At 40.6% G+C, this 144,179-nt stretch overlaps 8 protein-coding genes, 1 long non-coding RNA gene, 1 other non-coding gene and 2 pseudogenes across 13 annotated transcripts in view; 4 read left to right on the forward strand and 8 right to left on the reverse strand.

Moving 5' to 3' along the window:
* Positions 1 to 1,905: 1,905 nt before the first annotated feature.
* LOC115796892 (tripartite motif-containing protein 16-like) lies at positions 1,906 to 4,259 on the reverse strand. Its single transcript, XM_030753370.1, has one exon. It carries the CDS (start codon positions 3,879 to 3,881, stop codon positions 2,208 to 2,210), a length of 1,674 nt encoding a protein of 557 aa, XP_030609230.1. The 5' UTR covers positions 3,882 to 4,259; the 3' UTR covers positions 1,906 to 2,207.
* Positions 4,260 to 15,451: 11,192 nt separating this feature from the next.
* Positions 15,452 to 20,822, reverse strand: LOC115796917 (tripartite motif-containing protein 16-like). Its single transcript, XM_030753399.1, has 2 exons — positions 20,804 to 20,822; positions 15,452 to 17,195 (listed from the first exon to the last, which is right to left on the reverse strand). The coding sequence occupies exon 2, from the start codon at positions 17,191 to 17,193 to the stop codon at positions 15,520 to 15,522; it is 1,674 nt and encodes a 557-aa protein (XP_030609259.1). The 5' UTR covers positions 17,194 to 17,195; positions 20,804 to 20,822; the 3' UTR covers positions 15,452 to 15,519.
* Positions 20,823 to 23,135: 2,313 nt separating this feature from the next.
* Positions 23,136 to 24,256, reverse strand: LOC115796920 (uncharacterized). The gene is made up of 4 exons (XR_004021363.1): positions 24,165 to 24,256; positions 23,701 to 23,921; positions 23,405 to 23,567; positions 23,136 to 23,255 (listed from the first exon to the last, which is right to left on the reverse strand). It is a non-coding gene; the product is annotated as an uncharacterized LOC115796920 (long non-coding RNA).
* An 8,304-nt stretch (positions 24,257 to 32,560) lies between these two features.
* LOC115796875 (uncharacterized) lies at positions 32,561 to 54,405 on the reverse strand. Of its 2 annotated transcripts, XM_030753343.1 has the most exons (13): positions 54,121 to 54,405; positions 53,597 to 53,756; positions 52,923 to 53,300; positions 51,523 to 51,780; positions 50,299 to 50,846; positions 47,295 to 47,369; positions 46,870 to 46,959; positions 44,607 to 46,746; positions 44,366 to 44,416; positions 43,803 to 44,192; positions 38,911 to 39,174; positions 37,967 to 38,458; positions 32,561 to 33,574 (listed from the first exon to the last, which is right to left on the reverse strand). In XM_030753343.1, exons 2-13 carry the CDS (start codon positions 53,754 to 53,756, stop codon positions 33,537 to 33,539), a joined length of 4,884 nt encoding a protein of 1,627 aa, XP_030609203.1. In that variant the 5' UTR covers positions 54,121 to 54,405; the 3' UTR covers positions 32,561 to 33,536. The 2 variants fall into 2 exon arrangements, with proteins under 2 accessions (XP_030609203.1, XP_030609202.1); XM_030753342.1 differs by lacking the exon at positions 32,561 to 33,574 and having other exon boundaries at positions 37,033 to 38,458.
* A 5,705-nt stretch (positions 54,406 to 60,110) lies between these two features.
* LOC115796891 (tripartite motif-containing protein 16-like) lies at positions 60,111 to 61,854 on the reverse strand. Its single transcript, XM_030753369.1, has one exon. It carries the CDS (start codon positions 61,852 to 61,854, stop codon positions 60,181 to 60,183), a length of 1,674 nt encoding a protein of 557 aa, XP_030609229.1. The 3' UTR covers positions 60,111 to 60,180.
* Positions 61,855 to 66,263: 4,409 nt separating this feature from the next.
* Positions 66,264 to 73,950, reverse strand: LOC115796998 (zinc finger protein 2 homolog). The gene is made up of 3 exons (XM_030753488.1): positions 73,837 to 73,950; positions 70,570 to 71,205; positions 66,264 to 66,292 (listed from the first exon to the last, which is right to left on the reverse strand). The coding sequence occupies exons 1-3, from the start codon at positions 73,838 to 73,840 to the stop codon at positions 66,264 to 66,266; spliced, it is 669 nt and encodes a 222-aa protein (XP_030609348.1). The 5' UTR covers positions 73,841 to 73,950.
* trnar-acg (transfer RNA arginine (anticodon ACG)) lies at positions 68,970 to 69,042 on the reverse strand. Its single transcript has one exon. It is a non-coding gene; the product is annotated as a tRNA-Arg (tRNA).
* A 17,040-nt stretch (positions 73,951 to 90,990) lies between the features above and the next one.
* On the reverse strand, positions 90,991 to 98,773 carry LOC115796999 (uncharacterized). Its single transcript, XM_030753489.1, has 8 exons — positions 98,752 to 98,773; positions 97,900 to 98,005; positions 97,639 to 97,709; positions 95,511 to 97,545; positions 95,274 to 95,363; positions 94,514 to 94,586; positions 92,072 to 92,170; positions 90,991 to 91,174 (listed from the first exon to the last, which is right to left on the reverse strand). Exons 2-7 carry the CDS (start codon positions 97,973 to 97,975, stop codon positions 92,161 to 92,163), a joined length of 2,355 nt encoding a protein of 784 aa, XP_030609349.1. The 5' UTR covers positions 97,976 to 98,005; positions 98,752 to 98,773; the 3' UTR covers positions 90,991 to 91,174; positions 92,072 to 92,160.
* An 18,443-nt stretch (positions 98,774 to 117,216) lies between these two features.
* LOC115796899 (zinc finger protein OZF-like) lies at positions 117,217 to 124,909 on the forward strand. Its single transcript, XM_030753383.1, has 2 exons — positions 117,217 to 117,499; positions 119,659 to 124,909. The coding sequence occupies exons 1-2, from the start codon at positions 117,328 to 117,330 to the stop codon at positions 120,888 to 120,890; spliced, it is 1,404 nt and encodes a 467-aa protein (XP_030609243.1). The 5' UTR covers positions 117,217 to 117,327; the 3' UTR covers positions 120,891 to 124,909.
* Positions 124,910 to 129,331: 4,422 nt separating this feature from the next.
* On the forward strand, positions 129,332 to 130,618 carry LOC115797000 (uncharacterized; annotated as a pseudogene).
* Positions 130,619 to 131,106: 488 nt separating this feature from the next.
* LOC115797001 (tripartite motif-containing protein 16-like protein) lies at positions 131,107 to 132,070 on the forward strand (annotated as a pseudogene).
* A 1,466-nt stretch (positions 132,071 to 133,536) lies between these two features.
* The window catches only part of LOC115796896 (zinc finger protein OZF-like), a 14,252-nt gene continuing 3,609 nt past the window's right edge, over positions 133,537 to 144,179 (forward strand). For all 3 annotated transcript variants that reach the window (XM_030753377.1, XM_030753379.1, XM_030753378.1), the window contains exon 1: positions 133,537 to 133,968. In XM_030753377.1, coding sequence (XP_030609237.1) covers positions 133,797 to 133,968 — 172 coding nt within the window. In that variant the 5' untranslated portion in view covers positions 133,537 to 133,796. The remainder of the gene's footprint in view (positions 133,969 to 144,179) is intronic.

Below are 144,179 nucleotides of genomic sequence, written 5' to 3' on the forward strand. Positions count from 1 at the left end.
TCAAAGTTCAAACCTCAAAGACATCAACTTTTACTTTCATATATCATCAAGAAAATCAACAATCTTCACATTTCAGAAACTGGAAGCAGCTTTAAATATGACTAAATTAATTATAAAACAACTGACTCTCTAATCATTGACTAACTGATCAATCACTGCAGCTCCAATGAATTCTTTGCATTTGACAACCCACTACAGCAACTACAGAATAAAACCACTAACCAGACTGATTCAAGACTGAAAACATGCTGAATATGAAGAGTAGTATAATTGAAACTCACATGATTATCAGCCATAAGAACAGATCCAGATTTATATTGATGTAAGGTATATAAATGTAAGTACAGTTTGAATCAGTGCAATATTATTTTCAGACATCAATGGACCACTGAACTTCTCAGCTTCTAAAATGTAAAGCCTCATTTAGAAAACTACACAAGTAGATACATAGGCGTAGGAACCGAGAGGGATGGAGCGTCCCCCCAATACTGGAGACAGGAGCATTTGTCCCACCCAAAAATTAAGCCGCAGAGGAGAAAAATACTTGATTTTCAAGTCTTTAACTCACGTGCTTTTATTTTGAGGGCGCAATATAGCATTTTACCTCATTCAAAAGAGTTCTGACTCCTGCACACCCCCCACCCCTTTCTGAAAGGCTCTGAGTGTTTCGGAGGTGGAGAAAGCGGCAGGAGTCAGAAACTCTTTTGAATGAGGTAAAACGGTCTGTCAGGAATGCTGCCATACATATGGCTTTTTTTTACAACGTCTTGTCAGTTTACTTTCATACATAGAAACTAAATCTTTTTCAGTTATCTTAATCCTGGGATGGTCACTCATCCAATATTTAACCGAAGTTAGCTACAGTAGCCAAAATGTTTTGTTATCTTATTTCAGCACAATGCCAACAGCAGCAGGACTTTTTTTTGTTTCTTTCTTTCTTTTTAATAGTGATATCGGTGTGAGTCTGGCAGGCCATTTTAACATATAAGGGATATCTAGAACTGTAATTTTGGCTAGTCAAAATTCCATTTAAGATATCTCCAAATTTAATAAGAGATATCTTAAATTAAATGGCTGTTATATTTAAGATATCTTAAATTAACATTTACTGATATCTTGAATTACTATTCTGTCTAGTCAAAACATCACAGATTTACGTAACATTTTGGTGGAAAGTTTATAAGGCACTTTGTTAAAAGGGCCTGCCATAAAATCAGAGATTCTTTGCAGATTTCTTAAGCAGTCTTCAAGTACACGATTTTCACATTCTCCACATATCTGATACTGAAGTGCTCTTTCTATATGGTGGCATTTTCTTACAATTTTGTCCAGAACGGCCAGTGCCATTGTAGCCACCTGAACTTCTATACAGTCAATTGTTTGGACAGGTCAGTACAAGACAAGGGGGCTTACACACAATTTCTCAATTCAGATATCTAAAAATGTAAATTTGACTAATCATAATTACGTTTGACATATCTTGAATTGTAATTTAAGATGTGTGACCCTTCAAATGACAAATTCGGTGACATCATTTCAGATATCTTGAAAGGAATTTTCATTTTGTCCAAATGTAATCGAAGATATCTTGAATGATTATTCTTACTAGTCAGAATGTAATTGCAGATATCTTAAATTGCCATTCTGGATAGTCAAAATGTACTTTTGTTTAGTAAAAGTGCATTTTTAGATATCTGTAATTATGAACAGACAAAATGGATTTTATGTTAAAAAAGCCTACCTGTGAATAACAGTCACACAACACAAGGGCAACACCTGATAATTTATCAACATGTATGACAGTATATTAGATATATGTAATAATATCTTATCAGGAGAATGGTAGGACATAGAGTAATGACTCAGTTGAAGCAATGAAAGGTGGAGAGGCTGAAGAAGCTCAGATGAGGTCTTAAATTAGTTTAGTGAAATATGTAATAGCCTGTTATTACGCCTTATGATTATAAAACATATACATATGTAAATTATACATGATATAATATAGGTGTACACAACACTATTTTTCCAAGAAACATTTGAAAAAGAAGAAAGTAAAAGATCAAATAGCATTTTTAAAGCTTTGCTAAGAGTATTTACAGATCTGTCAGGTTTCCTATGTTTACCCCCCCACCCCCAATATTAAACTCATTCCTACGCCCTTGAGTACATATAATGTTCAGGGATCAACATGAACCTATCTTCTCTGTCTATCTGACTTTAATCAACTTTGCAGTGACTCCATCATTCAAAAGATAAAGTCCAGCATAGAGCGGCTGAGTGAATGTGGTCTGGACTCTGTGGAGGAGAGTCATGGTTTCAGAGACGCTGTAGAAAGACAGAATACCTGCTCTGTGATCCAGGTACACTCCTACTCTGGAGGACCGAGGACCGTAGATGTTACTGTAGACTTTGTTGTGCCAAAATATGTAACTGTTTGCGTCACAACGTAATGCCCAAGATTTGTCATTAGATCCAAATAAACATCCAAATAAGATACCTGCTCTACTGATATTCTTGTATGCAACTGCTACACAAACTCCTCCCCCTCTCCACTCCACTTCCCAGTAACAACGTCCAGTCAGACTCTCTTTACTCAGGACCTGATAATATACAGTGAATCTGTCTGGATGATCAAAATAAAACTGTTGTTGTTTCATAAATGTTACTTTTCTGTTCCCCTCAGATAATAACAGACGTGTATATGCTGTGTTTGGATCCAGTGTGATTTCATGTGAATATTTTAAGAATCCAGCTCTGGTCTTTGGCTCTGATGGTGACAGTAAAACATCCTCTTCAGTGACTGTCAGTGAGATGTTTGTCCATTCCTCTCTCAGAATGTCCTGTAGTTTATCTCTGGTCTCTGACACAGCTGCTGTCACATCCTCAAAGTACCTCAGAGGACCAATATTGATGCTGGATGAGTGTGTAGACTCACTGAGTGCTGACAGTGAGGGGTAGTTGTGTAGAAACTGGTTGTGATCCTCTGTGTGTGAGAGCTGCTCCAGCTCGGCGTCTTTCCTCTTCAGCTCAGCGATCTCCTGCTCCAGCTTCTCCTGAAGCTCTTTGACTCGACTCACTTCAGTTTCCTGCTGGGATCTGACCTGCTGCTTCACATCAGAGCTTCTTTTCTGGATCAGACGGATCAGCTCACTCAACATCTTCTCACTGTCCTCCACTGCTTTATCAGCAGAGCCATTGATGGCCTCCACCTCCTGTTGAAGCAGCTTCACATCTTTCTCTCGGTCCTGGATTCTCTGCTGGATGTTTAGTCGTCTCACCTCGAGCTCCTTCTGCTTCTCGGTCCTTTCTGCTGCAGCTGGGACTGTTTCATGGCCTTGATGTTCATCCATTGAGCAGAGATAACAGATACTCTGCTGATCAGTACGACAGAAAATCTTCATCACCTCATCATGACGAGAGCAGATGTTCTCCTGGAGCTTCTTGGAGGGGGCCACCAGCTTGTGTTTCTTTAATGGAGCTACATCATAGTGAGGTTGGAGGTGTTTCTCACAGTAAGAGGCCAGGCATACCAGACAGGACTTGGTTGCTTTCAGCTTCCTCCCACTGCAGACATCGCAGGCCACATCTTCAGCTCTAGCATAGCAGTGATCAGCTGGAGCAGCTTGGAGTCCAGTCTTCTTCAGCTGTTCCACCAACTCTGCTAACAGGATGTTTTTCTCCAGGACAGGCCTCGGTGTGAAAGTCTTCCTGCACTGAGGGCAGCTGTGGATTCCCTTCTTGTCTTCTTTATCCCAGAAACATTTAATACAGTTCATGCAGTAGCTGTGTCCACAGCTTGTAGCCACTGGATCCTTCAGCAGATCCAGACAGATGGAACAAGAGAATTTCTCTAAATTCAGCTGATTTTCTCTCTGAGCCATTTCTCCTCTCAGCAACAGTGAATGTCTGAAACGTTTCTTCCACAGCAAAAAAAGTCACGATTCTTTTCTTTCACTTTCACATGCAGAATTGCTGCGGTATAGTCATTCCACCAATCCCTGAGCTGGCAGATCTGTCATGTCAGGTCAAATAGATACCGGCCAGGACAGGCCTTGGTATGAAAGTATTCCTGCACCGAGGGCAGCTGTGGATTCTCTTGCTTTCCTCTTTATCAAACTGGTTTTTAATAACAGTTCATGCAGTAGCTGTGCCCACAGGGAATAGTCACCGGATTCTTCAGTAGATGGAACAAGAGAAGGTTTCTCGGTCCAGCTGAACTCCTTTCTGCGCCATTTCTCCTCTCAGTGTCAGTGACTGTGTGAGTTTCTCTTCCTTATAACTGAAACTAGTCTGAACTCTGATCTCAGCAGCATGTGTTTCTGCAGCAAATAGAGCTTGTCAGCTCTGACACGTCACCACATGTTGGTTACACCCATCTTCAAACTGCAGATCTGAAAGGGAGGGAATGAGGAAACAGAGAGGAGGTGCTGTGTTGAAGAGCAGGAAGAAGAGGGAGGAGTTATCAGGCTATACTTCATTCCAGGAGAAGGAGTGCTTTGAAAGCAATACTGTGTATTTTACTCTTTTTATTTACGGCTCTCCTCAACTTCTAAGCTTGTTAACCCTTTCTTCTATACAAATAAACTTTACTTAAGAAATGTCAGAGTACTCACTGAAGTTAACAAACAGTCTTTCAGTTTTACTCAAAGTAGGAGGATAATGATCCTAAACATACAGATAAAGCAGCCACTGACATGATGCTTATCTTGCATTTAACTTCGTATTAATGTGAATATTTTTCTCCCTCAAATACCATCAAAGGTGAAAGGATGCAACAGGTGTAGTAGTTCATGCATGAGATAGTAAATGAGAGGTGGGTATTAACAAAGTACACTTTGTTGCTGTACTTAAATAGAATCATGCGGGCTTTGTAATTTATTTGAATATTCAATTTTCCGATGACTTTTTATTTTTATTCCTTACATATTTTCACATTTACCTTTGATTTCTACTCTTTACATTTTCATAACAGATTTGTTACTTTAAGATATTCGAGGGGAGTTATTTTTTCCTTTAAACATCAAACCAATTTGAAGCTAAATGGAGGCAACAGTAACACACATGTAACATGTAACATGTATATTAGGGATGGCACGATACCACTTTTTTATGTCTGATACCAATACCGATATTTTACATTTGGATTTCACCAATACCAACACAAATCCGATCTTTTTTGTATTATTTCTTTTAAAAATTGTTTTTAAATGCCTGGATCAATTTTACGTAAGTCAACATTCTCTCACACAACAAAATTGAAGTCTTTTAGTTGTCCCACATACAAGACTAAGGACCAGGGGGGCAGAGCTTTTCAGGCAGTGGCACCAAAACTCTGGAACTGTTTACCACTCCATCTCGATTTAGCTGACTCTGTGGCGTCTTTTAACCACTACCAATGGCCCGCGGTAGTGCTTTCCGACTTTGAAGCCTCATAGCGTCACAGTAATGCTGCAGTCCGCTCTTACGATGCTTTTATATGACAGACTAGACCCTCAGAATTGGATTTACACATCATTTGTCCAATCATGTTATGAAATGGGTTTTCCAGAGCCAATAATAACCAGACAGTGTCATGTGACTTTTCTGGACATGCCCCAAATGTTCCCCACTCTTTCTGATTGGTCGAGTCTGACCCAAAATCCGAAACCACAGATGTATAGCCAATAAAATTCCTGACACGTGGGTATATGGCACTATGGGTTTTCACATGAAGCCATAAACTCCCTGCGTAATCAGTGCATCCTCCGTGCGTGAAACTGAGAAGGAACTGAGAGTCTGTGTGCCGTCGTGTGTAAACAGTGTTTACAATGCTTTTTCTCGCCAACGGATTGTCAGAATGCATCAAAAACAGACTATATTTATTCAACGAAGTGACTACATGACTCACAAGAGTGGATTATTATTTATTAGAGGATTTCGTCTCTGATTCAACTGGTTTTCTCGCTACAAAATCCGGCGAACGAAGAGCTGTACTCTGAAAGCGATCCATGGTACGTGTAACTTTTTATTCTCAGCTCGTCCTCATATTATATGCTGTTTAGATGTAAATATGTATGTAATGTGAGCTTGACATGCACCATTACACAGAAAATATCACTGTACGCTGCTGTTGCGCCACTTATATTGTGTATGTGCTTTACATATGGAAATTTACAAGAGCAGTGTTGGGGGCAAGGAAGGTTGTTACAGGTCTCGATAAGGCTTTCACGGGGTCTTTATTACGTTTATTACAGCAGGATGAGGAGGACAATGGCTCAGAGCTTTTGTTAACCAGTAAGTTTCTAAAGTTTTACAAAAAGCTTTATGCTTTGTGTAAATTTTGTTTGTGGGGGTGGGGGTATTTGTTTAGGAGGGGGTTGTAAGTTGTATATCAGAGAAGGACTATTGGGAGGATTGTGGGTTTTTTTATTTTATGTGTATATGTAGTGTTTACATTTACTGTAACCTTTGATCAGTATACAATTTATTTATTTTGGGTGTGTGAAGGAATCACTGAAAATAGACTGAATAGACTAAAGCACTATATAAATAAACTTTACTTACTTACAACAATCACTCTACCACCTGAAGCGCATCCTTAGTTTTAATTAGGGTTCCGATATTCAGTATCGGTATCGGTCCGATACTGGCCTAAATTACTGGATCGGATATCGGAAAGAATTAAAAATTGTAATCCGATACATTAAATAACGTTTCGCTCACACTAGCTGCATTACAGGGTTCAGTCGTCTTCTTCTTCTTGTGGGTTTGCGGTTGACCAAACCAGCTTAGAGCTGCATTACCACCACCTACTGGAATGGAGTGGGGGATCAGGAGTTAGAAAACAACCCCCTCAGATCCTCCGTCGCTGCAACAGATTCCCTTTGACACTGAGCGATCATCGCTGACATGTTTTTCCGCCTCCACCGCTCTCTGCATTGTTTGTGTGTTGTGTTCACGGTGCTGAGAATCAGCTGTTATTTTTTTCTCTACTTCATCTCCCGGACATACTGCTAGCGAGCGCAGCTATTAGCACTGGTGACTGTCCGGTACCGGAAGGACCCCTTCGCCGTCAAAATATTTTTGATACTTTAATCCCAGATTTGTGACTAAATATAGACCTGCAGTAGAAACGTATTTAGGAGAATGCTTGTAAATATAAAGCATTACAAGATTGCGCTTACGCAGCCCCTAGTTTTTCACGTGAACACTAATGACGCAACAGCAGCAGTCAGCTGATTTACGTGCAGTCTGTCTGCACAAGCGGAAAGAGGCGGAGCCGGTCAGCTCAGATGGAGCAGAAGGAAATGTTTTTCTAGTGTCCAAAAGAAGCCTTTTCGTCCCTGTAACCTCCATTAAACCTTTACTGGGAAACAGCTGGAGGTCCTTCATCAACCACCTGATCAGTAAGTGAAGAAATCCACCCTGTTTGTTTCACACAGGGAAAAACTGCAGTACAGAAGTTAAAATATGTAGATGAACTGTTAATATGAAAAAAAGTATTTCTTATCCAGTTACTTGAGTAATCAATATAAATAGAATACACAATTGCTAAAACAATCGATAGTTGCAGCCCTAATGAAATTTGCAACATGCCATAAGCATCACCTTCTCACACAGAAGCATCAGGATTCAGGTGATAGTTATTGTTGTAAGTAAGTAAAGGTTATTTATATAGCGTTTTTCACAGACAGAAAAGCGCTGTACAATAATTAAAACACAATATCACCCCCCCACACCCACCCCCAGAAAACACTATGTTAAAAACATAACATGACCATATTAAAAGAATAAAAATAAAGTCAGAAACCAGAAAGCCTGGTTACACAGAAAAGTTTTCAACTATTTTTTAAATGATGCCACAGAGTCAGTTAAATGGAGCTGGAGTGGTAAACAGTTCCAGAGCTTTGGTGCCACTGCCTAAAAAGCTCTGCCCGCCCTGGTCCTTAGTCTTGTGTGTGGGACAACTAAAAGACTTTGATTTTGTTGTGTGAGAGACTGTTGACTTATTTTTTTAATTTTTTTTTTTATTTTATGTTTTTAAATGCCTGGATCAATTTTAAATATCGGATTTATATCGGTATCGGCCGATATCCAAATGTAAAATATCGGTATCGGACATAAAAAAGTGGTATCGTGCCATCCCTAGTTTTAATCACACATCAGGGGACAGATCTGAAAAACCAAACACATAAAAAAGTTTTTTTGTTATTATGGCCGAGCTGATCACAACTTCTACAATCATCTTGGGCAGGGATGTGGCTAAATGGGGGGCCTGGGGTGGTGCTGTCCTACTGAAATCTGAGTGGCTCAAATACACAATGTCTGCATTACTTAATGTTTTTCAGTCTAAAGTTAACCAGCCAGTATTAAGGTCTTCGACAAATAGTATGTGTCTGTCATATCAGTGACTGACTGTTGCATTGTACATGCAGCCTGGAGATGCTGGATATTAGAACTTGGTGGTCTGTAACATCAGCCCACTCGTGTAGGTCTCAGATGAGGTAGCTGGAAAGGTATAATACAGATTGAGGAGAGTTCCAGGGATGTAGTCTGGGCCCAACAGACCCTTTGAAGCCTAATGTGATTGGTCACCTTGAAGGATTGTTCAAGTTCCTAACCTCCACCCTGAGTCAGTCGGCCTCAGTTTCCTCCTTTCCAGGATTATCCTTAATCCAATGGCCTGTGCACTCAATGAAAACAGCCCTCTGTATTTCTCCCTTCACCTCTCTGCTGCTGTCTGCCTCTCCCACAGCCTGCAGTAGTTCATGTATGTGACCTGTGCACTGTCAGCTGTGCCAGAAACTGTTGCTTCAGTTTTGTCTTTGTATTTATCTCACTATCTTCTGACATTTTAACTCCATGTGCAGCAAATCTCAACCTCAGACAATGTTGCCAAGTCCAGATGCACACAATGTTTGTGTACATGTTTGTGCTTCAGTTTCAGTCCTTTCACAAAGTGATCTTGCAGTTTAATTTTCAGGTTTGTGATTTGGGGGCATCTCTCCATCCATGCTTTAAATGTATTTCTATCAGGCAGTTTAAATAGTCTGTGTCTGTCCCATTTTCCTGTTCTACACAGGTAGATACTTTGGAAAAGTTTAATTTCTATGACTATGAAGTGGTGAAGTTCCTACACAGTGTGGTTATGGCATTAATATGCTGCTGGTCCTCCTGTAAGGTTGAGGGCACTGTTGTTTTCTGGCCACCTGTTTAACTTTGATGAGATGGTTTGCTCCTACTTTTAAATAATCAGACTTTATCTCAGTTACTGTTGATTTGGGGAGTTCCGATTCCCACCACCATGTATCATCAGAATGATAATAACCTGCTTGATGACCTTGACCACAGCTTAAATTTGAGTTGTTTTCTCATCTTCCCACACTCAGTCTTTGTATGAGAAAATTACAATTACATACCCAAGAGGTACACAGAGGTTATTAGAGTTAAAAATCAAATTTTCCATTACACAGTGCATGTGTGTTTTAAAGTAGAACCTCTTAAAGTCTTTATTTAGCCTCTATTATAACCTGCAGATGATGATGAAATCCTCTTTATTTGAGAAATGTCCTTGAACCACTTTGTCCTCCACTGTTAATTCTTCACTCTGCAGCTGAAAGATGAGGTGCACAGTACAAGAAATGGGAATATAATAACTACTTTGTTCGAGTCATTTTACAAAAGGACCCCCAGTCCTAAAACAAAACATGAGCCTGTTGTCTTATTTGCAGCATGGCATTGGTGGACCCACAGCACAGAAAGCAGCTCTGCCTTGTATCATAAAGACTGTCATATAAAAGCATGTTAAGGGAGGAGTTATAGAGGCCATAAGACTCTATAACTCCTCCCTTAATAGGTGACATTGTGGTTCATCAGTGTCATTCATTTATCAGTATTCATTTGGTATGTGTGCCTGCAATTGTACATAAAATTGTTTAAATTTCCATATACATTGTACATACACTATATACATTGTACATACACTTATACATTGTACAAAAAAAAGGACTGTGCATATATATATAATGACACCTATTTAAAAAAATTTTTGCACTCACAAGTTTCATATGTGTATAGATTTAGATGTGTATATAGTCAAATTATTTCTTTAGTCTTTATATTTTTATGCCTTTAGTGTATGTTATTGTGTTTTTGGTTTACTCATTTAAATGAAACGGTTGCAGCTGTAACAACAGAAATTTCCCTCTGGGATCAATAAAGTATTCGGATTCTGATTCTGATGTTAAAGTGGCACTTCACTAATGCTGCTGGAGAGAAAATAGAGCCACACATTAGCTTTGAATAGAAGACTTGAAGCTAAACTCTAATATATCAGTTTGTGCTTTTTTGTCTGTTTCCAAATGTTGTGCTACGTATAGAGAGCGCCCTTTTCACCATCTGCTGAGATGTATGCAATAAAACACAAAGTATGCTGTATAATCTGCTTCATCAGCATTTTTTATATTCATATCCTAAAAAAAATGTAACTTCACCGGGGACAAATCAGTGTTTATGATGCTTTACTCTTTCATAATGTACATTTTTACTGTTTTTGCCTCCAAGCTTAACAAAACTCCAGCTAACAGCTAACAAACACCATGGAGCATTCCTTGGATATTCAGTCCTGGTGGATCAGCTGCTTTTCCTAAACACAAACAGGTGGGCAAAGGACTGAGAGGAACCTCTTTGATCATGGCCGTGTTCACTGCAGAAGACTTATTAGATAACACATTTTCTTCTTGAGTTCTGTTAAATTACACAACATCCAGCACTTCACCTTCAGTCAGCTTTAAAGTCACTCTAAGATGTAGTTTCAGGACAGAAAGATACCTTTGGAACAACACAAGTTAAGAATAGCATGGTGTGGTCCACTATAAACTGCTCCCTCTGATTCAAGGGTCAAATTGTTGGCTTTTTGTGTAACACCTAAATAAACAGGTTTAGTCAAGTGATATATTAGGCATAAATCATACTTCTATGCTGCTTTTTAAATTTCATTAATAGAAATTAACAGAATAAAAATGAATTGAATAGTAATCCCCAGAATTAAACAACTGCATTTTAAACAGATACAACTCTGCAGCAGGAAACATTTCATCAAAGCACAGACAAACCTCTGAGAATGCTGATATACTCGCTTTACTTCATTGCAGCCATAACATGCTCTTTTAAAGGCTCACAGACACACTCACTCGTTCACTAGCACACTTAAACACACACATGAACACAAACCAAATCTACTTCCTCCAGCAGATACAGCACTGTGTGAACTCTTTCTGCCTCCTACTAATGTAAGAAATGCTCTCAAGAAGACAAAGTAAAGGCTGTTTGATTTAATGCCTCAGTTTAGTCTGAATGCATACCTGATTTTATTTGACATTACTGTTGATTATTTATTTTGCATTAAAAAATGTTTCCTTTAAAAATGTAATTCGACACATAAACACAAGTCTGCTGTTCTTCAAACTGGTGTTTGGTCAGCTTTCTGAGCACAGGTAGAGATTCCTCTGATGTACGACTGAAGTCCAGCTTGTCAGTTTTCTGCTGCAGCAAGACTTTTAACTGGCACCAGTAGAAGGTCTCATTTCACTCCAGTTTCAGCTTCTCTTCATTGGTTGCCAGAAAATTTTAGATTTCAGTTTAAAATTTTAGTTAGAATTTCTAGGGCCTTACATGGGCAAGCTCCACAGCATATCTCTGACCTACTGAAACCTTATTCTTCATCCCCAGCTCTTGGATCATCAGATCAAAGGTTGCTGTTGGGGATCGGGCCGCTGAAGACATTTTCATACAGACAAGCTTTAAATTAACTTGTTTTATGCTGTATTCTATTGCTTTCTATTGTTATGTTATACTTTTATTTGTGTCTTTTATTGTGAAGAACTTTGTGATTTTTATCTGTGAAAAGTGCTAAATAAATACATTTTTACTTGCTCTTTGTTTGCAAGATGAAACTTTTTTGGGCCTTTTGTAATGAACATATTCTAGTGTATAATTCTGTCACGTTTTCGTCAGTATGTTTCTCAGTATGGCTTCTGAATGGCTCTGAGTGTTTCGGAGGTGGAGACATTGGTAGGAGTCAAAAACTCTTTTGAATGAGGTAAAACGGTCTGTCGGGAATGTTACAATGAATATGGCTTGTTTACTATGTCTTGTTGTCAGTTTTCTTTCATACATAGAAACCAAATCTTTTTCAGTTATCTCAATCCTGGGATGGTCACTCATCCAATATTTAACCACTAACTTTGTCTAGAAGTTAGCTACAGTAGCCAAAATGTTTAAACTTATTTCAGCACGCCAACAGCAGGCCTTACATGGTCAAGCTCCACAGCATATCTCTGACCTACTGAAACCTTATTCTTCATTCCGAGCTCATGGATCATCAGGTCAAAGGTTGCTGTTGGGGATCGGGCTTTGAAGCCTCCAAGGTTGTAGAATTCTTTTCCAGTGTCCTTGCTGTAGAGTCTCCACTGACTCTTTTAAAAAGCAGCTGAAGACATTTTCATACAGACAAGCTTTGAATTAACTTGTTTTATGCTGTATTCTATTGCTTTCCATTGTTATGTTATCCTTTTATTTGTGTTTTTATTGTGAAGAACTGTGATTTTTATCTGTGAAAAGTGCTAAATAAATATATTTTTACTTACTCTTTGTTTGCAAAATGAAACTTCTTTGGGCCTTTTGTAATGAGTTTATTCCAGTGTATAATTCTGTCAAATGTTTTCCTCAGTATGTTTCTTCATTTTAAACACCACCAAATCAGAAGCTCATATTTCCATATGGAAAGAGAGTCATACTCGTGTGAGTGTAACAGATGTTTTCATGTAGAGCAAAACATTCAACACATTTCAGTTATTCTTATAGTTTTTACTTTATTTCTTTTTAACATGCATTTTAATTGAAGCAGATCAGACATGAGTCGTTTACAGCAGGTGAGGAAACTGTTCAAACTACACCCACTCTGACTGAATGAGCGGCCGCTGAACAAAAACAGATGAAACTGTTTAAAGGACATTAAACTTCTAGAAACATCCAGCAGATAAACCAGAACAGAACCATTAGATTGGTGGACTGTGGAGACGCTCTGCCTGCCAGACGCAACTCAGGGCATATAAACATGTCTATTCTCCACAACATACAGGCCTGTATCATTTAGTTTTTAGATTTAAATGTAGAAATGATTGAGTGTGATCAAACTTTTCATCTGAAAAGTGACATTAAATGACATCACTCCAGATCAAGCATTGATTTTTAGTATAAGCATCAGATCATAGTTAAAAATGTAAATTATAATCTCAAACAGCTCCAACATTCAAATTTTTGTTCCATTTTCAAAGTTCAAACCTCAAAGACATCAAGTTTACTTTCATATATCATCAAGAAAATCAACAATCTTCACATTTCAGAAACTGGAAGCAGCTTTAAATATGACTAAATTAATTATAAAACAACTGACTCTCTAATCATTGACTAACTGATCAATCACTGCAGCTCCAATGAATTCTTTGCATTTGACAACCCACTACAGCAACTACAGAATAAAACCACTAACCAGACTGATTCAAGACTGAAAACATGCTGAATATGAAGAGTAGTATAATTGAAACTCACATGATTATCAGCCATAAGAACAGATCCAGATTTATATTGATGTAAGGTATATAAATGTAAGTACAGTTTGAATCAGTGCAATATTATTTTCAGACATCAATGGACCACTGAACTTCTCAGCTTCTAAAATGTAAAGCCTCATTTAGAAAACTACACAAGTAGATACATAGGCGTAGGAACCGAGGGGGATGGAGCGTCCCCCCAATACTGGAGACAGGAGCATTTGTCCCACCCAAAAATTAAGCCGCAGAGGAGAAAAATACTTGATTTTCAAGTCTTTAACTCACGTGCTTTTATTTTGAGGGCGCAATATAGCATTTTACCTCATTCAAAAGAGTTCTGACTCCTGCACACCCCCCACCCCTTTCTGAAAGGCTCTGAGTGTTTCGGAGGTGGAGAAAGCGGCAGGAGTCAGAAACTCTTTTGAATGAGGTAAAACGGTCTGTCAGGAATGCTGCCATACATATGGCTTTTTTTTTTACAACGTCTTGTCAGTTTACTTTCATACATAGAAACTAAATCTTTTTCAGTTATCTTAATCCTGGGATGGTCACTCATCCAATATTTAACCGAAGTTAGCTACAGTAGCCAAAATGTTTTGTTATCTTATTTCAGCACAATGCCAACAGCAGCAGGACTTTTTTTTGTTTCTTTCTTTCTTTTTAATAGTGATATCGGTGTGAGTCTGGCAGGCCATTTTAACATATAAGGGATATCTAGAACTGTAATTTTGGCTAGTCAAAATTCCATTTAAGATATCTCCAAATTTAATAAGAGATATCTTAAATTAAATGGCTGTTATATTTAAGATATCTTAAATTAACATTTACTGATATCTTGAATTACTATTCTGTCTAGTCAAAACATCACAGATTTACGTAACATTTTGGTGGAAAGTTTATAAGGCACTTTGTTAAAAGGGCCTGCCATAAAATCAGAGATTCTTTGCAGATTTCTTAAGCAGTCTTCAAGTACACGATTTTCACATTCTCCACATATCTGATACTGAAGTGCTCTTTCTATATGGTGGCATTTTCTTACAATTTTGTCCAGAACGGCCAGTGCCATTGTAGCCACCTGAACTTCTATACAGTCAATTGTTTGGACAGGTCAGTACAAGACAAGGGGGCTTACACACAATTTCTCAATTCAGATATCTAAAAATGTAAATTTGACTAATCATAATTACGTTTGACATATCTTGAATTGTAATTTAAGATGTGTGACCCTTCAAATGACAAATTCGGTGACATCATTTCAGATATCTTGAAAGGAATTTTCATTTTGTCCAAATGTAATCGAAGATATCTTGAATGATTATTCTTACTAGTCAGAATGTAATTGCAGATATCTTAAATTGCCATTCTGGATAGTCAAAATGTACTTTTGTTTAGTAAAAGTGCATTTTTAGATATCTGTAATTATGAACAGACAAAATGGATTTTATGTTAAAAAAGCCTACCTGTGAATAACAGTCACACAACACAAGGGCAACACCTGATAATTTATCAACATGTATGACAGTATATTAGATATATGTAATAATATCTTATCAGGAGAATGGTAGGACATAGAGTAATGACTCAGTTGAAGCAATGAAAGGTGGAGAGGCTGAAGAAGCTCAGACGAGGTCTTAAATTAGTTTAGTGAAATATGTAATAGCCTGTTATTACGCCTTATGATTATAAAACATATACATATGTAAATTATACATGATATAATATAGGTGTACACAACACTATTTTTCCAAGAAACATTTGAAAAAGAAGAAAGTAAAAGATCAAATAGCATTTTTAAAGCTTTGCTAAGAGTATTTACAGATCTGTCAGGTTTCCTATGTTTACCCCCCCCACCCCCAATATTAAACTCATTCCTACGCCCTTGAGTACATATAATGTTCAGGGATCAACATGAACCTATCTTCTCTGTCTATCTGACTTTAATCAACTTTGCAGTGACTCCATCATTCAAAAGATAAAGTCCAGCATAGAGCGGCTGAGTGAATGTGGTCTGGACTCTGTGGAGGAGAGTCATGGTTTCAGAGACGCTGTAGAAAGACAGAATACCTGCTCTGTGATCCAGGTACACTCCTACTCTGGAGGACTGAGGACCTGAGAAGGGAGTTTTTATTGTGTTGTGCCAAAATTCATAACTGTTTGTGTCACAACGTAATGCCCAAGATTTGTCATTAGATCCAAATAAACATCCAAATAAGATACCTGCTCTACTGATATTCTTGTATGCAACTGCTACACAAACTCCTCCCCCTCTCCACTCCACTTCCCAGTAACAACGTCCAGTCAGACTCTCTTTACTCAGGACCTGATAATATACAGTGAATCTGTCTGGATGATCAAAATAAAACTGTTGTTGTTTCATAAATGTTACTTTTCTGTTCCCCTCAGATAATAACAGACGTGTATATGCTGTGTTTGGATCCAGTGTGATTTCATGTGAATATTTTAAGAATCCAGCTCTGGTCTTTGGCTCTGATGGTGACAGTAAAACATCCACTTCAGTAACTCTCAGTGAGATGTTTGTCCATTCCTCTCTCAGGATGTCCTGTAGTTTATCTCTGGTCTCTGACACAGCTGCTGTCACATCCTCAAAGTACCTCAGAGGACCAATATTGATGCTGGATGAGTGTGTAGACTCACTGAGTGCTGACAGTGAGGGGTAGTTGTGTAGAAACTGGTTGTGATCCTCTGTGTGTGAGAGCTGCTCCAGCTCGGCGTCTTTCCTCTTCAGCTCAGCGATCTCCTGCTCCAGCTTCTCCTGAAGCTCTTTGACTCGACTCACTTCAGTTTCCTGCTGGGATCTGACCTGCTGCTTCACATCAGAGCTTCTTTTCTGGATCAGACGGATCAGCTCAGTCAACATCTTCTCACTGTCCTCCACTGCTTTATCAGCAGAGCCATTGATGGCCTCCACCTCCTGTTGAAGCAGCTTCACATCTTTCTCTCGGTCCTGGATTCTCTGCTGGATGTTTAGTCGTCTCACCTCGAGCTCCTTCTGCTTCTCGGTCCTTTCTGCTGCAGCTGGGACTGTTTCATGGCCTTGATGTTCATCCATTGAGCAGAGATAACAGATACTCTGCTGATCAGTACGACAGAAAATCTTCATCACCTCATCATGACGAGAGCAGATGTTCTCCTGGAGCTTCTTGGAGGGGGCCACCAGCTTGTGTTTCTTTAATGGAGCTACATCATAGTGAGGTTGGAGGTGTTTCTCACAGTAAGAGGCCAGGCATACCAGACAGGACTTGGTTGCTTTCAGCTTCCTCCCAGTGCAGACATCGCAGGCCACATCTTCAGCTCTAGCATAGCAGTGATCAGCTGGAGCAGCTTGGAGTCCAGTCTTCTTCAGCTGTTCCACCAACTCTGCTAACATGATGTTTTTCTCCAGGACAGGCCTCGGTATGAAAGTCTTCCTGCACTGAGGGCAACTGTGGATTCCCTTCTTGTCTTCTTCATCAAAGTGTGTTTTAATACAGTTCATGCAGTAGCTGTGTCCACAGCTCGTAGTCACCGGATCCTTCAGTAGATCCAAACAGATGGAACAAGAGAAGGTTTCTCGGTCCAGCTGAACTCCTTTCTGAGCCATTTCTCCTCTCAGTGTCAGTGACTGTGTGAATTTCTCTTTCCTATAACTGAAACTTATCTGAGCTCTGATCTCAACATATTTCTGCAGTGAATGGAGCTCTTTCACGTCACCATTTTAATCTGCAGATCTGAAGTTGAGGGAACGAGGAAACATGGACAGTGAGAAGGTGCTGCTTTTATGAGCACGAAGAAGAGGGAGGAGTTATCAGGCTGTGCTTCATTCCAAGAAAAAGAGCATTTGAGACTTATACTGTGTCTTTAACATTTTTTAGTTACTGATCACGTCAACTTCTAAACTTCTTAACCTTACTTCTATATAAATACATTTCCCTTTAGAAATGTCAGAGTCCTCATTGAAGTTAACAAACAGCCCTTCAGTTTTAGTCAAAGCAGGAGGATATTGATCCCAAACATACAGCCACTGAAATAATGCTGGTTCGTACACCTTTTCCAGCATCAAATTCAAGCACTTTTTAAATACTTCCAAGGTCCATTTCCAAGGTTTTCCAGCACATTAAGTGGTCAGTCCCAGTTATAAACATTTTCCAAAGTGTACAAAGAGTTTCAGACCCTTCTCCCCAAAAGTATACAAAGAAAATGTTGATCTTTTTCATGACATTTTATTTCACCTGGTACTTTGGTATTTTAATGTAATAGAAAGTATTAAAAGCATTTTTTAATTTATTAATTTTTTTTAGCATTGATTGTTTTGTGTTTGTTTTTATGTGATGTGGACTATGAGTCTGTAATAAATCTATCTATTAAAAACACATCCTGGTGTTGAAATATTCTGGAAATCTTATTATCAAACATACTCTTTCCTATCTATTAAAACACTGTACTGCACTGCATGTATGCACAATGTACATGCCGCCACATTATACACAGTGGCAGTGGAGCAATTTGTCATCTGAATAGCCGGTCTTGTTTTAAAATGTGATTTCCAGTATTTGCCAAAAAAATTATTGCTGTATCTAAACTGTTATACATGACTTGTTGACCTATAATCTGTCAAGCATATCTTAAACATTATCTCTTATGAATGATATCAATTCATTTTGAGTCATTGAGTTATTGTAGGGTCTTTACCCACAATACAAAGCGCCTTGAGGCGACAGTTTGTTGTGATTTGGTGCTATATAAATAAAATTGAATTGAATTGAATTATTGAATTGAATTGAAGGACATTCCTGTCACATGGCAGAAGCTGAAATCCCCATGTTTGTTTGTTTGTCTTCTTGGATGGGTGTTCTGTTAACTGTAATTTCCCCATTGCGGGATCAATAAAATATCGTTCGAGAAATTTATCGACTTTTTCCGGTGTCATCAGGGACTTTTGGAGAATTTTGGAGATACGGCAGTGTTGTGCCAAAAAGTGACCCCCTGACTTTGATTCATTCTTTAGCAACTTCTGGTTGTTTTTGAGACAGCCAGCAGCAAATTTTCTTACACAAAAGTTGCAACAGTGCTGGCTGCCAATCACTAGATTCTGCACAATTATACAGTATGGGCCAGCATAGAAGAAAACATGCCAGGAACATGCAGAATTACTGAACATACATTCTGAATAAAATCCATCATGTTTTTCTGTGGTTTACTGCATATAGTTTCCATTTTTGTTACAGCTTTTTGGAACAATCCTCCCACTTCCTTACTAAATTTATCTCCGGTGGCTTTCCCTGCTTTCCAAACCTTCTGCACCACACTCACAGCTTGTTCCTGGCTAATATCATCAGGAGAGTCTTTTTTGTGAATGATGGGCTATTTTAGAGAAATTTAGAGAATTCAACAAGGCCTTTGAATTGATCCGCCAGACCAGAGGCCACATTGCTGCAGACCAAGTCAAGTCAAGTCAAGTCAAGTCAAGTTTATTTATAAAGCACATTTAAAACAACGACATTGAACAAAGTGCTGTACAAGATCTATAACCCCAAGGACTATACTAAATAAAAAAAATAAATAAAAAAAATACATAAATAAAAACATTAAAAGACAATAAATAACATAAAACAACTAAAAACAACCTTCTGTCGGAGGTTCCCGATTACCTTCTCTGCGCTCTGGCCCCTTCCCGAAGAAAGCACCACCGTTCCCGTGGGAGACGGAGCGGGAGGCTGGTAAAGTTGAAGGCCTGCTTATTGCAGTATGGTGAGGCGACTGCAAGAAGTTTGTTCTGGTGCTCTCGAGAACCTGCCTACACCTGGTTGGTGCCTGTAGCTGGCTCAGAGGATCTGTTGCAGCGGTCACGGCCTCACCATTTTTCCTCATGTCGCTCCAAGCAGCAGGGAGTGGATTTGAGGAATCTCCGGGCTCTCCGTCGGGATGTTTGCAGCACTAGGGACCCAGCCCTGCCGGTTCCTGTTAGGATTGGCTTGGTAAATGCTAGATCCCTTTCAAATAAAACTTTTATCCTTAAGGATTTCTTCACTTCAAATGGATTGGATTTCCTTTGTGTGACGGAGACCTGGGTGAGTGTTGGTGACTTCAGCGTTTTCTCAGAACTATTACCGTCTGAGTGTGATTATTTAAACTGTCCTCGGACATCAGGCCGTGGAGGAGGGATAGCAACTCTTTTCCGAAACGTGTATAAATGTAAGTCGCTGTCTCCATCGCTTTCTTCCTCTAGCTTTGAACTGAGTCTCTTTGAGCTGGATTGCTCTCACCCTGTGTTGTGTGCTGTTATTTACAGGCCACCCAGATACAATAAGGACTTTTTAAATGACTTTTCTGAACTGTTGGCAGATATTATGCCTAAATATGATCAAGTCCTTATTGTTGGAGATTTTAACATACATGTGTGCTGTCCTGACAAACCAATGGTTGCGGACTTTTTACATTTGATTGATTCTTTTAATTTTACGCAGTGGGTGTCTGGGCCCACACAGGAACGTGGTCATACACTTGACCTCGTTTTATCATATGGGTTGTCTATTTCCAACTTAGTGATTTGTGATTCTGTATTTTCAGATCATAAGCCTGTGCTATTTGACATTGTTCTGCCCTGTAACTTTGTTAAACCTCGTGCTTCTGCACGGCGCTGTCGCATTGTAAACCAGCTCACTGCTACTCGCTTTTCTGCTGTTCTTGATCAGAACTGCGGCATTCCTGAGTCTATATCTTCTGATACAGAGATGCTCATTTCTTGGTTTTATTCTGTTTGCCTGTCCGTTTTAGATGAAGTGGCCCCATTAAAAACCAGGAAACCTAAGATTAAGTTAGAACCCTGGTTAAATGATACGACTCGTGCTGCTTGACGTGAATGCCGAAAAGCCGAACGAAAGTGGAAAAAAGACAGATTGCAAGTGTCGTTCCAAATATTAAAGGACTGTTGGCATCACTACCAGCTAGTGGTGAAAGATGCCAAGGGAGCACTTGTCTAGCATCATTCTGCGTAACTGTCACAAGCCTCGTGTATTATTTAATATTATTGATAATGTTTTAAACACCCATCAGTGTACTGGCATTGGGCCTTCACCTGAGACTTGTGAGAAATTCTGCAATTTTTTTGTGGATAAGGTGAACAGTGTTAGGGCTCATATATTATCCCCAGCTTTTGACCCCTCAGTCTCTGTTCATCGCTCTACTGCTTTGTACCAGTTTGAGCCTGTCACTCGTCTTCCTTATGTGAGACTGTTGGTCACCTGAAACCCTCAGGCTCTCCGACTGACACTATCCCACCTCGACTTTTTAAGGAGGTTATTTCTGTCCTAGGCCCTCTTGTCCTGGCTCTCATTAATAGTAGCCTGTCTACTGGCGTGGTTCCTAAAGTTTTTAAATGTGCAACAATTCAACCACTGATCAAAAAACCTGCTCTTGATCCCTTTGTTTTATCCAATTATAGGCCCATTTCTAAGCTTCCTTTTCTGTCTAAAATCCTAGACAAAGTTGTTTTTAGCCAATTGAAAACCTTCCTAGATGACAATAATATCCTTGAGGTCTTTCAATCTGGCTTTAAACCTCTTCAAAGTACTGAATCTGCGTTGCTGAGGGTTTTTAATATCCTTTTAGCTACAGATGCAGGAGACTACGTGGTTTTACTTCTCTTAGATTTGACAGCCACCTTTGACACTGTGGATCATAGTATTTTAATTTCTCGTTTAGAGCAGTATGTGGGTTTCCAAGGCACTGTCTTAGAGTGGCTTAGGTCATATTTGGCTGATAGGTCTTTTTATGTTAACCTAGGCGATTTTAGATCATCCCCTGCTCCTTTGTCGTGTGCCACAGGGTTCGATACTTGGACCTCTGTTGTTTTCTTTATATCTACTCCCCCTCAGCTCCATCCTTAGAAAGCATAAAATTGCTTTCCATTACTATGCAGATGATACACAGATTTATATGCCCCTAAATCACAAGGAAGCCAACTCTGTACAGATTTTAATTAAATGTCTTGATGAAATTAAATCTTGGATGGCTCTAAACTTTCTGAATTTTAATGACAAAAAGACAGAGGTGATTGTTTTTGGCCCTAGTACCATTGGTGGATTTCCTCCCGTGGACCTGGGTCCATTATCACAATATGTAAAGCCGTCTGTCACAAATTTGGGTTTTATGATGGATGAGAGTTTTAAGTTGGAGGGCCAGATCAGTGCAGTGGTGAGATCTAGTTTCTTTCATTTGAGGCAGCTGGCGAAGATAAAAAATATTTTATCAAAAAAACACTTTCCCAGCTAGCAATGAACGTTCAGACAACGTTCAGTGAACGTTCAGTGAACGTCACCTTGAACGTCTAGTTCAGTGAACATTCACCGTGAACGTTCACTGAGTCTGGTGAACGTTCACTGACAACGTGCACTGAACGTTCAATGAACGTCTGTGAGGATGTTCAGTGACCGTTATACTTTTGATATTTCCAATATGGCATGTTGAATGTATTTTTAAGGTTTGCCTGTGAACATATGTCCTCCATTTTCCAGTGAGAATCATCTGCACTTGTATCAAACGTGAATATAGATTCCAGCCACTTAAAATTTACACTAAGCAAAGTGTAAGCACCATTTTGTAGAGTTTATAAATTTATAACTGATTTATGTCATATATTAGTTTCCTTTTGTGTTTCATATTTGTATAAGTAAGTTAAAGGGAAATGTATTTCATTTGTAACATTTGGATTTGAGAACATCTGTTAAGAAGATGTATTTTATGTGATTAAACTACAGAGGGTGCAATTCTGTTGTTAAGGCCCATGAAGAATAAAATGTTGTATTTGAAGATGTAGAAGAATAAAGATGGCCGATGGAGCAACACGGTAGTTTTACCGTGCTGCGGCTGAATGTTGTCACACGCGTAAAACCGGCTCTGTATTGGTCATTCAAAGGAAGAGGTTAAATGGAAATTACAGAAGATCGAAAGAAACTATAGATTAGCCTCTACACAAAGAACAATTTAATTTAACCGGTAGGGAAGAATTTTGCTGCAGTTTTATTTAAATTTTTTTTTTTGCAGAATAAGCCATTTCCCACAAAATTTTTAGATTTATGTGCACAGTTCAATTTGTAATGATCTATGATTCCATTTAAAGAAAAATCAATGTTAAAATATTTTAACTGCATAATTCAAGACTGCAAAATACTAGCAAATGTTTTCCATGTTTGACCCTACATGTTTGCCTGAAACTAGTGTGAAGTGCAGGCCTCGATAAGATCAAAGCATTAATAACAACCAAGGCAATGCAATGATTTGACAAACAATTATGCTTTAATTTTGTTTTTACTCTATACTTGTACATTTTCTAGTATGTTTAAACAATGTTTTTGAATCACCACTAAACAAAAACACAAGTCTTCTACTCTACAGTAGAAGACTTCTACTCTACAGTAGAAGTCTTCTACTGTAGAGTCTTCTACTCTACAGTAGAAGACTTGTTAGTACAGAGAAACAGGTCAAACTAGCAATGCTGCAGCTGCATAGTCCCAATTTAGGGTTCGTGCTCCTCATCATTCCTGTCCTGTCCTCGATTTGCCGACTTGTCTTTACGACACTTCGCATGTTTCAGCCAATCTCCCAACACAGCCTGGATCTCAGTATCACTCAGAGTATCTGACCCTTGGTTCTTTCGTACAGCCCCTGAAAAATAGACAAAAAAGAAATTGGAAATGTGAATTGGAGTACCATGGTTGGTGTCAGGAGGCAAGACAATATGATTTTCATGGGCTATAGAGAAAAGTGCACAATGGCTAAAGCTTCAGTCTAAATTCTGACCTTTTAGTACTTACTAAATATCACAGCCACCAAGTGCTTGTGAGCAGAGAAATTTTTTTTGCCTTTCCGTCCATAGAGGCTGTATTGTTCTGCAAGGCGGTTTGTGACAATTTTTGGCAAAATATTATAAACAGCAGCTCTCAGATCCCTTCCTCCAATGACTGCCAGATGATGCACCTAAAATGTGAAACAATACAAAAATGTAAAAGTCACTGTTTACACAGAAGGTAGAGGCTCATTTTGACTGCCATACAGTATCCAGCTTTATTGAACTTATTGTCCAAGACAGATGTCAATAAATTATGCATACCACTTTTTTTCTGACTGCTCCGGACTCAAGTGCCTGGTTCAGAGCTTCTAAGTCTTCTGAGCTGGAGGCTGGAAGCGCAAGCTCATCCAATGGGTCCAGCTCTTCCACAGAATTATTAGCAGCCTGTTGGGTCAGAAGTGCTTGCAGCCTCTTGGCTTTGTTCAGGGCTATTGCCTTGTCCTCCTCTATGGCCCTAAAAACTTTAGGCTGAAAGTTGTATTCTGAAAAGAATGATAAAAGATCAAAGAAATGTAAAATATCAGTTGGTAAGTAATTATTACCTAGTTCCAATTAGGCAACAAGGAATCATGTTTCTGTTTAAAAGCACACAATTAATTCACCATTGCCCTACCGTTTTTGAAATTTATTTACAGAAATGCTATATATTTATAACGTATTAGATGACATGATAGTGCACTCACTAGAAGTGTTCTCACTTCTTGTGTGTACTTTGTCACATTTACCTGATAGAGGAGTTCTATCGTTCCAGATCCTGTTTCACTTTGGATGGAGTTGGTGGGCGTAGCTAATGGACGAATGATATGCCCGATAGGTGCAGATGGGTGGCAGGTGGCGATGGTAACTGTGTTTGATGTGTTATGAAAATGGCTGCTGGTGGTGGATGATGTTGCTTGGTGACTTCTGATGATGGGCACCGCAGGTGGTTTAGGGGGAGCTGGTGGCTTAGGAAGCTTTTTCCTCGACTGTCTTTCCTCGTCCTCACTGTCAAAATCAATGTTAATTCGCCTGTAAGAAAGAAACATTCCATAAGAAATTACTACAACTTCTTTAAAGACATGAGAGGTTTAAATGGCTCCATATGACACAGCTCATTATTACGACAAGGCAAACATACATGTCCATTGTCTGGTTTCACAATGAATAATTGAGTAGAATTTTACTCTTTTACAGTGAATGGTTCACACCTTAATCGTCATTAAATACTATATTTGTAGTGAGTGGTGAGGGTCAGGGACCGTCATGGCTATAATGATGCAGGAGTTCTCAGAAAGAACCACCTTTGATAGTCGCATGTTCGTTACATGTAGTAAATGCAGGTTTTTTTTGTTTTTTTTAAATCCAGCTCAAGGACATCACAAATCAGTATCTTCATAGCAGCGAACCATGTTAATATTAGCTGTAATTAAAAGAAGTTTATTATAGTAGATAAAGTAATGTTTTTTCAAATTAGTTCACATAATGACCGCTATATAAACTACCTACTTTCTTTTTCTTTTACCCCTACCCTCCTGGGCTTCTGGTTCCGTTTCTGTTTCTAGGTTTGAAACATCCTCGGCCAAGCGACACTTTTGTCGTGCTTTCAGGTAGTCACCTGAAAGATAATTTAAATAAAAAGTAATCATTAGTTTATTTGTCACATTTTCCAAAGAAATCATGCACAAATGCTCGGCCAATGTAGAACGTAAACTCATTAACATTTAAGAAGGAGAAATGTTGTCATGGTTAAAGAACAAAGCAATCAATTATCAAAATATTTTGATTTTTGAATAGCACTACTTACCATGGCGGTACAGAATCTTGATTTCATATGCATTCCACTCAGATGGGTCACTGACTTCCACTTTGTTTTTAGCCATCTTTTCAGTCATTGTACTTGTGTAATGGCTACCTGGCCACCAGCAGAGCTTATCATTGCCATGGATCCATGAAGAAGCCACAATGTCAACCTCTGTTGTAAGTTGCTCCTCGCCATCGATGGTTTGTTTGTGCTGGAACTCCACCACAGAGTAAGTATCTGTCTTCAGCAAGGTTCATGCATCCTTAGGAAGATTGGTATGTCCACAATTCCTAAGAATTTTCAAAAGACTGCAGAGAGCAACCTGTTTTATTTGAAATTTGACTGCCCAGTCTGAGAGCTCATCACCTAAGCAAATGTCCTCCTCACTCTCAGTAACCAAGAAACAAGAATCTGTGGAGCAATCTGGTTCTGATTCAGAGCTATGGCCAATGTGAACAAATGATTCAGATGGTAAGTCAGAAGGATGATGGACATCATGTTGGTCAAAAAAGTCAGTGCCAGGTTCATTATCTGCAAACGTCCCAAGCAGCGATGCATTCACAGGTATAGTCTCTGGAGCTTGAAAAAGGCGACTGGACTTCTTTTTGTTTCTTGAAGACGTTTCACCTCTCATCCGAAAGGCTTCTTCAGTTCTCAACCAAATGGTGGAGAGACCCAGGTATTTAAACCCCTGTGGGCGTAGTCCCCTGGAGGTGGTTATGACCCTCTATTGATCATGTGCGTGAACACATGTGCCCAGGTGTGAAGGGGGCGTGGGTCATATTCAGTGGTTTCAGTTGAAACCAATTTAGGACTCCGGTCCATTGTTTCCTGTGGCCTATTGAGGTCACTGGAACAAAGGTGTGAATGGGGGTTGAGACGTCTGGGAAGGGAGCTCAGGACAGCACTGTAAGCGGGGGAAAGTTGGTGACGTAATCCACCTCCTCTGTTCAATGATGGTTGTTCACAGTGGACATAGATGGCTTCTTTCACTCCTCTTTCAAACCATCTGTTTTCCCTGTCCAAAATGTGAACATTGGCATCCTCAAAAGAGTGCCCTTTTTCCTTCAGATGCAGATGTACTGCTGAATCTTGTCCTGTCGAGGTGGCTCTTCTATGTTGTGCCATTCGTTTGTGAAGAAGCTGTTTGGTTTCACCAATGTAGAGGTCCGAGCACTCTTCACTGCACTGAACAGCATACACTACATCGCTGATCTTGTGTTTGGCGGGTTTGTCCTTGGGATGAACCAGTTTTTGTCTTAGGGTGTGACTTGGTTTGAAGTATACTGAGATGTCATGCTTGGAGAAAATTCTTCTGAGTTTTTCTGACAAGCCTGACACATATGGGATGACAATGTCGTTCCTCTTGTCCTTCCTATTCTCTGTAGTTTGTGTTTGGCCTTCATTCCTGTGCATCTTAGCTGATTTGATGAAGGCCCAGTTGGGGTAACCGCATGTTTTGAGGGCTTTCTTAATGTGTGTGTGTTCCTTATGCTTCCCTTCTGCCTTAGAGGGAACACTTTCCGCACGGTGTTGTAGGGTCCTGATCACCCCAAGTTTGTGTTCCAGAGGGTGGTGGGAGTCAAAGAGGAGATACTGGTCTGTGTGTGTGGGCTTCCGGTAAACTTCAATGTTGAGGCTTCCATCTTCCTCGATAAGCACCGCACAGTCCAGGAATGGTAACTTGTTATCTCTGGTGTCCTCCCTGGTAAAACGTATGTATTTATCCACTGAGTTAATGTGACGAGTGAAGGCTTCTACTTCTTGGGTTTTGATTTTGACCCAGGTGTCATCTACATATCTGTACCAGTGGCTAGGTGCCATCCCTTTGAAAGAACCAAGAGCTTTACTTTCCACTTCCTCCATGTAAAGGTTGGCTACAATGGGAGACACTGGGGAGCCCATGGCACATCCATGCTTCTGTCTGTAGAATCCATCATTGTATTTAAAATATGTTGTGGTAAGGCAGAGATCTAAAAGTGCACAAATCTGATCTGGGGTGAAGCTGGTTCTGTTCAGTAAGGAATCGTCTTCCTGTAGTCGTCTTCTGACGGTCTCCACTGCCTCAGTTGTGGGTATGCAAGTGAAAAGTGAAACCACATCAAAGGACACCATGGTTTCATCTGGATCCAGTACAAGATTCTGGACCTTGTTAGTAAAATCTGTAGAGTTTTCAATGTGGTGGGGTGTGATGCCAACAAGCGGTGATAAGATGGTGGCGAGGTGTTTGGAAATGTTGTAGGTGACCGAGTTTATACTGCTGATAATGGGTCGAAGTGGGACTCCTTCTTTGTGGATCTTTGGGAGTCCATAAATGCATGGAGTGGCTTCTCCAGGGTACAGGCGGTAGTAAGTGGGGCGGTCAATGGCTTTTTCCTTTTCAAGTTGTTGCAGGCAGCAAACAACTTTTTTCTTGTAGTTGCTTGTGGGATCACGTCTCAAGACCTCATAAGTATTTTTGTCACTGAGGAGTGTAGTAATTTTGTTGTGGTAATCCGATGAATTCAGCACAACCGTGCACCTCCCCTTGTCGGCTGGCAGTATGGTGATGTTTTGATCCTTGCTTAGGGCTGTGATGGCCTTCTTCTCCTGAATGGTGAGGTTGGGGATGCCATCATCATTGTTACTAGAATCGGAACTTACAACTGAATCACCGAGTATGCCGAGGCTGTCATGCTGAAATGCAGTATTATCAACCAGATGTTCAGGATATTCATCAATTTCACTGTCATCATCGACACACTCAAATTTTCTTTTTGCAGCACGGCAAGCCTGCCTCCAAAGAGTCCATCTTGAGAATGAATCAGATTTGTTTGCCATTCTTAGTGATAGCCTAATGGTAATAAGCCACACTTTTCAGAGTTCAATTTGATTAGAGCCAACTCAGGGCACACAGCCCATTTGACTGAAAAGAATTTGTTTTTCAATGTAATCGGCACAATAATAAACTGAACTGGGAGTGCTGCTGTAACTGTGCTATTAGCTAGTGATCCGGATAATATTTTAAAAGGAAGAAGCCAAGGTCCAGTTATATCACGTGAAAAGATCAAATAACACAACAGGACATGTGCTATAAAGTAAAGATTCAAGCACAAAATTTAAAAGTCTCTAAGCCTGACTAAGCATCAATGAACGAATTACATGCATGATTAAGTCAAATTTCAGGTTGTAAACCATATGGACATACATGTATGAGTACTATTTACAATGTGGCTCAGCCACGGTGGCCATTGTTTTCAAACAAAGATGGTATTTACCGGTAATAAATTTTACTTTCTGTCCTAATAACTATGTTTTTGATCAAAATACAAACAGTGATAAATAAACTTACTTAACACTTTAGTTTTGGTCGGTATCAGCTGAAATAAAGGAATATATCTGAAGCTCATAATTGTTGGACCTTCACTGGTAGTCGTGCGAAGAAATGGCGGAATGGCGTTTTTCGATCTCATTCTTGTGGGTCTGATGGCGGCTGGCGTCTGATACCATGTTAACTTCCTACGTAATCGTGTTGTTTGTTACGCGCAAAATTCAAACCTGGTAACTGTGAGGTACAGAAAAAAAAAAACAGGAAAAGTACAGATTGCTAAATAAACACAATTAAAACTAATCATGGTTTTGTGTTTTTTTAAAAAGCATTACCTGATTTGATGTGTTTTATATTTAGTTAACCCCTACAGAGGTGCCGACGCATCAATTTATGATATCGTCGACTTCAGATGACGTAACAGCAGGACACTGATTCGCTGATTTCAATTAGAGTTGAAAATGCAGACTTCAAACTACATACCAATTTTTAAATCATGCCATGCCTTTTCCTGTATATTATCCTCGCGTTTGTGTGCAGGAGAAGGGCAGGAAGTTCTTGGCAGCAAAAACAAACACACACAAAACAAAAAACATGATCTTGTTCCCTATTGGATGGAAAAATGGAGCACAACAGCCAATCACAAAATTATATGGCAACGTACGGTATTTGGTTGCTGAGGGACAGGTGAAAGACTGGTGATGTTTTGCATTGCTGTGGGATGGACAGAAAATCTTCTTTGGAGTAGCACAAATAATTTGTGTGGTATCTTATTGTGTCACCTGATTATTCTTTAGTTGTACAGTTGTAATTTAGTTGTATTTTAATGTACTTGTAATTTTAATAACTGTTTTATTTTATAAATTTGTGCATATATTTCTGCGTATATCTTACATATTTTAAGAATATTACATGCTAACATTTACATAAGCCACATTTTACAGAAACAGTTAGACATTATTTCCAAACCTTCACAGGACGTTCAGAGAACGTCAGGGGTGCACCAAGACAAAAAATGGAAATTTGGTGAAAAAGTATTGTTAACAACACTGCAGATGTAAAAGATATAACAACCGATGAAATAAAAGCACAGCAAAAAAATTTCCATGATGAATGAACTTTCACTGAACGTTATGTGCTGAACATTGAACATAAGACTTTCAGGGGATGTTCAGTGAACGTCTTCTGAACCTTCGCTTGCTAGCTGGGTTGAAGTAGTAATCCATGCCTTTATCACAACTAGGCTGGATTATTGCAACGCGTTGTATGTTGGTGTTAGCCAGTCTTCCCTATCTCGTCTACAGCTGGTTCAAAATACTGCTGCGCGGCTCTTGACGGGATCACGGAGAAGGGAGCATATTACTCCTGTTTTATCCTCAGTGCACTGGCTGCCCGTCCATTTAAGAGTCCATTTTAAAATTCTTTTATTTGTTTTTAAGTCATTACATGGCCTTGCCCCACCTTATCTTTCCGAGTTGCTCAGCGGAGGCTCAGAGGAGACAGAGCCTTTGCTGTGGCAGCTCCTAAACTCTGGAATTCACTGCCATTGGACATTAAACAGGCCTCGTCATTGGCCAATTTTAAATCTGCTCTTGAGACATATCTTTTTCATTTGGCCTTTGACTAGTATGAGCTGCTGTTTTTTTTGTTTTTATTTTACTTACTTATTTTTTAGGATAAACTGTGTATTTTATTGTTTTTATTTATAAATTTTATTCTATTTATGTATACATTTATTTAATTAGTTATTTCTTAATTACCTTTTTAAATTTTATCTTCTCTTGTCCTGATATGTTTTATGTACAGCACTTTGGTCAGTGGTTACTGTTTTTAAAGTGCTTTATAAATAAACTTGGCTTGGCTTTAGGAAATTAGAAGATATCCACCAAGCTTTTTTACAGGGAACTTTATAATCAATTGGAAATAGACAGCAATAATATGTCTGTTTTTATAGATGCAATTTATCTATCGACAGTGAACAAAAATCAAAATTCATGTCTCATAGCAGAAATTACAGAACTCAAATAAAGCTCCAGGTCCAGATGAGTTTCCATCCGAATGGTATAAGGACAGGCAAATTCAAGATAATATCCAATGAACTTTGCCTATAATTGATTAAAAGAGCAGAATCAATTGATACTTATAAGTTTAGATGCAGAAAAGGCTTTTGGCCGGGTTAATAGGGATTACCTTTATAAAGTTTTGAGTAAATCTGGATTTCATCCATTATTTATAAATGCTATAAAATCAATATATAAGTATCCTACGGCAAGAATTAAAATTAATGGCGTTCTTTCAGATACAATAGAGTTAAAGATAGGGACTTGTCAAGGATGCCCGTTGAGCCGTCTACATTTTGCCATTTTTATAGAGACCATAAGCCAGGGGGTGAAGCAAAATTATGATATCAGTGGAGTGAAATGGCTAGGGCAAGAACATAAGATTTGTCTCTTTGCTTTATATAACACACCCAAATTTGTCTCTTCCCAATCTTTTAACATATTTGGAATCTTTTACTTTCAGGTTATAAACTCACTATTCTTAAGACCCAAATATTAAGCTTTAACTTCTCTCCTAGTCAAGATTTACAATTGAAAATCCGGTTAAATTGGGTTATCATAATGATAAAATATCTAGGAACGGATATCCCAAAAAATCTTTCAAAAATATATGAGGCAAACTTTAAGCCTTTACTTCAAAAAGTAATGAAGTTATTAAAAGATGGCATTTGATTCCAATTTTAAATTTTGAGGCACAGCTAGAAATTGTTAAAATGAATATTTTTGCCAAGGATGCTATTTTGTTCTAAATATTACCAATTGAAATACCAGAATGGCATAAATTTCTCTATTTTTTTTTTTTGGCAGGGGAAAAGGCCAAGAACAAGGTACCTAACACTGGAGTTAGCAAAGGATAAAGGTGGCTTCGGCCTTGCATGAAAGATTATTATTTATCAGCTAATATTAGGACCCTGGTGTGTTGTGTGACATAGAATGCCAAGCTAGATGTATAGAAAATTGATAGAAAGGGGACTAACTGAAGCATGTCCACTCCAGGCTAGGAGATAAAAGACTCATCAAAAAGCAGTTAAATAAGGCTTGGAGCCCCTCTTCTTCTGGCTACAGAAGTGGAGTGAGTGGTGAGCCTTGCTGAGGCCCCTTCCACCAGCTGGGACCTCCCAGGGCTAAACGAATACCCGGAAAACTGACTTGTACTCAGGGATCAGCCACGGCTTCCACCTCACCTTCTCTCTCAGAAAGAAGAGCAGCCTGCTCCCGATCATGCAGGTCTGAGTCTGCTGGGTCCATCACTTGCTCATGCTGTGATGAGATGCTGTGTGGTAGATAAGGTTGGAACCAATCAGAAAGGAGATTTTCCCTGTCTGGGAACATTTTGAGCTGATCTCTCTTAATAAGGTGTGCACATAGTAATAAACTATCTTTCTAATAAACTTTCTTTTAGAAAACCCGAGGTTCTTTCATTTCAGGGTTAACAAACTCAGCTGTCTGCTAAATCTACTTCCTGGAATAGGAAGTGAGTCTCATCAGGGTTTGTTAACACTAAAATCGCAGAAACTGTTCCGGAGCGCAGTTGCAGCTGTCAGACTGTCAGTCAGTTCCTCTGAAACATTTACTGTAGCATCACTGTTACATCACAGTGATCTGTATGAACCTTTAGACACAGAACACCATCAATGATTGATCACTGGTTGTGTTGTAAAAGCTCACTGATGGGAAAAATGTCTGGATTTTGGAAATGATGTGAATGAAAGGTATCGTCAGCAAATTTGAAGAGGTTGTTTTCGTGGGCCGGACTGCAGTCATGAGTGTAGAGGCAGTACAAAAGGGGGCTTGTTGGTTTTGTGGCCCGACACTCCCGTTACTCTTTAGCAGGTGAAAAATAATCCCATTGGAGCAAAAATGCTTCTCAGCAGAAGAACCAGACTCCTTAAAAAAAAAAAAATCACTGGAGATGAGCAAGTTTTGTTACCAAGGTTTATTAACAGAAAAAGTTATAAAAAGCAAAAGCAAGCGGAAGCCTCCCAGGAGTCTGTGCCTTAGCAGTTAGCAAGAGAAAAACGGAGAGCAACAGCACCCACACCACACGTACAATGCCACAACTACTACTATACTCTCTGCCTTTCTTTGTCTAAGGTTTTGTGTATAGTCAGTGATTTGTAAGCATACATTAGAGGCTATCATTAATTCTCCCTACATTATCTGAAAAGGCACAAACATCCCGAAGCATCTTCAATACATCAACAAGACAGTAAGAAAAATTCATCACAGTAATTGTCAGAAACAACCTCCTTGTGGCCATCCTATGGTACTTCTGGAGAAGGATTTACAACTGCCCACGCTTAAACAGACCAGATGTAAGGGAGAAAGTGAGTCCCAATTTGCCACAAGACTTGTTGCTTAGACAGATTTACACTTTTTTGATTTGCATTTCCAAAATCTCTGGCTGTGCTACATAAGCAAGATAGCCTATGGCTAGGTCTACTGGACAGAATTATCTCTAGCACCAGAGTAAATCGAAAAATGGGCACCCAGTATGACTGGTGTCCTATTCATGAACCCAAAAAAGGCAGTTTTATAAGCAGAGACCCTTAAGCATGAATTTGAATGATCAAGCGGTTCAACATGGGGCCAGAGCAGAAGATGAGTCTGCTTTGAGAATGATCTAAGAGGGCCTGCCTGACCAAAGGGGACCAGCTAAGGAGAGGTGGCATAAGCTTCGGCGCCTTGAACATGAATAAGAGCAATTCCAACAGGCCTCGAATCCTACTACTACTTTTAGACACACAGTAAAGTTAAAAGTTAAGTAAAATTTTATTTCAGTGAAAAAAGCAGTGTAGTTACAATAAGCAAAAGTAGAAATAACAATAATATATATCAGCATTGAGGTAATGAAAATCCCAACAGGCTCAGCACACAGCCCTGTGGGGAGCCAGTGCTCAGTGTGCGGGTGGAGGAGAGATGGGGGCCAAGTCTCACAGTCTGGGACCAGTTATTTAAGAAGTTCCTTTATCCAAGAACATTTGGAAACTGCAGCAAAAGCAAACAAAAATTTTTAGTAAGTAAAACACTGACAAGAGGGCAGTTCTATCCTTGGGATCTGCTGCTGTCTCAGTAACTAACAGGTCCATCAATAAACTCTGTTTATTCACATTTTTAGCTTCACTTTCTGTCTCCTGCATTTTGTCCGTCAGGCTGCAGCTGAATAATTAGATTTAAAAAGAGTAAAATTAGGATTCCGCTTCATCTGACAAAAACTCAAGCTGTGTAAATAATGACAGCAGACATTATAAAAGAAATTATATATTTTTATATAATTATTAGGGGTGGGACTCGATTAAAAAAATTAATCGAATTAATTACAAGCTTTGTAATTAATTAATCGAAATTAATCGCATTTTAATCGCATTTCAATATTTGACATGAGAAATATTAATTTAAGTTTAGTTGATGAATGAATCAATATACATAAGCTTAAACTTCAAAATTTTGTTTATTCTCCCACCAGTCTGCTACACAGACCAACGAAGGGTGGAAGTGCTCCTGTGATAAGCAAACTCCTGAAATTAAAGTTAAGCATCATAACTGGATAGTTTTATTCAACATTAATGTCTCACTTGTTATAGTTGGAAATTATCATTCTCTCAGCTGTATTCCTTGATGTTGAAATGTGTTACGCTTGTTTTAACAGCTTATTTTGAATTAAAGATTTAAAATTAAACCACAAAAAGGAGAAAAAGTTCGTTCTCCGTTTAACCAGCTGTTTTTACACAGCTGTGCTTCGCACTCACGGTTGCTAGGCGACATGAGCTACGCCAGTGCTTCTCAATTATTTTCTGTTACGCCCCCCCTAGCAAGAAGAAAACTATTCGCGCCCCCCACTCCCCACCGTGACTATCCATCTCTGCATAACATTTTATCCTTATTAACATTAAAGAAAAGAAAAAAGAAAGACATATGGTCAAACTTACAAAGAATAACTTTATTAAATCGTGTTTTAAGTCTGCAACAGAAAAGATTTTGTGCATCATTGCCTGAAATTAAAAATAACATGTTTGACCAACTAATTGCACCATTGCAAAATTAAATCAAATCAATAAATAATATTTAATAATTATAATAACTAATAAACTACAAAAAGTAAAAAAATAATAACTATTTTATATTCAGTTCAGCAACATTAACTCAGGAGCACAATATATAAAACACTTGAACCTACAAAACAAAAATTAATTAAACAATTTGTGCTCAGGTTCGAGGCATGATAGTGCAACTCTCAGCTCCTGCTCAATGTTTAGCTGGGACCTGTACTTGGTCTTCAGTGCAGCAACAGCAGAGAAGCCAATCTCACAAAGGTAAGATGTTGAAAAAGGAAGCAGAATGCTTATAGCTTTCTCCCCTAAGAGTGGATACTGCCTCTCTACACTCAGCCAGAATGCACTGAGTGTCTGTGATGTGAACCTCAGTCTCAATGTGGAGTCAGACGTCATGTCAATGAACTGCTCCTCTTCTGCAGAGCTGAAACCAGTTGGAGCTGGTGCACTGAAAGGGTCTCTCACCCAGTCATACTGGGAACTGTTTTCAGGGAAGTACTTTTTAAAGAATCCAATCAGTGAAGAAATATGCTGCTTAATGTGTGGAATCACTGAGATAGCATCATAGTCATTAGTGTCCACAAATTCATGCAGGTTCTCAAATGAATCGGTGTTTCCTTCATCAAGTTGCCTGCCCCACATTGCAAGCTTTCGGGTGAAAGAGCTAATCTTGTCTGTGACCTGAGGGAGGTGTTTATCTTTCCCTTGAAGCTGTAGATTCAGTTCATTTTGCTTTCCAAATATGTCACTCAGGTAGGCCAGTTTTCCCAGGAAGTTCTCATCACAAAATTTTTCTGCCACTTCATACTTGTGCTCCTGCTCAAAAAACACTCTTATTTGCTCTCTGAGCTCAAAAACTCGGGACAAGACTTTTCCTCGTGACAACCACCTTGCTTCATTGTGATAGAGCACAGCTTGATGTTCGGCTCCCATCTCCTCACAGATGGCAGAGAAGACTCTTGTTTTTAGTGGTCTAGTCTTTATAAAATTGACTACACCTATGATATCAGTCATAACCTCACTTAATTCAGGGGAAAGTTGCCTGGATGCAAGTGCTTCTCTGTGTATAATACAGTGTGTCCACTCAGCATGAGGTGAGGCTGTCTTGATGAGTGCCCTAAGTCCTTTTCTCTTCCCTGCCATGGTTTGTGCACCATCACTGCAAACACCAATGCAGTTCTCCCACTTTAGCCCATTCTCAGTCAAAAAGGAGTCCAGAATTTTGAATAGCTCTTCAGCTGTGGCTCTGTCTCTGACATATTTACAAAAAAGTAGATCCTCACACAGGGAGTTTGACAATTCAAAACGTACATAAGCAATAAACAGACAGTCTTTGTTGCTGTCAGTTGCTTCATCAAATTGTAAGGCAAAACGTTTGTCTTTGAGTTTATCTACCAGCTGTTCATGAAGATCGTTAGCAATGTCATCTATACGTCTGGCGACAGTGTCATTGGACAGAGGGATAGTTTTTAGTTTTGCTGCACTGGCGTCATCCAGCATGACAGAGACCATGTCTAATGCTGCAGGCAGTATCAGCTCCTCTGCTATGGTGTGGGGCTTTTTGCACTGCGCAATTTGGTACGCCACCTTATATGATGCTAACAGCGCTCGATGGTTTACTGAAGTAGCCTTCACAAAGCGGGATGACTGTTGGCAATATTCAGCACGTTTTCGCTGAAAAAACTCTAGCGGCTTACCGGCGTGATTGGAGTGTAACGTATTTAAGTGACGCGCTAATTTATTTGGCTTCATGCTGTCCGCTGCGAGCATTTTTAGACACAGCAAACACACCGGTCTTTCCTCTTCTCCAACTGTAGTGACAGTGAAGCCAAGCGCTAAATACGCTTCGTCATATTTTCTCGTCTTAGCTTTCGGGTGACTTTCTTTTGTCTCATTATCTTTGTCTCTCTCCGCTTTTCTTTTCATCCCTGTTAAAAACTTTTTCATGTTGGGGGTTGTTATGTTGAATAACGGAGGCTATAGACAGAACGCAGTCGGAGCTTTCTGTTGACTCAACACTGCTAACCAAGGCAAACCTGTTGTAACAATGACAGCGCCACTGCCGCCTACTGTAGTGGATGCGCAATTACACTTTATACTAGTACGGCCCAAAAAAAAAAGCCTGTTCCCCAGGGTCACACGCGCCCCCCCAGGTATCGCACCGCCCCACTATTTGAGAACCACTGAGCTACGCAGAGGTGACGGCAGCTGATATGAAGGCTAGCTGCTCACTTCCGGCCTTTGTGGTGTTCGTGGGCTGCGAAAGACGTGGGCCGGGTCCTTCGCAGGATGCGGCCCCTAATTTGGACATTGTGCGTCGATATAATCTGTATGCCGGGAACTCGTGCACTGAGAAACGTTCCACGGTGCAAAGTGCGATTAAAATGCGTTAACATTTTTAACGCATTAATTTCCCCGTAATTAATTAATCGAAATTAACGCGTTAAAGTCCCACCCCTAATAATTATATATATTGTTTTATTAACCACCAACAGAACAGGAGCATCCTGAACTTTGACCTTCATTAAATATAAGATCAGAGTTTCCCTGATACAATTATGAGAATAAGGTAATAATAAACTGAATAAACAATGCTGAAGGTTCTTTAGTACTCTGCACAGAAACTACTCACTTGAATATGGTTCATCTTTTCACTTGCAGTGATCTGACTTCTGCTCAGTGTGAGCTCTACCACCAACGCACCGCTACAACTCACAGCTGACACACTATGGCTTCACAATTGTGTGAGTCCTCATGTGATTTCTGAATGCTGATAAGTTAATAAATCCTTTCCCACAGTTGCTACAACAATATGGTTTCTCAACTGTGTGAATTCTTAAATGACGCTCAAAATCCGATTTCCAACTGAATCTTTTCCCACAGGTGCAACAAGAATACGGCTTCTCACCTGTGTGTACTCTCATGTGTTTTATGACTCCTGATGAGCCAACATAGCTTTTCCCACAGATGCTACAACTACATGGCCTCTCACCTGTGTGAATTCTTACATGAACTTTCAATATTGATGTGTCATTGAATTCTTTTCCACAGGTCCTACAAGAATATGGTTTCTCACCTGAGTGAACTCTTGCATGACGGTCCAAATCTGATTTCTGAATAAATTGTTTCCCACAGGTGCTACAAAGATACGGCTTCTCACCTGTGTGAACTCTTAAATGAGTTTTCAATGTTGACGTCAGACTGAATTGTTTCCCACAGGTTCTACAAGAGTACGGTTTCTCACCTGTGTGCCGTCTTAAATGAGTTTTCAATGTTGAGTTCATTCGGAATTGTTTACCGCATGTGCTACAGGAATATGGTTTCTCACCTGTGTGCATCCTTAGATGTGTAGCCAGTTGGGATTTATATTGAAAAGATTTGCCACAGGTGTCACAATGAATAGACTTTTTTGTTGTGTCAGTTTCACCCTGACTTTCTGACACAGGAACGTTGTATAGTCTCTGACTGTGACTTTTCTTTCTGTGATGTCTCGTCTTCTTCATCTCTGCATTTCTAGTTGACCCTGAGGTCACATACTGGCTTTCTTCCTGATCTTGGTTCTTTGCTTCAGGACAGCTGTGAGAAAGGAGCTGCTCACTGTTTGGTTCTAATTCAGTGTGGCCCCTTTCCTCATAAGTAGGAGTTGCCATTAAGCTATCAGCCTCCTGCTTCAGTCCAAACTGACTGCTGCAGAGTTCCTCCTGTTCCTCTTTAATCTCTGGAGGCTCTGGGTCCTCCTGGTCCAAACTGGAGTTCTTTTCCTGGTTAAAGACCTGCTGCTGTGTGAGAACCTCCTCACAGACATATTGCTGTTGGAGGTCTGAAGAGAAAAAAAAAAAATAATAATAATTTGAAAAACATATCAGAAAGCTGTGATTCTTTAACTTAATCTAATAACAGAACAAATTAAACTTGTGTTGTTGGCTTTCTGTTTCTGTAGGGGTGTAGATTTTTTCTGAGCAGTGGGTGAAAAGTTGAAATTCAGATGCTTTACTTCATTCATTCTGCTGAACTTTTTATGCACCACGTTTTTCACCTTTTTGCCGCCAAGTGCTTGCTCATAGGGGGTCGTTGTGACTGTTGGGTTTTCTCTGTATTATTGTAGGGTCTTTACCCACAATACAAAGCACCTTGAGGCGACTGTTGTGATTTGGTGCTATATAAATAAAATTTAATTGAATTGAATTGAATGCTGCTTATTGCAGTTGGGACTTCAATTCTTCCTGCACCTCTAAAAATAAATGTAACTTTGACTATCATAGTTTTACATACCTATTCTGTGTAACTTTATCTCAGGTTTCCAGATGGTTTTGACCAGTCTGAGCCACTCTTCCCCAGTCCAGACAATAATGCTTTCAGCCTCCTGCTTCAGTCCAAGCTGCTCTCCCTCCTGACTACTGCAGACTTCCTCCTGTTCCTCTTTAATATGTGGAGGCTCTGGGTCCTCCTGGTCCAGACTGGAGTTTGTCTCCTGGTTACAGACCAGCTGCTCATCCAGACCCTCCTCTTCCTCACAGTCATGTTGTTGTGGGAGGTCTTGGCAAACAAAGAAACACAAGAACAAGGTCATTAATCTGATGATACAAAAACATACATAAAATTATTTTATAAAACCATGTATCAAAGCCTAAATAAAGAATAATCATGTGCACGCAAATGTTTAGAGATGGCGAGCTCAGATTGTGGCATGATTGGTGCCACATTGAGGTGTTGACCAGGTTCACAAAAATACATGAATATACAAATATAAAATATACAAAAATATGAACAAACCTTTATACTAATTACACTGTATTAATATTTAAAATACTCTAGCAGATAAAAATGCTATCCTACATGCCTCCAAAACCATTTTAGGTTTCTTGCAAAGAAAGAATCAGGACTGGTTCGACAAAAACGATCATATAGTCCAAGAGCTATTATTGTTGAAGGGTGCAGCCTATCACGCCGATCTCCCACTGCCAGCCTGCCCGGCAAAGAAGGCACCTTTTCGTCTTGCTTGCAGCAAACTACAGAGCAAGCTGCAAGAGGTTCAGAATCAGTGGTGGTTCATTCTAGCAGAAAGGACCCAGTTATGCGTGGACAGAGGGGAGTCCAAGGGCTTTGATGAAATCCTGAAGGCAGTTTATGGTTCTTCTTTTCCTGTCCAAAGTCCACACGGCAGTGCAGATGGCAAGACACTCCTGACAGACAAGGCCTCCGTCATGAGTCCGAGCATGTCAACACTATTTTCTCCAGACGGTGCAGCTCGCAGACCTTGAGCACATCCCATGGCAACCTATTAAGACAGTGCTGGATGAAACACCAACACTTCCGGTATGGCAGAGAAGCAAATGGTAGGATAAATTATAAGTTCCCTGGTGTCTCTATGTCCCCCTCAATAACTACATAACTTTTTCAAACAGCTATCTGGGACATAGAGCATGAGAGGGAGAAAGAAACAGAAAACTAAAATCACAACAAAACGAGGAGGCAAGTGACATTTTACAGAGTAAAAATGTGGAGACTGACAACTAAGTGTGCGCACGGACATGGAGGCTATCCAAGCTAATATAATTGCTGAGATACAGGCGGTGTGAGCCGACATGAAAAAAAAAAACAAAACACTGAGAACACAGAACAACTGAAAAACAAGCTAGCAGCTTTTAGAGAGGTTAGCCAGAAGCTAACCACAATTGTTACTGATCTGAAAGACATGACAGAGTCAAACAAGGAGAGCAGAGACCAGCTGATATGGAGGAGGGGAGCACTGAAGCCAAAGAGTTGCTTTGCATTACCATGTTTTGAAGTTTATCATATAGAGCGGCACAGTTTCGTTCATTAGTCTGCTGGTGTGAGTCTAATATTGAAGCCAAATGGAAAGACTTGAAGCAGAACCAAATAGACAAGCCTCTACCATCTATACTTGGGGACCGGAAACTTATTAAGGAAGGTCTTATCAAACTTTCTAACTGGAGCATTGTCTCCCTAAATATTTGGTATAAAAAAAAATGTAGAATTCAAAAATTTGAAAAATCTGTAAAAATACTATGTTGGGTTGTGTATGACTCAGATTTTGAACCTGCAAAACTAGATAATAGATTTAAACAATGAATCCAAAAAGCCATTACCTCTTACTGTACTATTTCTACCTGGGGGGACATGAACATGTTCCAGCATCTTACAGAAACTCTGAATTTAGAAAAGCACAAATATTTACAGCTAAGAAGTTACTTTGAGAAAAAAATTAAAAATACTGAGGATGTTGGAGCAGATCTTATTAATGTTTTTGTTGATATCATTAAAGGAAAAGCAAACAAAAAAAATGGTTTCTAGACTTTATTCTCTCCTGCAGCAAGGAAGAAGTCACTCAACAACGTATGCTAAAATCAGATAAGAGACTTCATCAATTCGTTGAAGAAATATAGCTTGTTTTGAGATATTTATACAATCCATTTGTGAGAAAAAGTACTGTAAACACTGTTGAGGTCACGACGGCGCAGAGTCTTACTTCTGGACTGGCTTTGCGCACGTAATACGCACCCAATGTGCAGCAACTTTCTGTGGTTTTAGATTTTGGGTCAGAGTTGACCAATCAGAACGATTGGAGAACATTTGGGGCATGTCCAGAGAAGTCACATGACACTGTCTGGTTATTATTGGATCTGGAAAATCCATTTGATAACATAATTGGCCAAATGAGGTGTCAATCCAATTCGGAGGGTCTACTCTGTCATAAAAGCATCGTAAGGGCGGACCGCAGCGTTACTGTGATGCTATGAGCCTTCAAATTTGGAAGCACTACAAATGGCCCGCGGATGGGCTGCTGCCAGTTAACAGGTTAAATATTTGTAAAATTTGTAAAATCTACCACCACTAGTTCATCTTTGTGGAGAGAATATACCTTTTTTTTTTTTCCCCTTCAACTCTCAACGGAGATGGTCGCACTTTTCTTCTCTCCTCAGCCCTTCCTTTTTCCCCTGCTTTGCTGCTTTAGAGCCTCTCTTCTCACAACTTCTGAACTGGAATTTATAATTATGGATCTGGTCAGCTGGTCTCTCAACGTCATTGTTTTGATCAAATTTTCACCATGAGGAGATTGGGGGAAGGAGAACCCTATTCCCTCTTATCCAGTTGACATTCCCGGCTCGCTACGTTATGGATTCCTGTGTGGTGTGGAAGATGACGTGCCTGGCCGTATTGTCAATGGAGGACACACACATTCGGCTTATTGACACTGGGATTTCTCCGAATTGGACCTGGAGATACCTGGCTTGTCGTTGCAATTCAGGAAGTCTAGGCAGCTGTCTGGCCTTGGTAAGGCTGCTTATGATGGGAATGCAGGAAGGTACAGACTCAAACTCAGACTCTGTATATCTGGAGCTGATAGGGAGGGGTAAGATCTTGGAGATGTATGTATCTGTTTCTGCACAGCGAAGGAACGAACCAAGAAGATTGGGATGAATCGGATGTTTTCACCACAGAGGTGCCAGAAAGACTGAAGGCCATCAACAAATTAATCAGTACACTCTGTACCCAAAACAAGTCGCAGAATCAGGAATTTGGCTCCCTGGCGGTCTTGGACTGCCGCTTATCAAATTGTCTCCGGAATGTTTTGTAAACAGATGCTCTACACCCCCGCTGTCCTGTCTTCTTCTGACCTGTGTTGGACTGATCTCCCTGACCTAGCTGCTGATGAACTCTACATCTTATCAGAACTGTTAGCTGAGGAGGGAGTTTGAGTCAGCTCCACAGTAGCCCGACCCAACCCCACCTCCACTGGCTCCCCTTTCCATCCCTCCCCACCCTAGTGCTCCCATGCTATGTTTCTGCACTATCACAGAGGTTTTTGTAACCTTATACTGTGTATGTGTGTATGTATACAAAGTATGAGATGATTTTTTTCCTCACTCATCCCTATATGTTTTCACTATTGTTTCTGTCTTTTTAATGGCAGCGCCTCCAGAAGGGGGGCAGCATGGCCACAGTTCACCTATCTACCCATGTTTGTTCTGTTTGTCTTCTTGGATGGGTGTTCTGTTAACTGTAATTTCCCCATTGTGGGATAAATAAAGTAACATCATCATCATCGTCAAAAACAATATGAGAATTTTTAATCCATCCATACCTCCATTCTCTTCCACTTATTTTGTTCAGGGTTGTGGGGGGGCTGGAGGCTATCCCAGCTGACAGGAGCGAGATGCAGGGCACACCCTGTACAGGTCACCAGCCTGTCACAGGGCTAACACAGAGAGACAGACTACCATCCACACTCACATTCACACCTATGGGCAATTTAGAGTAGCCAGTTAACCTAAGCCCAGTAAGTGCATGTCTTTGGACTGTGGGAGGAAACCGGAGCACCTGAAGGAAACCCACACAGACACGGGGAGAACATGCAAACTCCACACAGAGAGGGAAAGAGATGGAATCGAATCCAGGCCTTCTAGATGTTATTCTGTGTGGCAGCAGTGCTATCCACCACGCCACCATGCTGCCCGCGCCACCAAGACTTTTCATTAAACCCAAAATAAAGCAATTAATAGATAAAAGAACAAAGCTCAGGCATTGCTGGAGATTGTGTGGGACTGACTCTGCAGGAAATTTCCACATTTTCTAGGAGTGTCCTGCAATCTCCCCCTACTGGAAGGTCATTATGTCTGCAATCAGATCTATTATTAGAACAAAAATTAAACTCTACTTTGGATATTATTTATTTAGGGAATATGTCTAATGAGCTTCAGAGAGGGGAAAGATATCTGTTACCGATATTACTAATTGGCAGTATATAACATAAAACTTTAATGATCCCATGACGAGGAAATTTGTGCATTACAGCAGCTCAGTGCAGAGAAGGATGAATAAAAGAAATGCCTTGGTGTTCCCCCGATACAGGGTTCTGTGCTGGGACCAATTCTATTTAAACGATACATGCTTTCCTTAGGTAGTATTATTAGAAAGCATTACATACATTTTCATTGTTATGCAAATGATAACCAGCTTTATCTGTCCATGAAGCCAGATGACAGATCATTTAGTTAAACTGCAAGAATGTCTTAAAGACATAAAGGCCTGGATGACCTCTAATTTCCTGCTTCTAAATTCAGATAAAACTAAAGCTCTTGTATTCGTCCCTACAAACCTTGCAAACATGGTGTCTAAACAGATACTCTGGATGACATTACCTTGGCCTTCAGTAACACTGTGAGGAATCTTTCTGTAATGTCTCCTCTTCTTCAGCTGTGCATTACTAGTTGATCCTGAGTCCACATGCTGGCTTTCTTCCTCATCTTGTCTCTCTACTTCAGGGGAGCTGTGAGAAAGGAGCTGCTCACTGTTTGGTTCTGCTTCACTGTGGTCACTTTCTTCATAGGTAGGAGTCACCATGAATGTATCAGCCTCCTGGTTCACTGCAAGCTGCTCTCCCTCCTGACTTCTGCAGCATCCCTCCTGCTCCTCTTTAAACTGTGGAGGCTCTGCGTCCTCCTGGTCCACACCAGAGTTTGTCTCCTGGTTACAGACATGTTGTTCTGTGAGAACCTCCTCCTCCTCACAGACATGTTGCTGTTGGAGGTCTGAAAAGACAAATGGAAAGCCTCAAATCAGAAGTGCCTGACTGTGGTATAATTCACAAATGCGCAGCTTAAAGCTGGAGAGGAAATGGGGTCTCAGTAAATTAGAAGATGCTCATTTAACCTGGAAAAAGAGCCAAAAAAAAAAAAAAAAAAAAAAATCACTAAATACTTGCCTTGTGAGTCTGAATCAACCATCTCGGTGTCGCTGTCTATGTCCACATTCTCTGTGTGTTGGTTGGAGGATGGTTTGATAGAGGGGATAGAAAATGAGAGAAGAACAGTAAGTGTGGGCTAAACGCCATTCATCTAATTATGGCATGTTCCAGTTATACCCTAGAGAAACACGCAAGATATCAGAGATGATTTTTTCATTAAATTTTCTTTAAGAAGAGAGAAAAAATAGATAATTAGTACCCTCAGGATCAATGCTGATGTCATCCAGGGTCTTGCCGTTGAATTCTGTCAGGCGTCCTTGTTCAAGAGCCATGAGTACTTTGCTTATTTTAGCAAGCTGGAGGGTACCCTCAGGAAGCCTGTAGAACTCCTGATGCACTCTTTTGTCATGACCAAGGAAATCAGCTAACTGAACAAGCTCTGTATCAGTGAGGTTGAGAACTTGAGACAAAGTTGCAGTTTGTTTGCGCAGTTTTGCAGAGGTGAGACTCTCAGGACTTTCTGCCCCACAGACATTGGCAAAGTGCCGAAGGCAATCAGATCCACGGTAGCAGGAAAAAGCGCGTGGTTTTGCAAATAAGTATACATTCTCCTGAGGAACCCCACATTCCTGCCGTTTGCTGACAAGGAGATCCAGTGCTTGTTGCATTGGTGGGGTCAAAAGCACAGGAACTTTTCTTCCCCTTTTGCCTCTTATCTCTATCCGCCTGAAGTGTTGACAGAGTTTCTTTTCTATGTTAGAGAGGGCTGCATCCACATCATCCTGAGGGTCAGATGGATTTTGAGACAAATACACAGACAGGGGCGTTTTTGATACCTGCCCTGCTCTTTGTCGGTTGACCAAAACGACTTGTGTCAAAGTGAGCTTTGTGAGCTGTGACCATGCTTGGGGGGATGCCTCTGTGGACAACTTGCTGTGGAAATGTTTTTGCTGTGCATCTAAATATGAGTGGAGAGTCTGGATATCTTTTGTGAATGAAAGCAAGAGAGGAGCATTCCACTTTGATTCCTGGAGAGTTCTCAGTGATGTCGCTGGTATCAGTTCATTCCATTTGGCTTCATAGACTCTGCGAAATGAATGAGCATCTTTTGCTGCTCTGGAGTCACCGTTTAACTTTGCACGGCTTTCAACAAGCACTGAAATCTTTGTCAAACTGTACCCAATTTTGAGAGCAACACTTGGGCATTTGAATCTGTTGGTTTCACTGTCATATCCTGCCAAATGTTTTACTGCTTGCACAACATGCAGGAAATTTACAGGTTTGATGTGGTCTTCAATGGTGTTCAAGGGAGTTATTTTCCTTGAGCAGATGAGAAGCCTTCCCAGGTCCCTCAGTTTCTGCCGTATATATTCATGTTTGCTTACATCATATCCAAGCCGGATATACAAATGTTCACCATACTCCATGATACAGATATCTGATTTTACAGCAGAACAAACTTCATCCTGAAACATGTTGTTCAACAGCTTCCAAAGTTCTGCTGTGACACCAGGTGGTGGAAGTGCAGCAGATGGACAGAGGGCCTGTCCACGGATTTTGGCAGGTTGTTCTCCACAGGGCTTGAATTTGCAGATCAACATATGCCGTGAAAGGAGTTTCTTTGTGAAAAGGCCTTGACAATATACACAGTGCAGGAAATTCTGTGCTTGGGAATCCTTTTTTGGTTTCTTGCGGGGAACAAGATCACCAAAACCAGCATTTAATACGTGAAGATTATGCGCAAAGTTTCTCAAATGCTCCAGATGCATTCGCCGTTGTTTGGAGCCTTTTGGGAATGAGAAAGCCAGTGCAACCTCTGGCTTATTGGAATGAGCACGCTCTAAATGCCTTGCGATTTTTGCAGTTGCCGTCTTACAGTACAAACAGTATTGCTTTTTGTTGTACATTCTTGACCCATTCTTTTTTTTTGTGGCAGCAGCTATGCTAAGTGAACCATCGACAACAGCATGAAGTGGGGAAGAAGCAGGAAGATTTTGCCCAAGATCTGGTGTTGGGTTTTCTGACTCCAAGGCTCCATGTTTTGATATGGGACAATATTTGGATTTAGCTGCAGAAGAGGATACAGTTCTAACACATCGCCTTTTATGTTTCATTCCAGAAAGTCTTCCTTTTCTTGTTGGTGAGCATCCTTCGGTACCCATCTGCTTTGAAGAACCATTATTCACTTCCTTTGATGAGAAATATCCATCTCTGACATAATCCATAATCCCTGGGTTAAGGTAACTGAGCATTCCCTTTTTCTGATCATTTGACTCAATAATGTCTCTTCCATTATCAGCAGAACACTCCCCACTAATTTTGGGAATATATTTCTCTCCACTTTCAGTTGGAGAGGAGTCATAAGGCCCATCGGAGTCAAAATTCATCTGGCTGGTTATCTTAAGGGAAAAAAAAAAGTTATCAAATTACTGAAACATTTACTTTGCAGGCTTCATGCAAGATGTGTATTATTTAAAAAAACAAAACATGTATCTTATATACGTTGTGTATACATTGCTTACCTGTTCACTTTTTGTCCTCCTCAGCCTTGGGATGGGATCGTGGTCCTGTTCAGGGTGGCTAAGGTCAGACTCAGGATCCAAATTAATAGTCTGGAGCATCCAAACAACAGGAAAATAATATTTATTTAGATTAAAGTGTAAAGAGAAAAAAAAAGAAACATCACAATGTGAGAATGTGTTTTAACATAGATGCTGAAAGCAATGGAATGAGATTCATTGGAAAGAAGTTTACAAAAAAAAAAAAATCTACATCTGTCTTTGGATGATGGGGTTCTCGTTGATATGAGCCCAATCCTCCAAAGACAACATCTGAGTTTAGAATCGCACGGAGATAAACAAATCCAAAATGTTTTGTGTATATTTCTAGTTCAACTTATACAAGTGTAGTTCATACAGTCAGGCAGGAAATTTAAACAGGGTAGTACCTGGTTCTCAGGATCCTCCTCTATGGTTCTGAAAATTTCAGGCTCAGGAGACTCAGTAAGAGATTGTCGTCTGACCTGAAGAATGAGTTCAATATCATTAGTGATCAGTTGCTGAACAGCAATAATAGCATATCACTAACACCAAAATGTGCATGGCAGCCTATGTACGGCTTCAGACTAACACTGAATGACAATATAATCTGGGTCATTATGGTAAAGTCACTTTTGCTGTCACAGGAAGATTGCGTAGACCGCATAGACTCCAACACCGGTCTGCAGGTTGTACAGATCGGTCACAGAAAACAACAAAGTGCAGAAAAACAGAGTGGAAAGCAAAATATATCAAAACTTGTCTAGAACAGAGTCCTCCTGAGTGATCAAACCAGCATGGCGGTTCAGAGATGGACTGGAGACCGAAAGCGCAGCAAAAGGTACGACTCCTGGCAAAGAAAGGTATCGTTATTCCAGCTGCATTCCCGTGTTGAATTTCTTGATGAATAAAGCTTTGTGTACATAGCAAGAGCTTTGTTTTTAAATGTTACTGTATGTGTAACTCAAAGCTTTTATCATGTGGTGACTTTTAGTGTTGTCTTTTGAGTGAATTGGTTTGGACCATAATGTGTGTTTTTGTCAGTGGGTACATTTGCGCACAGACAAAAATACGGAGCGTGCATTTTGATTGGTGACTTGTTTAATATAGTGTAGGTTAACAAGTCATGATTATATATTTGCAGGGTGTACCATATCTAGTTTGTACTGTATAGATTGTTTGGCCAGCTGAAAATATTTTACCACTCTCAGGTTGTCTGCTCTCACAGACTGACGAGGATCAACTCTCCACCTGGGAGGAGGGACAGAGGAGATGCTCAGGGTCCTAAAGAGAGTCTATGGAGCTTAAAAGGAAAAAAAAAAAAAAATGGTAACTGGACTTCTTTTTTGTGTTTTTGGAGACATTTCACCTATCCTCCCAAAGACTTCTTCAGTTCTCAAACCAAAAGGAGGAGAGACCCAGGTATTTTAATCCCAGTGGTCGTAGTTCCTTGAGATGGTTGTGACCCTCTATTGTTCATGTACATAATCACATGCGCCAAGGTGTGAAAGGAGGCGTGGGTCATTACAATGAGTGGTTTCAGGTGAAACCAATGTGGGACTTTGCTCCACTGTATCAAGTGACATACTGTGGTCACTGGAACAAAGATGTGGATGGGGGTTGAGCATTGTAAGCAGAGGAGAATTGGAGATGTAATCCACCTCTTCTGTTCCATGATGGTTGTTCACAGTGGGCATAGATGGCTTCTTTTACTCCTCTTTCAAACCATCTGCCTTCCCAGTCCAAAATGTGAATACTGGCATCCTCAAGAGTGCCCTTTCTCCTTTAGATGCAGATGTACAGCTCAGTCTTGTCCTTGCCACATGAGCCAAGAGGGAAGTGTGAGGTAGAGCCCAAAGATGGAGTCCCACACTGGTTCAACCCAAAACAGACCATCACTCCAGCATCCCCGGTGTCCAACCTTCCCCTCAATATGGGGAACTCTCCCCCAGGTGAAATATATTCAAAGTTTTTGATGATGCAGTTATAAAAATTTGCCTCAGGAGATAAATATCTCAAGACGTGTCAGGCAGGTGTCGTCCAATCTCACACATCCAGGCAGTGCTCCTTCTGTCAATGGAACGATACCTGAATGTGTGATGCTACTTTTCCACCGCCAAAGTGCCGGTGCTTGTGCCAGTGTTGGTGCTGGATTCAATGAACTGGAGAAAAGCTTAAAAACGGGCCCGCGTTCTTAAACATATGAATGTGGGCGGGTCCTCGTCTGGACACGGAAGTCGAAGAGCGCAAACATGGGAGAACATGCTCCCCTTACTTGTGCTGCAAACACATTTTACAGTCCAAACCAAACTACTGCAGCATCTGTGTGCAGCACAGAGGTAAACACAGACAGCGATTAGAGCAAGACAACAAGTACGCACTTTGTGTCCTTTTATCTGTAATATAAATTGATACAAAGCAGCAAGTTCAGCCTTAAGACTCAACCTAATTGACAACCGTGAAAATCGCTTCGCTTTTCTCATGTAATACACATGTAATATGGTAGAAAACTTGATGTTGAGACAGCAGAGTCACGCCCTCCTGCCGCTATTGTCACGCGTTCTTGGTTCGAGACCAGCTAGTTTGCAGGGCCCGAGTTGAACCCATTTTTCAGCCGAGCACCGAATGCGTTCGTGCTGGAAAAACTGTTTAACGGTTCAAATACTGGCACCGGCACGGACCCCATGGAAAAGCGGCCTGAGACCTGTGATGTGGACCTGTGGCTGTAGCCAGACAGGCTGGCAGGAGAATCAGTATCACTGAAACCTAAAAGGTACTGTGTCTGCAGCCAGAGAGGAGAGAGATGGGGAAAAAGCAAAATGTGTTGTTTATGTACATTTTCAGTGGTTTTCCTCAGTAAATGCCTAAAAATCCAATTGTTTTTTTTGTTTTTTTTCTTAATTTAAAACTGTTGATACACTCTTTTAAATGCAGTAAATTGTAAATAACTGTCAGATTTAAAGTTCCAAGTGTTCTGGAAAAATAACCAAAAGCACTCACAGGACATTTTCAGGCCCTTTAATGGTTCAAATAAGCAGAAAAGTGTAGGCCGACATGTTGAGGCTTGGGTGCTATAGGGTTAATTAAACAGGCTTAAAGTGGACATGAAACACTACATGTATTAATGATAATTTACACTATGGAGTCCTGCCCCCAAAAAACTGTTACAGATTTAACTCTGTACATAAAGCTAGATTAAAAAAAAATAAAAAAATTGTTTTTGAGTTTTTAGAGTATGTGCAGCACCATCTTGTGCAAGTACACCATGACATCACTGGTTGTTTGTTTTTATGATAACAGTCCTACATTAATTGTGTTAGCTAACTAGTAACAGAACTAATAACAGTGGAAAACAAGGAAACGGAGCCTAAAGGGGTCACATCATACTGCCTCTGACACAGGAGCATTGCCTACTCTCTGACTGTGACTTCTCTTCCTGTGAGCTCTCCTCTTCTTCAGCTCTGCATTTCTAGTTGATCCTGAGTCCACATCCCGGCTTTCTTCCTGATCTTGGCTCTCTGTTTCAGGAGAGCTGTGAGAAACGAGCTGCTCATTGCTTGGTTCTGCTTCACTGTGGTCACTTTCCTCATAAGGAGGAGTGTGACTTCTCTTTCTCTTCCTCTTCTTCAGCTCTGCATTTCTAGTTGATCCTGAGTCCACATCCTGGCTTTCTTCCTGATCTCGGCTCTCAGCTTCAGGAAAGCTGTGAGAAAGGAGCTGCTCATTGCTTTGTTCTGATTCACTGTGGTCACTTTCCTCATAAGTAGGAGTCACCATGAAGGCTTCAGCCTCCTGCTTCAGTCCAAGTTGCTCTCCCTCATGACTGCAGCAGAGCTCCTCCTGCTCCTCTTTAAACTGTGGAGGCTCTGCGTCCTCCTGGTCCACACCAGAGTTCGTCTCCTGTTTATAGACCTGCTGCTCTGTGAGAACATCCTCTTCACACACATGCTGCTGTTGGAGGTCTGAAGAGACAAATGAACCAAAAAAAAAAAAAAAGACAGAAAAACAAACATATGAACAAATATGTTCTGATCATGGTTCATGGCATGTTTTTCAAATTTAGTATTCCTGCTAAATCAACAAACAGATAATTGTTACTTTGTCCTCTTTATTTCTGTGATGTCAGGTGACTTCTGTTTGGGAGGTAACCTGCTTCAATGTGCATGTGTCACCTGTTCCTCTCAGTGATATCTGAAATCAGCTGAATTGATTTAACCCCTGGCCTTTAATCACTCAGATATGTTTCAGCAACCTTTCTGCTCATGTTCAAAACTTTCTGCTGATTCCAAAAATATCACATCTGTGTTTTCAGTGATGTTCATAAACATTATCTCAACTCTGTTACTGAAGCTGCCTGAAAACAAGGAAAGACATTATCTTAATATGAGTTAGACAACAGGCAACAACCTTTTAAACTAATAAAGAATCACTGAGCTCACAGCTTACTTGGTTTCCAGATTTCAAGTCAGTTTCTTCTTTGACTTATTCAAAGTGTTGGTTTAATGTTAACAGAAAAGAGATGCATTCATGCTGCTTATTGAAGCTGGACCTTCAATTCTTTCTGTGCTAACTTTGAATTCTAATAAGATCCAACATGAATCAAATTCATTTTTAGTAAGACCATCACAGTTTACATACCTATTCTGTCTGACTTTATCTCAGGTTTCCAGATGGTCTCCAGCAGTCTGAGCCGCTCTTCATCAGTCCAGATGCCTTCAGCCTCCTGCTTCAGTCCAAGCTGCTCTCCCTCCTGACTGCTGCAGACTTCCTCCTGTTCCTCTTTAATCTGTGGAGGCTCTGGGTCCTCCTGATCCAGACTGGAGTTTGTCTCCTGGGTACAGACCTGCTGCTCATCCAGACCCTCCTCTTCCTCACAGTCATGTTGCTGTGGGAGGTCTTGAGGAGCAAAGAAACACAAGAACAAGCTCACTAATATGATGATAAAAACACCACACAGAAAACCACCAGGTCATCTGACAATATTTATGATTAGAGTAGGCATCCCTCAGTTGGTCAATTTTGTGCTGAAGAAGAGAGAAAGAAGGCATCAAACAGTCCCTTTTATGTGAGCACACAGAGCCTGAAGCAGAAAGACCGACTTAACAGGGAGAGTTAATAACTACTGTCACAACAGAGCTCCACAGTGAGGCTCACAGAGTCAACCAAAGAGCAACCATTGCACAATAAATGACTGAAAAAGATCTGGGGAGAGCAGAGATGTAGTGTCTGACAGGTGGTTAGAGAGGGTGGGAAGAACATGCTCACATTTATGTGTACACATCCATGCTGGCCACGAGCTTCAGCGACATTAAAAGGAGAATTTTCATACTTATCTATTTTTTTTGTTAGAGCCATGTGGAGCAGGTTCGAGACCCCTGCTCTAGAAGCAAGTCCTGTTACTCAGCAGCCACACTGAAATACATCTGGGTGCTTATTTGGACCGTTATTCCGAAGCATTATCTAAACTGACTTTCATTTAATGGTGAGAGAGACAGATTAACTGCATGTACAGATTATCCAGTCAAATCTGCTAAAATCACCTACAGGTTTGTTGACTTTGTTCAGAAATGGGGTTTGAAAAGCTTCTTTCCCTGGAAGTTATTCTTCTACCATATTTGATACTGCTGCCAAATTCTCCTCTCCTTTCAGCTACGAATAATTTCAGTGATGCGTCTCTCTGATAATGTCTCTCTTGCAGCGACCATGGACCTGCACCAGGTCTGCATCGACCTCACTCAACACTGATCCACAGCACTGCTAATCACCCAGTTTAGGGTAGGGAGGCTGTGATAGGATAAATGGAATTAACAGTTGGTGTGTGCGCTCATCCTTATCAAACATTAGTCTGAAAACTGCTAATTGTCTTATTTAGATTATGCACTGTCAACATTTTGTCGTCTAAACTCATCACCAAGCTAACAGTTTTCTGCTCTCAGCTAACATCAGCTTAGAGAAATCCTGTAGATGCTGAGAAGGTTTCAGATTAAACACGGAAGAATTTTTGCTTCAACAGCACAGAGTTGAAAACATTTCCATACCTGTGATGTGTGAGTTTGTGTCGGGTTTCCGGCTCATATCCAGCAGTCTGCACTGACGGTCGATCTCCTCCTCATACTGGACGACCGTCTTTTGAACCTCTGAGAAGATTTCTTCACAAGCAGCAGTGAGTCTCTCCTTGATGAACTCTTTCAGATACTGAATGGAAGGTGGCCTTTGAACGTTCTTCTTGTGTGGTGTAAAACGTGGGATCACTATTATATGAGGTGGCACTGATGTGGGTCGCTGCATCTGCATCTCTTTACACCTGGAAACATGCGTTTCTGCGTCCTCTTTGCGCACTATTGTCTGGGGGCAAAAGGGACAGTGGAAATGGCCACCATCACGGCACGGCTGGTTACATCTGCAGATAACTGTATCTGTAAACAAAAAGTAGTTTAACTTTCAAAACATGGCATTACAGCCAATGAACAATGTACACCAACTTTTCTTTAATCTAAACAGGTATGACTGAACTGATGCAACAGCTAGTGCTACAAAAGTGGATCAGCTGACAGTAACTTGCCATCTTGCAGAGGCCATCGACAGAACCCAAAGCAGTGCAACGCAATGAAACACACGACTAACTTATACATGCAAACACAGAAATGTCACCCAGTGTTATTTACAGATGTGAAAGCTTGTGCTTTTCAACAGATCATTCCAATCAACATACCCTGGAAATGCACTCCGTTTGACTTGTGGTTCTCCATGTGTCTTTTAATTGCACTGTCACTTCGCGTTTTAAATTTGGGGCATAATGGACAACCATGATTCGAGAATGCGAGGGTTATGCTCCCCACAAGTCCTCCTTTAGAAATAATGGATGGATGCATCTGTAAAGTAAAAAAAAAAACAAGGACAAACACCTGATCACTTGTTAGGGAACAATATCCGTCTCCCACTACTGATCAACAGTCTAATTTTTCTGAATAAAAGGTCCCTTGGAAAAGGACAGCACTACAGCTCACTATGTACCCACATTTCATACATGCTGAAAACTGTAACGGGTGCAGCGGCAGCGCGTTAGCAGATAAATCATCTGAAACGAAGCTCTTTCAACAAATACACGTTTATGTTTGGGAAGGGGGAGAAAGCACGGCTAACAGGCTACCACGTGTTAAACAACGCACCGTTTGGTCAGAAAACACACAATAACATCTCAGAGATCATAAATAAAACACTCATCAATGAATTCACCTCGTAAGAGTGTGAAGTTCTGCTGCTAGGACCACGGTTCACAACTTCTGCGCAAGAAAACACGCTTTCGGCTCTCCAAGAAGCGAAGTCCGGAAATGCCGAAGCGATGCGGTACGGAAGCTGTATGTACACAAAATACGGTAACGGATTTCGCTTTTCAGGGCTGTTTCCAAAAGTCGAAGTCACCGGGAAAAGCCGCTAATATTGTCGCTTTTCGCTTTCTGGGCGGGAAAGAAAAAAAAAATCGGTAAATCTTGCAACACAGTCGCTAAGTTTGCCACACTGGAACGCACTCCGGTAATTTCCTGGGATAAACTCACAAAGAAAAACCGCTTCCGGTCAGCCCTTTGGCCTGCTCCTCCCCCTCTTCCCTGCAGTCACTGGATTTTTACTCGCCTCTAACACATTCATGTTCTCCTGCTGTCTATCATTAAATAAGAGCAGGAGTGTTGAGCAGGACAGACAGGAACATCACTGATTGAATGCTTCTTTCAGCATTTCTCTTTAAGTACATCAGCTTCACCAACATGTACGGCTGTCATAAATGCTCCTAAACTGAAGGCTGAATCAGTATCGAGACACTTTTTAGCGCAGATTCAAAAACTTAAGCAGATTCATTTGGTTTTATGGAAATTTTGTACATGCCCACAAATTCTTTGTATGAAAACCAAAAACATTTGGATGCTGAGCTGAAAGCTGATCTCCTGTCAGGATTCATTTAAAAAAGCGTGCGGTAACAGAGTCTGATTTTATAATGGATGTCCTTATTGATCCATATTAAGTACCTTTGTGTTATGTTTGTGAGCTGAGAGCTGAGCTGTCAGCACTCGCTTATGAAAAGTGGACATTTTAATCTGTGTTTTATCTACAGTGAAGACACATTTTACCTGCAGCCCATAAACAGCATGAACATCATTCAGTAGCTGAAAATGTCACAGAAAACTTTCAGAGCAAAGTGCGTACGTATGTGTTTGAAGTGTTTTGATTGAAGGAAATCAAATAGTGAGACTTTTCTTCAGATAGTGTCTTCATCAGGAGATATTTTTCAATGTGAGAAGCTGCACACATGCTTAGTGTGCAGTTTGAGGTCTGTGGTTCAAGATCTGTTAAGTTCTCTCAGGAGCCACAATGAGGACATCAGTGAAATTGCCCTGTTGCTTCTGGGTTTATTTCTATGTTGCCGTCCTGAACATTCATTGGCCAACAGACTTTAAATCAGGATGTCATTCAAACAAATATCAGTCTTCTGGGCGTACAGAGAGTGACATGTAGATTGTTTACATCTGGAGGTGTTCTGTCAACAGCCACTGTTGCAGGAGATTTTCTTTGTTGCAAACAAAAGGTGTCCACTGGTACTTGTAGTATTACTAGATGGAGTCTACAGCAGTCTGTGGAAGTTTGCTTGCATGCTATGCCCAGGTTTCCAGTGGTCCGGTGCTGCCATCTACTGACTCTGAAGTGCTCCTACAGGCTCTCCAGCTCTGAGTCTGCACCAGTGAAAGCTCAGTGACCCCGCTCTGCAGCTGCAGCAGCTGTTTTGTATCCACTATGAAGACAATAATGATGACAAATCAGAGAGGCCCCCTGAATATCACCAGTGATTAAACTTTATTCTTACAACAGCTGCATCAAAGTTTAGGGTCCTTCTTTATTTGGCATCTTTTCATGATGGTCAAGCTCTATTACACACCTGAGCTGCTGTGGAAAATCACAGGGTTGCCGTTCCGTGTTTTGATAAATCGCACCCTGAGCAGCCTCAGTGTGTCCCACTAGCCGGTGCTGGTGGTGCTGCCTGGTGTCACTGAACCTCCAGCAGATGCAGACGCAGGAGGGAGAGAAGGGCTGGAGTCCAGATGAGACTGAGGCTGCTTTGGAGATGAGAAATTGTTGGAAGATCTGTAAGAACCCAGCCCTGGCCTCTCTTAGGATGGCACTGATAAAACACTCCATGTCAAAGAAAATTTTCTTCCTGAATGATCTGATTCAGTTCAAAGACCTGGCTTTCTTGTTTGTAATGTCGGATCAAGGTGAAGCTCTGTCTCCCTGCCCTTCTTACCAGGCTGAGGTGAGCCCAATGGAAACAAGTGCACCTTGATAGTAACTTCACACTTTACAAAAACTCACTGGAGATGAGCAGGTTTTTGGTGCCAGGATTTATTGAAGCACAGAGTTCCACAAAGTACAAGAAAGCAAAAAGCACTCCTGGGAGTGAGTGCCTTGGAGCTGTTGCAAAGGGGAGAGAGGAAGAGCAAAAAAGTGAGCTCCCTCCCAACTTTTCCACTGCCTTTTATTCCCCAAACTCACACCTCCCCCTGCTGTTATCAGGGCCAGTGGGCACAGAGTGGTGCTCCCAATCCACTATGAACTGTACTAGCTTGATCCTTTTGCAGAGGCTTCATGACACAGTTCTCTGGGGGCTGTCAAAACAAACAACTTTCCCATGTGAAAATAACTCCCACAGGAGCGCTCCCCCACCCAGCTGTCCATAATTTCTCACTACTAGAAACACTTTTAGGGCGATCTTATCTTAGTACACAAATTTACTCCCTTACATTATTACTGTAGCTCAGGTAGGACTTCAGCCCCCACTTTGGGACACACAGCTCCCAGCAACTTGACCGTCATACTGGCAATACAGTGTCAAAAGTGCACAGTGTACAAAGCTGAGACTCTAAATATGAATGAGTGCAGCTCTACTAGTGGAAAAAAAACCGAGGCCCTGAACCAAGTAGGCCTCAGTCCTTTCCACTCACCTAAAGCATGCAGTGTTCCAGTGTGTGAGTGACAATATAGGTGACAAACAATATATAAATATGTGACCACTAATCCAGTGTGTGTGTGATTACATGATATACATGATATAGAATATTGATAGTAAGTATTGATGTCAAAGTGATAAAAATATACCACAGTGACTGAAACTTGGCAGACTGAAGCGGATCACACTCCTCTCACTGAACTGTGTCCTAAGGATGAGTCATTTCTTAGCAAACCTCGTTCTTCGAGACATGGTGGAAACCTTGCTGCAGTTTTTAAGAGCAGCTTCATGAGCCGACGGGTGAGCACCGAAACCTTCTCTTCATTTGAACTCCAGATTATTAAAGTTGGAAGAATTCATCGGTTTTACTCTGTATTAGTACACCTGGCTCATGTTCCTTGTTTATCAAAGAGTTCTCTGATTTCCAGACTTTAACCTTCAAATTGTTGAAACTTCTTATCATGGGTGATTTTAACTTCCACATTGGTGATGCTACAGATAAATCTGCAGCAAGATTTATCAGTCTGAAGGACTCTTAATTGTACTCAGCATGTGTCGGGCCCCATTCACAACAAGGGAAAGTTTTCAGAGCTTGTTTTGATTCTGGGCCTGAACATATATAACATCATAGCATGTAGCTGTTTGCTCTGTTTAAACACATGCATCCACTGTGAGTATGACCTGCTATGATACAGTGACAACTGTACAACAATCAGGAAACAGCTGGCTGTTGCTGTGATATATGACTTTCAATAAAGAGCCAGAGAGCTCAGCTGTACTATGAAGCAGGACTTCATTTTATCCAGGAAACGTCATGGTTAACTGGGTTTTCTGTGCTACGAAGGTGGTTCACTTTTTACCGTGGTGTACATCGCCATTAAGCTTATGCTGCAAAATTTGAAGCCAACCTGCTTTGGAGCAGGTTTGGTTCCAGATCAGAGATCAACAGGTATGAAATCATCACCTACTGACCAATCAATTCTCTGTAAAAAGGGTCATCAAAGGAGATCACCTGCCTCCATCTCACAATATCCCTGCATCCTCCTCTGTTACTCCAACCCTCTGCATAACCTTCATTACATCCATGAACCTCCTCTGTGGTCTTCCTCTTCTCTTCCTCCTGGCAGCTCCATAGTCAACATCCTTTCCTTACAGTGCTTTCAGAAAGACTCTGCAGCTACACTATAAAACACATGGATTACACAGTGTTGTGTAACTTACCCAGTCTGTATTTTTGCGTCTTTCTTTCCTGGTTTCAAACAGGCTAAACTTTATTAATCTAGTAGCACTTTTCTACTCTTGCTGAGCAAAGAGTTTAAAGTTCACACACATTCATACAGAGCATTTAATACTATACTTTCCCTTTCTCACACACTCTGCTGCTTTCACTTTGTATTCTGTGTTTAACAATTTCATATTTTTCCAATATTATAGTTTTATCCTCTGTTAAATCAGTCACTCTGGTGCCAGCAGACTTTTCCATGTAATGTCCCTTTCATGTGAACATGGAGGTAAAATCCTGGGTTAACGGAACAAATCGATCACCAGCTTTGTGTGACAAAGATCACTGCAGAGGACTGAAGATGAGGGTGAGTAGCTGCAGAGGGACTGAGGAGAAGATTAGAAATCACTATGAAACTTAATAATAGAATTACACCTGTAATAGTGTCCTCATAATGAGACCAGATTTGTACATTTACTGTCATTTATTGTCAGACTAACATGAGGCTGAATCAGAAATATGTAAATAGTTTGGAAAAATTCATCCTTCTCGATGAATTCTCTGATTGTAGGAGACATGTTTGCTTTGGTCTGTGAAACTTTCCACCACTTGGGGGCGCAGTGCTGCTGCCAAACAGGCCACAGTAATATAATGAAGTAGTTTACCTGGCACAGGTGTGACCGAATTAAAGGAAGTATACAGTTTATGGACTGTGTCCAAGTGGTTGTATTTATGCATTGTGACTCAGAACCGTCTCATTATAATAGCAGACATATGAATGATGGCTGATTTGATAAGCAAAAGTAATGACAAAGCTCAGAAACACAAAAGTTAGTTACTGTTACACTGTACAATGTTACTGGTGGATAAAAAGTACTGCATTTAAGAAGTCAGACTTTGACTGCAATCAAGCATGTTTGGAGTCGATGAGTGTTTCACATTCAGCTTTTTCCCCCTTTTTCATAATTTTTGCATTTCACTGAATCAAAGGTGATTTTTTTTCAGTCTGTTTCTAAACTGTAACCTTCACCACGACTGCTTTGGGAAACTCATCCAAGTGATTAAACTGGTTTTCAATCAGTTTAATCACTGCAGTGTGTGTGTGTGTGTGTGTCTGTGTGTGTGTGTGTGTGTGAAACTGAGACAGAAATCTCTCTATAATAGATATGACAGATGTTTTCATTGACATTTTTTATTATAATAAAACTTCAACACATTTCATTCATTCTTATAGATTTTACTGTATTTTTTTTAACATGCAGTTTAATTGAAGCAGATCAGACATGAGTCATTTACAGCAGGTGAAGGAACTGTTCAAACTCCACCCACTCTGACTGATTGAGCAGCTGCTGAACAGAAACAGATGAAACTGTTTAAAGGACATTAAACTTCCAGAAACATCCAGCAGAAAAAACAAAACAGAACCATTAGATTGGTGGAGTTTGGAGACGCTCTGCCTGCCAGATGCAGCTCAGGGCAAATAAACATGTCTCTGCTCCACAATATAAAGGCCTGTATAATTTAGTTTTTAAATTTAAATATATAAATGATTGAGTGTGATCAAACTTTTCATCTGAAAAATGACATTAAATGACATCACTCTAGTTACAATCATTGATTTTTAGTATAAGCATCAGATAATAGCTAAAATGTCCATTATAATCTCAAACAGCTCAAAGATTCAAATTTTTGTTCCAGGTGACTAAAATAATTATAAAACAATCAATTTTCTAATCATTGACTAACTGATGAATCACTGCAGCTCCAATGGATTATTTGCATTTCACATCCCACTACAGCAACTACAGAATAAAACCACTAACCAGACTGATTCAAGACTGAAAACATGCTGAATATGAAGAGTAGTATAATTTAAACTCACGTGATTATCAGCCATAAGAACAGATCCAGATTAATATTGATGTAAGGTATATAAATGTAAGTACAGTTTGAATCAGTGCATTATTTTCAGACATCAATGGACCACTGAACTTCTCAGCTTCTAAAATGTAAAGCCTCATTTAGAAAACTACACAAGTACATATAATGGTCAGGATCAACATGAACCTATCTTCTCTGTCTATCTGACTTTAATCAACTCTGCAGTGTCTCCATCTCCCCAAAGATAAAGTCCAGCATAGAGCGGCTGAGTGAATGTGGTCTGGACTCTGTGGAGGAGAGTCATGGTTTCAGAGACGCTGTAGAAAGACAGAATACCTGCTCTGTGATCCAGGTACACTCCTACTCTGGAGGACCGAGGACCTGAGAGGACAGTGTGGACTTTGTTGTTCCAAAATTGAAAACCATTTCTTTTACAATATAATGTCCAAGATTTATCATTCCATCCAAGTCCACATTCACTTGAGTTCCCTCTTCTGCTGATATTCTTGTATGCGACTGCTACTAAAACTATTCCCCCTCTCCACTCCACCTCCCAGTAACAACATCCAGTCAGACTCTCTCTACTCAGGACCTGACAATAATCAGTGAATCTGTCTGGATGAGCAGAATAAAACTGTTGTTGTTTCATTTTTGTTACTTTTCTGTTCCCCTCAGATAATAACAGATATTTGTTGGCTGTGTTTGGATCCAGTGAGATTTTATGTGAATATTTTAAGAATTCAGCTCTGGTCTTTGGCTCTGATGGTGACAGTAAAACATCCACTTCAGTGACTCTTAAAGAGATGTTTGTCCATTCCTCTCTCAGGATGTCCTGTAGTTTATCTCTGGTCTCTGACACAGCTGCTGTCACATCCTCAAAGTACCTCAGAGGACCAATATTGATGCTGGATGAGTGTGTAGACTCACTGAGTGCTGACAGTGAGGGGTAGTTGTGTAGAAACTGGTTGTGATCCTCTGTGTGTGAGAGCTGCTCCAGCTCGGCGTCTTTCCTCTTCAGCTCAGCGATCTCCTGCTCCAGCTTCTCCTGAAGCTCTTTGACTCGACTCACTTCAGTTTCCTGCTGGGATCTGACCTGCTGCTTCACATCAGAGCTTCTTTTCTGGATCAGACGGATCAGCTCAGTCAACATCTTCTCACTGTCCTCCACTGCTTTATCAGCAGAGCCATTGATGGCCTCCACCTCCTGTTGAAGCAGCTTCACATCTTTCTCTCGGTCCTGGATTCTCTGCTGGATGTTTAGTCGTCTCACCTCGAGCTCCTTCTGCTTCTCAGTCCTTTCTGCTGCAGCTGGGACTGTTTCATGGCCTTTATGTTCATCCATTGTGCAGAGATAACAGATTCTCTGCTGATCAGTACGACAGAAAATCTTCATCACCTCATTATGACGAGAGCAGATGTTCTCCTGGAGCTTCTTGGAGGGGGCCACCAGCTTGTGTTTCTTCAATGGAGCTGCATCATAGTGAGGTTGGAGGTGTTTCTCACAGTAAGAGGCCAGGCAGACCAGACAGGACTTGGTGGCTTTCAGCTTCCTCCCAGTGCAGACATCACAGGCCACATCTTCAGGTCCAGCATAGCAGTGATCAGCTGGAGCAGCTTGGAGTTCAGTCTTCTTCAGATCCTCCACCAACTCTACTAACATGATGTTTTTCTCCAGGACAGGCCGCGATATGAAAGTCTTCCTGCACTGAGGGCAGCTGTGGATTCCCTTGCTGTCCTCTTCATCCCAGAAACATTTAATACAGTTCATGCAGTAGCTGTGTCCACAGTTTGTAGTCACAGGATCCTTCAGTAGATCCAAACAGATGGAACAAGAAAATTTCTCTGAATTCAGCTGATTTCCTCTCTGAGCCATTTCTCCTCTCAGCAGCAGCAGTGAATGTCTGAAAAGTTTCCACCACAGCAAACAAAAGTGTTACAATTGTATCAAACTCAAGTTTCTTCTCTTTCACATGCAGAGTTGCTGCAGTTGGACTTTTGAACTCTGCACTTTGAAGTACAGTGATTACACCAATCCCTGAGCTGGCAGATCTGTCATGTCAGGTCAAATAGTCACCGGCTCCTTCAGTAGATCCAAACAGATGGAACAAGAGAAGGTTTCTCAGTCCAGCAGAACTCCTTTCTGTGCCATTTCTCCTCTCAGTGTCAGTGACTGTGTGAGTTTCTCTTCCTTATAAGTGAAACTAGTCTGAACTCTGATCTCAGCTGCATGTGTTTCTGCAGTGAATGGAGCCTGTCAGCTCTGACACAGCACCACATGTTGGTTACACCCATCTTCAAGGTGCAGATCTGAAGGGGAGGGAACGAGGAAACAGAGAGGAGGTGCTGTGTTTAAGAGCAGGAAGAAGCAAAAAAATACAAAGATTGTGTTATTGATTTTGAACCTTGAATGAGCTGAATGAGGATATTCGAGCTCTCAGGTGTAACTGCAGACAAGCAGAGAGAAAATGGGAAAAGGACAAACTCCAAGTCTCTTATGGAATTCTATGGGACACATTGTTTATTTATCAGAGTGCTGTAACGAAGGCAAAGTCTGAGTTTTTATCTAATCACATTGCTGCTAATAGCCATAGGCCTCAGGTTCTTTTTAGGGTTTTTAATTCTCTTATCAACCCTCTGACCTCACAGCAGGTGCCATCAACTAATATGCTATGTGAAAACTTTCTTAGGTTTTTCACCGATAAAATTTCTGTCTTCATGTGTCTAACACCTACGGTTGTTGACCACTTAGTATACCCTTTATGTCCTGCTGTTTTTGATGTGTTTGAGCCAATTCCTTTATTTATCAGACTTAATCAAGCAAATATGTCCTGGAAATTGCTCTCTCGACAGTATCCCTGCTCCTTTATTTAATGATGTTTTGAGTACTATTGGATCTAGTATTTTAACTCTGGTCAAAACTTCTCTCAGGTCAGGTGTTGTTCCAAATTCTTTTAAACATGCTATTGTGCAGCCCCTCTTAAAAAAGAAGAGTTTAGATCCATCTGTCCTCGCTAATTTTCAGCCCATCTCTAAGTTCCCTTTTTTATCAAAGGTCTTGGAGAAAGTTGTTTTTAACCAACTGCAAACTGTTTTAGGTGAGTTAGACATTTATGAAAAAAATTCAGTCTGGTTTTAAGTCTCACCATAGTACTGAAACGGCCCTTTTAAGAGTTCTAAATGATCTTCTCCTAGCTGTCGATTCAGGAAACCCTGCTATGTTAGTGCTTTTAGATTTAACAGTAGCTTTTGATACCATCAACCATTCAATTCTTCTGTCTCGTCTTGAACAGTGTGTGGGCATTAGAGGCATAGCGCTGGATTGGTTTAAGTCCTATCCGAGTGGTAGAAATTTCTCTGTGAATATTGGTGAATACTCTTCTTCTGTAGCCTCTCTTTCCTGTGGTGTGCCACAAGGTTCTATTTTGGGCCCATTACTGTTCTCTTTATATATTCTACCACTGGTATCAATTGTTTGGAAGTATAACCTGTCCTTTCATTGTTTTGCTGATGACATTCAGATTTACTTTCCTTTGAAATCGAATGCTCCCAATTCACTGCAGATTTTCTTAAACTGCCTTAATGACCTAAAGAATTGGTTAAGCATGAATTTTCTTCATCTTCAAAACAGAGATTGTTATGTTCAGTTGTACTGAACAGTTCAAGGACTCTGCAGCCTCTTTTGGACATCACGGGTTATGCATCCATAAATCTGTTAAAAATCTTGGTGTGATCATTGACAACTCCTTTAACTTAGATAGGCAGATTAGTTCTTTAGTGAAAACTTTTTTTTCTTCAGTTGAGATTGTTGGCTAAAGTGAAGCGTTATCTTTCTTATAATGACTTTGAAAGAGTCCTACATACTTTTATCATGTCAAGACTGGATTACTGTAATTCTTTGTATGTTGGTTTACCGCAGTCATCTCTTCGTCGACTTCAACTGGTCCAGAATGCTGCTGCTCGACTTTTAACAGGGACGAGAAAGCGTGAGCATATTACTCCAGTTTTAGCTTCACTTCATTGGCTTCCTGTTAATTTTAGGATCAATTTTAAGATTCTATTGATTGTTTTTAAGATTTTAAATGGGCTGGCCCCTCTGTATTTGTGTGATCTTATTCATGTCCACACTCCTGTCAGAGCATTGAGGTCTGCCAATCAGATGATGCTAAAAATTCCTAGGTCTAGACTCAAGAATAGAGGTGATCGAGCCTTTTCTGTCATTGCGCCGAGCCTCTGGAATGCCCTACCATTCCATATTAGAACTGCTCAAGATCCACTTCTTCTCTCTGGCTTTTAATTCGAGCTGATCTTGACATTTTGTATTTATTAAGTTATTATATTTTGTGTGGATCTTTGTTTGTTTGTTCTTTTTCTTTTATGTATGGCCTTTTATTATTTGGTTGCCTGTGAAGCACTTTGGTCCACTCAGGTTGTTTAAATGTGCTATATAAATAAATTTGACATGACATTGACATTGACATTGTACTTAAATAGAATTATCAGATATTTGTAATTTTCTTGAATATTTATTTTTCGGATGCCTTTTACTCCCTTTATATTTTCACACATATCTTTGCTTTCTACTCTTTACATGTTCATAACAGACTTGTTACTTTAAAACATTTGAGGGGAGTTATTATTTCCTTCACACATCAAACCAGTTTGATCCTAAATGAAGGGACCAGTAACACATATACAGTCATATTGGTGTATTCATCATCGGTGCTTTATTGCACATCAAAAGTCAAACACACCAAAAAGTTTTTTTTTTTTCTGTTATTATGTTCGAATTGATCACAATTCAGCTTTAGCAGTGATGTGGCTAAATAGGGGGCCTGGGGAGGGTGCTGAAATCCCCCTGAAATCTGATTGGCTCCCTGAACATTTTACATTAAGGTCATGTTTGTAAATGAGAACTGGTTCTCAAATATTTTACCTGGTAAAATAAAGGTTTTTAAAAAAAATCTTATTCAGTTTTACAGTTTGAGCTCAACTAAACAATGTCTGCATCACTTACTGTTTTTCATTACATGGGTCTGTGAGAACCAGTCAGTATTAAGGTCTCCAACAAAATGTGTTTCTCTGTCATATCAGTGACTGACTGTAACATTGTACATGTGGTCTGGAGATGCTGGTAATTAGAACTTGGTGGTCTATAACAGCAGCCCACTAGTGTAGGTTTCAGATGAAATACCTGGAAAGGTAAACAGGAACTATGATAGAGACCAAGGCGTCTTCAGGGTCATAGCACAGAACTCTGGGCCTGAAGCATAAGCAGTCTCTGTGGGTCCTCTTCCTTTACGATCCATATCTCTCACTCTTCTGAAATTTTTGAACAAACAATTGATGTGACAGCTGTACAACAATCTGTAGTGGTCATCAGGGTAACCAGTAATGAACTGTTCATATACCACATTTAAGACAAATCTATGATGTGTCCATAAGTCTGCATAGTTTGAGATTATACATTTCAACCCTCATTTCTCATCATGCTGAAGTCTACAGTTACTTTATGATGCAGTGAGTTTTGATTGGAGTATCAAGCTTAAGAGAGCATTATTTATCCTATAAGTACATTTGTGGGGAGAAGTTATGTTTGTGAGCTGATAGTCGAGCTGTCAGCTGTCAGTGGACATTTTAATCTGGATTTTATCTATAGAGAAGTCAAATTTTACCTGCAGACCATAAACAGCATGAATGTCATTCCACAGCTGAAAAAAATTCCACAGAAAACATTCAGAGCAAATGTGTGTTTGAAGTGTTTTGATTGAAGGAAATCAAATAGTGAGACTTTTCTTCAGATAGTGTCTTCATCAGGAGATATTTTTCAATGTGAGAAGCTGCACACATGCTTAGTGTGCAGTTTGAGGTCTGTGGTTCAGGATCTGTTAAGTTCTCTCAGGAGCCACAATGAGGACATCAGTGAAATTGCCCTGTTGCTTCTGGGTTTATTTCTATGTTGCCATCCTGAACATTCATTGGCCAACAGACTTTAAATCAGGATGTCATTCAAACAAATATCAGTCTTCTGGGCGTACAGAGAGTGACATGTAGATTGTTTACATCTGGAGGTGTTCTGTCAACAGCCACTGTTGCAGGAGATTTTCTTTGTTGCAAACAAAAGGTGTCCACTGGTACTTGTAGTATTACTAGATGGCATCTACAGCAGTCTGTGGAAGTTTGCTTGCATGCTATGCCCAGATTTCCAGTGGTCCGGTGCTGCCATCTACTGACTCTGAAGTGCTCCTACAGGCTCTCCAGCTCTGAGTCTGCACCAGTGAAAGCTCAGTGACCCCGCTCTGCAGCTGCAGCAGCTGTTTTGTATCCACTATGAAGACAATAATGATGACAAATCAGAGAGCCCCCCGAATATCACCAGTGATTAAACTTTATTCTTCCAACAGCTGCATCAAAGTTTAGGGTCCTTCTTTATTTGGCATCTTTTCATGATGGTCAAGCTCTATTACACACCTGAGCTGCTGTGGGAAATCACAGGGTTGCCTTTCCGTGTTTTGATAAATTGCACCCTTGATCTCCTGCTTTGTTGACTTCATGTTTATCTTTGAAGAACAGAGTTGTGTCACCAGTAAGCTGACTGCATTTCAACTGTTTTCTAAACACTTTCAGCTAAATATAACATTATGGCATGTAGCTGTTTGCTGTTTAAACACATATATCCACTGTGAGTATGGCCTGCTATGATACAATAATAACTGTACAACAATCAGGAAACAGCTGGCTGTTTCTGTGATATATGACTTTCAATAAAGAGCCACAGAGCATATTTGAGAAATCTGCTAAATTTCATTTTCAGCCTTTTGTGGTCCTGTTGACTGTTGGCTTCTATATTATGTTACAGCTCAGCTGTACAATGAAGAAGGACTTCATCTTACCCAGGAAACATCAAGGTTAACTGAGTTTTCTGTACTACAAAGGTGGTTCACTTCTTACCGTGGTGTACATCGCCATTAAACTTACAGTGGCTTGCAAAATTATTCACACCTCTTGAACTTTTCCATATTTTGTCACATTACAACCACAAACATAAATATATTTCACTGGAATTTAATGTGAAAGTGCGGTGTGCAAAAGTATTCAGCCCCCTTTTCTCTGAGTGCAACCAATTGCATTCAGAAGTTACCTGATGACTGCTAATGACTAAAAAGAGTCCCCCTGTGTGTAATCTAATCTCAGTACAAATACAGCTGCTCCGTGATGCCTCAGAGGTTGGTGAAGAGAATATTGGGGAGTAAACAGCATCATGAAGTCCAAAGAACACAGCAGACAGGTCAGGAATAAGGTTGTGGAGAAGTTTAAAGCAGGCTTAGGCTATAAAAAGATTTCCCAAGCTTTGAACATCTCACGGAGCACTGTTCAATCCATTATCCAGAAATGGAAAGAGTATGACACAACTGTAAACCTACCAAGACAAGGCCGTCCACATAAACCTACAGGCCGAACAAGGAGAGCACTGATCAGAGATGCAGCCAAGAGGCCCATGGTGACTCTGGACAAAATGCAGAGATCCACAGCTCAGGTGGGGGAATCTGTCCACAGGACAACTATTAGTCATGCACTGCACAAATGTGGTCTTTATGGAAGAGTGGCAAGAAGAAAGCATTGTTAAAAGAAAACCATAAAAAGTCCCGTTTGTAGTTTGCCAGAAGCCATGTTGGGGACACAGCAAACATGTGGAACAAGGTGCTTTGGTCAGATGAGACCAAAATTTAACTTTTTGGCCAAAATGCAAAACACTATGTGTGGTGGAGAATTAACATTGCACATCACTCTGAACACACCATCCCCACTGTCAAATATGGTGGTGGCATCATCATGCTCTGGGGCTGCTTCTCTTCAGCAGGGACAGGGAAGTTGGTCAGAGTTGATGGGAAGATGGATGGAGCCAAATACAGAGCAATCTTAGAGGAAAACCTGTTGGAGTCTGCAAAAGACTTGAGACTGGGGCAGAGGTTCACCTTCCAGCAGGACAACAACCCTAAACATAAAGCCAGGGCTACAGTGGAATGGTTTAAAACCAAACATATTCATGTGTTAGAATGGCCCAGTCAAAGTCCAGACCTAAATCTAGAATTTGTGGCCAGATCTGAAAACTGCTGTTCACAAACGCTCTCCATCTAATCTGACTGAACTTGAGCTGTTTTGCAAAGAAGAATGGGCAAAAATTTCAGTCACTAGATGTGCAAAGCTGGTGGAGACATACCCTAAAAGACTTGCAGCTGTAATTGCAGCAAAAGGTGGTTCCACAAAGTATTGACTCAGGGGGGCTGAATATTTTTGCACACCACACTTTTCATTTTTTTATTTGTAAAAAATGTTTTGAATCATGTATAATTTTCTTTCCACTTCACAATTGTAACCACTTTGTGTTGGTCTTTCACATTAAATTCCAGTGAAATATATTTATGTTTGTGGTTGTAATGTGACAAAATACAGAAAACTTCAAGGGGTATGAATACTTTTGCAAGCCACTGTACGCTGCAGGCTTTGTAGCAAACCTGCTTTGGAGCAGGTTTGGTTCCAGAATAGAGATCAACAGGTATGAAATCACCACCTACTGACCAATCAATTCTCTGTAAAAAGGGTCATCAAAGGAGATCACCTGCCTCCATCTCACACTATCCCTGCATCCTCCTGTTACTCCAACCCTCTGCATGACCTTCATTACATCCATGAACCTCCTCTATGTCTTCCTCTCCTCCTCCTCCTGGCAGCTCTATATTCAACATGCTTTCAGAAAGACTCTGCAGCTACACTACTCTAATTAAACACATTCCCCACATTTACCATTAAAATAAAAGTAGAAACCATGGGTAATCACGGTCAAGGACTTGTTAAAGTTGACTCTCATTCATTACTTTCCTTAGCAGCATAAATACCTGAGAACTTCATGTCATTCATTAAAGCAAAATGCCATACCTTGCCTGTTTTTCCTCTGAGACACTCACATTTCTCCTTCATAGGGACACTGACTGAGCCAGCCAGGAGTCGAACCTGGAATCTTCTGATCCGTAGTCAGATGCGTTATCCATTGCGCCACTAGCCCACTGTATGCCCATATTCACTCTTTTCTCAAACCATTAAACTCCTCTGAGGTTGCAGCAGCGAGAATAAAAACTAAAACTGTCCTTTAAACATGAATTTAATGGAGTAACACCTGCACTCCATCAAATGCTCCTTTCTTGATGACAGAGCTGTGATAATGAGAAGTCTGTTAACTTACTCAGTCTGTATTTTTGCATCTTTCTTTCCTGGTTTCAAACAGGCTAAACTTTATTTATTTTCTACTCTTGCTGAGCAAAGAGTTTAAAGTTCACACACATTCATACAGAGCATTTAATACTATACTTTCCCTCTCTCACACACTCTGTTAAACACAGAATACAAAGTGAAATTTCATATTTTTCTAATATTATAGTTTTATCCTCTGTTAAATCAGTCACTCTGGTGCCAGTAGACTTCTCCATGTCTGTGGTCAGATGCGGCCAGCAATATTCCTCTCATGCGAACATGCAGGAAGAGGACTGAAGATGAGGGTGTGTAGCTGCAGAGGCACTGGGGAGAAGATTAGAACTCACAATCAAACTTAATAATACATTTACATCTATAATAGTGTAATCATAATGAGACCAGAATCCAGGATCTGTACATTTACTGTCATTTATTCACAGACTAACATGAGGCTGAATCAGAAGCATGTAAAAAGTTTGGAAAATTACATCCTTATTCTAGAAACTCCATGAATTCTCTGATTGTACAAGACATGTTTGCTTTGGTCTGTAAAACCTTCCACCATTTGGGGGCGCAGTGCTGCTGCCAAACAGGCCACAGTAATATAATGAAGGGTTCACCTGGCACAGGTGTGACCAACTTAAAGGAAGTATACAGTTAATGGACTGTGTCGTAGTGGTTATATTTATGCATTAAGATTTATTAAAAACAGTCTTATTATAACAGTAGTCATATGAAATTTCCTAATGCTGTGAACCTGTTCACCCATATGGCAATAAAACCTTCTGATTCTGATTCTGATTCTGATTCTGATGAATAATGGCAATGACAAAGCTCAGAAACACAATAACGTAGTTGCTGTTACATTTTCATGGAGTTTGTGAAAGGAAATGTTTATCCAAAGAGTAAAAACATCAGAAACAGAGAAAAACGTGTGTGAAACAAGGCAGAACACTCCATTATGCTGCTATCACATATTAGAGATTATACCTCAGAAGTTTGAATGGGGCACCAGGGTAGCTCAGGGTGCGAGCAGGCACCCATATATGCCACGTGGTAGTGTGGCCGTGCAGGTTCAACTCCTGATCTGTTACCATTTGTCGCATGTCTTCCCTGTTTCTTCTCCCAATTTTTCTGTCTCTCTCCACTGCTAATATTTTGACATAAAGCCGTGGAATCATGAAAAGGTTTCTCATCAGTGGGAACTCCACCTACAACACACACCTGACCCACATTTTGTAGGTATGAAACCTTTAACAAGTATGAGTTCTCATGTGCCTCTTTAATTGCATATTCCAAATGAATCTTTTTCCACAGGTGTTACAGCAATGGAGTTTCTCACCTGTGTGAACTCTTACATGACGTTCCAAAGCTGATTTCCGACTGAATTCTTTTCCACAGGTGATACAAGGATACGACTTCTCCCCTGTGTGAATCCTCATGTGAGCTTTCAGTGTTGATAAGTGGATACATTTTTTCTCACAGATGTTACATGAATACGGAAAATTACCTGTGTGAATTCTTATGTGCTTCTTTAACTGTATGCTCCTAATGAATCTATTCCCACAGGTACTACAAACATATGGCTTCTCCCCTGTATGAATCCTCATGTGAGCTTTCAAGCATGCCAGCTGGCGGAATTTTTTCACACATTTGTTACAAGAATACGGTTTCTCTCCTGTGTGAATTCTTAGATGTGTCATCAGGTGGGATTCATACTGAAAAGTTTTCCCACAGGTGTCACATTGCAGAGACGTTTTCCTTGTGTCACTTTGACTCAGACTCTCTGACACAAGAATATTCTCTCCTAAAGTATCAGCCTCCTGCTTCAGTCCAAGCTGCTCTCCCTCATCCTCCTGTTCCCCTTTAATCTGTGGAGGCTCTGTGTCCTCCCAGTCCAGACTGGAGTTCCTCTCCTGGTTACAGACCTGCTGCTCTGTAAGAACCTTATCCTCACAGACATGTTGGTGTTGGAGGTCTGAAGAAACAAATGGAGAAAAATGACTGAAAAACAAACATTTGAGCAAAAATATTCTGATATGAACCATTAACAGGTCTCTACATACTGAGCAAATTGTTTGAGCATGGATGCAAATGACTGTTTAGTTCTGACACTCTTATTAGCAAAGTTCAGCTTCAAGTGTGAATGTCTGTGATGCTGTATATATATGAAATGTAAAGATGTTGGTGTGTTTTCTATTAAATTAATGCAGATTCTGGATTGGGTACAGTTATAAGGCATGTTTTTCAATCCCGGTAAGTCAACACACATAACTTTTATTCTGTCCTCTTTATTTCTGTGATGTCAGGTGATTTTTGTTTGGCAGGTAACCTGCTTCAGTGTGCATGTGTCACCTGTTCCCGTCAGTGATATCTGAAATCAGCTCAATTTATTTAAACTTTCTGCAGGTTTCCTTGTTTTCAATGATGTTTACAAACACTGTACATCTGAACTCTGTTACTGAAGTTGCCTGAAAACAAGAAAGCCAACATTACCTTAATATTATTTAGAAAATATTGATTTCAATGAGACTATCTGTCTCAATAAAGGATTTAGCAATAAAAGTTGGATGGCGTCATACAGAGTGTTCCCAGAGAGGACAGCGTGGCGATTGGAGCAGACTTCAGTGGACATGTAGGTGAAGAGAACAGAGATGAAGAAAAGGTGTTGGGAAAGTATGGTGTTCAGGAGAGAAATTCACAAGGACAGACAGTGGTGGATTCTGCCAGAAGGATGGAAATGGCTGTGGTGAACACATACTTCAAGAATGGGAAACATAGGATAATGTATAAGAGTAGAGGAAGGTGCTCACAGCTGGATTTCTTCCCATGTAGATGGAGCAATCTGAAAGAAATAGTTCAAGCTGGAAAGGATGTGGAGCAGGTTAGAGTGATTTAAGATAAATATGGCAATGTAACAACAAGTGAAGAGTGTGTTGAGAAGATAGATGGAGTACTTTGAGGAGGTGATGGATGCAGAAAATGAAAGAGAGGAGGGTGGATGGAGGACAGTTTGTGAATCAGGAAGTGCAGAAGATTAGTAACCAGATTGTTTAACACAAACTTGGGGAGTGAGAGGATGCCTGAAGGCAAAGAAATAAGCTGGTACTGATTTTCCATAACGAAGATGAGTTGTAGTAACTACAGAGTAAAAAAGGTATTGAACCGTACAATGGCTCTTTTTTCATTGACTGATGCTACTTTCCCACCGCCGAGGAGCTGGTGCTTGTGCCAGTGCTGGTGCTGGTTTCAATAAAAGCGGTGAAATGCTTAAGAACGGGCCTGCGTTTCCACCGCATTTCTCTGAACTGCTCCTTTTTGTATGAGCGTGGGCGGGTCCTCGTCTGGACACGGAAGCCAAAGCGCACAAACGTGGGAGAACACGCTCCCCTTTCTTGTGCTGCAAATATGTTTTACGGTCCAAACCAAACTACTGCAGCATCTGTGTGCAGCACAGAGACAGCGATTAGAGCAAGACGACAAGTACGCACTTTGTGTCCTTTTATCTGTGATATGAACTGATACAAAGCAGCAAGTTCAGCCTTAGAGCCCAACCTAATTCACAGCCGTGAAAATTGCTTCGCTTTTCTCATGTAATACACATGTAATATGGTAGAATACTTGATGTTGAGATGGCAGTCACGCCCTTCTGCCACTTTCGTCACGCGTTCTTGGTTCGAGATCAGCTAGTTTGCGGGGCCGGAGTTGAACCCGATTTTCGGCCAAGCACTGAGTGCTTCCGCAGTGGAAAACCCACCTAACGGTTCAAATAAAGGCACCGGTCCGGAACCCTGTTGGTGGGAAAGAAGCTTGAGTGCTAGTGCTGATGCCAAGTGCTTGAACCATTCAATGTTTTTTTCCACTGCGAATTCACTCGGTGCTCGGCCAAAAAAAAAAACAGGTTCAGCTCCAGCACCGCAAGCTAGCAAGTCTGGAACCAAGAACAGCAATTTTCACGGCTGTGAATTAGGTTGGGCCCTAAGGCTGAACTTGCTGCTTTGCATCAGTTCATATCATAGATAAAAGGACGCAAAGTGCGTCATCTTGCTCATAAACACTGTCTGTGGATACCTTGTGTCGCACACAGATGCTGCAGTAGTTTGGTTTGGACCTTAAAATATGTTTGCAGCACAAGACAGGGGAGCATGTTCTGCCATGTTTGTGCCCTTCGGCTTCCGTTTCCAGACGAGAACCCGCCCACACTCATACGAAAAGATCAGCTGGCAAAGTGCAGTAAAAACGCTCCCGTTCTTAAGCGGTTTGCTGGTTCACTGGAGCCGGCACCAGCACTGGCATGGGCACGGCACCTAGTCAGTTGAAACGTGGTTAATGACAATATGAGAAAGAGTTGTTGAAGCTATGTTAAGAAGAGAGGCGACAATCAGTGAGCAGCAGTGTGGCTTCATACAAAGAAAGAGCATTGCTGATGTGATGCAGAAATGTGTTGATGTAAAATTCAGGCCAAAGACATGCATTCATGCTGCTTTGCTATTTACAGCAGTTGGACTGTCAATTTTTCCTGTCTCTAAACTTAAATGTAACTTTGACCTCTGATTAGGATCCTACATAAATAATATTAACATTTATTGAGATCATCAATTTTACATACCCATTCTGTGTAACTTTATCTCAGTTTTCCAGACAGTGTCCAACAGTCTGAGCCGCTCTTCTTCAGTCCTGATGCCTTCAGCCTCCTGCTTCAGTCCAAGCTGCTCTCCCTCCTGACTGCTGCAGACTTCCTCCTGTTCTTGAGGGTGCGTGGAAAGCCCACTCCAAATCTGGAACAAGTTGTTGCCCCAAGTAGAGGAGTTTAAGTATCTCGATATCTTGTTCACGAGTGAGGGGAGAGGGGAGAGGGGAGGACTGAAAGACCGATTCGAGCTGCACTGGTCTGACATGGTGAAGCTGTTGATTTACTGGTCAGTCTATGCCCCTACCTTTACCTATAGTCACGAGCTTTGGGTAATGATGAAAAGAATGAGGCTGCAGATACAAGCCACAGAAAAGGGCTTCCTCCGATGGGTGGCTGGCCTCTCACTTAGAGATAGAGCCGCTACTCTATTCTATTCCTCTTGGGTGAGGTGTTCTGGGCATGTCCTACTGGAAGAAGTACCCTGGGCAGACCCAAGACACACTGGAGAGATTATTGCCGCATTTCCATTAGTACCTACTCAGTGCAGCTTGACTTGGCAGCTTGAGTAGGTACCAGTGGAAATGTGGCATATGTCTCTCAGCTGGCCTGGGAACGTCTTGGGGTTTCCCCTGATGAGCTGCATGAGGTGGCTGGGGAGAGAGAGGTCTGGGCTTTTGTTTTTAGTTTAATTTATTTGGTTAATCATACGTTACAAAAGAAGCATAAGATTACACATCACCAGAAACCAGGATTGCGCAAAAAAAAACTGTAAACATTTATTTGCACTGTGCCACTTTAGTCTTTATAAAACATGAAGACTGTCACAAAGGGCCCTGCTTTTTAAAAAAAAAGTGGAATTAGTTGATAAAAATGCTACAAACAATAAAGTGATCACAGATGTATTTATCTCAAGAAAGGAAAAGTATCCAAAAAAAAAAAAAAAAAAAAAAAAAGCCTTTCAAACAAACTTGTGTCTTTGGGTGTACAGACTCTCCAGTGTGGCTGGCGTGACTGCGGTCTTGGACAGAGTTAAAAGAGGCATTCTAGGAAAATAGCACAATTTGAGTCCCTCTCACCTCTTTAGTTGTATTTTAATAAATAGATTACCAAAAATTATATTTAAACAGCTTTAAATGTACATTAAAATGCTTTATTTGATATAGTGTAAAAAACTTGACCACAATTTTATCCTTTTATGGGAAAAAAAATAGTTTTTTCACTTGACAACGCCTATTTAGTCATGATGATGATGATGATCATGATGATGATGATGATACTTTATTGATCCCACAATGGGGAAATTACAGTTAACAGAACACCCATCCAAGAAGACAAACAGAACAAACATGGGGAGATAGGTGAACTGTGGCCATGCTGCCCCCCTTCTGGAGGTGCTGCCATTAAAAAGACAGAAACAATAGTGAAAACATATAGGTATGAGTGAGGAAAAAAATCATCTCATACTTTGTATACATTCACACATACACAGTATAAGGTTACAAAAACCTCTGCGACAGAGCAGAAACATATAGCATGGGAGCACTAGGGTGGGGAGGGATGGACAGGGGAGCCAGCGGAGGCGGGGGGTGAGGGGGGGTGGTCGGGCTACTGTGGGGCTGACTCAAACTCCCTCCTCAGCTAACAGTTCCGATAAGATGTAGAGTTCATCAGCGGCTAGGTCAGGGAGATCAGTCCAACACAGGTCAGAAGAAGACAGGACAGCGGGGGCGTAGAGCATCTGTTTACAAACATCCCGGAGACAATTTGATAAGCAGCAGTCCAAGGCCGCCAGGGAGCCAAATTCCTGATTCTGCGACTTGTTTTGGTACAGACTGTACTGATTAATTTGTTGACAGCCTTCAGTCTTACTGGCACCTCTCTGTGGCGAAAAATCCAATTCATCCGAATCTTCTTGGTTCGTTCCTTCGCCGTGCAGAAACAGATACATACATCTCCGAGATCTTACCCCTCAGAATCAGCTCCAGATATACAGAGTCTGAGTTTGAGTCTGTACCTTTCCCACGTTCTCGTCATAAGCAGCCTTACCAAGGCCAGACAGCTGCCTAGACTTCCTGAAATGCAACGACAAACCAGGTATCTCCCGGTCCAATTCGGAGAAACCCCAGTGTCAATAAGCCAAATGTGTGTGTATTCCATTGACAATATGGCCAGGCACGTCATCTTCCACACCACACAGGAATCCATAACGTAGCCAGCTGGAATGTCAATTGATAAGAGGGAATAAGGTTCTCCTTCCCTAAATCTCCTCATGGTGAAAAATTGATCAAAAACAATGGCGTTGAGAGACCAGCTGACCACATCGATAATTATAAATTCCAGTTCGGAAGTTGTGTGAAGAGAGGCTCTAAAGCAGCAAGCAGCAAAGCAGGGGGAAAAGGAAGGGCTGGGGAGAGAAAAAAAGCGCGACCGTCTCCGCTGAGAGCTGAGAAAAAAAAAAAAAAAAAAAATGTCCCTCAAAGCGTAGATAAGAGTATACTTTGAAAATACTAAATGAAATTAATAAATAAATGAAGAAATTTTGATATCAACATAAATATCTATTTGTGCTCTTTTGTTATTGATGTATTTTTTCCAGATTAACTGTTAATTATTCATTAAAATCACATTATTAAGTTCTTTCCCTGGCTAACCCCTCAACCCCGTTACATGAATGGTTCTCCCCCCATAAATACAATGGTATGATCCATGATAGAACGTACATCAGAAAGTGACATCACTGAAGTCTTTTGGACAACAGGACAGCAAAGAAAGGCAAGTTACTCCTTAGTTTTTCTATATTTTGGTCATTTAAGTTTTTATATTGTGGTCGTCAAAGTCGGTGACTCAACACCGTAACATGAATAAAAGATAGAAAGCTATTACTTATGGAAAAAGTTGTTTTTTTTTCAAGAATATGTAAAAATTCTGAATCTCATGGATGACATGTGCTCTCTCTCTCTCTGGTATTCACTACATGGAGCAATGGTCATTATGTGCGAAAATCACAACCCTCTCACACTCAACCCCGTTACATGTTTTATTGTAACGGGGTTGAGAGACTGTGATAATAATGACCTATAAAAATAGATAATAATCCCTAAGATGGGAACATGTGTTTTTCTGATAGTTAACTATGTCCTTAATGCTGAGGGATATACATACACATAATACATTTTGGTAAAAAATTTTAAAATATCAAAGTCCAATTTGAGCTATTCTCATAGAATGACTCAAAAACATTTCCATACCTGTGATGTGTGAGTTCGTGTCGGGTTTCCGGTGTTGTGCCAAAAAGTGATTGTATTAACACTACAAGTCCCCAGGATTTCGACCTCCCCCCTGAAGTCCTGAAAGAGGGTCAAAAGACCCTTAGTCCAAACTGACGACTCTGATGGCTCCAATTAGCATCCCTTCAATTGTAAATGTGGCCATTGCCTGAGGAATCAGCAGGGGGGGAGGAGAGTCAATAGATTTGACTCTGGGTCGTTGTGGCATTGGGGTGGACGATGCCGTCATCTACCTGCTGCACAGATCCCTCTCTCACCTAGAGCAGGTGGGGAACACTGTGAGGGTCATGTTCTTTGACTTCTCCAGTGCTTTCAACACCATCCAGCCTGCACTACTGAGAGGGAAGATGGAGGGAGCCGGAGTAGACAGTCAGCTGACGGCATGGACCATCGACTACCTCACCAACAGACCACAGTATGTGAGGTGCCATGACTGTATGTCTGATGTGGTAGTCTGCAGCACGGGGGCGCCACAGGGCACGGTCCTCTCACCCTTTCTGTTCAGTCTGTACACCTCAGACTTCAGGTACAATTCAGGCCATTGCCACCTACAGAAGTTCTCAGATGATACGGCCATCATTGGATGTGTATCAGATGGGAACGACCAGGAATACAGGGGTGTCATCAGTGACTTTGTCGGCTGGTGTGAGAACAGTGCACTCCAAATCAACGCCAGCAAGACGAAGCAGATGATCATAGACTTCAGGAGGAAGCCACCCCCTACAGCACCGGGAAAGGATATTGAGACAGTGGTCTCCTACAAATACCTGGGTGTTCATCTCAATAACAAGCTGGACTGGACTACAAACACAGACGTCCTGTATAAGAAGGGCCAGAGTCGACTCCACCTGCTGAGGAGACTGAGGTCCTTTGGTGTCTGCAGGACTCTGTTAAAGACCTTTTATGACACAGTGGTAGCATCTGCCCTTTTCTATGCAGTGGCCTGCTGGGGGGGTGGATGCACCGAAAGGGACAGGAGCAGGATCGACAAACTGGTGCGGAGGTCTAGCTCTGTGTTGGGATGTCCTCTGGAGTCTGTGATGGTGATGGGTGAGAGGAGGATGTTAGCAAAGCTGACATCCATCATGAACAACCCCCATCACCCTCTTCATGAGACTGTGGGTGAGCTGAGCAGCTCCTTCAGTCAGAGACTGAAACAGGAAGGAACGCTTTCGCAGGTCATTCATCCCAACAGCAGTTAGACTGTACAACACTTCATAATGTCTTGGGTCACTTGGACACTTTACCTCCTCTGCCATCACTTTATCCTTACAGTCCAGATACATTTTATTTATTACACTCACCCATATAATGCATACCGTGTATGCTGTGTACCTTACCGGCTACAAATGTATATAATATTTTGATATCTGTGTATAGTGTTTTGATGTGTGTGTATATGTGTGTATATGTACATGTGTGTATTGACTATATATTTTCTGTATATAGTGCTTATGTATATGTGTATAGTGTTTTTCTATTTTATTTTATTCTATTCTATTTTTAGTTTTCTGTACTGAGCTGCTGTAATGCGCAAATTTCCCCGTCGTGGGATCATTAAAGTTTTATCTTATCTTATCTTATCTTATCTTATCTTATTTTGGGGCAAAATACCGAAAATCACCTTTTAGCAGACAATCACTTTTTGGCACAACACCGGCTGATATCCAGCAGTCTGCGCTGACGGCCGATCTCCTCCTCATACTGGACGATGGTTTTTTGAACCTCTGAGAAGATTTCTTCACAAACAGCAGTTAGTCTCTCCTTGATGAACTCTCTCAGATACTGAACTGAACGCATTGCTGCTTCAAGTGGGGCTGGGCGGATCGATCCAAACAGCGATAGATGTTATACCGACGTCGGTATTGGTATCGGATCGACACTAACGTGATAGGATACATACTGTAACGTTGTAAACACACTTCCACAGTCGGCGATGTTCACAACAAAGGTCGTCTTTATTAGCAGAAAAACGGCTGCTGTAGGCCACAGCCACGCCAACCACAACTACAACAACGGAACAGCAACACACACACACAGGCAAGCTCTCGGTCTTTTCTCTCTCTCCATGCTGCCTTCACGAACCTCCCGAACAGTCCGAAATCCCACAACATCAACACGCTCTCTAACTAAGAGAATCGCTACAATACTTTAGTTTGTGTTGCTCCTCTAAATTCAGTCCGCTGCTCCAGTTTCTTCACATGGCAGCTATGTTTGCACACGTTCCACACGTGACACACTTTGCTCCTCCCCCTTTTCCCCTGCTCTTTTCCCCTGCTCTGCTGCGGTTTGTTGTCATGTGACTTTTCCTTCACTGAAACTTTATATAAATCTCATAAGGACCGTGTAAACAGGTACATAATATGCAAAATCTTAAAGACTCTTCTTTTTAAACTTGTTATTGATATAGTATTGATCACAAGTCTTCCATGCATTCTCCTGCTGTGTATCATGGTCCGATCTTATCCGATTATCTGATTGATAATTCAGAGTAGTCAGAGAAAATATTGAACAGGTTATGATGATTTATTGGCATATAGTACCTGTGGCAGTTCTATTTGGAAAGCTCTGGCGGGCCAGATGTGGCCCACAGGCCGCTAGTTGACATTCCCAGGTATATGAGAGACAGTAACATCACTGATTGTATTCTTAACATTCTTCTTTCAGCGTTTCTCTTTCAGTGAATCTGCTTTATTCACCAGGAGGATCAAGTGGTTAAAGCATTGGCCTTAAAATCCAATGGACATCAGTCCCTGTGGGTTCCTGGTAAAACTGGAGATTCCCCTGTGAGAGATTGGTGACTCGTCCAGAGTGCACCCTGCTTCCTACCCTATGGCAGCTGGGGTAGGCTGTTAGCAAACCCACTTTTACAATGAATCATCCATCAGTAAAAATCAGATTCAAATCCAGTACAGCATATTTAACATTCAGAAAAAAAAAAACCCTTCTATCCCCATCACCCTGACAGTCACATATTTCTCGTTAAAACAACGAGGTTGTGCATGCACCAGAGTGAACACAAGGCTGAGAGTCAAACTCACACACCTGAGCTAAACAGTACCTGGGTCCTAGCGTCCACCTGCTACATCCAAACTGTTTGAAATATTAATAAATTGATGCCAAATAATAATTTTAAACAGACATGTAGTAACTCATTAAATAACTCTAATCAAACACAGGGTTGGACACAGATGTTCTAATCTGACATCAGAAAGGTGTGAGCGGTTTCTGAAACTGTAAATCTAATAAAAACTCCAGAAAACTTTCATTACTGTGAGGAAAACTTTTAAAGGTTCAATGAAAATATTTCTTTAAATACAATAAACAGGGGTTCCTAATAAATGAAGTTACTGAACGGCCTTGTGACCAGTCTCCTGAACCCTTTTGCCTCTAAAGATGGCCCCTCTGCTGGACCAGCCCTCAGAACTGTGCTTGTGTTTCTGAACTTTCAGGTTGTGTTTGTGTTAAGACTTGGTCTTTGTGCATCGCCCCCTCCACCCAGGTGGACCTTTGTTTAAGGCTGTTGGGAGCCGGCCATGGGTCTCTGAGTCTTGGACCTGGGATTGTTGAGTTTGTGGGATATTTAGCCTTATATGGTTTATAGCAGGGATCCTCAAATCCAGGCCTTGAGGCCCGGTGTCCTGCAGGTTTTAGATGTGTCCAAATGGCTGAATTACCTCCTCAGTATGCAGTCAAGTTCTCCAGAGTCCTGCTAATGACTTCTATATTTGACCCAGGTGTGTTGGATCAGGGACACATCTAAAACCTGCAGGACACCGGACCTCGAGGCCTGGATTTGAGGATCCCTGGTTTATAGGTTAGTTTTTCCCTTCCTGTTCCCTTAGTCACATCCTTGTCAAGTCACATGTGTTGGTATGTTTATTGTTACTTCCTGTTTTACTGCATCTTTTGTCTCTTGAGTTTGGATTCAAGTCTACTTCCCGTCTTGTCAGACTAACATGAGGCTGAATCAGAACGATGTAAACGGTTTGTAAAAACCATCCTTCTTCTAGAAACTCCATAAATTCTCTGACTGTAGGAGACATGTTTGCTTTGGCCTGTAAAACCTTCTACCACTTGGGGGTGCAGTGCTGCTGCCAATTAGGCCACAATAATATAATGAAGGGTTCACCTGGCACAGGTGTGACTGACTTAAAGTAAACAGTTTATGGACTGTGTGGTAGTGGTTATATTTCTACATTGTGACCTTTTAAAAGGTAGAGTATGAGGAAAATCTACATCAAATTGAACATGAAAATAGCTGATTTAATGAGCAAAAGCAATGACAAAGCTTAGAAACACATACAAAGTTATTTCCTGTTACAATTTCATGCAGTTTGGGAACCTGCACTACACTACACAAACATCTTGTGTGTGTCTCATCAATTAAAGCCCTGCAGTGAGGAAAGGCATGTAAGAGCATTTTTAGAATGTGAATCATCCATCAGAAGCAACACCTCCTTCACTTATTATTCCATCAATCTATTCTCTTTCACTTATTCTGTTCAGGTACTGATACTGTTGACCATAACATTTTATTACAGAGATTAGAGCTTGCTATAGGCATTAAAGGTACTGCACTGAAGTGGTTTGAATAATATTTATATAACAGACTCTAAATTTATTCATGTAAATGGGGAGTTTTCTTCACACACTAAGGTTAATTATGGAGTTCCACAGGGTTCTGTGCAAAACGCCTTGAAGCGACTGTTTGTTGTGATTTGGTGCTAAATAAATAAAATTGAATTGAATTGAATTGAAGTCCAATAACTTGTGTGCTGCTGTGGCTTCCTCTGACTAAGGCCCCGTTTACACGACGCCGTTTCAAAATGAAAACGTAGCGTTTTGATGTGTTTCAGCCTTCCGTTTAGACGACAACGGAGTGAAAACGATGTGTTTCAAAAACGGGGTCCAGAGTGGAGCATTTCAGAAACGCACCGGCTTACGTTCTCGTGTAAACACTTGAAACCGGCGTGATTTGAAAACAGGTGACTTGCACATGCACACTATGGTTGCGATTGCCACAGGTTTCTACGCATGTGCAAATTGATAAACCATACTCGCAGATTCACGAGTGCTTTTTGTGCTTTTCTTGTGTTTTTACAGTTTTGTAATTCAGCATTTTGTGCAGCAGTGATTCAACCTTATCGTCAGTCCACAAAACCTCTCACATTGGCCGTTTTAGTAAGTAATGCTACTGTGTCTCTCCACGCATGCGCGTCTTGCGTAAACAAGCTTTGCAAAGAAAAAAACCAATGCCAACTTGTGGCCTGGCATGGAAACTACATCATTTTCATCATTTCACATGTTACCGTGTAAACGCAGATCGCTTCTGAAACGCTATCGTGTAAATGGAAGGCTGAAATGCATCAAAATGACACAGTTTCCAGTGGAAACGGTGTCATGTAAATGGGCCTAAGTTCTCCACTGCTATGGCAGGGGAAGGGTGACTGCGAGCTGTGATTAACTGATAGATGTATTCCTCCTTCCATGCGGCAAACGCATGTCTGCAGGATGCGATTTTTAACAGCCGCCCCCAGATTTTCAGTGGAAATCTGCTCAGGCATACAGCTCATCAGTCAATAACCCTTCACTAGTCTGGTAAAGTTGGAAGATGGATGAGTTGTATAAGAGGCCGGATATATGCACGCCCATTCACTTCTACCTTGACAGTTCAGATCCTTCCATCTGATCTGGGAAAGGTTTCTGTGATCAGTCCCACAGGCCATAATGCAGGGGAAAGTTGGGGATCAACGATCATAACTGCTTTGCCCATGAGAATGGCAGGAGTCTCTGCTTGCCATTTGTGCCTGGTCTGTGGGTTCAGAATACTTAATAAAATGCTTCCAGAAATGCTCAGCTAATATCTGGCTGTGACACTATCTTCTCTTACTCAGTATCTCGGATTTAGGATAGACAACCTGGGGAAGAGCTGCATCTGGATCAACAGAGAGTTTGGAGTGACTGGATCCACATCAGCTACATCTGATGATACATAACCCAGGGGCTTTGAATTCAGAATCCCTTCGACTTTTGTAAAAACAGTCTGCAGAACCTCCTCTGTTACAGTCTGTGCCCCTAAAGTGGTCTGTAGGGCCTGCTTCAAGGAGCGAATCTCTCTCTCCCAGCACCCACCAAAATGCGGCAAACTTGGTGGGTTGAAAGTGAATTTCACGTGCTGAGCAGCAAGCCGTGTCTGTATTTTGGATTGCATGGTATTAAAAGCTTCCTTCAGCTCTCTCTGCCCTCCTCTGGAGTCGGTGCCTTGATCAGAAAGCGGTTCAAATGGTTTCCCTCTGCGTGTTATGAATCAACGAAATGCCACAAGAAAAGTATCTGTGTCCATGGCAGAGAGGAGGTCCAAGTGGACCACTCTCGTAGTGAGGCATTTAAATATGATGCCCCATCACTTCTCATTCCATTGGCCAACTCTGATAATATATGGGCCAAAACAGTCCACACCTGTGGAGTAGAACGGAGGCTGATGAAGCCAGAGTCTTGTAAGAGGCAAGTCCGCCATCTTTGGTATCTCTGGTTTGCCTCTCCACTTCCTGCAATCAAGACACCCTCGTTGGTGTTGCTTAACTGCTTCTCTCCCCCGCAATATCCAGTGCCTCCTGTGAGCTTCAGCAAACCCTTGTTCTGCTCTGGGATGGCATTAGTTTTCATCCACATCCTTAGTAATTAACTGAATGATCTTGTGTTTAGGATCGAGCACAACTGGGTGGATAGTGGATTAGTCAATATGGGGAGTGTGACAAAGTCCTTGCATGTTCGTTAATCGGGAAAAATTCACTAGTCAGACATTGGATCACAATGAAGGAGATGTTTAATACACACACCCACGTCACATGAAGTGTTACAGAGTACTCTGGTTCAGAATTGTCGAAGCTGCCTAATACAGTCAGTCGGCGCAGCTTCACACAAGTCTGACGCTGCTCTCTATCTTAGTCCACTTTTTATACACAGGGTTTGACAACCCTGTTACACAGTTATTGAAATATGCAAGATGTTACCTTGTATGGCGGGGGACATGTAGCATGCTTATCAGTTCCTTCTTCTGTGCCCTTTGCTGTTGTCAGTTAATGGCCTCATCTGGGACCTGTAGGCACAAAACATCAGACCAAAACACACATTCTTTTCCAGTAACTCATCTAGCATGTGATTTTCCTGCCTCTCTACTATGCAGTCTCATTTCTGTCTCCTGTGCAATGTTATTTCAACACCTTCACCTTGTTGTGAAGATTATGCTGTGATATGCTACTTGATACTATATTTCTATTTAAATTGTTATATTTATGGTATGCCTACTGTGCAGCTTATTTACGCTCCTTCCTTCATCCTACACAAATGAGTCCTTTAGTTGCATCCAGAGCTGGAGCCAGAGTAATCAGACAGTTTGATTTCCTAAGTGGCTTTCCCTCTTCCAAGGAGGCCAGGTCAGAGGGAAAACAATTTTGCTGCACTTGTTGTAGCAGCATATTTTCTGCCCTTTGGTAATCATCTGCTGTGAGAGTGGCATCCGCTGGCTTATGCAGGACTTGTGTTGTAGCTTGTTCCTGTCTCAACTGCTCATTTTCAGCTTTCAACTGTACAATTAACTCCCTAAATTCCTGTATTTCTTCCTCCAAAACTGCAGAAAAAACACTACAAACAGTTAATGTATTGTAAGAGCACCATGAAGAGCTAAATCTGTAGAAAGCACCTTTCCAAATTTACATGAAGCACACAGGGGGAGGGGAACCACTGCTGTCCTGTCTTGCAATTTGCCAATGTATGAGGAAAAGAAAAAAATACATTAAGAGAAAACAATAAAGGGAAACAAGAACACATGTCTCTGCCTTTTAAAAGTGGATTCTGACAACACCTCCAAGATGTGGTGCAACCAGGGTTGAATGGTGTATCTCAATAATAGATTGCCAGACAATGCAACCCTGGGAATTTCACACAGGGATTTTAGGTTTTACCAAAAGGCACTCACAGGTTTGCCCACCAATGAGGCAGGAGACGTGGTTCAATGTGTTAAAACAATAAAATTTTAATTCTATAAAAAAAAGAAAATTAAAATGCAAATACACAAAAACTAAAAAAAAAAAAAGACAAAAATCATAATTAGTACCTGGGGCCCTATGGGGGACAGGGATCAGTGTGAGGGAGGATGGACCCCTCGCACTAAAGAAAACTAATGCAAACTAAATCACTCAGAGACATGACAACCACACAGGAAACATGAAGACAAGGGGCAGAGGGACACCACCTCCCAAGCCATCAGCACTGCCACCACCATGGCCTCCAGCAATGAAATAGAAACAGTGAACAGAAAATAAACAAAACACATGAACAAAAATGGGGGCCGTAAACACCCCACACATATTCTGTAAAACACTGGGTATGAACCCATATTTGTCATAACGGGCAGTGTGTCAGGCAGAGTTGGACCCAAAATGCAGAACACCATAGGCAGCTGATAACTTTGAAGGGTATTTATTGAGTTACAAAAACAATAAAACCAAAATCCACTTGAAAGCTAGGCCGAGTGCATAATCCAAAAACAAGATAAGAACTGGAAACAGGAACACACAAACACTCCACCATGATGTAAACAACGACCTGACAATGAACTGATGATAATACACACTAGATAATGAGGCGATGAGGAACACCTGAGAGGAAGACACAGGAAGGAAAACTCAACACAGTGGACAAGAAATAAGACACTACCAAAATAAAACAGGAAGTGGAACACGGACCATGACTAAGACACAAGAACTTGACACAAGAACAGAGGGTAACAAAACACAGAGACAAGATACCAGCATCACCAAACATGAGTCAGGATAATGACAAAAGAAACAGTACATTAAAACAACAAACACAAAACACTGGGCATAGCCCAGGACATGACAATATTAAAACCCAGCCTTAGCAGAATGAACTGAGCTGCAGCTGATACTGCTCCTCTGTCACTGGCCACCAATAGCAGACACATTAAGCGATGTCTATACTGCTACACTACACTAATGTTGTTCCTACAACTTGGAAAGTAGCAGTGATTACTCCAAATTACAAATCAGGGAAATAAATTAGATGTTAAAAATTATATACCAATTAGTATATTACTGGTTGTTTCTAAAATTGTTAAAAAATGGATAGAAAACAATTAATAGATCATTTAAATAAAGGTTACACACCTCTGCATCTTATTCAGTTTGGTTTTTGTGAAACAGCAATGAATGTTTTTCTAGAAAAAGTAAAATATTTTTTGGATACTAATGCTTTTGTTGGTGCTGTTTTTCTTGATTTAAAAAGGGCATTTGATAATGTTGATCATCGAATACCATTGTCTAGGTCAGGGCTCTTCAACTCCAGGCCTCGAGAGCCGGTGTCCTGCAGGTTTTAGATGTGTCTCTGCTTCAACACACCTCTCGAGGCCTGGAGTTGAAGAGCCCTGGTCTAGGTTAACTATTGTCTGGACAAGTGATCCTTTGGATAAAGTCATATTTGGCAAACAGAATTCAGTGTGTATCTATCAGTGGTATCAAATCTCCCTACATCGATTGCAAAGTAGAAGTACCTCAAGGCTCCATACTTGGAACACTTTTATTTTCGTTATATATTAATGACTTACCAAATATTTGTTCAGATGTCAGTGCTCAGTTGTATGCAGATGGTGCTGTTATTTTTATGCAGGCAAAGACTGGTATGGAAGTTTTGAAAAACTGACAAAAGCTATGAATTGTATTCAAGAGTCACTTACCAGGTCATGACTACTACTTAATGTAAAGAAAACATTTGTATAATTTTTTCAAAATGGCTAATATCAAGAGTATCTTCAAATGTTTTTCTGGAAGAAGAACTTCAGATTGTACATGAAGTTAAATATCTTGGTATTATGATACATTCCACTTTACCATTCAAGAATCATGTTAAAAATATAGCTAAGATCATTAATTTTAATTTACACAATTTTAGGCAAATTAGCTCATCACTGCCAGAAAATGCAGCTAGAATGTTTCTTCCCTCTATGATTTTTTTTAACATAGAATATTGTTTTACTAACTGGTCACTAACAAGTACTACTATTTTAAAACCAATAGAATCTTTATTAAAAAGGCTTTAAAAGTGTTTAAAAAGCCTTTTCCTTTTCATCATTGTCTTATACTCCAGACATTTTAAGTTTTGATCATTTAAATGTAAGCTTGTTTGCTCCATGTATAAAATTTTACATGGGCTTGTTCCACCTTCATTGGGTGAGTTCATCGTGTTAAAATTAAATATTAGTGGGAGATTAACTACCGCCTCTACTAGAAGTGACTGTGTAATAACATTTAGACATACAATGTTTAGCACATAGGTGTTATCAGTTAAGTGTGCTGAGATTTGGAATGATATTCCAGCTGTAATAAGAGAATGTACAACTTTCAACAGATTTCAAACTCATCTTAAACAAGAAAGCCGAGTGTCATTACCATTCTGCAACCGCAGTACCTGTTATTTCAGTTTGGAGCTTTTCTCGTTGAGAGAAGCACACTTTTGTCATTTCATGAATAACTGAACAAACTCCATTCAAACTGCTTCCAATAATGTTTCCCCATGATTCTCCTTCAATCTCCTGTCATTTTAAACAAGAAAGCCGCGTGTCATTACCATTTTGCAACCGCAGTAGATTTTTTTTCAGTTTGGAGCTTTTCTCGCTGAGAGAAGCACGCTTTTGTCATTTCATGAATAACTTCACAAACTCCATGATTCTCCTTCAATCGCCTGTCATTTTAAACAAGAAAGCCGAGTGTCATTACCATTTTGCAATCGCAGTAGCTGTTTATGTGATTTCTGAGCTTTTTCTCTCTGAGAGAAGCACACTTTTGTCATTTCATGAATAACTGAACAAACTCCATTCAAACTGCTTCCAATCATGTTTCCCCATGATTCTCCTTCAATCTCCTGTCATTTTAAACAAGAAAGCCGCGTGTCATTACCATTTTGCAATAGCAGTAGATTTTTTTTCAGTTTGGAGCTTTTCTCGCTGAGAGAAGCACGCTTTTGTCATTTCATGAATAACTTCACAAACTCCATGATTCTCCTTCAATCTCCTGTCATTTTAAACAAGAAAGCCGAGTGTCATTACCATTTTGCAATCGCAGTAGATTTTTATGTGATTTCTGAGCTTTTTCTCTCTGAGAGAAGCACACTTTTGTCATTTCATGAATAACTGAACAAACTGCTTCCAATCATGTTTCCCCATGATTCTCCTTCAATCTCCTATCATTTTAAACAAGAAAGCCGCGTGTCATTACCATTTTGCAACCGCAGTAGATTTTTTTTCAGTTTGGAGCTTTTCTCGCTGAGAGAAGCACGCTTTTGTCATTTCATGAATAACTTCACAAACTCCATATCAATCTCCTGTCATTTTAAACAAGAAAGCCGAGTGTCATTACCATTTTGCAATCGCAGTAGCTGTTTATGTGATTTCTGAGCTTTTTCTCTCTGAGAGAAGCACACTTTTGTCATTTCATGAATAACTGAACAAACTGCTTCCAATCATGTTTCCCCATGATTCTCCTTCAGTCTCCTATCATTTTAAACAATGGCTAAAGAGGAATCAGATTTGTGATCATTAAGTTGATTTTAATGTATTGTAATTAATGATATATGTTTTAATTTGTTTTGTGTTTTCTTATTATATAATTGTTTTATGTGTAATTTAATGTTTTTGCTGTCTAGATTGTAAAGAAGCAGGCATTGGTCCTGCAGCTCAGTGATGCTCTTCTACAGTCCCGTCATGTCCTGCTCTCCTGGTGTAATAACCCATCTCTCGGTACCTCTGTCACACTGTGCTGACTGTGCTTAGTGACACAATAAACCTTGCCACTGCACCCATCAGCCTGCCATCCCGGTTCAGCTGGACTACCTGTGCAACCTAAATGGACTGTTTCTAACACCTCATGATACCAGTAGGGAAAAAAAAAAAAAATCTTTCCTTGAAGGTGGGCAATTGTTTCATTGTGTTTCACAGAAAACCTGAACTGTACCTGTTGTCAACTGCAGCTGAATTGAAACATGACTTTTCTTTCTACAAATGTAAACATCTTCAGGTGTCTACAGCACCAAAGAAACTTGTCATCTTCAGTGTGACTCTAAATTTAGGGGTCCCCTGGTTTAATGCCATATTTTTAATTTTAATTCTGTTTTGTTTGTATAGATAATTCAAAGCCATTTGGAACAGAGCACTTTTGTTTATTTATTTTATAACAAAATCTTTCTTTTGTGGTCTATTTGTAAACAATGACATTCTCTAATTTTCATAAAACCCATATAATAACATTTATTTTCTGCAATGTTAAGCCTGATCAATTGTATTAGAATGGTGTCACTGTTTTTACACATGTAAATATTTTCATATAAATATGTAAAAATACACTATTTCATGAACATTTTAAAATAAAACACCTAAATTTAAATTTATTGTCCTGTAGAAATATTGACATTTTTCAGATTTTAATTACAGCAAATTTCCATATTTATATGTGATGGTCAGTTTCTTTTCTTTTCTTTTATGGATTCTTTTTTGTTTGTTTGTTTGTTTGTTTGTTTGTTTTTTTTACAGCGTGCAGGTAAATGAGTTAATGGAACACAGGTTCAGCAGGAGAAGGTGAGGGAACACAACAAACAATGAAAGTTAGCCTACACACACACACACACACACACACACACACACACACACACACACACACACACACACACACACACACACACACACACACATACTGGTTTTGGTGTATTAGAAGGACAATTTTTTCAAATCAGTTTTTTGCAACACTAAACGGACACCCCTTTCCACTCATGCTAGAAAGATGTAGTAAATCTTAAAAAATTCTGTTTGAACTATACAACACAAATCTCACTTCAAAATTTAGATACACACATCAGAACTCAAAATATAAGAACCTGACACAATGCTGTATTAAGAGGACAAACAATAATGAGGTACTTAGCTCCGCCCATGACACAAACAGTAATTGCCAGGGCCAACTTTATTTGTCAGGACAATGGCCATACACATACACAAACATGTAATTTTCATGCATAAAAAGGCCAACATGGATAAATGAAAAATGACTAAACAGAAAGACATGGACTGCATTTTACAGCACCTTCACTAAGTAAGCGGCAGTAGCAGTAACTTTCACTAAGCAACAGAATCCTATTTGTGAACAGAAAGGAAAAATTATGAATGGCAAAATGAAATTATGCAAGTCTGTTAAATCATCAAACAGATTAAACAAAAATTGAGTGAACAAGATGAACTTACCCATCGTCTCACAGTAGAAATAAAACTGAAACGTACAGTAACCAATCCACACCAAACAATATATACTGTAAAATATCAGTATGTTTACATATTCTGTTCAACACCCAGTTTGCCAATATAACTGGAATACTGTCAGCCCTTCTCCTGCCTCCACAAGATGAAATATTTAAATTGTCCACCAGTGATATCATCAGGACACAGAGATTGCTTCTGGTCTTACCCTTAATATCCCATGTGTCCTGATGATATCACTAAAGGACAATTCATCACATTCCCATATTCTATCCAGGATTTTCTTTTCTTTTCATAGTTATGCCCCGATTCCTTACAAAATCTCTTATGTTTTGGATAGAGCGGGCAGCCAGAGCAGGATCTTCAGCCTTCTTGCATTGCTGGCATTCAATCATAGTGGCCAGTTTTCCTTTTTTGATGTGTTCGCCAAAATGTCTCATTTTTATTTTTTATTTTATTTATTTGGGACAATGCACATTAATAAAACAATCAATACTTAGTACAGATTGTAAATGAGCCAGATTATAGCATGTTTGCTAATTTGCATCTGTAGTCCCTAGGCAGAAGGACAAACAACAGAAAACGTCATGAATATACAATAGTAGTAAAAGACAACACATTGACAAACATTAAAACAATATGACTGCGACAACCTCCATGGGAGACCATGGATTCTTTTTTGCTCTTCTAGCACTTTCCAGAGATACTAGAAAAAAGACAAATAAATTATTAATGAAAACCAACTCCATTTTAAACAGTTTTTAAATAAGGAAATTTGTGTTTAGTATATTATTTGTTAAAACAATGGTTCTTGGCTATAAATTATGTACTGATGTAATGCCTATTTATTCCCCTTTTAAAATGTGAATTAATAAAGAACATACATTAGCGGGACAAGCTACAGAAATGAGCATGTGCGTTGCACAGATGAAAATAAATTTCTGCCAATGCTAAACAGCTTATTCTGCCATTGACACTTGCTTGGTAAGTGTGGTTGATTATATGATTGAATTCTGAAGAAAAGGCATTTTCGTAATTTCAAAATAGTATTTGTTTGACAAACAGGCCTCAGCAGCTTTCATAGAACCATCCAAAGCCAAAAGAGGCTTGCTGGTCCCTAGATCCCACTCAGCACCACGTTTCTCTATAGGTGCTGTATCAGCAAAAGCCCAAAGTTGAGAACCCTGGTGTACTAAATCTAACTTAATAACCAAATTAGAAAATATATTCCCATTGCTTTGCTTATTACAGTTTTTTGGTGTTTTGCTGTTTTGAAAAAACATTACAGATTAAAATATGTATAAAGAAAGTACTATAAACATTAGTCCTATTACTGATCACTAAATTGCATCTATTTTCTAGCATCTGAATATTGACAGTTTGAAAATGTATCAATTTAATACAAGGTACAGTTTTATATGGTATGTGCATTTAGGCCAGATATATTAGCTAAAATATCAGCTCACAGTATCCTGCAGAAAGAGAATGGTCACCATATTGCCTTTGGGTGGTGTGGATAATTTCTTTTGACCATGCTTCAGTTGTGCTTTTGTGCTTAAGTAATTTGGTGTTTAGTGACTTGTGTATGTGTGGTAGCATTTACCAGAATGTTTATTTGTGTTCTTTTTTCTGCTGGGCTCTTTGTCCTTCTTTAGTTTTGTGTTGGGTTCTTTCTCCTTAGCATCTGTGTGTTTACTTTGTGCTGAAATGAAGAAAGAAAAGATTATAAAACAAAAAATAACAATGGTCTGGATGAGCATTTATTTGTTGTAGGTAGGTTTCTTAAATACTGTGAAGTCCAAGATTCTCCTTTATGGTGTTAAGCAACTAATGGATAAATAATGAATTTATTCTCTTAATGATGAAATCCAGATGTACGGTTTAGACTTGTAGTTCACAGCGACACATGGATGTGTGATATGCCCAGTGCTACTACAGCTTATAACAAAAGATATTGAGCTGACTTATGCACTAAAATAAGACTCAAGCAGTGACTGGAAAGTCAACCAGCTTTTGCAAAACAAGGATGCGATCACAGAGAGAGCTAAGCAAACCAGGCAACTAACAAGGAGACATTCCACCAAATACATACTTTAGTAGATCAGCCCCTTCTTTCAGGTCAGATGGTCACCACAGCAAGTCAACCTCTTCCACCTCCCCTTGTTCTCTACATTTTCTATCCTCACACCAACTATCTGTTAAGTTTCCTCATCCACATCCATCAATCTCTTTGGTCCCCCTCTCTGTCTCCTGCCTAGCAGCTCCATCTCTAACATTCTTTGATCAATATGTCCACTGTCCCTCCGCACATGCCCAAAACAATCTTAGTCTGGCCTCTCTAACTTTTTCTCCTAACTGTCCAACCTGCGTAGTCCCTCTGACATTTTCATTCCAAATCCTATCCATCCTCATTAGTCCCACAAAGAATCTTAACATCTAAGCCTCTGTCATATACAGCTCAGCCTTCTGCTCAGTGCCACTGTCTCTAAATCATACAATATAGCTGGACTCACTCTTCTCTTTTAAACCTTTCCTTTTACTATTGCTGCAACTCTTTGGTCACACACCACTCCTGAAAATTTTCTCCATTCATTCCATCCTGCCTGTACTCTCTTCCTCACCTCTTTTTCATGACTCTTCATTTCTCTGGATAGTTGATCTACTTAAATTCCTCCACTTTTGCAACCTCTGCTCCTTGTAACCGGACTGTTCTACCACCGTCCTCATTCACACTCGTATTCTGTCTCACAACTGACTTTCATTCCTCTTCTTTCCAGTGCAAGCTTTTATCTCTCGAAGTTCTCTTTTACCTGTTCCCTGCTCTCACTGCAAATCATGATACTGTATGCAAACATCATATTACATGGAGATTCCTGTCTGACCTCAACTGTTAGTCTGTCCATCAGCAGGACAAATAAGGGGCTGAGAGTTGATCCTTGATGCAGTCCCACCTTCAACTTGAAACTGTCAGATCTCAAAACTACATGCTTGTTGGGAGGTTGCATCGCTACTCCTTGTTAATGAGGGGATGCCTCACAGATAGAGCCTTCTGTCTGCTGTTGGGGCAGTTTTCTTCCTCGGTGGCCCCTCTGACCTGTGGGGTTCCCCCGGGGTCAGTTCTTGGTGCTCTACAGTTCTCCATTTACATGCTACCCTGGGGTCGACATTTAGGAAGTATAATATTCCTTTTCACTGCTTTGCTGACGATGTGCAGGTTTACATGCCATTAAAGGCACCTTCCAAGAAATCTATTTATGCTGTGTTTAATTGCATGAGGGATATTAAGACAAAGATGGACTTAAAGTTCTTAAGATTAAATTAAAACAAAACAGATTAACCTGTTTGGTCACCCTGACTTGGTCCAGGTTCTTACCATTTCTCTTGGCCTACTAGCACCTTATATACCATCACAGGTAAGGAATCTTGGTGTTATTGATGGGGTGTTCAAATTAGACAAGCAGATTAGCTCTGTGGTCAAGGCTAGCTTCTTTCAGCTTCGGCTTCTAGCCAGAGTCAAACCTTATCTTAGAAGGGGCAATTTAGAAAAAGTCATTCATGCCTTTATTACATTGTGCTTAGATTAATGTAACTCCCTGTACTTAAGCATTGGCCAGTCTGAACTCAACTGTCTGCAGTTGAAAGCTAAGAACATTATTTGCTTAAGTTGATTCATCATTGTGAATGGTATGATAGGAAGTGCTTTTATTTTTATATTAGGAAGTGCAAGCCTAGACGCTGTAGTTGCTGTTGTGCACACTGAAAAGCAGCAGCCATGCCTATATGTTAATTGTTGCACTGTAATGTATTCAATGAGTAAATTGTTAGATTGAAAAGACTGTCCTGGTCATCAGTTATAGCTACTACTTCTGTATTCTACATTCAGATCACTTGAAATTTAGCTTACATATCACCCATTTATTTGAACTGTTGCTGTGACAACAAAATTGAAATGAGTGAAGAAGGTCTGAATCCACTGTGCATTATTTCATAGCCTAAAAGCAATCAAAAATGGTGACATGTTAGTATACTGAGGATATGGGCTAACCTTGTGATAATGGTGATAATGGATAATGGAGGTTCCTCGACAGGTTGCCTAGCCATCAATGGTCCTGCAGAACCTGTAATAAAATATAATATATTTCATTGCATACATAGAAAGATGAGTAAAAGTATTACAGTGAAATTTTGGTTAACTTGCTATGTGGAAAGGTAATGTTTACTCTCATAATAATAATAATAATAATAATAATAATAATATCTTATGGTTATTTGCCTTTTCCCCTGAAATTTGAAGTCCTTGGGACTGAATTTCATTTGGCACATGAAGTCAAGTTTGGACAAAAGCACACTTTTACAGAATAAACCAGGAAATGTTCAAAAATCTAATTGACATACTACACCCTTTGCCATCTTTTTATGCGACTTCAGAGAGACCCATCTGTAGAACACAAACCAACTGTGGAAGTCTCTTTGCATGAGTGCTCAATTGCTATCTGGGACCTAAGTCATTCAGGCCCTTGCTGTTTTCTAGTATTTCAGATACAAATTAATGTCCCCTCAATATATGTCTGAAATACTAGAAAACAGCAAGAAATTTTAGTTATTGACTTGACAGTGAAATTAAAATTGGTTACGAATACAACATAGCATGTAGCTAAACTGTTAAAAGTCTAACCATCTGGTGACAATAAATACACGCTAGGTTCCTCAACAGATTCCTTATATATATATATATATATATATATATATATATATATATATATATATATATATATATATATATATATATATCACACAGTACTTACCGGTCTGTGGATGTGTGAGATTTGCTTCATCTACCTCACTCTCAGCATCGACCTCACTCTCAGCATCTGAATCGGTCAACTGTAGGTTGTCTAGTTAAAATAAATTATATTGCCTTAATGAACCATGAGGTTAAAGTGTTATAAGTTGCCTATGCACAATGTGTGTTCCATTTTGCTACCATATATTTGCTAGAAACATGTCTAATTTTTAATGTAAACAACTTTAAATGGCATTACCTTCGATTTCATTCTCGTCAAGTGTTTTGCCTTGAAGGCTTCTGAGAGATCCTTTCTCCATGGCAAGCAGCAGTTTGGATATCTTGGCCAGCTGGGTAGTAGCCTCAGGAAGTCTGTAATATTCACGATGAACGCGAATATCGTGGCCAAGGAAGTTAGCAACTTGGTCCAACTCGTGATTCTTGAGGTTCAAGATCTGAGACAAAGTTGCAACATGTTTGCGTAATTGCATTGACCTGAGGAGCTCAGGGTTTTCAGCCCCACATTCACTGGCATAAAACCTCAAACAGTCCTGTCCTCTGTAGGGAGTCAGACAATGAGGTCTGGCAAACAGGAACAGGTTTTCTGCCAGAACACCACAGTCTTTTCTTTTTTCTATTAGGCATGTTATGGCATTCACCATGTCTGGCGAGAGTAACACTGCAACCTTCCGGCCTCTTTTACCCCTTAATTCAACACGACTGAAGTGTTGACAAAGGCGAAGTTCAAATTCTGTCAGTCCAAATGCGACGTCCTTATGCAGGGGACTTGTGTCTCTTTCCAGAAAGCCATTCATTGTCATCTTTGAAATTTCTCCCCCTCTTCTTCTGTTAAAAAGTATTATATTTGCCATGGTGGCTTTACACAGTTCACTATATGATTTTGGTGAACTATTGTCTTCCAAGTCCTTCAATGCTTGTTCTGTAGTCTTCTCCAGATGTCTGTGAAGACGCTGAACATCTTCGGTGAAAGGAAGAGTGGAGGGCTTGTTAAACTGCTGCTCATTCAACGTAGTTAAAGCGGTGTGAGAGATGAGTTCAGACCACTTTGTAGCATAGAGAGTTTTGAAACTCTGGGTTGACTTTATCAGCGTACTGTCTTGTGCCATGAGTGCTCTGCAATGTAAAATATCACTGACTTTCTGTAGTGAGTGACCTAACTTTAGAGCAAGGCTTGGAGTACGGTAGCAGTGCTTTTCTTCATCATACCCGGATACTTTCTTGACCGCTTTGATAACCACATCAAAATTTTCAGGTCTCACAGCATCCTCAAGACTATGTATTGAGAATTCCTTGCGAAGCGTGAGCAGGAGTCTTCCAGATTCTCTGAGTCTCTGGCGAATGTAGTCATATTTGGTGGGATCCTGTCCATATTTGTTAAAGAATGATTGGGCCAGCTGAAGAATAGAGAAGTCACTTCGCACAGTAGAAGTTATTTCATCATCTTTCATAACAGCTAACACGCTCCAAACACCTGGTGATATCTGCTGACACAAAGCTGACTCATTCATAGAGGCCAAAGACAAAACTTTTTTTCTTCCAATCTCTGAAGTGGCTTCTACTGCTTTTGAAGAACATTTTCGAACATGTCGCCAAAGATCTCGTCGCAGATATAATGCCTGGCAGTACATGCAGTGAATGTAATCTTTTGCATTGTACTTTTTCTTTGATGTGCGTCTTAGTTTTAGTGATCCAACTCCACTCGCCAAGACCTCTGAGTTATGCTTGTGGTTTCCCTTGTTGCGAAGCTTTATAAGCATTTTCATACGTTGTTTGGACCTCTTGGGAAGACTTAAAACTTGAGCAACATCTGCATGTGTTTTCTCGTGAGTTTTTAAGTGACGTGTAAACTTTGTCTGTAGTTTCCCACAAATGTAGCAGTAAGTTTTATTTCTGAGCAAGGATGACGTGTTTGAGACTTTTTCAGCCATAGCATCAGCACCATCATCAACAAATATGTCTTCGGCATCAGCGTTTCCTATATTGCCAGTAACTCTTGATACTTCAAGCTGACTTGTGCTGATCATATCTTCAGTTGATGATTCTGCAGCTTCAGAAACGGGCTCTCTGTTTTCCTCTACAAAACTTTCTTGGTGGTGTCTTTTGTTTTTGGAAGAAGACTTGCTGGTGGAGACCTCACAATTCTGTACTTGTTTGTAACTGATTTTTAAAGGCTCTGATCTGTCATCGCACGAGCTGTTTGAATCATCTATGGAATCAGGAACATACTCCTCTTCTGATGATACCACCTCACTTGAACTTGGTTCTGTACAGACCTGATAATGATTAAAAACCATCGTATATACATATATTATATTTTGCATACTTGGAAAGCATTGCACCGAGAATAATTCTACTAAAAAGCTTACCACTTGCAGAAGTTCAGTGATGTCCACCTTGTGTTTAACATAACACTTTTTGTGCCAGGACTGGTTGCAAACTAGAAAGAGAAAATTAAGAATTAATAAAAGAAGGTAGCATGGAAAGTACTTAAAAAGTCAGTGCAGCAGCAAATGGCTCATTTTAAACATATAGCACAGCTACACATGGAACAGGTTTTTAAAAGTGTTCCTGTGGCATCACATTCAAAAGATACAGATGAAGCCCCCCTTCCATTTTCAAAAAATTACCTTTACATCTCACACCACTCCATTTCAGAGGTGCAAAAGGTCCTCCACATGAAACACATTTTTCTAAACTTGACATTTTGTCAGGGACAAGATCATGATCACAGTCCTGTTGACCAAAAAAAAGTGTAATCATAAGATAAGAATCTTAACGGACACTTGTGAAGTGTAGAATATCAAAACCAATGAATCGTTTGTACTCTGTTTCTATAAAAACATGAATTAAGGATGAAAGTGACATGATTTGTATGTGTTATCCCTGTTGTGAATGAAATTGTTTAGAAATTAGAAACTTCAAACCTTAAATCTACATTAATAACTTGTTGCCATGTAAAATTCAGAGGAAAAATTACACACCTGGAATAACAGAAAAAAGATCCCCTCTCAACCTAGCTTGTTCTTCAGCAGAACAAACCTAACTAATCAACTAAAATAGAACAAAAACATACATTCACTGTGGATTTACTCTACCAGTTAAAAGTTTGGAGCCAACTTCTCATTCTCATTAAAATGAGAAGGTGTGTCAAAACTTTTGACTGGTATTGTACATAAATATATTGTATAAAAGCATGCATGGAGCATGACCCTTAAGAATATGGTCATGCTCCATATTCTTGATGGTGAGCAGATATCTCACATGAAAAAAAACAAAAAAACAACCCCACCCCACCCCAAAAAATAATTTGAATATACATGCTTCAGAAGACTGAACTGGATTTATAATCTTCATAATGTATTAACTTGTGAAATTAAAGATTACAAAAACCAACTGAATCTATACACAACTGAATATAATTTATATGAGTGAAAATTTAAAAAAGTAAAAGTTAAGAAGTCGTTAGAGAGGAAAATTACCTCTGGTGAGTTGCCCGAAAATGATCTGCAGGCATCCACATCAGAAGCCTGACACAGCAACACTTTGGAGAGCTAAAATGAAGGGATGAACACTGAATGAGTCTAGGCTTCTAAATTAAAAAAAAAGAAATAATGTCCACCTAATGTATGAACCTATCAAGCTGAGTATTACACAGGACCTGTGTGTCTGCGCACTTCTAAATGTAACTTTCGTTCTTTTGTACTTGTATTTTCAAAAATCAGTCCTCCAAATTCCTGCATCTTACATTTTGAGGATTACATAGGACCTGTGTATCTGAATAGTACTGAATATCACTCTCATGAGTTTGTTTTATAAAGTAAATAACTCATTGAAGATGTAAATTACCTCTGGTGAGTTGTCTGGAAAAGATCTGCATGCGTCCACATCAGCAGCCTGACACGGCATCTCTTTGGAGACCTGAAATGTAAAGAACAATCACTGAATGTGAGTTTGTTCATAATGTTCAAAACCGAGTCCTCCTTATTCCTGCACCTGACATGTTGAGTATTACACAGGACCTGTGTATCTGCGTGCTTCTAAGTGTAACTTTCTTTTGTACTTTTATTTTCAAAACTCAGTCCTCCTTATTCCTGCACCTGACATGTTGAGTATTACACAGGACCTGTGTATCTGCGCGCTTCTAAATATAACCTTCATTCTTTTGTACTTGTATTTTCAAAAATCAGTCCTCCAAATTCCTGCATCTTACATGTTGAGCATTACATAGGACTCTGTATCTGAATAGTGCTAAATATCACTCTCATGAGTTTGTTTTATAAAGTAAATAGGTCATTGAAGATGAAAATTACCTCTGGTGAGTTGTCTGGAAAAGATCTGCATGCGTCCACATCAGCAGCCTGAAACGAAATCTCTTTGGAGACCTGAAATGTAAAGAACAATCACTGAATGTGAGTTTGTTCATAATGTTCAAAACCGAGTCCTCCTTATTCCTGCACCTGACATGTTGAGTATTACACAGGACCTGTGTATCTCCATGCTTCTAAGTGTAACTTTCATTCTTTTGTACTTGTATTTTCAAAACTCAGTCCTCCTTATTCCTGCACCTGACATGTTGAGTATTACACAGGACCTGTGTATCTGCGCGCTTCTAAATATAACCTTCATTCTTTTGTACTTGTATTTTCAAAAATCAGTCCTCCAAATTCCTGCATCTTACATGTTGAGCATTACATAGGACTCTGTATCTGAATAGTGCTGAATATCACTCTCATGAGTTTGTTTTATAAAGTAAATAGGTCATTGAAGATGAAAATTACCTCTGGTGAGTTGTCTGGAAAAGATCTGCATGCGTCCACATCAGCAGCCTGACACGGCATCTCTTTGGAGACCTGAAATGTAAAGAACAATCACTGAATGTGAGTTTGTTCATAATGTTCAAAACCGAGTCCTCCTTATTCCTGCACCTTACATGTTGAGTATTACACAGGACCTGTGTATCTCCGTGCTTCTAAGTGTAACTTTCATTCTTTTGTACTTGTATTTTCAAAACTCAGTCCTCCTTATTCCTGCACCTGACATGTTGAGTATTACACAGGACCTGTGTATCTGCGCGCTTCTAAATATAACCTTCATTCTTTTGTACTTGTATTTTCAAAAATCAGTCCTCCAAATTCCTGCATCTTACATGTTGAGCATTACATAGGACCTCTGTATCTGAATAGTGCTGAATATCACTCTCATGAGTTTGTTTTATAAAGTAAATAGGTCATTGAAGATGAAAATTACCTCTGGTGAGTTGTCTGGAAAAGATCTGCATGCGTCCACATCAGCAGCCTGAAACGAAATCTCTTTGGAGACCTGAAATGTAAAGAACAATCACTGAATGTGAGTTTGTTCATAATGTTCAAAACCGAGTCCTCCTTATTCCTGCACCTGACATGTTGAGTATTACACAGGACCTGTGTGTCCCTGTGCTTCTAAATGTAACTTTCATTCTTTTGTACTTGTATTTTCAAAACTCAGTCCTCCTTATTCCTGCACCTGACATGTTGAGTATTACACAGGACCTGTGTATCTGCGCGCTTCTAAATGTAACTTTCATTCTTTTGTACTTGTATTTTCAAAAATCAGTCCTCCAAATTCCTGCATCTTACATTTTGAGCATTACATAGGACCTGTGTATCTGTATAGTACTGAATATCACTCTCATGAGTTTGTTTTATAAAGTAAATAGGTCATTGAAGATGAAAATTACCTCTGGTGAGTTGTCTGGAAAAGATCTGCATGCGTCCACATCAGCAGCCTGAAACGAAATCTCTTTGGAGACCTGAAATGTAAAGAACAATCACTGAATGTGAGTTTGTTCATAATGTTCAAAACCGAGTCCTCCTTATTCCTGCACCTGACATGTTGAGTATTACACAGGACCTGTGTGTCCCTGTGCTTCTAAATGTAACTTTCATTCTTTTGTACTTGTATTTTCAAAACTCAGTCCTCCTTATTCCTGCACCTGACATGTTGAGTATTACACAGGACCTGTGTATCTGCGCGCTTCTAAATGTAACTTTCATTCTTTTGTACTTGTATTTTCAAAAATCAGTCCTCCAAATTCCTGCATCTTACATTTTGAGCATTACATAGGACCTGTGTATCTGTATAGTACTGAATATCACTCTCATGAGTTTGTTTTATAAAGTAAATAGGTCATTGAAGATGAAAATTACCTCTGGTGAGTTGTCTGGAAAAGATCTGCATGCGTCCACATCAGCAGCCTGAAACGAAATCTCTTTGGAGACCTGAAATGTAAAGAACAATCACTGAATGTGAGTTTGTTCATAATGTTCAAAACCGAGTCCTCCTTATTCCTGCACCTGACATGTTGAGTATTACACAGGACCTGTGTGTCCGTGTGCTTCTAAATGTAACTTTCATTCTTTTGTACTTGTATTTTCAAAACTCAGTCCTCCTTATTCCTGCACCTGACATGTTGAGTATTACACAGGACCTGTGTATCTGCGCGCTTCTAAATGTAACTTTCATTCTTTTGTACTTGTATTTTCAAAAATCAGTCCTCCAAATTCCTGCATCTTACATTTTGAGCATTACATAGGACTTCAATATCTGTATAGTACTGAATATCACTCTCATGAGTTTGTTTTATAAAGTAAATAGGTCATTGAAGATGAAAATTACCTCTGGTGAGTTGTCTGGAAAAGATCTGCATGTGTCCACATCAGCAGCCTGAAACAAAATCTCTTTGGAGACCTGAAATATAAAGAACAATCACCGAACGTGAGTTTGTTCATAATGTTCAAAACCGAGTCCTCCTTATTCCTGCACCTGACATGTTGAGTATTACACAGGACCTGTGTGTCCCTGTGCTTCTAAATGTAACTTTCATTCTTTTGTACTTGTATTTTCAAAACTCAGTCCTCCTTATTCCTGCACCTGACATGTTGAGTATTACACAGGATCTATGTCTAGACACAGATACTATATCCCATCCTAGTTAATATATATATAAATATTAGGTCAGCATAATTTTTTTACATGTGACAGTCTATGACATTTTGAATAGTACCGAACAAGTTGGAATAGTGTAGTCTGATTAAGTCTTTCTGCAAGATCTGCTTTTTCAGGCTCTGTGCTCCTCACTTATGTTTTTGACTATATTGAAAGTGTGTGCTACAGCTTGATATATCCTTCAAAATTGTGTTCAAAGGTGGTAGAATGACTGGTGGTAGAGGTGGTAGAGTGACAGTATTGTTACACTTCTATATACCTTGCTTCTCCATGGCCAGTCAGAATCACCATAATTATAAGTGATTTCTTCCCCTGGACCAATATCTTTGAGCGCAAATAAACAGAGATGGGGTCTTCCAGCCACTCTTGTAACTTTCATTTTGCTGTTTGGGTTCACCTCCTCATCATTTACCAGTCTGCCTAATGATCCATCCTCTCTGGCAGCATCAACACTGAAATATCAAGTATGCAATAAGAATAATTACGTCATGTAAGAGAAAGGATTTTGCATATTCAGTGTTAGCATGTCTGAAGAATATTCTTCCACCATCTTAAAACCATCTGGCACTGTGTTTCATAACTGAAACTACTTTTACTGATGATGAGGCAGAAAATGTTTGCATCTCTGTGTTTAGATACAAATTTAGGGGGGGGGGGGGGGGGGGGGGGCACCTTAAAACAATCACATACCATAACTGTTGTCCATTGAACTGGAAATCAAACATAAAAACCTTGAGTGCATCATGGTAAACTTTCAATCGGTTTTCTTGTTCCTTTCTGCTTATGACTTCCCCTCTATACTCAATAAGGAAATCTCCTTTTTGAAAGCACCGACAGCTGAACACACCCCGACCTGAAGATACACATAATAAACAAAGTAGAATAATACACTTTAAACAATGCAGAGCTGTCCAATAGTAGCAATTAAGACTAACTTTTGAGATTATTAACTTATTCAAAATCAGTTCATAAATAAAGTATCTCTCTAGGTGTATAGAATTATCTACCCAAGAAAAAAAAATTATCCAACATAATAGCTTCTATTTTGAACAGTTGTCTCCTTTGGAATAAGACAGATGTTCTGATCATGATAGTCATAGAACATGATCTATGCTCCTAAAGTGCAGTTTAAAAATTGTAAATTAAAAACAATCTTTGTTAACAAACCTTTGCACAATAAACTCAGAACTCACCTTTAAATGAATTAATATATTTTACATTAAATCCTTCCTTATCTTCACCTAAGGAGCAGTAATAACTGGCATCATGTTTGGGATTTCTTTTTGCTCTCTGTGGCCTTGTTGCTGCCATCTCCTGCAAAAATCACATGTTGATAACTTGAGCAACAACGTATTACTGTGTACAATATAATTTAATGGTATTGTATGTGAAAATGTCGTATGAATGAACAGTATCACATCTCCTACTTTCTATTGACAGGTTCTCAAAACTTTCAAATAGAAAAATTAATCTTAATCCTAAGAATTCCTATATAGTATAATTTGTGCCTGAGAAAGAATATCACACACTGATACACATCACAGACAATGACCAAATACAGACTTGACTTTTCCGGCAATTTCATGCCTCGGTTCTAATTCTGGAGTGAGCCACCATCCCTTTAAACTCTGGTACACTGACTAGCATGCTTGCTAATAACTAGCTAAACTGTTGCAAATCAGATGCTTTAAAGTATCCCAACATCAAGTAACCTACACATTCTGCATAATTGCATAAAAATATGTACCTAAATGTGTAAGGAGTTTTATATGGATCTTACCTCTTCCTCCAAAGAATCCCCTGCAAAGAATGACGCTTGTTCAATTAACACGTAAGGGCTTGCACCTGAACTGGACGGACTGTACCACATTGATAGAAGAGGAGGGGTATGACAAATAGAGAATTCTTTTTTTGTTTCTAAAGAGCACAAGGTTTGATTTATTCAGGAACAAGAAAACAAATTTGTTTAAATAATATTTTGTTACTTTGATTCAATATTTCAAAGTGTGTATTTTATCTTAGATTTTGCTTTTATTAGGAGGCAGCAGTCACATGGTATCTCCCACCAGCAATGTTTAACCCTTTATCAGGCAAGTGACTTCTTTTGATCACTTCTGCTGACCTCCTAAATGATGTCACAGCAGCTATACTTTAAAACACATTTTTATTCAGAGACACTTTGGTATTTTTTGTATTCATTTTCACCCAAATAAGGTAGCTTAAACCTTTTATAAACTTTTCCTTTATCTGGAAACTGCTGTCTAATGGCAGACCCAGCAGAAAAACGTTTTCTGATGAACCTGCCTATAGACAATCTAGACTACCTAGACAATCCATGTGTATACAGAGTAGCATTATTACCTGGAGATAAGGACAAAATATCAATCTTTATAGTTTTATGCTAACAGTAACATAAGTAATCATGATATTTTTGCACGTTAAGTATTTTTTAAATTAATGCTTTTTATTTTTATATTTGTAATTCTGTATTACCCCATGGGTGGTTATCCATTCTTTCAAGCTTGGGTTCTCTACCACAGGCCTTGGAGCATGAGGGTTCTTGCACAATATCTTAGCAGTTCCCAGAGGTGTGCTCTTCTGTATCAAGAAGTCTGATGAATCTCCGGGTATCTGTTTGAGCCACTCTTCCAGTTTGGGGGTCATTGCCTCGAGTGCTCCAGTGACCACAGGCACTACTGTTGCCTTCACCTTCCAGGCTCTTTTTAATGCTTTTTTGAGTGCTTGGTATTTTTCTAGTTTTTTTTTTGTGTTCCTTTATCCTAATGTTTCCATCATTTGGGATGGCTACATCACCACAAAAGCTTTCCTCTGCAGGTTAACCCCTTAACTGGCAAGGGCCCGGTGACGGGCCGTTTGTAGTCCCTTTTATATGGCAGGCTAGACCCTCCCATTTTTATTGACACGTCATTCGGCCAATCATGTAACTGGCTGCACCAAATCACCTGACAAAGCTACGTGACGCCCTCTGAGTATTATTGGCTCTGGGAAACCCATTTCTTAACATGATTGGCCGAATGAGGTGTCAGTCAAAATGGGCGGGTCTAGCCTGCCATATAAATGCACTTCATTCGGCCGGCGGACCAGACGCAGCCAGTTAATAGGCTATGAAATGGGTTGTTCAGAGCCAATAATAACCAGAGGGTGTTATGTAGTTTTTGTCAGGTGATTTTTTTGCTGCCAGTTAAGGGGTTAATGATCCCGATGTGCAGTTGGTTCGCCATTCCCATTTTGTTGTTCTGTAGCTGGAAGTCCCACAGGATCTTAGCTCATTTGTTTTCTACCACCTTGTGTGGCATCTCCCATTTTAACCTGGTTTTCTCCAGGTCATATTCTGCACAGATGTTTCTTTACACTATTCCGGCTACTTGGTTGTGGCGTTCCATGTATTCTTTTTCTGCTAGCATCTTACATCCTGGTGTTAGGTGCTGAATTGTCTCAGGGGACTCTTTGCACAGCCTACAACTGGGGTCTTGCCTGGTGTGATAGATCTGGGCTACTATTGCTATGGTGCTCAGGACCTGCTTCTGAGCCACCATGATTAGTGCTTCTGTGCTGTGTTTTGGTCGAGCCTTTCTGTTCATTGGTAGGATTTGTTCATATCAGCCACTTCAGCTATCTGTCCCTGGTACATGCCATGCAGTAATCTTTCTTCACATTCACTGAGCACTTCATCCTTTGGAGCTATCTTTCCAATGTATTCATATATTTTGTGTTTCATTTAAGACAGTGGCCCTGACACTCACTATCCTCTGTCTATAGCTTCTGGATGCTGGATTTGGGATGGAGCCCTCCATGTATCGTCAGCAGCTTTTGCATTCTTAAATCAGTGGACTGAATTTCCTCCCTTTTCTATCTTATTATTCCAGCAGGGTATCTGATTACTGGTGTTGATTGGCTGGACCTTGTTACACCCATTGAGCTAACATTTCAGGCCTTACTATTTGCAGATATTTGGCTGTTGCTGCTTTCCCGATGTTGCCATTTGCTTGTGGTAAACCCAGGTACTTGTAGCTCTCCTTTATATCTGTTTTTCTGCCTTCTGACAGTGTCACACTCTGTGTGTATTACCTTCACTTCCTTTGTCAACATTGCGCCATATTTCTCCAGTCCAAATTACACTGATACATAGATATATACAAAGAGAATACAGCTTGATGTCATCCATGCAGAGGAGGTGGCTGATGGTGGCCCCATTTCTGAGTCGGTATACATAGCCAGTCTTGTTGATTATTTGGCTGAGAACATTCAGGCCCAAGCAGAACAGCAGTGGGAACAGAGCATCTCCGCATCTCCTTGGTAAATGCTATATTTGATGGAGACTTGTGCAATTGTGCAACTGGCTTGGAGTTGGCCTCAAAATTTGTTCTCCACAGCTTTGATGTAATGTCCTTAAAACAAGTCAAAATGAGGCTCAGTATTGTGTGTGGCCTCCACGTGCCTGTATGACCTCCCTACAATGCCTGGGCATGCTCCTGATATGGTGCCGGATGGTCTCCTGAGGGATCTCCTCCCAGACCTGGACTAAAGCATCCACCAACTCCTGGACAGTCTGTGGCGCAACGTGACGTTGGTAGATGGAGTGAGACATGATGTGCCAGATATGCTCAATCAGATTCAGGTCTGGGGAACGGGCGGGACAGTCCATAGCTTCAATGCCTTCATCTTGCAGGAACTGCTGACACACTCCAGCCACATAAGGTCTAGCATTGTCCTGCATTAGGAGAAACCCAGGGCCAACCGCACCAGCATATGGTCTCACAAGGGGTCTGAGGATCTCATCTTGGTACCTAATGGCAGTCATGCTGCCTCTGGCGAGCACATGGAGGGCTGTGCGGCCCTCCAAAGAAATGCCACCCCACATCTTTACTGACCCACTGCCAAACCGGTCATGCTGAAGGATATTGCAGGCAGCAGATCGCTCTCCACGGCGTCTCCAGACTCTGTCACGTCTGTCACATGTGCTCAGTGTGAACCTGCTTTCATCTGTGAAGAGCACAGGGCGCCAGTGGCGAATTTGCCAATCCTGGTGTTCTCTGGCAAATGCCAAGCGTCCTGCACGGTGTTGGGCTGTGAGCACGTGGACGTCGGGCCCTCATACCATCCTCTTGGAGTCGGTTTCTAACCATTTGTGCAGACACATGCACATTTGTGGCCTGCTGGAGGTAATTTTGCAGGGCTCTGGCAGTGCTCCTCCTGTTCCTCCTTGCACAAAGGCGGAGGTAGCAGTCCTGCTGCTGGGTTGTTTCCCTCCTGCGGCCTCCTCCACGTCTCCTGGTGTACTGGCCTGTCTCTTGGTAGCGCCTCCAGCCTCTGGACACTACGCTGACAGACACAGCAAACCTTCTTGCCACAGCTTGCATTGATGTGCCATCCTGGATGAGCTGCACTACCTGAGCCACTTGTGTGGGTTGTAGAGTCTGTCTCATGCTACCACGAGTGTGAAAGCACCACCAACATTCAAAAGTGACCAAAACATCAGCCAGAAAGCATAGGTACTGAGAAGTGGTCTGTGGTCCCCACATGCAGAACCACTCCTTTATTGAGTGTGTCTTGCTAATTGCCAATAATTTCCACCTGTTGTCTATTCCATTTGCACAACAGCATGTGAAACTGATTGTCAATCAGTGTTGCTTCCTAAGTGGACAGTTAGATTTCACAGAAGTTTAATTTACTTGGAGTTATATTGTGTTGTTTAAGTGTTCCCTTCATTTTTTTGAGCAGCGTATATACACACACACACAAAACTTAATGGAGAGGTGTACTGTACTGGCTGACTTACTGTGAAGTGGACTGGCTCCTTCACACTGCTGTTGACCTGCTGGATGAAACCCATTATTTGACCCCATTTGTCCACAAGCCCTGCACTCATGGTCAACATTGCAGATAAATATGTACTAATCTGCTCAAGTAGACCTCGACTGTTGTCTTTATGAGCATTTTTAATTTTTCAAGCTCCTCTATAACATTCAGATCATACAGTGGTGAAAACCCAAGAATCACGCTGAGGTTCAAATCCACAAAAGACATCCTCATCCAAGGAGTCAACAGAGTGAGCAAATAAAAACTCAGAGAAATTTGACAGCTATGCAAAAACATGCTTAGCTGGAAATAATGGAAGTGTTATGTTTTTTTACTTCATACTAAAATCCTGTTGGTTTTTAATCAGTCTTTCCATCATACTGTGATTGTCTCGATTGCCAAGAAGGTGATACATGTACAAATGATCTGCTCTATTGTGGCCATAAGAATGTAATTTATAATTTTTTTTTGTGACAGTTTATTAGTCCTTCATCAAAATATTCATCATGTACATGTAGAAATCCATGTTCAGCATTTATTACATTTTAATAAGATAGACTTGTCTTGCATACAGAACAAATAGATTAATGTATTAAGAATTTGAAAAAATCGTGACCTCTTCTATTCTATCTGGCCTTGAATACGCTTTTTTTCATTTTCTCAATGACATAATCAACAAAATGGCAGCAGTGGAGTGCAAAAATATTGTGGTGAAAAAAATGTCTCTTTTAAGTTTTAAATTTTTTGTCATCCATGCACTTATCACACACATTTATTATTCATAATGATTCAAAATTATAAGATTTGATCAAAAAGTATTTTCATTTGTGCATATTTTTAGGTGTCATAAACATTTCAAGGTTGGACAAAAGATTGGGTTTAGGCACCCAACTAAACTTTATAAAATCTTCAGTTTTATAGCATAGCGAGCAATCATATTGCCAACTCATCCCCAGTGTAACTAGCGAAACGTGAATTAGAAGGACAGTGTAATAATTAACAGGACCTTCCGGCAGACAACCAATCAGAATTAGACACTGTGTGAATATTCATGAGGTCCTGCTATTACACAACCTGCCATAGGGGGCACTGTGGCGATACACAGATTATACACAAAGTCAGGTTTATGTGTATTAAACGGACATCTTTTTTTTTTGCATTTTTCGGGTTAATGGACCAATAGAAACCATTCTACATTCTTAGAATTTCATCAAAATTAGCAGGACACGGCCCCTGTCCTGTTAATACAAAATGTCCTTCTAGTGTGGTGTGTATTCTGACGAATTGTCCTGCTAATACACATTTACCAACGCACACACACACACACACACACACACACACACACATACAGCAGCAGCAATTAAACTGGTAGAAAACCAGTCCAACACATTACAGACATGCACATTTCCACTGCAGTGTTTGAACTGCACTCACTACCTCCAAATGTGCTCTATTGTAGTCAGTTTGTTTGCTTGAAATCAACATTTTCTGCCTTCTAGTTGTTTATGGTACAAGAATACAAAGCAAACATTTCCTCGTGTTCATCCCATGACTGTCAGATGACTGTATGACCTGCTTGGTTTATACAATGACAGCAGATTCAGCAGCAAATGATGACAGTTTGCACTTTGACATGACATCGTTTCCAAAATTTGGACTTTAAAGGAGAACAATAAAAAGCTTCTGTGGTGAATGTAGACCTTTTCTTTCTCTCAGTAACAAGAACAGACTTTTGCACCTTTTGAATTAACTCTTTGCATATTCAAGAGTTAGATTATCCGTTATATAATAGCAATAGTTATTATTACTAGGAACCACAAGTAAGGCAGCAGTCTTAGAGTGATATGCTCTATTGGAGTGATACAGTATGATAAGATGGGGCCTGATTATTCAAGACCTTGTAGGTGAGGAGAAGGATTTTAAATTCTATTCTAGATTTAACAGGAAGCCAATGAAGAGAAGCCAATATAGGAGAAATCTGCTCTCTCTTTCTAGTCCCTGTCAGTACTCTAGCTGCAGCATTTTGGATCAGCTGAAGACTTTTCAGGGAGCTTTTAGGACAGCCTGATAATAATGAATTACAATAGTCCACCCTAGAAGTAATAAACACATGAATTAGCTTTTCAGCATCACTCTAGAAAGTGCAAGAAAGCAGTCCTGTATATTTATGTGCATTGAAGGACCAATGCTGGTCAAAAATAAGATTTCTCAGTGTTACTGAAGGCCAAGGTAATGGCATCCAGAGTAAATATCTGGTTAGACATCATGTTTCTTAAGATTTCTTGTTGTTCATACAATAAGCTCAGTGTTATCTGAATTTAGAAGCTCTACAGCTAAAACTTGTCTGCTGTGAATCAAAAACTGTCATGGATCTGCTGTGGCCGGCAGGTTGAGGACCCCAAAACAGGACTCGAGAAACAAGGTTTGAACACAAAACAACTCAGTTTTATTGCTGGAAAATGCCAAATTAAACTGAAGTGGGCAGAAACCAGCAGAACAGGTTACAAAACCTCACTTGATCTGAAACTAAAACACACACAGTAGCAGGAAAGCCAACAATGATGACACAACAAAGAACAAGGGGAAGACTGAAGCAACAAATATGCAGAAGCATAATGAGGGGTGAGACAGCAGGCGGGGAGCACAGCTGAATGTATGAATGAATGAATGAAGTTTTATTGCCATGTGGGTGAACAAGTTCACACATTGGAAATTGCAGTTACAGAACACCATCCAAATACACAAACACAACACACATAGGGGGATATGTGTCCTCGGGTCATGCAGCCGACTTGCAGCGCTACCTTTGGCAGGAGGAGAAAACAACACATCATGGGGAAGTTAGGTTAAAAAAAAAAAAGTCATCTGGTACAGTGCTCAAAAAGAGCACTATACCAGGGTCCAAAAAAACCACCTTAGCAAAGCATTTGCACATGTAAAGCAAGGACAGCGGCGGTAGGTGAGGTCAGGGCAGGAGGGGATGCAGAAGGAGACGAGAGGTGGGGGCATTGTGGAGCCAGATGCCAGGTTCCAGCCAAAACAGTTTGCTGATAGTGGTGGAATTTCATCAGCGGCCGTGATACACCAGACCCAGCTTCACAAATCACAACGCGGAGTGGGGGGGAGAGCAGCCGCACACAGTGCCCTGGAGAGAGATATGGTTGCCAACCCAAGGCCGGCAGGGGAGCCGAATTCCTGATAACAGAAGTTGTTTTGGAACAGGCTGCTTGTTTTTCCAACAGCCTTCAGTCTTACTGGGAAACCATTCAAAAATCCAATATTCCAAATTAGTTGATTGCCGTCCTCACTGTGCAGAACCGAACTATATCTCCTGATCTAACCCCTCTCGCCTGCGAGCTCGCTAATCTTGCGGCTCAGGTCCACCAGGCTTTGAGTCTGAGTTTGTGCGGCTCTGCTCAGCCCTTCCGCCTGGATCGGCAGCCTCTGCAGATGTCGAACCGCATGAATGTAATCACAGAAACAAACTAAGGAAGTAAAACTAAACACAAAGCACAAGAGACAAAGACTGACAAAGTAAAACAGGAAACACCTGAACATGTAGACAAGAATGCAGACTTGACACAGGAGACAGAACCAACCACAAACACAGAGGGAGGAACTAAACCAAGCCACAGAACTGAAAACATGATTAAATATACTCAAATGGAAACAAAGGGTGAGAAACCAAAAAACCAGGGATCACAAAATAATGAGACAAACCCTCAAAACACAAGAACACTGGGCAAAAGGCCACAGACCATAACAAAGGAGAAACCATCTCACAGCTCAGTTTAACTGCAGTAAACCAAAGCTGAATGAACACAGGGAATAAATAGGTTTTAGTTTGCTAATGTCACAACTTTTGGTTTAAAAGGTCACCAGGAAACTGCTGTGCCTGATGTTTATTGGTCCCATAAAGCTTATTTTATTCATTTTATGGTCATAACACATTTTATTGGAGGTTGTCAGCTGTTATCAGTCACATACATCACCAATATATGTCCTCCTCAACCTTTTAGCAGGTTCAGTGGGCTGTTATCATCCACTGCAATCAGTGCTAAACACAAGGGTAACAGTGAAGAGGTACAAGTACACTAAATGGCTAGCTAAGCATACAAATGAATCAAAAAAAAAAAAAAAAAAAAAAAAATATATATATATATATATATATATATATATATATATATATATATATATATATATATATATATATATATATATATATATATATATATTTTTTTTTTTTTTTTTTTTTTTTAAATGGACGAGGTGATGGAAGAAACAGCTTTGGGGAAGAAACTGTTTCGCAGCCTGCTGGTTCATGTCTTTAATGTGCTGACATTCTCTGGCAATACTGCTGGCCTTTATTATTAGCCTGCTTATATGGGCAGAGTCCAGTCTTGGAAGCTGTGCTTCCATAATCTACCGTGCAGATGAGACTGTCTTGTTCCACTTTTACATGTTCTTAATGTCATACATGCTGCACTGTCGAGACACCAGATTAAATACTGTTTAGGTGAGTATCGGTATAAAAACTTGTATGTGTTATTGTTCCACACACTGCAAAACAGAGACAAGAAAGTACAATGAAGTATTAGGGCCACATTGAGAAAAATTAAATTAAATTAAATTAAAGTACATTAAATTAAATTGTGCATTTTTAGAATAAAGTCAAAATTTTGAGAAAAAAGTCGAAATGTGGAGATTAAAGTTGTCATTTCAAGACATTAACAACTACCCCTCCAACTACCTCTCCAAAATGTCTTGTGTAGATGAGTTAGTAAAACTTTACTTTAGAATTGGTTTTAGTAACAAGAAAATTGTTTCTCTTTTAGTAGAGTACAGAGGTGATATGTAGAATCACAAGACACAAAAGGACAGCTGATCAAGTTGATCAAAGTTTTATTTGGACTAAAAATATGAATGTTTGGCTGGACATAAAAATGTCTGTTACAGAAAGATTTCAGTCTCAGTCACACTGCTGCATTGAAGCTATAAACCAGTTAGTGGTGTTGGGAATCTTGTCAAAATTGATGGAATTACAAACTTTGAAAAGTCCTGTCAGATTTTGACCCACAGTAGCATCATTTTTCAGCATGATATAAGCATCTGTGTTTAAAGCGTGCGCTGAATTGCATTTTGTGAGTGAAGGGGGGTGGGCAGGAGGAGGTGCGCAGGGGCGCCTAATCAGCGCCATGCCTCTGTGATTAATCATATCATATGCACAGCTGTTAAATACAGAAAATGCAACTGGGGAAATGATTTCACCACATCTCTTTGGCACCTCTCTCTTGTGTGGTGCCCCTATGCATTGCATATAGTGCATACCCACTTTTTGCACCACTGTTCTCACATATGCACAGATGTACATGCACGCAAACACACAAAACGGCTAATGATGTATCAAAAAACACCAGGTGACAGGCCACCTGTCACTATTTTCCCGAGGCCTTTTATAAAAAAGAAAAGAGTAGAACGAGAAGCAGAGCCTTCAGCTTTCACTGGAACAACTATCACTGAACAAAGGAGGTGGGTTACGTCACCAACTTTCTCACGCTTACTGAGCTCCCTTCCCAGATGTCTCAACCCCCATTCACACATTTGTCCCAGAGACCTCATTAGGCCACATGAAACAATGGAGCGAAGTCCTATTTTGGTTTCATCTGAAACCACTGATTGTAATGACCCACGCCTCCTTTCACACCTTGGTGCATGTCATTATGCACATTAACAATAGAGGGTCACAACCACCTCCAGGGGACACCTCCACAGGGGTTTAAATACCTGGTTCTCTCCACCATTTGGTTTGAGAACTGAAGAACCCTCTCAGATGAGAGGTGAAACATCTTCACGAAACAAAAAGAAGTCCAGTCACCCCTTTTCAATCTCCAGAGATCATTACTAATATTTGCAGTATTGCACACCACCAGAAAATTGCCACAAAGAGAAAATGAGATGAGGGACACACCTGGTGGACAAACACATTCATGACAAGCATTAAAGCACAGAGGGGTGACAAACAGCTGGAAATACTTGTTGGAAAGGATTGTCATGCCCCAGAAACACACACAGTACACGCAGAGTTTATAGAGGAAGGTTTGAAAGCTTGTGTGATTATTTTGATGGTAAAAATCAAATCTCTTCACATGTGTATTTGAGTTTCCGTCGTCACAGCTGCAGCCGTTTCTCCAACATGTTTGCAAAATGCTCAGCTTTGAAAACCATCTCTCTGAATAAAAACATACATGTATACACAGCTCTGCTGCTTACTGAACAAAACAAACAGGTCAGATGTTAAAATTATTTTATTTTTATTCCAGAAGACTCCCACCACTTACAACAGACAGCTGGCATTTAGAATAGTTGAATAAATATTAAAAACATATAATTTGATAATTTCTGGGCCAGGCAACCTTGACCTGAGAAAATCGTTTTGATATCAATTGTAATTTGAAATAAGCTGTTAAAACAAGTGTAACACATTTGTACAACAGTTTTTCAATATGGCCTGCCATAAAATCAGCAATTCTTTGCAGATTTCTGAAGCAGTCTTTAAGTACACGATTTTTGCATTGTCCGGATATCCTATATTGAAGAGCTCTTTATATATTGTTGCATTTTTTTTTAGAATTTTGTCCACAACGGCCAGTGCCAATGCAGCCACAGGCAATTGCTTGGACAGCTCAGTACAGCACAAGGGGGCTTACACGCAATCGCTTGCTTCAGATATCTAAAAACGTAATTTTGCTTAGTCATAATTACATTTGAGATATCTTAATGTGTGACCCATCAAATGATGAATCTGGTGAGGTCATTTGAGATATCTTGAAAGGAATTTTGACCTGTCAAAATGTAATTGAAGATATCTTGAATTATCATTCTGGATAGTCAAAATGTAGTCTTGTCTAGTCAAAATGCAGTTTTAGACATCTTAAATGTAATTACGGATAGTTCGGACTTGTTAAGACTTGTCACGAACTTGCTTACTTGAGTATTGAGAAACTGCCGTTGAATTGGAAGTAGTGATGACAAAATGAAGCTTTTGTGAAGCACTGAACCACTTGAACCAATTGTTTTGAAAATAGGTTCATTACTCGAAGCTTCAATTATACCCTCTCCTGGAAAAGTGCAATGCTTTCAATTACACACCTGCATGCACACACTCACACACCTCAATGATCTGAAGCATCTTTGCACTGTTTGAGGCACACACGTTATGACCAAATATCATGATATCAGGTTCTATTTACACATAAAGATGGATGAATGTGTGCATGTTGTGTTGTTGAGCAGAGTGCTGGGAAAACATGGCATTAACTGGGTGTGCTTGTGTAACTACCGCTTTTGTGTTAATCTTGATATGACAGCGTCCATCATCTTGTTTAAAGGACGAGTCAGCAAAGGTTGTCTTTAATTCATAACTCAGCAGTAATTGTTGGTCATAACAAGGCTAAAACTGTGCGAGTATGAACCTGACTGACTGTCTCCTTCACTCATAACCAGCGAATCACCTGAACCAGTCATGTGATTCATTCATTCCCTTTTTTTTAAAAACCAACTTTATTGTACAAAAATAGCAACAATACAGTCATAAACACAAACCTACATGTATTATACAGCAACTTGCAATTAAAACAAGAAGGAAAAGTGTAAAATAAATAAAATAAATAATAAATAAGATAAAGTAGAGAATAAATAAAATAAGTGGACACAAAAGAGTTTTCAGATAAAAACATTAAGTGTATTACAGATAGATACTGTCTTGAGAGCCTTTTTGTTTTGTATTTGGGATAAGGTTGTAATATAGTTCTCAAAGTCAGATTTAAAAATGAAGAATTTAGGTTTTTGATTTGAAAACTTGCATTTATGTATGTAATATTTAGCAGCAAATAAAATAAGATTTATGAGAAAAAGGGGATCAGTGTTTTTACTATTGAAATATCCAAAAATAATATTAGGATAAAATTAACAGATATTTTGATAAATGTTCTTATTAACAAATGTGTTAACATCTTTCCAAAATTTATAAGTAAATTCACAAGACCAAAATAAGTGTGAGATGGTTTCAGGGTATAACTCACAAAATGAACAATTTACATCTATGTCTTGTTTCACGTGATTCGTTTCGAGAACGAAGAAGTTGCTGCTTCACACGTCATATGTCACATGATTTTGATGTTCTATGGCAGGCCTATTCAATTACTTTTTCTTCTGGGCCAGATTTGAAAATTTTGAGATGCCACTGGGCCGAAGACCCCTACTTACATTATTTCTTGAGACTTAACTCTAAATATGCTACCAATTGAACTAAATCATAAAAATAAATAAAGGAATTCACAATAAAGGCTTTATACTGCATCATTTATTGATGAGCAAAATAATTCAAGTGCATTGCAAATTTTAACATTTGGCCCAAACCTTGACTAGAATATTTTTAACAAGGCAAATTTTACCACACATATGTTTAAATAAAATAAAAAAAACAATGTAATAATAACAACCTTTTGCAACAGTAAAGTCTTCTATAACATTTTATATGCATTTCTTGAACTAGAACGGCCAACTGATGCAGTGCATTAAATATTTAAACAAAAGAAACTGCACCAAGTGAACATTTAATAACTGTAAAATTAAAGCTTCTTCTGCATATTCAAAGTAATGCTGACTTAATGCGTTCAGTCTTAGAGTTCAGTCTTTGGGGTAAAATAAACACATTTATCAGTCCAAGCAGGGTTAAAACGGCGATTTTCATTGTCAATTTTACGTTTTTGACCTGTCAGTGACATATTTTCGCGGTTGTCGTACTTGGAGAGAGTATTCTGGGCTGGCGTTGCTACGATACCGGAAGCGGTGCGTTCAAGTAAAAGAGGAAGGGCGGGAATTTTTAAAACTCTCACAGCAAATATGATTTGATTGCGTTTTTGCAGCTTACGTTGGGTCAGTCGGGGGGTGGGCCAGTCAAAGGGGGTCCGCGGGCCGGATGTGGCCCCCGGGCCGCTAATTGAATAGCCCTGTTCTATGGAGTTGTAAGACCAGGGTTCGAAGCACGTAGCTTCAGTTTCAAACTCTGATCACCAATTGGCAGACACGGGCAGAGACTGGTGACGTTTCGCAGGGGGAGGAGCAAAGCGTGTCCGCGGTGGACGTACAGTCCGTGTGAGGAAGCTGCAGCAGCGTACTGAATTTAGAGGAGAGACACAAAGAAAGCCACTGATCCTACCACGTTAGTTGAAACCCGATTTGAAGCAGCGATGTGTTCAGCTCAGCATCTGAGAGAGTTCATCAAGGAGAGACTCACTGCTGTTTGTGAAGAAATCTTCTTAGAGGTTCAAAAAACCGTCGGCCATTATGAGGAGGAGATCGACCGTCAGCGCAGACTGCTGGATATCAGCCGGAATCCCGACACAAACTCACACATCACAGGTATGGAAATGTTCGCAGTCACGCCCTGCACACCGGCGAGAAGCGGCTTTAAATAATTTACACATCGCTGCTTACGTTCAGTCCATTCAGTCCATTCCACTGTTTCAGTCCGTGAGCTTGGTTACCTTTATTTTGTTGAGATAAACGCAATTGTGATCACTTTATTGTTTTGTTATTGATGTTGTGTTTTATATAATTCAGCGTAGGGGTGTGCGATATGGACAAAAAATAATATCTCGACATTTTTCTGTAGTTTTGTCGATAACGATAATAAACGATATTTTTCATTGTTTAAAATGTTTTCGTAAAAGAAGTGCAAGCTAGTGAAATATAAGAGTTAACGTGTAAATAACACTGATTTAACTTAGGCAATTTTTTTCAAAAGCAAACGCTCATTACGGAAGACTAGAGAGAAAGAGAGAGAGAAAGGGGGGATGGGGGGATCAATAAAGGAGCCTCCCAGGGGGATTCGCCCTATAGAGGAGGGGACAAAAGCGGCCAACATAACATGAGAGCGATGCTGCACTCTGGTGCTGTGTGTAGTTTTTCATTTTACAGTCAAAACGGGATCACATGGGGTCACCTTTCACAGGTAAGGCTGAGGAATTGTTTTTGGTGGTATTTGGCCATTCTAACATTTTGAAAACAAAATTATTTTTCAGTCCATTCACTTGTATTAGTTCACAGCGCAGCTTTGCCCTGGGGCCCTGCTGCCGGCCGTGCAGGGGGGCTGGCCGCTGGGGGAGGGGGGGGGGGGGGGGGAGGGGGCTGGCTGGCTTCTCGTTGCCTCAGATTCTCTGGTGCCCTTGCTCCTTGGCTGCGGAGACTCCGTCTGAGACCTCCCTCCCCCGTCTGCTAGGAGGGGTGTACGGTTGTCTTTAGAATGAGTGGCCGCGGGTCTTCGTAGGTCTTGATGGGCTGCTGGTGGCCTGGGCTACCTGGGGTTCTCTTTGACTGCCTCTAGCTTCTGGTGGGCGGGGCTGAGGCTTTCTGCCTTCATTGGTAAGCACATTTCATGACACAAACACATACACCCACATAGTAACACAAATGGTTGGTTTGTGTAACTATGCTTCTTCTTTTATTTTGTTTTCCCCGCACAATCTTTAATTTTGCAAATATTGTCAATATCTTATGTTTAACAAGTGACGAACTATTTGGTTTACCTACTTGCACTTTTCTATTTTTCTCCCTTTTTTTTTTTCTTTTTTCCCTTCCTCTTTTCTTTCTTTTCTCTTTCTTAAGCCTGTCATTTCTGGCACAATTTGTTAAATAGCATGTTAAAAATAATTCTAATAAAATAAAGGGTCACACAGTAACAAGAGGAGCCTATAGAGAACCTATAGAGCTCATCTTGAAATAGCAAATATGTTTGGCACAACAATGCATTCAGATCACAGTTCTGTTTGCAAGATCTGCCAGACGTGACAGGCTTAAAAAAAAAAAAAAAAAAAAGAATGGTGAAATACAATTAAAAAAAAATTTTCTTCAGTCTTACCTGTGAAAGGTAATCGTATGTGATCACATTTCAACTGTAAAATAGTTTGAACAACTGTATGCAGCACAAGAGTACTGATTTAGGTTTGTCTTGGGGCGAGCTCCTGAAACTTTTCATATTCCTCATACTTGATGATGGAATAGGTTAGTTGTTGAGCTATCTGCTTTCTTACAATGTCTTCAAACTGCTGTCTTTTGAGCAATGTCAGTCTTTTCAAATCCAACCTCCTCGCCTAGGAATTAAATCTAAGGCTGTAGACTGCGTGGCTGGTGCAGTGTGTTCACTCGTTTCCATCTTTAGGTGTGTTGTTTAGGCAGCTGTGCTAGCACACAGTATGGGCACTCTCAATGCGCACGCCCAGCAACCTATACTACAGCATAAAGTAGTGAATGCTTGGAGCAGAGGGGTTTTGATTGTTGTTTTTCCAGGTCAGTAGCATACTCGATAACGTCAGCTTTCACATCATTAACACAGCAATTAAGATACAGAAAATATATATCGCGCACCCCTAATTACAAGTACTTGTGTTAAAAAAAATACTTTGGTATAAGTTGAATTACTGGGTCAACATCTTTTTTTTTTTTTTTTTTTTTTTTTGTGTTTGTGTATTTTTGTTTTATGGCATTAGTAACCTTGCTTTTGTGTTTCTTTGTTCCTCAAGACATGCCACAAAAGCATGATTGTGAGGAAGAGGACGGTCTCACCAGGAGAGGTAACCAGGAGAGGAACTTCACTCGGGACCAGGAGTACCCAGAGCCTCCACAGATTAAAGAGGAACAGGAGCACCCAGAGCCTCCACAGATTAAAGAGGAACAGGAGCACCCAGAGCCTCCACAGATTAAAGAGGAACAGGAGCACCCAGAGCCTCCACAGATTAAAGAGGAACAGGAGAAACTCTGTAGCAGTCAGGGGGGTGAGGAGCTTGGACTGAAGCAGAAAGCTGATGCCTTTATGGTAACTATTACTTATGAGGAAAGTGACCACAGTGAACCAGAACCAAACAGTGAGCAGCTTCTTTCTCACAGCTCTTCTGAAGCAGAGGTAAAGAAGAGGATACATCGCAGAAAGAGAAGTCACAGTCAGAGAGTAGACAACACTCCTGTGTCAGAGAATCAGAGTCAAACTGACACAAGGAAGAAGTCTCTACAATGTGACACCTGTGGAAAAGCTTTCATATATAAATCCCACCTGACCAGACACCTGAAAGTTCACACACGAGAGAAACCACATTGTTGTATCACCAGTGGGAAAAACATTGGTCAGAATTCAGACTTGGAGCTTCATGCAAAAATTCACACTGGTGAAAAGCCACATTCTTGTGGCACGTGTCATCAAGGATTCGATCGGAAGTCAGCCTTGAAACATCATGCAAGAATTCACACTGGTGAGAGGCCATATTCTTGTGGCATGTGTCATAAAACATTCAATCGGAAGTCAGTCTTGAAGCGTCATGCAAAAATTCACACCGGTGAGAGGCCATATTCCTGTAGCACCTGTGGGAAAAGATTCCGTGAGAAATCAAACTTGCAAAGTCATGTAAAAATTCACACAGGTGAGAAGCCATTTACATGTGGCACCTGTGGGAAACAATTCATACAGAAGATAAACTTGAAAACACACATGATAATTCACACAGGTGAGATGCCATATTCCTGTGGCACCTGTGGGAAAAGATTCAGTCGGAAAATTGACTTGAAGCGTCATGTAAGAAATCACACTGGTGAGAAGCCATATTCTTGTGGCACCTGTGGGAAAAGATTCAATCACAAATCAACCTTGGATTGTCATATAAGAATCCACACTGGTGAGAAGCCATATCTTTGTAACATCTGTGGGACAAGATTCACTTCAAGGATACAGTTAAAGAAACACATGAGAATTCATTCTGGTTAAAGGTTTCATGCTCAGAAAATGTGAGACAGCTGTGAGTTGTACCTGTGTGTTGGTGGTAGAGCTCACACTGAGCAGAAGTCAAATCACTGCACAAGATGAGTGAAAAGGTGACCCATATTCAAGCCAGTATTTTCTGTGCAGAGCAGTAAAGAACTCTCTGCATTGTTTATTCAGTTTATTACCTTGAGGCCTTTTTTATATGAATTTTTATACAGACGCATAAATTACGTGCAAATGTTTGGTACCTTAAAAATATTTTTCTGACTTGCCTGTTCAATCTGTTCTGACCTTGACTCTATTTAACTCAGAGAGGAAAAGACTGGAAGATAAGGTTGCAACACAACCAATACCGTTTTAAAGGAACAATTCATGAATTTAAGAACAATGGAGTTCTCTTTTATTATTTTGATTTGTAAAGGGCCCAGGTTGTAATTTCTGTTGTGAAATGGTTACCTGTTGATGTATTAACTTAGGTTACAGTTAACTGAACATTTGTATGTTATGATCATTTGTACTCATACTCAGCTCCTCTCAAACTTAGAGCGAGGTGTACTTACCTGGGAGTGGGTTACATGTATAATAAAAATCAGTGATTGTATCTGAAGTGATGTCATTTTTCAGATGAAAAGTTTGATCACACTTGATCACTTACACATTTATATCTAAAAACTAAATGATGCAGGCCTGTATATTGTGGAGGAGAGACATGTTTATTTGCCCTGAGCTGCATTTGTCAGGCAGAGCATCTCCACACTCCACCAATCTAATGTTCTGTTTTGGTTTATCTGATGGATATTTCTGTCCATTACTGTGTAGCTGTTGAACCACACGCACAGACAGTAAGTCAAAATGCTCTACAGAGCAACAGTAGATAGACACCAGCAGAATTTGGTTCAGGTGAGAAGCCTCTTGTAATGAGGTCTTTGCTGGGCCTTTTTTGGCAGTGTTGGCAGTGTTAATACTCCAGCTCAGGTCGTACTCCAACTTCACTTCCAGGAACCAAAAAATTGAGACCATCCCCACCAATGAACAGAGATTGAATGACATCCCACAAGAGCAGCCAAGTGTAATCCCCTGCATGCTCCAGGTGGGAGAGAGCAGAAAGGAGGTCTGTGGCAATGGTGTCCACTGTGAACGTGTTAGTTCTGTAGGCAAGCTAGTGGAGGTCAATCCTGGGGGGAAGACGAGGTGAGGTGGGCATGGACAAGATTTTCAAAGCACTTTATAATAACTGGTGTAAATGATACTGGCTGGTAATCATTCAGCCCAATGATGGTTTTCTTCTTGAGGATGGGGACAAACATGGAGGAGTTCGGGCAGGGAGGGACAGCAGCCCGACTCAGGGACTGGTTAAAAATGCTGGTAAAAATACCAGCCAGCTGAGTTGCTCAAACCTTGAGTACCTGTCCAGAGACACCATCGGGCCTCACAGCTTTCCTGGGCTTCACAGCTTCCTGCATACTCCTCACTTGTTGCTCCTCCAGCCTGAGGATGTGGCTGATGGATGTTGGATGGCTGTCTCTGGTTGTTGTACCTCTAAACAGGCAAAGAAACTGTTCAGCTCCTCCTCCAGATTAATGTCGCTGTTGTCAACTGACAGGCTGGGTCTGTAATTTATTATATGCTGAACCCATGTCACCCCTGCCTGAAGTTGTGGATCAAGAAACAGTCTTCAGTCTTCCTCCCTTCGTCTCCCTGATGCCCTTTAAGGTTGCCGCTGGCAGCACCTTAAAGCACCCCATCACCAGCTCTGAAGGCAATGTTTCTCTCTGAGCAGGATCTGCACATTTCCATTTGTCCATGACTTTCTGTTTGGATAAACCCAGATGTTCTTGTCCACAGTTAGTGTCAGTACAGAACTTGATGTAGTGCTGTCATGAGTTTGTAGCAAAGAAATGTTTTTCTGTTCCATCACAGCATCTTCGAAGCGTTACATGACGCAGCTCACAGGAGGGGTGGTTCTGAAATGTTTGAGTAGAACCTAATCCATATTCTCCAATATTCTCTGTAAACAAGACAAACATTACAATTTCTTGCAATAAGTAAAGCAGGGGTTCAAATGAAGTCAAATGTACAGTACACAAAGAATATATTAGTTAAATCTTCTGCTAGTGCAGGCAGTACAGTATTTTTATACTAAAATCTCCAGACAGGCAGTACTTTATGTGATACATTAAAACAGTGCTTGTCTGAATTTGGGTCGTCAGCATTCCTACAGTCTACAACTCGTCACATTTCTTTTAGACCTGATGTTTTTATGTCTACATGTCTTAGGTCTTTGTGAGTTGCTGTAAGAGATGACAGCGGTGTTGGAGTTATGTTCGCACTCTGCTGCCAGTGTTGGTTTTTCAACACAGGTGTGAAATGACTGAGAAGGTGTTTAAGATTTAGCAACACATGTGTGGAGTGTGTTTAGTGACTGAGAATGTGTTTGCTGTTTTACATAAGAAAGTGATTGAGTTGAACCGGATGTGTATAAGTGCCTAAATTGTGTCGACGGTTTGGCCAAAAGAGTGTGTGATTTGGGACATTCGTTTAAGCCTCTGTGGATTTGGTTTTGGGATTGAAGTTTAGCGTTTTAGTGATTCAGAAATACTGTAACGGTTTTACTCTTTGGTGCAGTTGAGGATGCTATATTATTTTATGTTTTTGAATTTTTAAGCTTAAATTGTTTATTTTTCTTTTTTTTTTAAAATTATTTTAGGCTTGTTTTTTTGGTACTTGTGAGCAGGTACCGTCTCCATAGGGATGGGGTTTGGGAAGAATGGCAGGAGGAGAGCAGCTGCAGAGAGGCGTATAAGACTGCAACTGTGCTTCTTGGTCTCAACCCTGGGTAGTCAGGTTTTAGGAGGGTTAATAAATTTGGCCAGATTTCTAGAAATGAGAGCTGCTCCATCCAAAGTGGGATGGATGCCGTCTCTCCTAACAACACCAGCTTTTCCAAAATTACTATAAAGCTCACGTTGTTTTTTGGACACCACTCATACAGCCTGCAATTCAAGCAGAACATGCAGCTAAACATGTCGCTCCTGGTCTGATTGCGGAGAGAAAAGTACAGTCAGACATTGTTTTTGCAAAGTTACACATCGATTCAATGTTAACTCTAGTGACCTCCGACTGGTGTAACCAGGTGTCATTACTGCCGATGTGAACTATGATCTTACCAGATTTACATTTAGCCTTAGCCAGCAGTTTCAAATTTCCTTGATTTTCACCTGCTCTGGCTCCTGGAAGACATTTGACTATGGTCCCTGCTGTAGCTTTACGTTTCTCTAAATAGAGTCACCAATGACCAGAATTTGTTCCTCAGCGAGTGTGTCGCTGAGTGGGAAAAACGATTAGACACGTGAACAGGTTGGTGGTGTCCCGGGTCCTTGTGTTTAAAACTATGCCTCCTCCTCACAGTCATCCAGCTGGCTTGCTTTCCCTGCTGCTGGGGGAATGCTAATGGCGGCTAAGCTACCTTGGTCCTCACCAACTACAGAGGCCTGGCTAGTCTCCAGTTCACTGAGCCTGGCCTCCAGAACTACAAACAAACTACATTTATTACAAGTACCGTTGCTGCTAAAGAAGGCCGAGAAATAACTAAACATTTGACACACAGAGCAGGAAAGTGCAGGAGGGACAGGAGAAGAACCCATGCTGTTAGTGAGTCACCTAAGAGATAAGCTAATAGATGCACTAAGTTAGAAAATTTCAAAACAGCCTGTGAATAATGTGAATAAAGGTGATTCAGCAGACAGTGTGTTTAGATAAAGCACATGAACATTACACTGAAATATGTCTGTAGCATGAAGGAAATTAGTTTTTATGAAGTTTCATGAGGTTCGTGGTATATGTTTGTCTTTACTAAATGTACATTTACTTCCCTGAGAAATTTGTCTGGAAAATAACATAACTGATTATGATGTAACCAAGACTGATAAGCTGTGACTATATTAAACTGTAAGCTGAATTAGAATGTGCCAATACTTCATGTCATCTCACACGGGTGTGGCATGCAGTCCTGACCCAGATTAATTTGTAAACTGTTTGAAATAGCTTTATTAAATTTAATAATTAGACTCCTCATTCCTTGTTTGTGTCATTCTTGTTCGATAAACGAACATGCCGAAACCTGGGGGGATGAGCTGGTTTTTCAAGCACTAAAGCCTATGGACAGTCCCAAAACATACACAACATGCTGTATGTTGCAATATTCTTTTTATTGTGTTCTTGTTTTGTATCATTAAATTCTGTGGCAGACGTCCACCTCTGCTCAGTTTAATCCCCTCCTCCTGCCAGCTACTGCTTAAAAAGACAAAAACACACACGATCAATCCCATGCCGGGCAGCTGACCCCCCCACACACACACACACATACACACATACTAGAGTGTTGAGTACAGATACCTGATAATTCTATTAAAGTACAGTAAGCGGAAGTGAATGGATGGATGGAGCAAAGTATTTGTACCTTAACACTAGAACTACCAGCATTTTCCCTCTACTCCTTTTTCTACCAAGCGCTGCCAAATGGCAGTTTTACATCTCATTAGGCCACCTTTTGTTATGTACACGGGGCCAGTAGATTGGAATGTGTGTGGGATGGGTGTGGGGGTGGGGATGGGTTACCAATGATGACCAATGATGACTCAGGGTCGCCAGGTGTATAAAAAGCCAGGTCACAACACATATTTCACCTACTCTGTTGACTGAGAAGCAGAGATGCCAAAGGTTTACGGCACACAGCAAGCTTTGGACATGATCCTCAACCATGTCAACCCCTGTGACTCCGATGGAGATGAAAGAAGAAGAAGAAGAAGAAGAAGAAGAAACAGCCTTTATTGTCCCACAGAGGGGAAATTTGGGTGTAACAGCAGCCGCAGTTATTATAAATATAAATAAAGATATAATAATTCACACTATTAAGAAAAGAATATATATAAAATCAACAAACAATATTAACCTTAATACTACTAATAATAATAACACTATATACAATGTGCATGATGTGCCGGACTATTTACAGTATATTATTATTATTATTATTATATATTATCCTACATTGTGTAGGCTATTGTGGTTTTTGTTGGGAGCAGTGATGGTTATAAAGTCTTACAGCTGCTGGGAGGAAGGATCTGCGGTAACGCTCCTTTGTGCATTTAGGATGCAGCAGTCTGTCACTGAAGGAGCTCTCCAGCTCAGCAACAGTTTCATGCATGGGATGGGAGACCTTGTCCATCAGTGATGTTATTTTGGTCAGAGTCCTTCTGTCTCCCACCACCTGCACTGAGTCGAGAGGACATCCTAGGACAGAGCTGGCTTTCCTGATGAGCTTGTCTATCCTCTTCCTCTCAGTTGTAGACAAGCTGCTGCTCCAACATACTGCTGCATAGAAGATGGCTGATGCCACCACAGAGTCATAGAAGGTCTTCAGGAGTGTCCCCTGCACTCCAAAAGACCTCAGCCTTCTCAGCAGGTAGAGTCTGCTCTGACCCTTCCTGTAGAGCGCATCAGTGTTATGAGTCCAGTCCAGTTTATTGTTTAGGTGAACACCCAGGTACTTATAAGAGTCCACTATCTCAATGTCCACTCCCTGGATGTTCACCGGTGTCCGTGTGGTGGGTCTGCGCCTGCGGAAATCCACCACCAGCTCCTTGGTTTTAGCGGCGTTGATCAGGAGGTAGTTCCGCTGGCACCAGTCCACAAAGTCCTGAGTCCACTGTCTGTACTCTGAGTCATCCTCACCTGTGATGAGGCCAACTATGGCAGAGTCGTCAGAGAACTTCTGCAGATGGCAGCGTGGGGAGTTGATGGAGAAGTCTGCAGTGTAGAGGGTGAAGAGGAACGGTGCCAGCACAGTTCCCTGTGGGGCCCCCGTACTGCAGACCAGCCTGTCAGAGACACAGCCCTGTGTCCTCACGTACTGTGGGCGGTCAGTGAGGTAGTCCAGTATCCACTCGGAGATGTGGTGGTCCACTCCTGACAGTTCCAGCTTGTCTCTCAGAAGTCCTGGCTGGATGGTGTTAAAAGCACTGGAGAAATCAAAGAACATGATCCTCACAGTGCTTCCAGGCTTCTCCAGGTGGGTCAGAGCTCGGTGCAGGAGGTAGATGATGGCGTCATCCACCCCGATGCCAGGCCGGTAGGCGAACTGCAGCGGGTCCAACGAAGACGACACCATGAGGCGTAGATGGTTGAGGACCAGCCTCTCGAGGGTCTTCATTAGATGCGATGTCAGGGCTACCGGCCTGTAGCTGCTAAGATCCTTTGGATGTTTGGTCTTTGGTACCGGTACCACACAGGAGGTCTTCCACAGTTGTGGTACTTTCCCCAGCTTCAAGCTCAGGTTGAACATGTATCCCATGATGCCACACAGCTGATCTGCGCAGCACCTCAGGAGCCTGGAGCTGATGCCGTCTGGACCATCAGCCTTTCGCACCTTGATCTTACGTAGCTCCTTCCTCACATGATGAGTTGAGAGGGACAAGATGGAGGTGGGGGATGGGGGTTGTGAGATGGAGTCCTCAGAAGTGAAGGGGGTGGGTGATGGCTGAGAGCTGAGAGGTGTGAGGTCCCAAGAAGAAGAAAGGTTGGCAGTCATTAAAGATGGTGGGGCTGACAGCAGGGGGGACTGGGCTGGGGGAGGGGTGGGTGGCTGGTCAAACCTGTTAAAGAACTGGTTCAGGTTGTTAACCCACTCTAAGTCTCCCACAACCCTAGGGCTTGGTTTGTGGCCTGAAATTGAGTTCAAACTCCTCCAAACCCCACTGATGTTGCTCTGTTGTAGCTGGTCCTCCATCTTCTTCCTGTAGATGTTTTTTCCATCCCTGATTTTCCTTCTCAGATCCTTCTGCACGGCTCTCAGCTCCTCCTTATTTCCTGATCTAAAGGCTCTCTTCTTCTCCTTCAGGAGAGCCTTTATTTCAGAGTTGATCCAGGGTTTGTTGTTTGAAAAACACCGTACCCTCCTGGTGGGCACAGTGTTTTCCACGCAGAAATTGATGTAATCAGTGATGCAGTCCGTGATGCTGTCGATGTCCTCCCCATGAGGGGCACAAAGCTCTTCCCACACAGTGGAGCTAAAGCAGTCTCTCAGAGCTTCTTCAGTCTCCTCAGACCATTTCTTCACTGTGTGTGTCACAACTGGTTCTCTGTGTACCAAGGGTTTGTACACAGGCTGGAGATGAACCAGGTTGTGATCTGAGCCCCCCAGGGGAGGCAGAGGTGATGAGCTGTATGCCTCCTTGATGTTGGCATACAGTAGATCCAGTGTGTTGGTATTCCTGGTGTGGCAGGTGACATACTGGGTGAAGGTGGGGAGAGTGGAGGACAGGGAGACGTGGTTAAAGTCCCCTGAGATCAGAAAGAGGGCCTGTGGGTGCTGTGTTTGGAGTCTGCTGGTAGTAGCATGGAGGACATCGCAGGCTGCAGCAGCGTTAGCAGAGGGCGGCACATACACAGTTATCACAATAACATGTGAAAACTCCCGAGGAAGATAGTGCGGTCTCACACCAACAGCGAGCAGTTCAATGTCCTTACTGCAGAGCGAGAAATAACCCTTGTGCTAAATTCCGAATGAAAATTCTTCTGGTAAGATTTCCTAAATTTCCTATTTTCGTTTGCCGTTTGTTGTGTTTTAGGAAGAGACGAATATCTTTGCGATTGCACATTATTTCAACATTTCACTAATCAAATCTCAAACATGGTCACCCTGTAGATGAGGAAACTTCGCCACCTCCAGAAAAGAGAGGTCGCATGGAGACACATGAGTGGCTGACAGAGACGGCAAAAGACGGCACAGTGTGGCATGAGGAACAGATCGGAAGGCCTCTGCATCACAGCCCAATTGATTGTTATGCCACAGATGGAGAGAATAGAATAGAATAGAATGCCTTTATTGTCATTATACAGGATGTACAATGAGATTGGAGGGCCACTCCTGTTCAGTGCCATGTAACAGAAAATCAAACTCTCTAAATGAAAACAAAAATATTATAAAAATATTATAGTCTAGTATAATCAATATGATCAAGAGATATACAGAAAATAAACAATGTGTAAAATTGTTCCTGAGTCTGTTTGTTCTGGCTTTGATGCACCTGTAGCGCCTGCCAGAGGGCAGCAGGTCAAACAGGTCAAAGCCAGGGTGTGAGCTGTCCTTGATGATGTTCCTGGCTCTGCTGATGCAGCGGGAGGTGTAGATGTCCATCAGGGAGGGGAGAGGGCAGCCAACGATTCTTTGTGCTGTCTTGACTACCCTCTAAAGCCTGACCCTGTCTGCCTCAGTGCAGCTGCCGTACCATACTGTGATACAGTACGTCAGCAGGCTCTCAATGGATGAGTGGTAGAAGGTCAGCAGCAGGTTTGAGTTCAAGTTGTTCTTCCTGAGAGCCAACTGCTTTGGCCAGAAGAAAGGTGTCGAGTCGCTTACAGAGTTTCCTCTGTTTCATCACTCTGGAAATGCTTCGGACCATTCAGGAGTGGACTGTCCAGCATGCACGCCAGACACAGCAGGGAAACTGGTTCATGGCCCTCCCTGAACTAAAGGCGTTCATTGCAATCCTCATCCTGCGAGGGATTGTCCGCCTTCCAGCGGTGCATGATGTATGGTCAGCAACACTGGGAGTGCCCGCAATCAGCAAGATTATGGCCCGAAACCGCTTCCAGGACATCATGCGGCACCTACGCTTCGATGACAAGGACACACGCAATGAACGAGTTGCAAATGATCGGTTTGCTGCAGTCTCTGACATTTGGGGGTCTTTTGTTACCAACTGCATTACCTCTTACAACCCAGGAAGGCACATCACCATAGATGAGCAACTTTTTCCAACTAAGACCCGTTGCTGTTTCCTGCAGTACAGTGCTACAAATCCTGACAAGTGTGGCATAAAGTTCTGGGTGGCATGTGACCTGAAATCCAAGTATGTATGCAACATCATCCCATATCTTGGCAAAGACCCCAGTCGTCCCACGGGGGAAAAACTATCAGAAAATGTGGTGATGAAGCTTATGGAACCATTTATGGACAAAGGAAGAACCGTTACCACAGACAATTTTTTTACATCATTGTCACTAGCACAACGACTGCTCAGCCGGAAGACCACACTCCTTGGCACAGTAAACAAGGTTCGGCACGAGCTTCCAGACTCTGCCAAAAAGACTTTGGACCATGAGGAATTCAGCACACAGGTGTTTTCAACCTCTGGTGCCACACTGACCATTTACGCGCCCAAACAGAGAAAGACTGCATCCTCAGTAGCATGCACAGTGTGGTGGAGACTGGGGATACCCGGAAAGAAAAACCAAACACAGTCACCGACTACAACAGCCTGAAATGTGGTGTGGATGTCATGGACCAGATGGTGCGAAAGTACACTGTGCGTTCAGGAACACGGCGTTGGCCAGTCGCTGTGTTTTACAACTTGATTGACATTGCAGCACTGAATGCACATGTGCTTTACCAAGCATGCACTGGGGTCAAAGAGAGACGGACGGACTTCTTGGTGAAGCTTGCAAGAGAGCTTGCACAGTCTCATATGGCAGCCAAGGAGGTGCATAAGGAAAACCTTCAGCAACAACCACTCTCACCTGACACAGGGAAAAGGGCATTGTGCCAGGTGAAGTGTTGCTGCAAGAATAACCATGCCACTAAGCGTTGTGTTTATTGCAACAAGTTGACATGTGGAAAATGCAGAAAGGAGATGTTGTGGCAGTGCCAGATGTGTTCAGACAATCTGTAACAAATATACCAATAAAAATGTGCTGGATAAATATTTTGGTCGTCTTCAGTCCTTTTATAGTCGTATACAACTGTCCATCAATACTGAGATAAAGTATTCCTAAAAAACATAACATAACAACAATCTAAGTTCTAAGTATGGCAGTTCAACACTTCAAAATAAAAAAATAAATTAATATTATTTGAAAATAAGCCAAAACACTATCAAATAAAAACTTAGACTCTAAAGTTAATGGCAGCTTTACACAAGGGCATTTGTGTATGGACTACGGAACACAAATGATTTATAATAGTTTTACAGATATTTACAGTTAGAATTTCCTTACAGTACATGGCAATGGGAAGCCTACTTTGTCTTGTTGACCGATGCTGAATAAAGGGCATGTAAAAATGTATGAAATGGTCAAAAGTTTATATGATACAGTAAATGTGATGAGTGAAACAATACAGTGCATTTTGAAAGCCCCTTCTAGTCCCTACTCAGGAGAGATGTCTCAGGCATTTCAGACTTCTAGGCTCTGCTCAAGGATACCCCTCCCCCTAAGGTCTGTGCTTGAACCTCCAGGTCTGGCAGGTAATGGCTGCATTTACAAATGAAAGGGGGTCGTCTAGTGTCTAGTTGTGCTGGCCTCATTTGCATGACACAATTCACAGCTGCCATTTGGCAGCACCTTGGGATTTAAAGGTATAACTGCCATTTGGCAGGAGTCTGTCAGCACTCAGTGAGTCTACACACTCATCCAGCATCAATATTGGTCCTCTGAGGTACTTTGAGGATGTGACAGCAGCTGTGTCAGAGACCAGAGACAAACTACAGGACATCCTGAGAGAGGAATGGACAAACATCTCACTGACAGTCACTGAAGAGGATGTTTTACTGTCACCATCAGAGCCAAAGACCAGAGCTGGATTCTTAAAATATTCACTTGAAATCACACTGGATCCAAACACAGCACACAGATATCTGTTATTATCTGAGGGGAACAGAAAGGTAACAAGAATGAAACAACAACAGTTTTATTCTGATCATCCAGACAGATTCACTGATTATTCTCATGTCCTGAGTAGAGAGAGTCTGACTGGATGTTGTTACTGGGAGGTGGAGTGGAGAGGGAGAGGAGTTTTAGTAGCAGTCACATACAAGAATATCAGCAAAGCAGGGAGCCTCAATGAATGTGGGTTTGGATCTAATGACAAATCTTGGGCATTGTATTGTTACACAAACAGTTGCTAATTTTGGCACAACACGGTCCACACTGTCCTCTCAGGTCCTCGGTCCTCCAGAGTAGGAGTGTACCTGGATCACAGAGCAGGTATTCTGTCTTTCTACAGCATCTCTGAAACCATGACTCTCCTCCACAGAGTCCAGACCACATTCACTCAGCCGCTCTATGCTGGACTTTATCTTTATTCCTGTGATAGAGACACTGCAGAGTTGATTAAAGTCAAATAGACATTATTGTCTTAGTCATATTTAAAGCTGCTACCAGTTTCTGTAAAGGGATGATTGTTGATTTTCGTGATCATATATAACCGTAAACATAATGCCTTTGAAGTTTGAACTTTTAAAATGTAAAAAAAAATTGCGCAGGTGACGCAGATATGAAGGCTAGACCAGAGACATACATACGTAGACCCGCAGAGAGAGGGGCGGCTCGTTGCTGTTACATGTCAGTGCATCTGCCATATTGGATATGGAAGATCTGCACTGTAAACTAATACAAGTGAATGGACTGAACTTTATAACGTGACTTTCTACAAAGCTCAGTTAATGTGTGTCATTCACACATTCAAATATGCACTAATATACACTGGGAAACTGATAGGAACCAAAAATAACACAACTTCCTCTGATAATTATGTTATAAAAATCCATGTATGTTAAGGTGCAACATCAAACCAGTTGTATTTCTATAATCATACCAGTTGTATGTATTTCTAATGTTTTTAAGTGTTTACAGCTACTGATGTTTGTAAGGCTGTGATGAAAAATGTCTACAATAATCAGATCCTGTCATGTAGATATGACATCTGCAGGTTTTCTGAATTTAAAAAAGCATTTTTATATTCAGTGATTTTTTTAAAATCAGTTTAAGTATTATTAATATCAATATTTAAGGCAAAAAAAATGAACAAATTACAACGAGACACTGCAATAGACACTGATCTACTTTATCTGGATTTGACCTCAATCACCCTTTATTTGTGTCAGAGTAGTTCGGTCCAGTGTAGTTAAATTAGATTGACTTCATTGTTTGGAGATGCACCGCAGGACTACATAGTATCACTGCAATCTCTGCAACTTCTGTTTTCAAAATGTTAGAATGGCCAAATACCATAAAAAAATCTTCAGTCTTACCTGTGAAAGGTAATCCCATGTGATCCCATTTCGACTGTAAAATGGTTCAAACAACTCCACGCAGCACAAGAGTGCAGCTTCTCTGGTATATATGTCTATGGGTTAGACCGTCCAATTTCACAAGCCTTTGCGGTCTTCTAAGATGCAGCCCCTGAATTTGGACACAGCTATTGTCTTTTTTTTTTTTGGCAGATGATATAACTTTATTTCTTAAAAATAAAAGTCAAATTCCTTTAGCCCGAGAGTCTGTCGAAAGCATCTGGTTTACAATTGAACTTAAATAGATGTGAAATTTTAACATTGCACAAATTTAAATCTAAAGAATGAACAATAACTAATAAAATGTCTCCAGAAACAGAAAAACTGATTTTAAGCAGGCGGCTGCAGAGACGTTTTGATATTTTTACATTATATGGAGCAACAAATGTCATTACTGAGGAAAGCTGACAGTTAAAAACTATGAGGAACAACTGATTTTTTATGAATGGTGTCCTGTCTTATTGTCCTTTGTTGTGATTTTTCAAACAGTGCCTGGAACAGGATTTTTGTTGTGATTTGGGGTGTTAAGCTACCAGTTAAGCTTTGTCGTGTCCATCAGCAGGTCCACAGCTATTGTCTTTATGAGATACGAATAAAGTTTTAGAGGAGGAAAAAAGTCACATGACCGCACAACAGCAAACCACAGCAGAGCAGGGGGAGGAGCTTAGTGTGTCCGCGCCGTACAGTCAGGACTGCTGTATGACAAAGCCGGAGTAGCGTACTGAATTTAGAGGAGAGACGCAAAAAAAGCACTGATCCTATCACGTTAGTTGAAGCCGCGATGTGTTCAGCTCAGTATCTGAGAGAGTTCATCAAGGAGAGACTCACTGCTGCTTGTGAAGAAATCTTCTCAGAGGTTCAAAAAACCATCGTCCATTATGAGGAGGAGATCGACCGTCAGCGCAGACTGCTGGATATCAGCCGGAAACCCGACACAAAGTCACACATCACAGGTATGGAAATGTTTTTAACTCTGAGCTGTTGAAGACCTCAGTCACGCCTTCCACACCGGAGAGAAGCGGTTGAAAATAATTTTCGCATCGCTGCGTGCATTCAGTCCATACTGCGTTAGCTTGGTTACCTTTCCGTTGTTGAAATAAACGCAATTGTGATAACTTTGCTTTTTTTTCAGCGCTAAAATCAAGACTCATCCTAAAAAAATCTGTATCAAAACAAATCTAATTTTTATCAACTCCATTTCACTTTTTTTATTGTTTAACACTTCACATCGTCAATTTTCCACCATGTGGAACAAATAAAGGTATCTCATCTCATCAGCAGAGGGGCAAAAATAAACACCTCCTTTACTTAAGTAGAAGTACAAACACTTGTGTTAAAATACTGACTCAACTTTTTTATTGAAGTAAAAGTGGAAAAGTACAGTCTCTGAAATGTACTTCAAGTAAGAAATAAAAGTAGCTCACTGAAGGCCACTTTTGCTACTTATTTTTGTGTAAAGCTAACTGAGCCTGCTATATTAATATAGTACCAAAATGCTATTGCATGAGAATACAAAATATTCCAATCTAAACTTGACATTTTTAAGCAGAAACCAGTCTTTCAGCACGCAGTTTTTAGGAAACATCATGTAGAAACCATGATGTGATCCCCCGATAGTTGGAGCACACCCTTCAGCCCCCCTTCTCAGGGGTGTAACTTTGGGTCCAACACTGGGGGGGGGGGGGGGGTCTATATAAAGTAGAACTGCAGTGCTTTGGTCTGAATTCCTCATTATTGTAGCTCCACAGACCCCTCGTTTATCCCTGATCTGAGGCGCAACTTAGAACAGGAGCCTTTTTTATATGAGTTTACACCTCGATCTGCACCAGTTTCTTTATTGGTAGCTGATCCAGTCTCCTGCAGCCCCGGTGTTGTTGTTCAGGCGCCTGTTAGAATAAAACTGAAAGATTTTCATTAGTTAAATCTTTACTTTTCTCCTAGTTCATATCCCTCCTTTTGAGACATAAACTCTGTTTTTTGTCTCAATAATTTACCTTGATTTAGGTTATTTATCTAAAGGGCATACTGATGTTTATATTATTAGCTTCTGGGATTTTTCCTTTAATGCTGGATTCAATATCAAATTGGTCAGACATTCAAAATTCAAATGTTCTCTGCTTTTCTCTTATAATCTTAGCTTTAAACAAATCTACTAAATAAATAAATGTAAATACACAAAAGAATAAATCGGGAACTTGTATTCTATCCTACATGGGCAAACAAATAGGTTTTTTAGTTCTCTATCTTTTGCTTTGTAGCAGAGCGGCAGCTCAAAGTTTGGTACTTTGTTTTGGGTCTCAGATTCGGCTGTTTCACAGAGTTTTTGCATGCACAATTTTTTTTCTAACGTTTCTTTTGAGTTTTTACTAAAACTGAGCTTCTCAGACTTTTTCTTGAATTTAACAACAATCTTCTGGAAAAATTACCTCCTAACAATTTGCAAAAAATACTTCAACCTGAGATTTTCAAGGCATCTATTTTAATGGCTTTGTTTATTCATTATTTATTTTTAAAGCAATAAACTCCTGACTCCCTTTTTATGATTTTCCTTTTTTTTTTTTTTTATCCATCTGTGGTTGGCTTTATCTCTCATAGGTACCGGAAGCGAAACCTTCCTTCCAACAATTTTTGACCAGCATTCCCTTATCTTCAACCAGATCTATCCAAATTAAAGGAAAGAAAAGAAGAGAAAAAACTTAGAGCTATAACTCTCATCCACACGCACGACTTCTGTCTCTAACTCTCACTTAGATTCGCGCGCACACATCCTTGAGATAAAAATGCACACACACACACAGCAATGCTAAAACCTTGGCACCATTCTCTTTTCCTTTTTCTTTCCTACAGACACAGCTATGACAAAACAGCTAATATTGACCAGTGGAAACCTGTCCTATTCCTCTTTACTCTATTCCTATTCAAATAACAAATGAAACCATACTTTGCAAAAAAAAATTCACCTCAAAATATTTTGTCCTTATTTCCTATTTCTCTCTGAAACACACATGACAATACTAATACACAGCAGTACTCAGTCACACAGACAAACACGTGGAGGCCTCCTTACACACACAAAGACACACATTCAAGCATCCATCAGTTTTTTTCAATATTCCTTTGTTGTAGATTTTTCTTTCCCAAGTGACCTAATTTTGGGATTGCTTAATTAGTTTCTGACCCAAAGATCAACTTTTACCTGATTAGGATGGAGAGATTTCTCCTTTAAACTCAGCTTTCAGCTTAATATCTGTGGTTGGAAGTTTACACTTACCGTATTTTTCGGACTATACGTCGCTCCGGAGTATAGGTCGCACCAGCCAAAAAATGCATAATAAAGAAGAAAAAACATATATAGGTCGCACTGGACTATAAGTCGCACTTTTTTTTGGGGGGGGGGTTGATAGAATCCGAGACTCAGAGCACAAATTCCATCTTGAACGGCAATTTAAAATAATAATGGATTAAAGAACAGGACGAACACGGTTACACCTACGTTATGCTAACGTAGCACATTCAGCTACATGACGCACAACGAACACGTGTTCGGTATTGTAACGTTGTAAACACACTTCCAAAGTCGGCGATATTCACAACAAAGGTTGTCTTTATTAACAGAAAAACGGCTGCTGTAGGCCACAGCCACGCCAACCACAACTACAACAGCGGAACAGCAACACACACACAGGCAAGCTCTCGGTCTTTTTCTCTCTCTCCATGCTGCCTTCACGAACCTCCCGAACAGTCCGAAATCCCACAACATCAACACGCTCTCTAACTAAGAGAATCGCTACAGTATGTTAACGTAACATTAAGTTATTCAGATAACCATAGCATAAAGAACATACTAACAAGTTAACCAAACCATCAATCCATTGAATTCTTCATCCTCGGTGTCACTTCTAAACAATTCCGTACACTCCGTAGACGAAGCGCCGCTTCCTCTTCTGTGTCGCGTTAGTCAGACTCGTCGTCAGCTGCAGTTCCAATTATTCCAGCCTTTCTGAATCCCAACAGGATGGTTTGTCACTGAAGCCCATGTTTTCTTGATCCATCCAATGACTTCCAGGAAAGTTGGGTGGCGCATTCTCCCAGTTGCCGTTAAGCTGTGCTCTCCATCCACCATCCACTGCGCCCACAGGTTACGCAAGACTGCCTTAAAGCTGCAGTTCACGGAGATGTCAAGTGGCTGGAGTATTTTGGTTCATGTGTTATAAATGTCACATATACGTCGCTCCGGAGTATAGGTCGCACCCCCAGCCAAACTATGAAAAAAAGTGCGACTTATACTCCGGAAAATACGGTAAATAATTTTACATCACCAGTTATTTTGAAGTTTCACCCTTTTTAATCAGAGCCCCTTTTCTACACCCAGTGTCATCAGTCATTTTGTCAGTCAGTCAGTCCAAACTGCAACAACAAAAACAATGTTAGCAAGGTACCATTTATATTTTTCTTTTTTTCAGGATTTTTTATTTTTATTACAAAACCCTTTTTCTCTTTATCTCTTTATTTCTTTATTTCTCTGTATTCTTTTACTTTTTCTTTATTCTCTTTATTCTTTATCTCTTGGGCTTTTAAAGGGTTTTAGTTGCTTTTATGGATTTCTGAGATCAAGGTTCATGAAAAGAACCGCGAAGACCACAAGTGTTTACTCTATCAACTTTTCTACCGGGAGCCGTAGACAGACGCGTCACTGTTATGCCGCTCAACTTTCCAAAGGATATGAGTAAAGTCAAATGTTCTGCTTTAGATTTCAGAAAAACCAAAGGCCCTCTAAACCTGAAAACCCCATGAATAGGTATTTTCAGAGGGTTGGCCAGTATCCCACCCAGACTCGTCACCTGCTATTCGTTTTGCCTATTTTTTTTTTAAACTCTTTTATTCTTTTCAACTTATTTCTTTCTTTTAAACTCTTATTTTTCTCTTAAACTCTTACACCTGTGTGGAATGGCTCAAATTACACCTTCCTCCTGTCATACCACCAGTGACCATTATAATTTGATACAATTCAATATGCAGATATTCAGAAAAGGTCTCTGCCAACCTTCAGGTGGAGATCTCCTGGTCACTGATAGAGTCTGGAAGTCAGTACTGTCACGAGGAACCTCGAAGCGGCGATTATCGGTGGCCAAATTCACTCCTTATTCCCAAGAAACTCAAAAACATCTGAAAATCAAAAACATTCCTGTTCGATCACGTCGGGCGTCACCAATTGAAGGAACTTAACTAAGTGTGTGTGTTGCTGCTTGAGCCTTTTAGGTTTCTGCGTGTTCGTTTATCGACAGGAATGACACAAACAGGAATAAGGAGTCCAATTATTAAATTTAATAAAGCCATTTTCAAACAGTTTACAGATTAATCTGGTTCAGAATTGTCAGAGCTGTCTGATGCAGTCAGTGCAGCTTCACACAAGTCTGACACGGCTCTCTATCTTAGTTCAACTTTTATACACAGACTTAGACACAGTTACACAGTTATTGAAATATGCAAGCATGTAGCATGCTTATCAGTTCCTTCTTCTGTGCCCTTCACTGTCGCCTGTTGCCTCATCTGGGTCCTGTAGACACAAAACATCAGACCAAAACACACGTTCTTTTCCAGTAAATCATCAGCATGTGATTTTGTTGTCTCTCTACTATGCAGTCTTATTTGTCTCCTGTACAGAGTTATTTCAACACTTTCACCTTGTTGTGAAGATTAATGCTGCAATATGCAACTTGATGCTATATTTCTATTTGAATTGTTATATTTATGGTATGTCTAGTGTGCAGCTTATTTACACTCCTTCCTTCACACCCGAAGCTTTCTTTGCTTCTCCGGATCTTGTATTTAACATCCTTTTGCACTCTTCTCAGTTCCTCTTTGTCTCTAAATTTGAAGGCCCTGTTCTTCTCATTCAGCAGGGCCTTCAGCTCTGGGTCACCCACAGTTTATTGTTAGAGAAGCATCGTGCCTTCTTGATTGACACTGTGTTCTCCACACAGAAGTTCATGTAGGCTGTGATGCAGTGGTCGAGGGCATTGATGTCGTCAATGTGAGTCCTGCAGCGTTCCTGCCAGTCTGTACATTCAAAACAGTCTCTCAGGGCCTCACTGCAGTCCTCAGACCACAGTCTTCGTGGGGGGTTTTCTCCTCACAATGGGGGGGTGTAGGTTTGGTGGAACATGACCAGGTTGTGGTCTGAGTGGCCAAGCGGGGGGAGGCGTGATGAACTGTATGCATCCTTTTGTGTTGGCAAACAGCATGTCTACAGTTTTATTGTCCCTTGTGTGGCAGTCAAGAGTAGCTTCCGGTGTGAACCCTGGCGCGTTTTGGCTGCCGCTATCCTGGCTGCAATCTTTTTATGTTTTTATGTTTTTATGTTTTTTGGTCTTGTGTTCTGATCTCTGAACTCTCAATAATGTGGCCCAACAAGACGTGTTTTTGGATCCTACTTTTCTGGATTATTCTTTCCCTGTTTTGGAAACCAGTGGCTCTGGAAATCCAATACTCGGCTGACGAACTCCTACAACTCCGGCTCCGGCTTGCGATGCCGCTTCCATGTGCACTGTATCTCCACCCGGAAATTATCTGGCATCCCTGCAGAAGGTATACTCACCGAGGCTCTCGTCGCAAATACTGCGTCGATGACACCAAGCCGATCCATACCATGTGGTTGGTCTTCCCGCGACCTTCAAAGAAACCCGGACAGATTACGGACCGCAGTCCCCTGACTCCACTAGCCAGATCGGCTAATGCTGCCCCGATGACAAGCACCATCACCCTCCGACTCCTGAATATTCGCTCTCTCACCAATAAGGGACTTTTGCTGTCTGAATACATCCACGACAGTAAGTTCGACTTTGTGTCTGCCCAAGACATGGCAGCAAAATAATGACTTTTCCCAGTTAAATCAAGCTACGCCTCCTAGGTTTGTTTACATGTCTCGGTCACGTGAAACCAGTCGTGCTGGCGGTCTTGCGATATTCTACCAGGAGAAATGGAAAGTTACATCTATCCCTGTACCTCATTTCGCCTCCTTTGAATGTATCGCCCTACAGATAAAAGGAGCTTCTCTCCCCAGCCCTTCCTTTTTGCCCTGCTTTGCTGCTTTTGAGCCTCTCTTCACACAACTTCCGAACTGGAATTTATAATTATGGATCTGGTCAGCTGGTCTCTCAACGCCATTGTTTTGATCAAATTTTCACCATGAGGAGATTGGGGGAAGGAGAACCCTATTCCCTCTTATCCAGTTGACATTCCCGGCTCGCTACGTTATGGATTCCTGTGTGGTGTGGAAGATGACGTGCCTGGCCATATTGTCAATGGAATACACACACATTTGACTTATTGACGCTGGGATTTCTCCGAATTGGACCGGAAGATACCTGGCTTGTCGTTGCAATTAAAGAAGTGGCAGCTGTCTGGCCTTGGTAAGGCTGCTTATGACAGGAATACAGGAAGAAGGTACAGACTCAAACTCAGACTCTGTATATCTGGAGCTGATTCGGAGGGGTAAGATCTTGGAGATGCATGTATCTGTTTCTGCACGGCGAAGGAATGAACCAAGCAAATTCAGATGAATTGGATTTTTTCACCACAGAGAGGTGCCAGTAAGACTGAAGGCTGTCAACAAATTAATCAGTACAGCGTGTACCAAAACAAGTCGTAGAAACAGGAATTTGGCCTCCTGGTGGCCTTGGACTGCCGCTTATCAAATTGTCTCCGGGATATTTTGTAAATAGATGCTTTACGCCCCCACTGTCCTGTCTTCTTCTGCCCTGTGTTGGACTGATCTCCCTGACCTAGCTGCTGATGAACTCTACATCTTATCAGAACTGTTCGCTGAGGAGGGAGTTTGAGTCAGCCCCACAGTAGCCCGACCCCCCTCACCTCGCCTCCGCTGGCTCCCCTGTCCATCCCTCCCCACCCTAGTGCTCCCATGCTATATGTTTCTGTTCTGTCGCAGAGGTTTTTGTAACCTTATACTGTGTATGTGCGTATGTATACAAAGTATGAGATGATTTTTTTCCTCACTCATCCCTATATGTTTTCACTATTGTTTCTGTCGTTTTGATGGCAGCGCCTCCAGAAGGGGGGCAGCATGGCCACAGTTCACATATCTCCCCATGTTTGTTCTGTTTGTCTTCTTGGCTGCTGATCCTCTCACCAGGGACCTTATATCCTGTTTGGACCGTTTTGGGTTGCAACAATGTGTTGATTCTCCTACACATGTTAAAGGTCACATATTGGACTTGGTTTGCTGTTCTGGAATAATTCCCTTCAGCTGCACTCTATCAGATCTCACCATATCTAACCATAAACTGGTACACAAATATTAATTTACCTCGCTCTATTTCCTTTAGAAATTTAAAAAATATTGATCATCTGATATTGCTTGATAGACTTCATAGTCTTGCTAGTAAAGATAATCTATCTACTCTGGATGACCTGGTTACTCATTATAACAGTGGACTTCAGAACATCTTGGATGATATTGCTCCTGTTAAAACCCAAACTGTTTCTTTTTCTCATTCTGCACCTTGGTGTACTCCAGATCTCCGGCTCCTAAGAGCTAAGGGTCACCGTCTAGAGCGCCTCTTTAGGAAGACTGGACTTATGGTTCATAAAGATATGTATGCCAACCATATTCAGGCCTATAAGAATGCTCTGTCTACAACCAAGGCTGAGTATTATGCTAATCTCTTTACATCTGCTGAAGCAAATCCTAAAATACTGTTCTCTACTTTGAATTCTATTCTCAAACCTCCTCATCTGCTATCATCTGATATGTACACTGTTGAACATTGCAACAATTTTATGGACTTCTTCAACTCTAAAATTGAACAGATCCACCAGCAATTAGCCTCTCAGAGCCATTCTGTACCTGCTTCATCCCAAATAGTCTCTTGTAATTCACCAGCCATTACTTTTTGTGGTTTTTTGCTTCCATCCACTAGTGACATATCTGCCATTATTCAGAAATCCAAAGCTTCCACCTGCCAATTAGATCCTCTGCCGACCTACCTGGTCAAAATCTGCTTATCACCTCTCTCCCCACTTATAACAAATATCATGCACCTCTCTCTTAGTTCTGGTCAAGTTCCTTCACCATTTAAAACAGCTGTTATTTCTCCATTGTTAAAGAAGCAGGGGGCTGATCCCAGTAATTTGAATAATTTTCGGCCCATCTCTAATCTTCCATTCCTTGCTAAAATTCTTGAACAAATTGTAGCCAACCAGGTTTACAGTTACCTCTCAAATAATAATCTTTTTGAGGAATTTCAGTCTGGTTTTCGTCCTCTACACAGCACCGAGTCTGCGTTAGTTATAATCACAAATGACCTACTAATGGCAGCTGACTCTGGTCTCTTAACCATACTCATTCTTCTCGACCTTAGTGCGGCTTTCGACACCATTTCCCATTCAATCCTCCTTCACAGATTAGCTTCACTAGGTTTTACAGGTATTCCTTTTCTTTGATTTCAGTCATACCTTTCCGGACGCACCCAATACAATTCAGCTCAAAACTGCCAAGTCATCCATCACCAAGTCTCCTCTGGTATTCCTCAGGGCTCTGTCCTCGGTCCTCTTCTCTTTGTTATCTACTTATTACCATTAGGACATATTTTTAGGAAATACGGCATCCATTTTCATTGTTATGCCGATGATACCCAGCTCTATGTCTCTTCTAAACCAAATGCTCTTCTCCTCCCGCCCTCCCTTTCTGACTGTCTTTCTGAAATAAAATCATGGTTTTCTGACAATCTTCTCAAATTGAATAATGATAAAAAGGAAATCCTGCTGATTGGTGCCATATCTACCCTTACAAAATCCAATCACTTCACACTCACCATTGATAATTTCACTGTCCCCATTTCCTCCCAAGAGTCTGGGTGTCATCCTTGATAGCACTCTTTCTTTTGAGGCTCATGTCAAAAACCTCACTCGGTCTGCTTATTTTCACGTACACAACATTAATCGTCTCCGGCCTTCTCTTACACCTGCCAGTACTGCAACTCTTGGCCACGCTCTTGTCACTTCTCGTTTGGATTACTGCAATTCACTTCTTGCTGGTCTACCACTCAAACTTCTCCGTAAACTCCAGATGGGTCAAAACTCTGCTGCACGTATCATTACCCGAACCTCCTCTACTCAACACATCACTCCCATCCTTCAGGACCTACACTGGCATCCAATAGACTACGTATCAAATACAAGATTCTTCTTCTCACCTTCAAATCTCTCCATAACCTTGCTCCCCCCTACATTGCTGCTCTAATCCATTCCTATACTCCCTCACGCCCACTTCGTTCTTCTTCGTCACTGCTCCTCACTATACCTTCTGTCCGCTTAGCAACTATGGGGTCCAGAGCCTTTTGTCATACAGCACCCCATCTCTGGAATGCTCTACCACAACCTTTAAAGGTCATAAATAGCTCATCTCTTTTTAAATCAAGTCTAAAAACCCATCTGTTCAAACAAGCTTTTGGCCTGTAACTGTGTGGGTTCTAGGATTTTACCTTGGTCTCAACTAATTTGTTTTTTGTTTTGTTTTGTTTATTGTGTAATTGTGCTTTCTCTTTTGTTGTTTCCTCTTAGATTGTTTTTTTTACCTGTAAGGCAACCTTGAGTGCCCTGAACGGCGCGCCCATAAATAAAATGTATTATTATTTATTATTATATTGGGTGACGTTAGGGAGCATGGAAGAAGGTGAGGCATGGCTGAAATCCCTAGAGATAATAATCAAGGACTGCAGATGTGCTGTCTGTAACTGAAGCTGCTTTTCCACCGATGGGGTGCTGGTGCCAGTATTTGAACCAGGGCTGCAACGATTCATCGACGTAATCGATGACGTCGACTACAAAAATTTGTCGACGTGGAATTTCATCGTCAAAGCGTCGTATTTTTAAACCCATCCATCTATTTTGCTCCACTTATCGTGTCATTTTGTAATTGCAATACACTACAGGAAGATATGGGGGCAGTATTGCCTCCATTGTCTGCCAGCAACAACAATACCAACGAAGAAGAAAGTAACAGAACAGCATAATGCTAGTTGAACAGAGAGGAGGGTGTAGAAAATTAAAGAAAATGGAGACAGACTGTCAAAGGCATGTGACAGAAAACTAAAATAAAGCTGAATGCAGAGCAGAGCTTTCCTTCCACGGCAGCATCGCTGCA

Source organism: Archocentrus centrarchus, chromosome 18, assembly GCF_007364275.1.
Source record: "Archocentrus centrarchus isolate MPI-CPG fArcCen1 chromosome 18, fArcCen1, whole genome shotgun sequence".
Taxonomy (NCBI): domain Eukaryota; kingdom Metazoa; phylum Chordata; class Actinopteri; order Cichliformes; family Cichlidae; genus Archocentrus; species Archocentrus centrarchus.

Excerpts from the sequence above, each read along its gene's own strand:
- LOC115796891 (XM_030753369.1), bottom strand. The coding sequence starts at position 61,854 with ATGGCTCAGAGAGGAAATCAGCTGAATTCAGAGAAATTTTCTTGTTCC.
- LOC115796875 (XM_030753342.1), bottom strand. The coding sequence starts at position 53,756 with ATGCATCCATCCATTATTTCTAAAGGAGGACTTGTGGGGAGCATAACC. Across the intron at positions 44,193-44,365 it reads GGTTGATTCAGACTCACAAG|ACCTCCAACAGCAACATGTC; the intron begins GCAAGTATTTAG and ends TTGTCTTTTCAG. Across the intron at positions 38,459-38,910 it reads GATAAAGTTACACAGAATAG|ACCTCCAACAGCAATATGTC; the intron begins GTATGTAAAACT and ends TTTTCTCTTCAG.
- LOC115796899 (XM_030753383.1), top strand. The coding sequence starts at position 117,328 with ATGTGTTCAGCTCAGCATCTGAGAGAGTTCATCAAGGAGAGACTCACT. Across the intron at positions 117,500-119,658 it reads CACAAACTCACACATCACAG|ACATGCCACAAAAGCATGAT; the intron begins GTATGGAAATGT and ends TTGTTCCTCAAG.
- LOC115796892 (XM_030753370.1), bottom strand. The coding sequence starts at position 3,881 with ATGGCTCAGAGAGAAAATCAGCTGAATTTAGAGAAATTCTCTTGTTCC.
- LOC115796998 (XM_030753488.1), bottom strand. Across the intron at positions 66,293-70,569 it reads TCATGTAAGAGTTCACACAG|CTGCTGCAGCTGCAGAGCGG; the intron begins GTGAGAAACTCC and ends GATACAAAACAG.
- LOC115796999 (XM_030753489.1), bottom strand. The coding sequence starts at position 97,975 with ATGTCAAGTTTAGAAAAATGTGTTTCATGTGGAGGACCTTTTGCACCT. Across the intron at positions 97,546-97,638 it reads TCACTGAACTTCTGCAAGTG|GTCTGTACAGAACCAAGTTC; the intron begins GTAAGCTTTTTA and ends AATCATTATCAG. Across the intron at positions 94,587-95,273 it reads TCTCACACATCCACAGACCG|GTTCTGCAGGACCATTGATG; the intron begins GTAAGTACTGTG and ends ATTTTATTACAG.
- LOC115796917 (XM_030753399.1), bottom strand. The coding sequence starts at position 17,193 with ATGGCTCAGAAAGGAGTTCAGCTGGACCGAGAAACCTTCTCTTGTTCC.